Genomic DNA, 144,179 nt, shown 5'->3' with positions numbered 1-144,179 from the left:
CCACTAAGCTATAGTTTGCCTATCCCTGCCAAATGTACATAGAAAACTAGTTCGATAAGATTTTCTCACGATTAGTAATTTCCTGGGTTAAAACATGTTCAGTTGAAAACTGCAACCACTGAAATGACCAATCACAATTTTGTACTGATGGTGAAGAAAGTTCCCCATTTCCTAACAGAGAAATAATGGATTTAATATTCAGATAATAGATAACATGTATGTGAAACTACTATGTGCCAGATACTATGGTAACTACTTTATTAATTCCACCAACAACTCTGAGAGGTAGATGCAATTGTTACCTACTTTTTACAAATGAGGTTACTGAGGCAAACAGAAGTTATGTGACTTGACTAATAAGTTTCTCAGGGTATATTTTAACTCAGCTTTTCCCGACTCCAGGTGAATACCTTATCCACTGTGCCATCTACCTGCCTCTGGGACAATTAGCATATAATACATTTTGTAACACATGCAGTGTGAGAATTTGTTTTGTTTGACTGTGCCTATTTATTACTAGGATTTTGTTCTTTTTTTTTCCTATGTGTTTGGGAAGTGAATTAGAGAGAAAATAAATGCTTATTAATTGAATTTATTTTATTTTTTTACTTTGAATTTAAAATATCACTTAATATCAAATTAAAATACTCAAATAGATTAGTAAAAAAAATCACATGTAAAATTATAAACTTCTTTTATGTATTTTATATGTAAAATGTGTATTTTAAACTTAATGAATTAATAACAAAAATATCCAGTTTGTTCCTGTGCCCCCTGATTACTAATGACAATATTAAAGATATGGTTTATAATTCCATATATAAAGTATAAAAGTTTGTCCTTATTGAGTTCCTTAAAATTAGTCTTTGCTATTGGTTCTTATGTTAAATTTTCTATTTAGTTCAGGTTTGTTTGTAACAAAATCCTGAAATTCTGACAGTTCATTGAATGTCCATTTTTTTCATTCAGCATTATACTTAATTTTGTTGGATACAATATTTTTGGCTGCATCCCCAGTTCTTTTGATTGTCAATGTATAATATTGCAGGACCTGTGGTCTTTGATTCTAGTTGCTGATAAATCTTGTGTGAATCTAATTGTAGTTCCAGCATATTTGAATTGGATTTGTTGTTTATTTACTTTGCTTGTAAAAATTTATCTTTGATCTGGGGATTTTGAAATTTAACAATGACATTCCTGTATGTTTTCCTTGTAGGATCTCTGAGATGGTGATAGGTAGATTTTTTTTTTTTTCTATTTCTACTTTCCGTTCTTTTTCTATCACTTCTGGCAATTTTCTTTGAATATTTCTTTGATTATTGTTTCAAGGTTTTTTTTTTATCATAGTTTTCAGGTAGCCCAATTATTCTTATGTTTTCTCTTCTTGATCTGTTCTTCAGATCTGTTGTTTTTCTTATAAGATCCATCCCATTCTCTTTTACTTTTTCATTCTTTGTATTTTGTTTTATATTTTTTGGTCTCTTATGACTTTACTGTCTTCCCCTTGGCCAAGTCTAAATTTTCAAAGAATCATTTTCTTCTTTAAGATCTCCTTTTTTAGGTGTTTTTCTTTTCCTAATTTTGTCATTTGATTTTTAAGTCTTTTTTTGAGTTCTTTTAAAATCTTAGGACAGGATAATTAACACTACTCTTAGGAGGTAAAAGAGGCTTTTTTTTTTTTTTTTTTTTTTTTTTGCTTCAATGAGCCCTTCTGAAGATGAACCCTGGTTTTCCCTTTTCCCACAGTAACTTTCTATGGATGACTTCTTTCTCCTTTGAGTGTTCTTTTTTTTTTTTTTAAATTCAAGCTTGTTAGGGTAATCACTTCCAATTTTGGGGTGTATGGGATACCTCTGACATCATGTCTTTCTTCAGTTCTTTCATCTAGCCTAGAACCCCAAACCAAGCACTTTATCTTCCTGTAAGTGTCTACAGCCAGCAGTATCCCTGTACCACTACTTCTGCATTCACTGGGCTGTGCTGGTTCCTTCCTGCCCAGTGCAGTATTTCAGTAGCACAGTTAGGCCTGGTGTTCCTAATCATCAGAGGTTTCCTCAGTCTTCCCAGACTGAAGTCCTGCCTTTTCATACTATTTGGGAGGTGAAAGTTTCTGTGGTTGGAGCTGAGACCCAACTATCAAAGCCTCAAGGCTTTCCACTTGCTGTTTCTGTGGAGCTAGCTGGAGGTGTTTACACTTTCCACTGGCCAAACCTCCATATTTCTTCAGATCTTCTCTAAGTATCTCAGCAGGCTACAATTCTTCCCCAAGTCTTATTTGTTTTTTATAGGTATATGTTCACCATGAGGCATGATTTTGTTGTATTTGGGGTGGGGGGGTAATTGCGAGAGTTTTGAATTTTCTGACCTACTCTGCCATAATCCCAGAATCTTTCAGGAAGAAAATGACTCCTTGAATGTTTTGCTGTGTAAGAAGTACTTATCTTCATGGTATTCTTTGTTTATATTTTTAAAAAACAGAATAAGAAAAAAGAGAAACATAAAAGGAATACAAAACAAAACAGGACACTGTCATGTGTCCAGCAGAACAACAGGGAAGATTCAAAATATATAACAATAGATTACCAGTACAAGAAAAAATATATAATAGTAGAAAAAATTATATTTATGTGTCTACCTTTTCTTTATTTACTTGTGGATTGTTCTTTTGTTCTCTGTTGTGCAGCTTTTAAATTTTATTCTTTTTCCCCCTCTTTCATCCCCTTAAACCACCCCAAAAAGGCTATAGTTATGCAATGAATACATATATAGATAAATATATGAATAGATAGAAGATAAATAGATAGATACACACATCCATGACATCCTCCCTCCCGCACGCATATATACACATATCTCTTGAGTCCCTGATAACCTTTTGCTTTAATTTTGCCCCTAAACTTACCTATTACCTCATTTCTCCTCACTCATGGATCCCTCCCTTGTCTTCTTCCACCCTTTGCTTCCCCCTTCACCCATCCATCTCTCATTATTTCTTTATAGATTTTGGAGAGTGCTATATCCTTCATAGTATATATATATAGTGTTGCATATTTAACCCATGACCAAAGTGAGTAGATTTTCAGAACTACAAGCCTCCTCCTACCAATGCCTCTGTGTCTATTCTTCCTCTGCACCTTAATTATATAACCTAATTACTATTTTTACCTTAATTCTGCCCATTCTTTCTTTTGAAGTATACTATTACTGATGGCAATCTTAAACACACAGTATACATTTCCCATGTAAAAAACATAAATAATTTGTCCATGTTAAGATCTTTAAAACTGATTTTTGATATTTGCTCTTACATATTAAATTTTCTATTGAGTTCAGGTTTGGTTGATAGAAAGTCCTGAAAATCTGCAAGTGTGTTAAATATCCATTTTTTTCTCATTCAATATTATGGATCCCTTTTCTGGATATGATATTTTTGGCTGCAGGCCTAATTCTTTTGATTGCCAGTATATATATATTCTAGGCTCTGCAGTCTTTCACTGTGGCTGCTGATAAGTCTTGTATAATTCTAATTGTAACTTCAACATATTTGAATTTTTTTCTTTTTTCTTGCAAAATTTTCTCTTTGATCTTGGCATTTTAAAATTTGGCAATAATATTCCTATGTGTTTTCCACAAAGAATCTCTTTGAAGTGGTGATTGGTGGATTTTTTTTTCTATTTCTACTTTTTCCTCATATTCTATCACTTCAAGACAATTTTCTTGGATTATTTCTTGCCTTACTGTGTAAATATATATTTTTTTGGTCACAGTTTTCAGGTAGTCCAATGATTTTTACATTTTCTTTTCATGATCTGTTCTCCAGATCTGTTGTTTTTCTCATAAAATGTTTTACATCCTGTTCTATTTTTTCATTCTTTAAAATCTATTTTATTATTTCTTGGTCTGTCAAAGCTTCATTGGCTTTTCCTTGCCCAATTCTAATTTTCAGAGTTATTTTCATCTTTGAGACTCTATCTCCTTTTCTAGTTGGTTAACTTTCCCCCCATAATTTTGTTTTTCTTGGATGGCTTTTATTATTATTATTTTTTTTTTTTACTTTTTCCTCAATGTCCCCTCATTTGATTTTTAGATTCTTTTTTGAGTTCTTCTATGAGTTCTTTCTGGGCAGGGAGTCATTTGACATTACTCTTTGGGTTAGAAGAAGCTTTTTTTAACTTCAATGAACTTCTCTGAAGATGAACCCCTGTTTTTCCTGTTTCCCTATAGTAAGTTTCTATAATTGAGTTCTTTCTTGTCAGTTTATTTTTTAAACAAGAAGTATTAGTGTTAATACCTCTAAACATTTGTGAAGTCAAGAAAAACAAAATTCATTATAAACATATGGATACACACATACATATCTAAATATACCTATATAGTAATGAAAAATAAATTACTGTATTAACCATGTCCTCCCCAGCCCCTCAAAAGAAAAAAATAAATAAATGAAAGAAAATATGCTTCAATCTGCCCTCTGAGTCCATCAGCTCTCTATCTGGAGGTGGATAGCATGTTTCTTCATGGATCCTTTGGAATCATTATTGACCATTGTGCTAATCAGAGTTCCCAAGTCTTTCAAAGTTACTTATCTATATAGTATTATTGTTACTATATAAATTGTTCTCCTGGTTCTGCACAATTTACTTTGCATCAATTCATACAAATCTTCCCAGGTTTTTCTGAAGCCATTCCCTTCATCATTTTGTTATGCACAATAATCTTCTATCACATTCCTATATCATAACTTGTTCAGTCATTATGCAAATGATGGGCAGTGTCTCAATGGGCACTCTCTCAGCTTTCAGTTATTTTCAATCAACTAAAAAAAAGTTGTTATAATTTTTTTATGCATTTGGGTCCTTTTTCTTGGTCTCTTTGAAATACAGATCAAGTAGCAGTATCTCTAAGTCAAAGAAAATGTATAATTTAATGGCTTTTTAGGCACAGTTCCAAATTGCTTTTCTGATTGGTCTGCTCTTCCTTTAGTATTAATAACTGAAGGATGTATTTTGGGTAATAATTGCCCTCAGTAGCTGTGGTTTCTATTCTCTTCCTGGCCATCATAAAACATACCACAGTGCTCTACTTGATACTTATTGGTGCAGGGCTCTTCCTTTGACAGAGAAAGAAGAGGAGAATATACTTCATATTCATTTAATTACTATGAGAGAATGTTATTCTTGTATTTGATGAAAATAAAATTTTCTGTCAACATCATTTTTTATCCAAATACAGTATTTCTCAAATTTATTTGATTGTATTTTTATTGTAATTTCATTCAAACTAAATTGAATGAAATGACCTGAAGTAAACACTTTTCCTCTTATACATTTTCAAGTCCCTTTTAAATTCTAAAAGTAAAAATAAACATTCATGTCTTTTTATATTTTAATATTAAAATATATAATCTAGTTCATATATAAATACACACAAATATTTAAATACACATATGCATCTAAATATAAAAAACTAGTTATAAATGAAATAAGGCAGTATGTTATAGTGGACAGAGTACTGGGCTTCATGTCAGGATTCAAATTCCCTTTATATCATTTATTACCTGGATGATGCTCAAAAAAAAATCATATAACTTCTATGCACTTTGGGCTATTTATTAGGATTTAACACTAAGTTGGTCTCTAAGTTAGGGGAGATAGCTTCCACACTGGCTTCCCCACACTACAAATAAATTACTAGTACAACAGCTTATTTTTCAATAGATAGAAGTGCAATTTTTTCAAGGATGTTAAATACAAATTTCAAACTACAATTAATGGCTCATAAAGTACCTAGAGGATCAAACCCTTAACTACTTTCAATGATTTCACTTTAGTCCTCTGCTCCTTGCTATCCCTAATCCATTCCCATGTCTTACTTTGTCCCAGCACCATGGGCTAATGATGGCAAGGGGGAAAAGATGAGCAAATCCATAGTGACTTTGCCTTTCCTTCCCCTTCCCCTTGTAGCAATAGTTTGACTTTACTCTCCCAGAATGAATCCAAACATTTATTTCAGAATTAGGGGTACTCCAAATAGTTGAGTGACTTTCTCTAATAATATTAGCTGGAGCCTCCATTTTAATGTGCTCTCCTCATCCTTACTTTCCAGCAATTAGTACACCTGTTTCATTTAACCTATTAATATTAACTTTTAAAAAAGATAGTTATTTGGAAGAAAAATGAACAGAAGTTGCGAATATTTTCTCCTCCCAACAAATTTAGGAGCAGAATTTCTCATAAGCCATCTCAGGACTCAGGGAAGTTGAGACTCAGACAACACAATTTCTTTATAGCATTTGTCCCACTGAGTTCATTTCCAAATGAGGCATAGCTGATAGATGAACAGCTCATGAATCTACATCTCTGCTATTGCTAGTTTCATTTTTCTTATTGATCTCCAGTTATGGCTTTAGGTGCTCCTGAATAATGATATGCATTATTAAAAAATTCATGGAAATCAAAATATGAGTTTTTGCTCTACAATTTGCTAACTGCACTGTAATTGAATAAGGCCTTCAGTTTCTCTAAGCTTCTGTTTTTCCATCATTAAAAGGGAGATAACAATATTGCATGAAGTACTCAAAAGATTGTTGACAATGAGTATAGCTATCAACTGAAAGAATGTGACCATTTTACTTCGTAGTATGGCAAGTAAGTGGATAATAAATGCCATAGAAGTTCAAAGAAAGGATAAGTGACCCTCTGCTGTTTGAAAAATAAATTTAATAGAATAAGAGGGATGTGAGTTGGTTCTTAACTGATGAGATTGGAAACTGATCAGTTTTCAACCTCATCAGTTCTTTAAGAAGTAATTCACCAATTTTGAGATGAGTCCTTATTAAGGAACCTAGGGAAAGCAAGAAGAAGAGGTAAGAGAAAAAAGTGTTCCAGGTATGAAGAGCCTGTGAAAAGGCACAGAGAGGAGAGATGAAATATCAGGTGTGCAGAACAATTGGAACACACGGGAGCCACCTGAGTGGCTGCTGGAAATCCAACCCAGACCTGAATGGATCATCTCATATGAGAAGATGATACAAGGAGACTGAGAGACAATTGCTGTCCTCTGACTCCTCTGACTGATAGACCGTTGCGTTGTCTGACCTCTCTCCTCTTCCCTCTGCCTCCAATTTATCTCATTCCCAAACCGCAACACCTGTGTCAGCAAAGGCTGCCTTACAACTCTTTCAGATGTTATGATTCACAGTTGTGGAGGCTCTAGGAGAATTGACCTGTTCCTTAACAAAGAAATGCAAACAAATCAGTGTAGCTGGACCACAGAGTGCATGGAGGGGAATTAGATATAAAAAATTATGTAAAGGAAGGAGGTAAAGTTGGAAGGACTTTAAATGCCAGCTAGGGGTTTATACTTGATTCTGGTGCTGGATTCATTGAGTAGAGGTGACAGAGTCAGATTATCTTTTATATAATCTTGTATTTTAGATACATCATGGAGGTGACAGATTTTATTTATGTCTTTAAACTGAAACTGAAGGTATGTTTAACTGAATTTTACTTGTAATTCTTTGAATTTTTTGACATCTGAATTTAATCATATTTCTCCTTTTTATAAGTGATGCTGACATAACTAGACAAATGTACAAAGGACTACATTCTTAGTAATAATTTGCATATTACTAATATTATATATCCACCTGAGTCCCTAATACAGGAACTAAATATATTATTTTCACTTCTATTGCTGGGTTTAAAAATATTTATAAATCAGTGAAGAAACACAATTTTATTTAATAAATTGTAAGAGAATTATAGAATCTTAGAGTTGGAAAAGACATAATTGAATCAATTATGTACTAGAACAAGATTATCTTCTACAACATATTTGATTAGTGATTATACACCTTTTGCTTAGAATCTACCAGTAAATAGGAAAATACCACCTTCACAAGCTGCCCATTCCATTTTTTGTTGTTGTTGATTTTGCTTGTAGGTTTTTATATTTATAAAACTTAAATACAAAAGAGAAAGTAAATGGGGGGGGATATGTATATATATAATATATATAACATATATAATTTAAAGGTTAAACTATTTAGATCCCTAGAAGGAAAAACAATTTCTAACTCTTGAGAATGGTATCTGACACTGGGGCAGACAAAGCGGGGCATCACATGGCCTGAGGATATGGTTATGAATGGACTCTGATATGATGATGTCAAAGAAAAGGACAGCATTTCTTGCTCCTTTTTTGTCAAACTATTGTCTTTTCATATTTTTGCTTTCATTTTGTAACCTATTTTTTTCCTTTATCTCTCTTATTTGATTCTGAAAATCATTTTTTAGCTCTTTCAGGAATTCTTGTTCAGCTTTATCAAATTCATATTTTTCTTTGACTCTGCTTATAAGATGTTTTGACTTCACTAACTTCTGAGTTTGTGTCTTGATCTTTTGTCATCATAGTAGTTTTTCAATGGTCAGGTTATTTTCTTGTTTGCTCATTTTTTCACTGTATTTCTTGATTTAGAAGTCTATATTAAAGTTGGGCTCTATTACTTGACTGGGGAGTTAAAAAAGGCACTGTCTCAAGCTTTAGGTTTTTTCACACTGCTGTTGTTAGAAGTTAATCCTAACATTGTGGAAGTTTTCAATACTTCCAAGATAGTATGATTTGGGGAGAAATGTGATTACTACACTCTGGTCTTCTCTGTGGTCCTTATCCAAGAAGGACCCTTGGTCTCTTGGTTTTGCAATTAATATTGTTTAATCTTGCTTCCCAGGATTCTTGCTAGGGATCTTGCTTCCCTCACATTGGAAGTGATAGTGTTCCTTTAGGTCCTGATCCCTTGTGACCAAAAGTGAAACTTACTCCTCAGGGCTTCCATTCCTCTTGATTAAAAAATGCTCCTCTTTGTCCTTGAACTATGTGAATAGAGGCAATGAAGTTGCCAAATAGTATTTGGTCCTGCATTCAAGTGCTAATACAGGGTCCTCTGTAATTTCTTTTTGCTCGGTTTCCAGGATCCCTTACTTCTCTGGCTTGAGAGTTTTGAAATATGTGTTACTTCTATTGCCACCACTTAGTCTTATTACTGGTGTTTGATCCATGTGAATTCTAGGAAAGCCTCCATCCCTGTGACACAGATATCTATTTCTGTCTTTTTAAGCTGGACTGAACTGGATTGGAAGAATGTTTCACTTGACTTTTTCTTGGCTCTGCCATTCCAGAATTCAATTTAAGACACTATTTTAGAGCTATTTGAAGGGGAATGTTGGGAAAGTTCAGCTGACTATTTCTCTACTCAACCATTTTGCTCTGCCCCAAGAAGTTGTGCACTGCTTCTTTTTAAAAAGGTTCATGAATCATCCTTTAAAAATATATTCTAGGTTTGGCAGTTGTCAATGCTGTAAAATTACCCATACATATAACATAAATAAAAAGCTATTAAAAATAAATAAAAAATTTTAAAATATATATACATATATACGTATACATATACATATATACATACACACACACACACACACACACACACACACACACACACACACATATATATTCTACCAAGGGATGGAGCCAAAATAGTGGAGATTAGATAGAACACTGACTGAACACTTTTCTGGCTTCCCTCAAAATCAACACTAGATCAAGCCTCTGAACAGATTTTGGAGTGACAGAACCCACAAATATTTGAAGTGTAACAATCTTCTAGCATAAGATACCTTGGAAGTATTTCAGGAAAGGTCTGTCTTAGTTGGGCAGGGGAGAATGTAGCCCAGCACAGACATGACATGGAGAGCAAGAGTGGAGAGACCCCACATGGGGAATCTAAGGGGAGGCTCTTGGCCAAAATACAGCAGCATTGGCTACTCTGTGCTGGTTCAGAAGGCCAGTGGATCAGCATACTAGCTGTGAGACCTCCAATATAATTACAAAAAGCAAATAGTGAGCCTCTGAACCCCAGCATAACAAGTTAGATTTGGCCAGCTCCACTCAATGCAGTGGAAAAGCCTACAATACCACTGGTCTCAGGGTAGCCAACGAGAAGTCCCTGTTACATTTCAGAGAAAGTTTGGAACAATCTCCTCGTGCCCTGGGAGCAGATCTCAGCCTTTAAAAATGAGCCAAAAAAAAAAAAAAAAAAGAGCTTTGATCATAGATAGCTATTATGGAGACAGGGAAGAACAGAATCCAAATCCAGAAGAGCATATTAAAGGCAAAATGCTTCCAGATAAAGCCTCAAAAAGGGATATGAACTGACCTCCAATTCAAAAGGCTTTCTTGAAAGAGTTAAAAAAAGATCTTAAAAGAGAATTAGAAGAAAAATGGGGAAAAGAAATGAGAGTTTTGCAGGAGAATTTGGAAGAGAAAACACAGAATTGACCAAAGAAAACAACTCCTTAAAATATATATTTGGTGAAATGGAAAAAAAATATACTGATGAAAGCAACTTCTTAAAAATATATTTGGCAAAATAAAAAAGAAAACAACTTCTTAAAAAATAGAATTGGCAAAATGAAAAAATCCAAAGAACAAAAGAACTTTTTTAAAAATACAATTGGCCAAATACAAAAGTAGGTTAAAAAGCTAACTGAAGAAAATAATTCACTAAAAATTATAATTGGACATATAGAAGTGAATGACTCAATGAGATATCAAGAATCAGTCAAATAAAACAAAAAAGGGAGAAAATATAAAACATCTTACTGGAAAAATAACTGACCTGGAAAATAGATCCAGGAGAGACAAGTTAAGAATAATCAGACTGGAGCAGCTAGGTGGCGCAGTGGATAAAGCACCAGCCCAGAAGTCAGGAGGACTTGAGTTCAAATCTGGCCTCAGATATTTAACACGTCCTGGCTGTGTGACCTTGGGCAAGTCACTTAACCCCAATTGCCTCAGCAAAAAAAAAAAAAAAAAAAAAAAAAAAAAGAATAATCAGACTACCTGAAAGCCATGATGAAAAAAAGAACCTAAACAACTTCTTATAAGAAATCATCAAGGAAAACTTCTCTGATATCCTAGAACCAGAGGATTAAATAGTCATTGAAAGAATCCACCAATAGATCACAACATAGCATTTCCACTTTTGTCATTGTTGTTGTTGTTTGCTTGTTTTTTGTTTTCTTTCTCTTTTTTTCCTTTTTGATCTGATTTTTTTTTCTGCAGCATGATAATTATGGAAATATGTATAGAAGAATTGCTCAAATATATTGGGGGAATTAAGAGAGAAAAAAATTGGAACAGAAGTTTTGCAAGGGTGAATGTTGAAAATTATCTGTGCATATATTTTATTTTATTTTTAATAGCTTTTTATTTACAAGTTATACACATGGGTAATTTTACAGCATTGACAATTGCCAAACCTTTTGTTCCAATTTTTCCCCTCCTTCCTCCCTTCCCCTCTCCTAGATGGCAGGATGACCAATACGTGTTAAATATATTAAAATATAAATTAAATACAAAATAAGTATACATATCCAAATCATTATTTTGCTGTACAAAAAGAATCGGACTCTGAAATATTGTACAATTAGCCTGTGAAGGAAATCAAAAATGCAAGTGGGCAAAAATATAGGGAGTGGAGATTCAATGTAATGGTTCTTAGTCATCTCCCAGAGTTCTTTCACTGGGTGTAGCTGGTTCAGTTCATTACTGCTCCATTAGAACTGATTTGGTTCATCTCATTGCTGAAGATGGCCAGGTCCATCAGAATTGATCATCATATAATATTGTTGTTGAAGGATATAATGATCTCCTGGTCCTGCTCATTTCACTCAGCATCAGTTCGTATAAGTTTCTCCAGGCCTTTCTGAAATCATCCTGTTGGTCATTTCTTACCGAACAATAATATTCCATAATATTCATATACCACAATTTATTCAGCCATTCTCCAATTGATGGGCATCTACTAGTTTCCAGTTTCTGGCCACTACAAAGAGACCTGTCACAAACATTCTTGCACATACAGGTCCCTTTCCTTTCTTTGAGATCTCTTTGGGATATAAGCCCAGTAGTAACACTGCTGGATCAAAGGGTATGAACAGCTTGATAACTTTTTGAGCATAGTTCCAAATTGCTCTCCAGAACTGTGCATGTATTTTAAAAACAAAAAGTTTTAGACATAAAAAAGAAATAGAAAAAAAAAAAAAAGAAAGAAAGAATCCACTGGTCACCTCCTGAAAGAGACATCAAAATGATAACTTTAAGGAATATTGTAGCTAAATTCCAGAATTATCAGAGCAAGAAGAAAATATTGCAAGTAGTTAGGAAAAAAAAAAACAATTCAAATATCAAAAAGCCTCAACCAGGATTACCCAGCACCTAGAGGCTTTCACTTTAAGGGACTGAAGGGTCTGGAAAATGATACTCCAAAAGGCAAAGGCACTTGGACTGCAACCAAGAATCAACTACCCAGCAAAATTAAACATTATATTTCAGGGGAAAATGAATTTCAATGAAATAGAGGATTTTCAATCATTTCTGTTGAAAAGACCAAAGCTGAACAGAAAATCTGATCTTCAAATATAAAACTCAAGGGAAGAATACAAAAGTAAACAGGGAAGGGAAAAATATTATATTTCTTAAAGGTTAAAATATTTTCATCTCTACATGGGAAGATGATACATGTAACTCTTGAGAACTGTATCTAAGTATGCTTAAAGTGTGTAGGTATAAGTTAACTTTAATGTTGTGATGATATAAAAAAGAAATTAGAAGTGGAAAAGAGATTGTAGTAGGAAAAGAGGAAAGGGGAGGTAAAATGGAATAAATTATATTACATGAAGAGGCACATAAGATCTGTTACAGTTGATAGAAAGGAGTGGTATGAGCATTATTTGAAGCTTAATCTCATTGGATTCAACTCAAAGAAGGAATATCATGCATAGTTAGTTTGATATAGAAACTTAGGGAAGTAGGAGGGGAAAGATGAAAGGAAAGGGGGAGGCTAATAGAAGAGAGGACAGATGTAAAGGGGGAAGGGACTAAAAAATGGAGGGCAGATTGAGAAGGGAGTGGTCAGAAGCAAAACACTAGGGAGGAAGGAAAGGGTGAAAGCAGAGAAGAAAGTATGACTTGGGAAAAAACAAGATGGCAGAAATTACAAAGTTAGTAATTTTAACTGTGAAAATGAATGGGATGTACTTTCCCATAAACTGGAAGTAGACAACAGAGTGGATTAAAAGCCAGAATCCTACAATATGTTGTTTATAAGAAACTCATTTGAAGCAGAGAGATACATACAGAATAAAAGTGAAAAATGGAGCAAAATATATTATGCTTCAATTGAAGTAAAAAAAGCAGGGGGTAGTCATTCTGGTCTCAGCTCAAGCAAAAGGAAAAATAGATCTAACTAGAAGAGATAAGGAAGGAAACTACATCTTGCTAAAGGGTACCATAGATAATGAAGTAATATCAAAACTAAACATATGCACCAAATAGTATAGCATCCAAATTCCTAGAGGGGAAATTAAATGAATTTCAAGAAGAAATAAACAGCAAAACTATGCTAATAGGGGATCCCATGCTTCTTCTATCAAAACTAGATAAGTCAAACCACAAAATAAACAAGAAAGAAGTTAAGATGAACAAAATTTTAGAAATGTTAGGTATCATAGAACTTTGGAGAAAATTGAATAAGGACAGAATGGAATATGCTTTTTTTCCAGCTGTACATGGAACCTACACTAAATTGACTGTATTAGGACCTAAAAACTTCACAATCAAATGTAGAAAGGCAGAAATAATAAATGCATCTTTTCTAGATAATAATGCAATAAAAATTACATGTAATAAAAGGCCATACAAATTAATTGGAAACTGAACAATCTAATTCTAAAGAATGAATGGATAAAATAACAAATCATAGACACAATTGATAATTTCATCCAGAAGAATGACAATAATGAAACAACATAACAAATTTTATGAGATGCAGCTAATACAGTGCTTGGGGGAAGTTTTTATATCTCTACATGCTGACATGAATAAAATAGAAAAAAGTAAGATCAATGAATTGGGCATGCAACCAAAAAAACTAGAAAAAGAACAAATTGATCCCCCCCATTAAATACTAAATTTGAAATTCTGAAAATAAAAGGAGATATTATTAAAATTGGAAGTAAGAAAATAATTGAACTAATAAACAAAACTAACAGTTGGTTTTGTGAAAGAAAAAAACCAACAAAATAGATAAATCTCTGGTTAATTTGATTTTTAAAAAAGGAAATAAAAAAGCCAAATCACCAGTATCAAAAATGAAAAGGATAAACTTGTCACTAATGAAGAGGAAATTAAAGCAATAACAAGGAGCTATTTTGCCCAACTGTATACCAATAAAGTTGATAATTTAAGTGAAATGGAGAAAGACTTCCAAAAACATAGATTGCCCAGATTAACAGAGGAGGAAATAGATTACTTAAGTAGTCCCATTTTAGAAAAAGAAGTTGCATATACTATTAATAAACTCCCAAAGGAAAAAAAATCCCCAGGATCAGATGGATTTACGTGTGAATTCTACCAAACATTTAAAGAACAATTAATTCCAGTACTATGCAAAGTATTTGGAAAAATAGGGAAAGGAGTCCTACCACGTTTTTTAATGAAACAGATATGGTGCTGATACATATACCAAGCAGGGTCAAAACAGAGGAAAAAGTTACACACCAATTTTCCTAATGAATATCATTGCAAAAATATTAAATAAAATATTAGCAAAGAAATTACAGAAAGTCATCACCAGGATAATACAGTATGAACAAGTGGGATTTATACCAGGAATGCAGGGCTAGTTCAATATCAGAAAAACTATTATCATTATTCACTGTATCAATAACCAAACTAACAGGAATCATGATTATATCAATTGATACAGAAAAAGCATTTGACAAAATTCAACACCCATTCATATTAAAAACACTAGAGAGAACAGTAATAAATAGAGTTCTCCTTAAAATGATAAGCAGCACAACAGCAAGATTATGCAATGATCAATTCTGGTAGGTACGGCTCTTTTCAACAATAAAATGATCCAGGCAATTCCAATGGTCTTGTGATGAGGAGAGCCATCTGTGCCATGAGAGAAGACTGTGGAGACTGAGTATGGATCACAACATAGTATTTTCACTCTTTTTGTTGTTGTTTGCTTGCATTTAGTTTTTTTTTTTCTCATTTCCCTTTTTGGTCCAATTTTTCTTGTGCAGCATGTTTAACATATATTGGATTATTTGCCATCTAGGGGAAGGGTTGGGGGGGAAAGGAGGGAAAAAAATTGCAAGGGTAAATGTTGAAAATTATTTATGTATATGTTTTGAAAATAAAAAGCTTTAATAAAAAAATGATAAGTAGCATCTATCTAAACCCACCAGCAAACATTATATATAATAGGAATAAACTGGAAGCATTCCCAATAAGATTAGGGATGAAGCAAAAGTGCTTACTATCACCATCACTATTCAATATTGTACTTATTTAGCAATAAGAGAAGAAAAAGAAATGGAAGGAATTAGAGTAGGCAATTGTTGGAATCTTTACAAACTATTAAGTCATTAGAGTTAATAGAGACAATAATTATCTAATTTAGCATGGGTCAGTATGATTGAGCTGATTCTACAAGGAGATGTTATAGGCCAGAACTTGAAACAAGGTACTAAGTACAACTGATAGAAACAATGCTTGTGTTCACACCTTTAGAGAACTCATGTAAGCAAGAAGTATTTAAGTACTCAATGGAGTTCACAAGTATGGGAGATTCACAAAGTTAAGTTTGTAACTGTGAATTCACACTTCCCTTGAATCTCTTAGGGTCAGAGAGCACTATGGGAGAAAACCCATAATCCCACTCTCTTATCCCACAATCCCACTCTCAGAGAAGGAGCATCAATAGAGCTTCAGGGAGTCAGTCAAGGGAGTTACTTCAGAACATTGCCAGGGTCAGAGAGAAGCACTCTGGGAGATTGAGAGCCAGAAACTCTCTCTCGGAGGCAAGACAGAGTCATTTCCACATTTCGCCTTGGTGCTGGCTGTAGGCTGAAGAAAGCAGAAGCAGAAGCAAAGGACAAAGCTACAAGAGCTCTTAGAACCAATGAAAGAGAGAGACCTCTAAGAAAACTAACTAGGCTATATTGGAGACAATAAAAGATCAGAACTTTTAGCACCTGGCTGTATTTGGAGTGAGTATTACTTTTAAATGAAACTAAGGCTGCCTCCAGAAAACCTCCCTGAGAAAGCCTCTCCCAGAAAACCATTATTTTAAAGAAGGAAACACCACATATAATGAGGAAATAAAACGGTTACTCTTTGCTAATGTTATAATGATATACTTAGAGAATTCTGGAGAATCAACTAAAAAAATTACTAGAAACAACAACTTTAACAAAGTTGCAAGATATAAAATAAGCCCACAGAAGTTATCAGCATTTCTATGTGTTACCAACAAAGTCCACAGCAAGAGATAGAAAGAAAAATCTCATTAAAAATAATTATAAATAAAATAAGATATTCGGGATCTACCTGCCAAAAGAAATCAAAGAACTATATGAACACAATTACAAAACACTTTTCACACAAATAAAGTTATGTTTAATCAATTGGAACAATATCAAGTGCTCATGAGTTGACTGAGCTAATATAATAAAAATGACAATTCTATCTAAATTAATCTACTTAATCAGTGCCATGCCAATCAAACTGCCAAGAAATTACTTTATAAAACTAGAAAAAATAGTAACAAAATTCATCTGGAAGAACAAAAGGTCAAAAATTTCAAGGAAATCAATGAAAAATGCAAATGGAAGTAACCTAGCTGTACCAGACCTAACACTACATTATAAAGCAGAGATTATCAAAAACATTTGGTACTGGCGAAGAAATAAAATAGTTGATCAATGGAATAGGTTGGGTTCATAAGACATTATAATCAATGGCTATAATAATCTACTACTTAATAAACTCAAAGACTCCAGTTTCTGGGATAAGAACTTATAATTTGACAACAATTGCTGGGAAAACTGGAAAATAGTATGGCAGAATCTAGACATTGACCAACACCAAATGCCCTATGCCAAAATAAGGTTGAAATGGATTCATGATTTAGACATAAAGGATAATACAATAAGCAAATTAGGAGAACCAGGGATAGCTACCTTTCAAGCTATGGAGAAGGAAGGAATGAGTTTAAAATCAAAAGTCAAAGATGAACTAGAGGGCATTATAAAATGCAAAATAGATAATTTGCAGCCATGATTACAAGCCATTTAACCCTGTTTGTAGTGACTAGAAGCTGGAAAATGAATGGATGCCCATCAATTGGAGAATGGTTGAGTAAAATGTGGTATATGAACCTTATGGAATATTATTGTTCTGTAAGAAATTACCAGCAGGATGAATACAAAGAGGACTGGTGAGACTTACATGAACTGATGCTAAGTGAAATGAGCAGAACCAGGAGATCATTATATACCTCAACAATGCTATTGTATGAGGATGTATTCTGATGGAAGTGGATTTCTTCGACAAAGAGAAGATCTGACTCAGTTTCAATTGATCAAGGATGGACAGAAGCAGCTACATCTAAAGAAAGAACACTGGGAAATAAATATAAACTGCTTGCATTTTTGTTTTTCTTCCTGGGTTATTTATACCTTCTGAATCCAATTCTTCCTGTGCAACAAGAGAACTGTTCAATTCTGCACACATATATTGTATCTAGGATATACTGTAACCTATTTAACATATATAGGACTGCTTGCCATCTGGGGGAGGGGGTGGAGGGAGGGACGGGAAAAATTGGAACAGAGTGAGTGCAAGGGATAATGTAAAAAATTACCCAGGCATGGGTTCTGTCAATAAAAAGTTATTAAAAAAAAAAAAAAAAAGAATACAAGCCATTCTCTAATTGAAAAATGGTCAAAGGATGTAATGTTCTGATTAGTTTTCTGGAGGTCTTTGGACCAGCTTTCGTTTCAGCTGAGTAATCACCACAAGAATAGCCAGAGATAAAGTCCAAATTCTTTATTATCTCCTTCACAGTCTGTTCTCCTTGTCTGGGACCTGGGCTAGCTTTCTGGAGGCCCTTAAGAATATGTCTTGGTTTCTGTGGGGGAGGCAGGAGGATCACTATGACAATTTCTATCTTGAAGTCTCTCTGAGTCAGAGGGTTTGTGCTCCAGCCTCCAGCCACCACAAAGATGGGAGATGGAATGAATGTCTCTTCTTGGCTCTGAGAGCTTGAGCTCCCACCTCCAGTAGTACTCTGTCTTCTCTGAGTCTGTCTTAGTCTCTTCTAGGTCTGATTCTGGCTTCTTAAATACTCTATTACAATTAAATCCATTCATCATACTGAGTATAAACCAATAATTATATCACTAGGGAACCATTATTTGTTGTAAGATTAATTCAATCATACTGAACTACAGAGCTATTAATCACCATGCTAACTAGATAACCATTGTCTTATGAATTCCACTGAGTTAACACCTTGTTTAAATCAATCATACAGAGTTTCAGCCCTCTACAAAAGTATATGAAGAGATCATTTTCAGATGAAGAAATTAAAGCCATTTCTATTCATATGAAAAAATGCTCTAAATAACTATTGATTAGAGAAAGACAACTTTAATGTACCACTTCACACCTCTTAGATTGGCTAAGATGACAGGAAAAGATCATGATAAATGTTGGAGGGGATGTGGGAAAACTGGGACACTGATACATTGTTAGTGGAGTTGTGAGATCATCCAACCATTCTGAAAAGCAATTTGGAACTATGCCCAAAGGGCTATCAAACAGTGCATAACCTTTGATCTAGCAGTATCTTTACTGGGTTTGTATTCTAAAGAGATCATAAAACGTGGAAAAAGACCCACATGTACAAAAATGTTTGTAGTAGCCTTTTTTATAGTAGCAAGGAACTGGAAACTGAGTGAATACCCATCAGCTGAGGAATGGTTGAATAAGTTATGGTATATGAATGTTATGGAATATGATTGTTCTATAAGAAATGATGAGCACACAGATTTCAGAAAAACCTGGAAAGACATATATGGTGCTAAATAAAGTAAGTAAAATCAAGAGAACATTATATAGAGCAACAATATTATATGATGATTGACTATGATGCATGTGGCTCTTTTTAACAATGAGATGATTTAGGCTAATTCCAATAAACTTGTGATGGAGAGTGCCATCCACATTCAGGGAGAGGATAGAGGAGACTCAATGTGGATTACAGCATTTGTTGTTCTTGTTTGCTTGTTTTTTCTTTTTCATTCTTCCCCTTTTGATTTGATTTTTCTTATGCAGCATAATAAGTGTGGAAATATGTTTAGAAGAATTGCATATGTTTAACCTGTATTGGATTACTTGCTGTCAGGGGAAGGGGAAGGAAGAAGGAAAGAAGAAAAATTTGGAACACAAGGTTTTGCAAGGGTGAATGTTGAATGTTGAAAACTACCTTTGCATGTATTTAGTAAAAACAAAAATCTATTATTATTTAAATATATATATATTCTACCTTTGAGATCACAGTGAGTTATTCAGAAATCACATTTTTGTGAAACAAAAGATAGGAAGTACACTAAATATAAGCATATTACTATAGACTCTCTAAGCTTTTCCTCATCTCCAGACTTTCTCTCTTGCATTATAGAAATTTTCACCCGAGACTCCCTCACCTGATTGGTAAATGCTTTCCTGAACCACCATTTCAAGCCAAATCCCAGCTATGCTTTACTTTTGTCCCCTGGTCTTTTTTTCCATGACACATACATTATCCCTGCTAGGGAGTCCTTTTCTCTACCCTATACCCCACCCATCATTTACCCTTCAAGTTCTGATACTATGAACTATATTCAAATAAACTCTACATTGTTTATGCTTGGAATATATTAATCTATGTCTCTACAATCCCACTTACCATCCTTGAAACTATCAGGATTAAAGTGGTTCTCTTTGGTCATCAGTCCTTTTTGTATATTCTCCCACTTAGAATTTAAGTTCCTCAAGAAGAGAGATTTGTCTTTACTTTTGTATTATTATCTCCTGTGCTTAGTGCAATGCTAGGAACATAGTAAACTATGCTGAAAAAAAAATTTTTTCTTTCATTCATTTATATTGATTGTAATAGCAAAGAAATAAAAAGAAAGTAGATTCCTGTAAAGGGCTGAAACTCGAGTTCATGCATTGAGGTTTGGACAAATAAGCACTTCAAGGCTAATTACCAATTGGACAATATTCTATTAGCATATGCTTGGAGAAAGAATGGCCCTGCCCAATACTCTGTGCTGACTCCATTTGTTGGTGTATAGAGAGATTTGGAGGAGGGATTAGAGGGTGGAATAAGACAAGCCAGGTGACTCCTGGCCAAGAGAGCAAGAAGAGAGGTGTGGAGATTCCTACATCCATTCCTCTGACTTCGACAAAGAATGAAGACCAAGGGCTTTTGCTTATCCTGAGTCTAGTTGATTTTAAAGTATCCAGGGTGCTGATTCTAAAGTATCCAGGATGCTAATATGGTCACCACAGATTCCCAACAACCAAGAATAACTGAACAGATCAACAGATTGTTGTATTTAAAGATAATGGACTATAACTGTACTAAAGGAACAATGAAGAAAAAGATTATAGGGAGATATAGGAAGACTTGTGTAAACCATGTAAAATAAAGTAAGCAGATCCAGGAAAACAATATTTGCAAAGATAATAATAAAAATGAAAAGTACAACAAAAACTAAACCCTGTGTAATTATAATAATAAAACCCATCCTGGAGAGGATTTGAGAATGCATTTTCCTTCATTCTTTAAAGATATGAAGATGTATAGATTTGGAATATTCCATGTAATGTTAAACTTGATCATATTTATTTTAGGCTGAAGTTTTTTTATATTTCATTTTTATTCTTTGATATAAAGAATGATTCTTGGATGGGAGAGATGGAAATATTTGGAAATAAAGAACACATAAAATCAAAATAATTTGTAAAATCTTTTCTTTAGCAACAATATTCTCTCAGTCATGCTAATTGACTGTAATTATGGAAAACTACAATCCCCTATTCATTAAAAACATGGATGATCAGAAAGATAACACAGAGATAAACATTGAATGAAAATAACTTTTTAGGTAAAAAGTGAAATAAAAAATAACCAAGAAACATATAATCCGAAAGGGAGATGTAGCAAGACCAAGGGATAATAAACAAAAGTCAGAATTTTTGCACTAATGGATTATGATTTGCATCATTATAGGGAATCACCACGTGCCAGGGACATCACTGAAGTGTTGAAATATATTTCCAAAGAGAACCTAGGCAGGTAGGTAATGATGCTGTATAATGTATGTGGCTTACCCACAGATTTATTATGAGCTCTAGATTTCTATTTATTATAAATTAAATAATCTGCATATTTTTTGCTTTAAAAAAAATCAAAGGATTAAAAATTAAGTTGAATTCCCTGGATTATAGTTTGCACACTTCATACTCTTTCCTTTTTGAGAAATCAGAATATTTGTTCCTCTGCAGTAATGTGGGATTTCTCAATTTTCCATGATTTTTCAGTTATTACTGACAGTGGCTCATCAGCAATCACACCTGCCAACTCTTGAATTTATGATTCTCAAATACTTTCAGAAATAGTAATACATAAATACCTGTCCGTGAAGTAGTCTATCAAAGAAAACAGGAAATTGAAGCTGCCTTGCAGTTTTGAAGTTTTTTTCTTAAAAACATCTTCCTTCTAGACTTTGAAAATAATACATCAATCTTATGAATGAACATATTAATAGTGCCACCTAGCATTAGTCATAAGTTTGACACCTGCTTACATTTGGGGAAGGGGAGATTTGTCATGTAAATTATTCAGGCCTAGATGTTGTTGTTGTTTAAAATAATGGTTAGTTGAATTCAATTACTGAAGATCATATACAACTTCTAAATCAAAAGTGCAGAACATTGTATTACTGTATACTTAAAAGCAAAGATTGACCAGTGAATGAGAAAGCTGAGATTCTTTGCAATCCAGACCCTAGGGAAGTCACTGGCAAAAGGAAACAAATCAGAAATTTAACAATAAAAGATGAGGAAAAAAGATCGAAATTACCAAGTATCTCAGGAGGAAGAAAACTTAAACTTTGAGTATAAATCAATAAATCAACAACAACAACAACAAGATCAGAAGAAAATATGGCCTCCAAATCTGATAAATGAGCTTAGGTATCTATGAATAAATATAACAAAAAAAAAGAAAAATGATCCAGTACTTGATAAGATAGAGAATCCTTTGGAATTTGAAGAGAGCATGAATCTTCAACAAGCTAATCTTGAATGGTTTGGGGAAAAAAAAGAATTATGAGAGAGGAATATATGGTCTTCACAACAGAAATAATTGGTAAAAGAGAATCCAACTTATTGGAAAGGTAAATACACAAAAATAAAGGGAAATTCAGATGAAGAGAAACAATAACATTAAAAAGAAAATATACTCTCTATTTGAGAAAAAACATGTTAATCTTGAAGACAGGATAAATAGAGACAACTTCAAAATTATAGATTTCCCAGAAGAATATAATGTCAAAAAATCTGTATAACATATTACAAAAAATAATACAAGAAAAATACTCAGAACTTCTTAACACAGAAAACAATAGTCAAAAGAATATTTAGATCACCTTAGGAATACTAAAAATTAGAAGAAAATAAATAAACTTGAAATAAAAAATCAGAAATGATAAACAAAACTAAAAATTGATTGTTTAAAAAGACAAAAATTGATAAATTTTAGCTAATCTCATTAAAAAGAAGAGAGCAGAAAATAAAATCAATAAAATAGTAAATGTGAAATCATCACAAAACCAGGAAAAATAAAAAGAATACTCAAAATCTCTCATGCATCAACAAAATTAAAAACACAAAAGAAATGGAGTGATAATTTCAAAAAATATATAAAATATGGGGCAGCTAAGTGGCTCAGTGGATAGCACCAGCCCTGAAGTCAGGAGGACCTGAGTTCAAATGTGATCTCAGACACTTAACTAGCTGTGTGACCCTGGGCAAATCACTTAACCCCAATTGCCTCAACAAAATAAATTAATTAATTAAAAAAAAGCAAAATACACAAAATGTCAAAAGACAAGATAACGATCTTAATCCAATTTTAGAAAGGGAACTAATTGTAAAGGAACTACCCAAAGGGAAAAAACAAACAAACAAACAAAACTCCTAGAACTGTTGGATTTACAGGAGAATTCTCTCAAATTTTAAATGAATAATTTCCCTCTTTATTTTTGAAAAACATCATTTGTTCTATGGAATAGCTTTCTGGGAGGATTGAGGATGTTGATGGAAATTATGATAATGTAAAAAACAAAATATAGTAATTAAGTCTTTCTAAAAACTGAACTGAATTAAATTTCTGTTCATTTGTTCTCATACTCCCCTATATATTACATTGTAAATTTCAGAAATGATAGGCTGGTTTGACAATTATACACCCGTATTGAATACAGAATAGAATTAGATTAAAAAGTTATTTCTTTCATGACCCAGGTGAAGATAGGTCATGAAACTTGAGATATGGAATGTTTGTAAGCAGCAAGAAAGGAATAAAGAGATAGGAAGATGATGGAGATTAGTGAAAATAGGGATGATAGAGGGGACAATCTATTGGAGAAAAGGGGATGAAATAGCATCATTTGTCCATGTAGAAGAGTTTGCTTTCGCAAGGGGAAAGTCCACCTTATTATGTAACACAGGAGTGAAAGAAGAGATAGTAGCAGAAGATATCAGGATAAGAAATGAGGAGGGGAGAAAAGGAAGCTCTTTGCAAATGTCCTCAGTTTTTTTTCCATGAGATATAATTCAAAATTGAAAGTGTAGTGGTAGAGGGAGAGATGCGGTTTTGAGGAGGAATTAAAAGGTTTGGAAAATATCCCAAGGTGAGTGGGGTAGTGAATCAATTAGGGAGCTGTAGGATTGTCTTAAGAACTCAATTGAAATTATGTAACATAAATTTGTAGTGAACAGAGCTTTATTATTTTTCTTCAACTTATTCAGTAGCATATGAGTCAGAACAAAGGCATACAGATGGTGCGAACAATCCAAGGCTGAGGTTTGACAAGGCAAGATCAATGATAGTATAAGGTATCAAGGGACTCAAAATAAAAGTACAGTGTAAAATTGAATTGGTTCACCAAGAAGTCAAAATAGGGAAGTTCACCTTTCTTCGTGTCCCTCAATAATTCTTATCACTTTCTACTTGTTCTCTATCAGATGATTTGCTCAATACCTACTGAGCCTTTTCATCCATCCTTGGACCTTTCAACTTCTTGCCCTTGGGTTAGTCTACAAAATGGACTAGACAAATTCTCATGAATAGGCTACTGGGCAAAGTTTTGGATCATCTCCATTCCTATCCCCTCTCTTCCTTTTCTTTCTCTATTTTGTCCCATAAAGAAATCACACAGATGCTTGATTTTCTTTGAGGATAATCTAATCTTTTGAAGGATACTAACTAAACTTTGTGAACCTCATTTTGAAACACTAAGAAAGTTTGTATATGTGTACGTGTCTGTGAGTGCACATGTGTATTTAGTTTTTTCCATTTACATTGTTGTAGTGGCTATTCACACTTCACTTTGCTTCAGTTCATGTAGCTCTTTCCAGGTTTCTTTGTATTCACCACATTAATCACTTCTTCCACAATATTCCATTACAATCATATATCACAGTTTGTTTAGTCATTTCCAAAACAATGGACATCTATTTTGTTTGCTAATGCTGCTATAAATATTTGTTTTACATTAGGATAAGATACATATCTATGGCTTCCTTGGTAGAATAAATCCTGTATTAGAATCTTTAGTTCAAAGAATATAGGTAATTTAGTCACCTTATTTGAATATTTCTGAATTGCTTTTCAAAAGGGTTGTACCAATTCCCAGCTTCACCAGTAAGTTTGATATTATTATCAAATAATATATAAAAGCATGCTCATTCTATTCACCCTTTAATAGTACCAATGACAGAAGAAAAGGATCCATTTTTCTAGAACTGCCATTGATGTCTTATACAGACATGAGTACCAGGGTACATAAGTAAGAAAATTTAAACAAGTCAGCATCTTGTACTAGGATTTTGCATTGCAATAATGGGACACTGATTGGCACATCTGCATTTCTTTGTATGTTGGCATAACAACCAGTTCATCACATCTTGGAGCCTCATTCTTACTGTAATCTCTCTGTGGTTTTGGCTTGGGTTTCTTTCTCACAATATAAGAGTCTAGAAGTTGATCACCAGGGCAAAGTACATTCTTATAAAATTGCTCTTATTTTAGGGAAAGAGGCTACTCTGTTGTCCTTGTCAGTATTTGATATTTAACTTGCAATTAAAAGAAATGCATAATGTTGCAAAGCTAAAACTCAGTTTCTTAGGCTGGCAGAATCACATGAATGGCATCCAATAAATTAACATGCCTAGCAACATCTGCAGTTTCCTGCTTGCATCACCTGACTCCATTCCTTCAATCAAGCTGCTGTGGAGGCATAGAAGGCAGTTTCTCAATTTCTTAAATGATATCCTAATGTAAGAGACTGTACTGGGTTTGATATGTCCACAGAGAAAACTGCAGCATCTATACTGCAGATGGTAAAATCAATATCTTCCTCAAAACAATTCACAAGGAAGGTAATTATTCTCCCTGGAGAGATGTCACATGTTCCATTATTTTGGCTGACCAGATTACACTGTCATGGTTATTTAAGAATTATGGCCATCATTATCAATTTAAAAAATTTTAATTGGTTGATGACATCTAGAAAAGGCAAATTTCTATCATGCCTGCACAAAATTTCTGGTATGCCAGAATTTAAGTAATCTTATGCTTATTTTTAAATCTTTCCATTCTAGTTCAAGAATATTTCTGATTGAATGTACTCCCATTAGACTTCTGTTAGTCATACAGTGTATTAAAATGTGTCCCATTGGCATGGTAGAAAGAGCCCTGAACATGCAGTCAGGAGAGATGTGGCTCTAATGCTTGCTGTATGGCCCTGGACAAGTCATACAACTTTTCCAAACCTCAGTTTCTTCATCTAAAAAACAAGGATAATAATAATTGCAGTACATTGTAAACTTTTGAGGGCTACATGTGAAACATCATCATTATTACTATTGGTTTACAGTAGCCCAAACAAAACTGTATGTAGACTTAGCAGAGATCAGGGATCCCTTTTTATTTTTTATTTTTTAAAAATAATTATAACTTTTTATTGATAGTACATATGCATGGATAATTTTTTACATTATTCCTTGCACTCACTTCTGTTCCGATTTTTCCCTTTCCTCCCTCCACCTCCTCCCCTAGATGGCAAGCAGTCTTATACATGTTAAATATGTTATATGGTTATGGTATGTTATATCCTAGAAACAATATATGTGTGCAGAACCAAACAGTTCTCTTGTTGCACATTTCCTTCTCTGGGTGCTGATTCTGTCCATCATTGATCAATTGGAACTGAATTAGATCTTCTCTTTGCCAAAGATATCCATTTCCATCAGAATACATCCTCATACAGTATTGTTGTTGAAGTGTTGGTTCTGCTTATTTCACTCAGCATCCGTTCCATGTAAGTCTCTCCAAGCCTCTCTGTATTCATCCTGTTGATCATTTCTTCCAGAACAATGATATTCCATAACATTCATATATCACAATTTACCCAACCATTCTCCAATTGATGGGCTTTCATTCATTTCCCAGTTTCTAGCCATTACAAAAAGGGCTGCCACAGACATTTTGGCACATATCGGTCCCTTTCCCTTCTTTAGAATTTCTTTGGAATATAAGCCCAGTAGTAGCACTGCTGAATCAAAGGATATGCACAGTTTGATAACTTTTGGGGCATAATTCCAGATTACTCTCCAGAATGGTTGGATTCATTCACAACTCCACCAATAATGCATCAATGTCTCAGTTTTTCTGCATTCCCTCCAACATTCATCATTATTTTTTTTTCTGTCATCTTAGCCAATCTGACAGGTGTGTAGTGGTATCTCAGAGTTGTCTTAATTTGCATTTTTCTGATCAGTATGATTTGGAACACTCTTTCATATGAGTGGAAATAGTTTCAATTTCATCATCTGAAAATTATCTGTTCATATCCTTTGACCATTTATCAATTGGAGAATGGCTTGATTTCTTATAAATTAGAATCAATTCTCTATATATTTTGGAAATGAGGCCTTTATCAGAACCTTTAACTGTAAAAATGTTTTCCCAGTTTGTTGCTTCCCTTCTAATTTTGTTTCTATTAGTTTTGTTTGTACAAAGGCTTCTTAATTTGATATAATAAAAAATTTCTATTTTGTGATCAATAATGGTCTCTAGTTCTTCTTTGGTCACAAATTCCTTCCTCCTCCACAAGTTTGAGAGGTAAACTATCCTATGTTCCTCTAATTTATTTATGATCTCGTTCTTTATGCCTAAATCATGAACCCATTTTGATCTTATCTTGGTATATGGTATTAAGTGTGGGTCCACACATAATTTCTGCCATACTAATTTCCAGTTTTCCCAGCAGTTTCTGTCAAATAATAAATTCTTACAGGGATCCCTTTTTAATTACAAATAAAGACTTATATCCTTTTCCTATTCTCAAGGTGTCTGCCTTTCCTGAATCATTATCTCTGCAATTATTCCTATTCTTCATCATATTCAGTCAGTAATCATGCAGCTCCAATACTTGATGACTTTCTAGTACAAACTTCAAAAATCTGCTGTTGTTCTTTGCGCTGTTTGATATATTGAAATTTATTGGGAAGTTACTTGTTCTCTGATACACTAGGATTAAGTCACCACTAATGTGTAGACAGCAACCTCCCTGCCATCTTATAGAAGGCAGCAGTTGTGTCATCAGCCTATGAATGGCCCAAATCCTGTTCAATACTTTATTTACTTTCTTTGTAATGGAAGCATGTCATCTAATCCAAGTTGGGCTTTTACACTATGAGGAATCCTAGTGAGTAAGGAAGCTTAAGTGAGTCTTGGCCATGTCTTTTGTGTAACTTTTTTTCTGAGAACATGAGAACATGCTTGCGGTTATTTGATGGAATGCCAGGAAGCATAAAGAAGGCAAGCCCATCCTTTCTTGTGTATAGATTAATGAGTTCCATTATTTCAGGCCTGTTTATCCCAGAGACCTGGTCAGTTCCTTGAGCAAACACAGTCCTCCTAAAGTAATTAACAAATATTCTCCCTGGTAGGTTTCTTGTGATGAAGCATCTGTACTTGGGAGGCTGCCCCATCTCAAGAGTCCCACATCAAATGAGAATTCTTAGTGTAGTGTATTCTTTGTTCTCAGCTTATAAAAAACTCCTTAGTGGAAAGGGAATTTGAGAATTCACTTAGGAAGTACTATACAGATTGCCTCTCATTCGAGGCTCTGAATAACTGTGATCATGGATTCTCCCAGCTAAGGAATTCAGATGTTGGTGCTTCCTTGGAGTGGTAATGATGTATGTTGAATGTTGTTTGCTTATTTTAGTGAAATATTATGGTGGCCATGGTGTTTGTTAATTGTGTATTACTTTTATTTATGAGTTTCCTCTTCTCTTATGTCTTATTTAAATCAAGGTTCTGAGCGTAATAAACTTGTACCCACCCTCTCTAAGACTGTGCCTGTTGAATGCGAATTCTTAACCCAGATTAATCTTATATACATGTAGGATTCTATTTCTTCAGAACAAGTCTCCAGTAGTTCCTATCTCTATTCCATTCATTGTCCACTACCCACCCCCACTTCTTCTTATAAGCCTGTACTTGGAGATTTCCATGGATGAGGAATCCCCAGTCTCTCAAGGCAGCTCATCCTATGTTTGGACAACTCTGATTGTTAAGAAGTTTTTCATGATGTCAAAACTCATTCTTCTTCTTCTTTTTTTTTTTTTTAATAATTTCTATTCATTGTTCCAGGTTCAACCTCCCGGAGCCAAACAGACCATCTCTCTTCCATATAACTGCCCTTAAAATATTTGAATCTTATCTTCTGCAATTTAAATATCCCCAATTCCTTCAACCAATTGAAAAAGAAAGGGAAAATGAAAGAAATATGCTAAGTACTTATTATATGCCAGGCAATATATTAGATGCTTGGGAAACAATAAAAAATTAAATAATCCTGTCTTCAAGGAGCTGACATTCTATCAGGTATGACAATGCATGCACATATAAGTGAAAGAACTTCTGGCTAGACAGTGGCTAGTCATAAAAGACCCAGGGAATTGTAATTTTTCTTTGCTTGGGAAGAGAGGAAATTAATGTGAGATTAGCCCTCAGACAGGAAGGCTTTTTCATGTATAACATTTGGTGGGAGTTTTAAGAAACTCAAAAAGAGAAGAAAAAGAAAAAGGAGAGGTAATAGTCACTCCATGACAGCATTGTGACCATGGCAACCAATGTCTGTGCTGTCTGCAGTACCCTTCTTTAAGACCATAAGAGATGACCTCTAAATGGATAAGCAGAGTGATGTGTGGTTATTTTTAATCATAGGCACTCACTTGAGAGAAAAGCCAAACATAAGGAACAAATGGCATATCTTTATCCTGCCTACCCTGTTGTTATTTACCTTACTTTAAAAATATTCCATTAGATTATAAGCTCCTGGAGGGCAGAGACTGACTTGTCTTTTGCCTCTTTTTGTATCCCTATCACTTAACCCAATATCTGGTACATGGTAGATAATTTAAAAGTGTTCATTAATTGATTGATTGCCTAATCTGGCCTTCTCTGCCCAGAAATCCAGATAGGTTAAATTTACCCTTCCCTCAGAGGTCCCTGGTATCCTTAAGGGAGTTTGGGATCAAATCTAATCAAGGAAGTTGGTGTTACATATGGGACCTTGACTAGAATAAAATTCAACCCTTTTCTTTAGCAGGGATTCCTTAAAATACTCTCTGCTGAGGACTTTTGATTTTAGAGATACCCTAGAATATCAATTATGAGATCTAAGAGAAATTTGATCTTACTACCACCCTAAACAAATTTTTGGACTATAAATGGAAAATTGATTTTTTTTTTCTGGAGTGTTCCCTCATAAGTCAGTTCCATTGGTGTAATTTTGTAAACTTTTCACTTATTATGTAACTATTAAATAATAATTTTTTTATATCATTGATTCCTATACAAATCTTGATATGCTGACAACCAATACCAATATGCTGATACTGAGGCTGTTTTGTATTACTAAGTACTGATACTAAGTTTAATGTGAGAATTTTGAATTCTCTCAATGGCTACAGTCAAGTAGAAATGTTCATATTGTTCTTTGACATTTAAACAGACCTAGACTGCTTGTCTTTTGTGAAAGAAAAATGCCCTACAACTTCTTAGAATAAGAATCTTATGCTTAAAATCCACAAATAGCTGGCATTCTTTACTACTTCTAGAACTGAGTCCAATTGTCTTTTTGTCCCACTGGGCAAATTAGTAATTCCAAGGAGGAATTTTGGGTGCCCTTTGTGATAAGAGATCCAGAAGAGACACTTTGTGGCAGATCTCAGTTGAATGATTTATGAACTGAGAAAATCATTTGAAGAATTTCTTCCCAGGACATTTTTCTCATTCAAAAATAGGGTGACTCCATGTTGACCCCAGATCTCACTTTCTGAAAGTGTTCAATGTTGTTTGGAAAGGTTTATGTTTCTTTTCAAAAAGAAAGCCAGTTCTCAAGATAAAAAACTTTTGAAGGGGAAGAAGGCAAAGAAAGGAGTGAATGAACTTTATTCTCATCAGAATTGGTTCAAAAAGGGAATAATATACACATCTAATTGAATATAAAAAAAATCTATCTTACCCTGCAGGAATGTAGGAGGGGAAGAGGGTAGCAGGGAGGGCATATTGAGGTGGGGGGCAGTCAGAAGCAAAAATTTTTGAGGAGGAATAGAGTGAAAGGAGAGAGAAAATACAGTAATGGGGATGGTGGATAGAGTTAGCAATAGTAATTGTGAGAAGAAATTTGAAGTAAGTTTCTCCAAAGAGGGCCTTATTTCTCAGGCATAAAAGGAATTCAGTCAATTTTATAAAAAGTGAGAGCCATTTTCCAATTTATAGATGGTCAAAGGCTATAAACAGTTTTCAGATGGAGTGATCAAAATATTTATAGACATATTAAAGGGAAACTCTAACTGAAATGCAAAATGAGGTAATTCTGAAGTGCTACCTCATATTTATTAAATTGGCTAATAGATTAGAAAAGGAAAAATTACAAATGTTGGAGGGGATGTGGGGAAAATGCAACATTAATACATTATTGGTTGAATTGTGAAGTGATTCATCATTCTGTAGAGCATTTTAGAATTATGCCCAAAGGATTATAAGATTATGCTTACTCTTCGACCTAACCACTGCTAGCCTTGTATCCCCAAAGAGTTTATTTTTTTTAAATAGGAAAACCAATTCTGTCTTTGTTCTTCTTTTTGCTTGTGAGTTGATAAAGGGTAAGACTAAGCAAGCAGAGATATTCAGTAAACTCTGTAAAAATACTTTTTTATTTGGGAAACTTTGTGTAATGTTCCTTATTTTGTGAATTTATAAAACTCCATGTTGAGGGAGAATTGTGATTTTCATCTGTACTTGTGGAATTGCAAAAAAATAATCCAACACTGGTTATTTTGAGCCTATGCTTATAGCACTGAGCAACCAAGTTTTCCATTGCTTATGCCTTCTCAGAGACCACAAAAGAACTGTTTTAAATTTTTTTGTCTGGAAGGGAAATTGCCTGGATGGAAAATTTCAAACAAGGGAAAATGTGTTTAAAAAAAAAAAAAAAGAAAGAAAGAAAGGAAGGAAGGAAAGGTTTTTGGAACATGCCATGATAGTCTATTACCCTGCCTCCAAAGGAATAGCCTTCTTTGACCTCCTCTTTAAAAACTGATCCTATTGATATTGTCTTTCCTTTTCCCAAGAACCCTTTCTGATGTGTCCAGATCATGATTCTCCAGAACAGTGGGGAACATGAAGTGAACTGAGAGGTGGAGATAGGATGGGGATGCGGATGGGGCAAAAACTCTTTTGTTTGTCTTTTTCTTCTTTATTTGTCCTTGATTTCAGGTGTCAGTAGGGATCCCAACTCGATATGGAAATTCCAGCCATGTTGATCCTGGAGCCAGAATTCCAAGGGGGGCAGGGAAGTTCTGAGAACCTGGAATACCCTGAAACTGAGCCAAAGGTGGGTTTTGGACTTGGAACTGAGATGGAAGTGAGCTAAGTTGTTTGCATATTTGTTTTACATCTTTAAATAAGCCTTTGTAAAAAGGAATCCCACTATTAGTGGTCATATAAAATTGGGAAGAAGGGGAATTCCTTTGTATTTGAGGAAACACCATTGGTAAGAAATGGAGCCTCTACTCTTCTCAACAATGAGATGATTCAGGCCAGTTCCAATGATCTTGTGATGGTAAGAGCCATCTATACCCAGAGAGAGAGCTGTGGGAACTAAGTATAGATCACATTACATTGTCATTTCTTTTGTTGTTGTTTACTTGAATTTTATTTTCTTTCCCATTTCTTTTTCCTTTCTGATCTGATTTTTCTTGTGCTGCAAGATAATTATATCAATGTGTATGCTTATATTGGATTTAACATATTTTTTTTACCATGTTTAACATATATTGGATTACTTACTATCTAGGGAAAACAGTGAAGGGAAGAGAAGGAAAAATTGAAATACAAGGTTTTGCAAGAGTCAGTGTTGAAAAATTATCCCTGCATATGTTTTGAAAATAAAAAGCTTCAATTAAAAAAAGAAAAAAAAAAGAAATGGAGCCTATAGTTCAAAGCCCCCAAATTCCCAGTCCTCCAAGGGTGACAGAGAATTCTGAGGGATGGTTGAAATGTAATCTTCCTGGCTTTAAGCCAGGAAAGGACCATGTTGGTGGCCTGTATCTTTTTATTTTTTCGAATTCTGTTAAGTAAAACATTTGTGGGTTTAATAGTTTCTCAAAAACATCTGTGATTGACCTGTTCCTTACATTGCTCTGTGTTCTTTCATTTGTGACGTGATGGCTCAGTGGGAATCACACATAAGAGGATGCCTTTTCTTAGAATAGGGCTGATTGGTCAACCCCTGTGCCCCAACCCACTGCTGGAGACTTGCTCTTTACTGGGGACCTAAACACAAGCCATTTCAAAACTATATTTCTAAGTGCAAAATTGATTCAATTCAATTCATTTCAATAAACATTTATTAAGCGCTTACTATGTGTTAGGCATTGTGTTAAACACTTAAGGATAAATTTTTTTTTTTTTAAGTAGACAGTTTTTACCTTCAAGGAACTTATTATCTGATGGGGGAGACACACAAAAAGAAGATAGAAGGGGGAGTGAAGGATTCCAGGGAGTATCCCATCTGGGGGCATTTTGTTCTATGGAATGAAATATACCAAGATGCAGACAGTAAGTGAAGTATGAACGGAAGCCAATTTTTATAAATCTGCCATGTCGGCTAGAATCAAGGAGTGACTGGATATTTTATAAGCACCGACACGCTTCCCTACTCAATAAACTCTAGTAGATCCCAGTTATCTCTAGAACAAAACACAGTCCTCTGTTTAATTTTTAGTCAGTCAGCCAATCAAACAATAAACATTTATTGGAGCCTTTTTGTGTTATTCACAGTTTTCAGTCATGTCCAACTCTTTATGATTTCATTAGGAGTTTTCTTGGCAAAGATATTGAAATCTTTGAATTCAAAAAAAGATATTTGCCATTTCTTTCTCTAGATGAGGAAAACTGAGGCAAATAGGGTTAAATGGCTTGCTCAGTGTCATTCAGCTAGTCAGTATTTGAGGTCAGATTTAAACTCAGAAAATTGAATCTTCTTGACTCCAGGCCCAGTACTCTAGCCATTACATCATGTAATCATTATGTGCTAAATTAGTGCCCTTCACAACTTCACCCAAACTTACTTTTCCAGCTTCATGGTATATTAGTCTTCCAAATCTTTCATTGTGCAAGATAACCAAACTGTCATAGATTTGTATTTCCTTCTCTCTGTTTCTCCCTCTTCTCCCCCTTCTGTGACTTTCCATGATTCATCTTTCCTGTCTGGAATGAACACTCCCCCTAACTTCTGCCTCACAGTATCCATCACTTTCTTTAAGAGATAGCTCAAATACTATGTTCAGGACAAAAACTTTCCTATCCTCCAACTATTCACATATCTTTCTTAAACTGGGTTATATTTAGCTATCTTTTTTTATTTTCTTCATATTTATTTTGTGTTTATACATATGTACTAGTCTTTCTTGTTAGAAAATAAGATCCTTAAGAGTAAGAATATTTAATTCTTTGTCTAAGGAGAAGATGGAGAGAAGGGAGGGAAAAAATTTGGAACACAAGACTTTGCAAGGGTGAATGTTGAAAACTATGTATGTTTTGAAAATAAACAGCTTTAATCAAAAAAAGAAGAAAGAAAGAAAGAAAGAAAGAAAGAAAGAAAGAAAGAAAGAAAGAAAGAAAGAAAGAAAGAAAGAAAGAAAGAAAGAAAGAAAGAAAGGAAGAAAGAAAAAAAGAAAGAAAGATCAAGGCTCTACAAGTAGTCCAGGAAAAAAAAAGCTAAACCATACTTAAGAGAAACACCTCAAAGTTTCCAGAAAGATAACTTCCAAGAACAATAGATACCTTTACCACATGCTCACTCAAAAATTACTTTCCTCTAATTCTGTAGATACAGGTGGAATAATGTGTAACTAATTTTGGAGAGGAGCTTTTGTGCCAGCTATTTGTACTATACTATCCTATTATCTCTCTCTGTCTAAAAGCTAACTTTCTGATTAATTGATATCAACTGATAATTATGGAAGTAAGCATACTGGTAGGAGTCTTTGAGTTATAGCATTAGATAAATAACCTCTAAGATATTAAGAGTAGTCCTAGAATTTTGAGGGGACATGATATTTGTATTCTGGGTATTCAACTTTTTCATACAAATAGAAGTTGGGATAGAGCATCCTATATCTTTAATGATCCATTCTAAAAATTTTGGTAATTGAGGTCAAGTTCACTAGCCTACAGTATAAGACTCCATTAGCTTCCCTTTCTGGAAAAATTGATATAATATGTTCTTCTTCAATCCTTAGGTATCATTTCCATTTTCCACAATCTTCTTGATATCACAGACATAGACTCAATAATTGACAGTTTATACACTACCCTATGAATACAGTTCATCCAGACCAAGTGATTGAATTCAATATTATCTTTGATATCACTTCTCTACTAGCCATTTTGTCATTTTCAGTTTAAAGGTCATTCCCCAAGGCATAAAAAAAAAACAGAAGTAAAATAAAAATTAAACAGTTCTAACATCTCTTTGTTGTTAGCTATCATTATCTTTTCCATTATAGCAGTGGTAATTCCCTTATCTTTTCTTCCTCTTGGCCCCAATATAGTTTTTAAAACAACAATAAAACACTTTTTTGTTGTTCTTTGCTTCCCTTTACAGCTTCAGCTATAAGCACTATTGATAATATTTTATGGAATATCATACTTTTTCATTCATCTCATTCCCTACTATTGCTTCCATATATTTTATATTATTAATAGAAAATTCATTGATAAGTGTATCCATCCAGTTTCCCAGAACAAAGTGAGGAAGATATTCATTTGTCTTCATTGGTCTATACATTGCTGTATATGTGAAGCACAAATCAATGACTCCAGAGCCTCTCTGCAAATGTGATACTGAGTCAACCTAGATAGTTCTTAGCTAAGAGCATCATGCAATATGGTGTATTATAAGGATCCCCCATTGGACTAGTGGAATAACCTTGAAAGAAGTTACATTTGGAGCCAGCCAAACCTGCTCCTTCTTCTGACATCATTGATTCTGCTTTTAATTCTGACCATTATTTCCAGAGTTGAAAATTTAGCTTTGTCCTTAATTCTTCTCATATTCAATTAGCAAGTCTTCAGAAGGTAGCTCTCTAGCTCTCCATCTTCTTTTTCATTCATTACTTCCTTTCTAATCACACAATTAATACCCTGCTACACATGAACCAGCTATAGCATTCTAACAAATATTTCCATCTCTTCTTTCTCCTTACTTATATTTTCTGCTACTAGTACTGTTAAGAAGTTTTCCTGATGCATAGATCTAGTCATGTGCCACCTTTTGATCAAAGATTTTGAATGGCTTCCTAGTATCTCCCCAAGTATGATGATTAAAATTTTTTGAGATATACTTTTCAAGTAATTTAATCATTTCATTAATAAGTCCAGCATATTTATTAATAAAAGGATGGTCATTTAGCCATATCTCTTAGACCAGAGATAATAATGGCAGCTCAGGCTCATGGATTATATGTCCTTTTGGAAGAGGATTATTCAAAAGGATGGTAACCAAATCTGATTGGTTAACAATGAGAGAATAAATATTAGAATGAGTGGCTGAACCTGAATTTTGATTGTTGGCCACTTCTAAATGCTTCCCCTCTCCAATCTTAGGCAATATATTTTTAAAAATTATACCCCACCCAATTTCAAGTAGAAAACAATGGCTACTCTACCTGTTTGGAGTCTGAACAAGAAAGTTCAATCTCATCAGCAATATCCTTCAAGAAACTGATAATATTAAAATCAGAACTTTAGAAAAAGAAAAAACTCTGGATATTCATAAATCATTGATAATAATCATTCCTCTCATTCCCCTATTTGTTTCTATTGAGAAGCATGGCCATCTCAATGAATCACTAACAGATATGAAAAACACTTCAATGGGAAGGGAAAAGGGACAGGCCTTTTGACAAAATCAAAGGGGGCAATCTCTTTTGATAAGTAGACCATATAGATAAAAGACATAAAGGGGGAAAGTACAAAAATAAAAATCTCATCCCTCTGGTTTTTTGAAAACATCTGATGTAGCTCTCTGGTTTGGGTGTGGTTTCAGAATAGTTCTTCTCTGGTTCAGGTCACTTGTAGAAATTCTTTTCTCTGCTAAAAATTTCCCACAAAACTCATCTTAACATTATTTTAAATTTACTTTGCTATCAACTAGATTGGATAATGAAGGTAAACTAAAAATGCATGTCTCTGTTAATGGAATATCAATTTTGGTCTAAAGACCAAGCAATTTTCATTTTCATTTTAAAAAAAATAATTATAACTTTTTATTGACAGAGCCCATGCCTGGGTAATTTTTTACAACATCATCCCTTGCACTCACTTCTGTTCTGACTTTCCCCCTTCCTCCCTCCACCCTCTCCCCCAGATGGCAAGCATGTTAAATATGTCATAGTATATCCTAGAGACAATAAAAGTATGCAGAACAGAACAGTTCTCTTGTTGCACAGGAAGAATTGGATTCAGAAGGTAAAAATAACCCAGGAAGAAGAACCAAAATGCAAACAGTTTACGTTTATTTCCCAATGTTCTTTTTTTGGATGTAGCTGCTTCTATCCCTCGTTGATCAATTGAAACTGAGTTAGATCTTCTCTTTGTCAGAGAAATCCACTTCCATCAGAATACATTCTCATACAATATCGTTGTCGAAGTGTATAATGATCTCCTGGTTCTGCTCATTTCACTTAGCATCAGTTCATGTAAGTGTCTCCAAGCCTCTCTGTATTCATCCTGCTGGTCATTTCTTAAAGAACAATAATATTCCATAATATTCATTTTACCCAACCATTCTCCAATTGATGCTCATTCATTCATTTTCCAGTTTCTAGCCACTACAAACAAGGCTGCCACAAACATTTTGGCACATACAGGTCCCTTTCCCTTCTTTAGTATCTCTTTGGGATATAAACCCAATAGTAGCACTGCTGGATCAAAGGGTATGCACAGTTGGATAACTTTTTGGGCATAATTCCAGATTGCTCTCCAGAATGGTTGGATTTGTTCACAACTCCACCAACAATGCATCAGTGTCCCAGTTTTCCTGCATCCCCCCAACATGAGTCATTATTTTTTTCTGTCATCTTAGCCAATCTGACAGGTGTGTAGTGGTATCTCAGAGTTAAGACTCTTAACTTTAGGTTGGTCAATTGTCATATTGAAATACATATAAAAAACCCAGAGACAAACAGAAAATTAGAACCCAATTTTTATACTTAATATTATTCATTTCTATATTAAAAGGATGAGATTTCACTAAAATTAACAGAACACTTTTTTAGAAGATGAATTTATTTAAAAGTTACCAATTTAACTTCAATTGTAACAAAAAAATTCTGGGATAGGATATATTAATATATTAAGTAATCACTTTTTAAAAAGTGTATCAAGTAAATTATTTTTAACAAAACACTTTCAACTTCTAGCCATATTCAAATAAAAACCCCTAACAAAAGTGGATGTCTCTTTAAGGCATTTATATGACAAACCACAAGCCATTCCTCTTCTAAGATAACTAATTGTTATAATATCCCTTTCCTTAACACAGAACTAAGAGAGTTATGATATTCACTAAATAATAGAATCATATCCTAGTTTCACAAGTCTTTGTATCATTTGCCTAATTATCCCCATACCATTGTAAAAAAAATAAAGGATCTTAACTTACACAGGAATATATAACTAATAACAGATATCAAAGCTAACCAATTAGTTGTTTAAAACATACAAAGGACTAAAATTTCAGATTAAAAAGCTCAAATCTTATAGTGCATCATATAATAACTTAGATGTATTTACTTGTGAATAAAGATTTAATATTGTGTTCATATTGATCATTTTACATTGATTATAGAAATTTGCCATAAAAGAATAGGGATATAATAAAAAGTGTTCCATTCTCTTGATTTAATTCTAGATAAAAGTTACATAAATAGCTAATTGGAGTAATCAAGGCTTAAAATCAGCCAGGTGGGATTTTTTCCATTTCAAAGGAAAGTCATATTGGGAGAAACTGAGTCAGGATAATCCTACCCACAGCCCATGCCAAGAGTTGTTCTCCCAGCCTTTCCCATGAAAACTCCACTTATAGTTCATAGATACAAATCCCATAAGGTTGCTAAAATCATCGATTCATTTGCTCAGCAGCATTCCTTAATGGTTACATCTGGAGTCAGACTCAGAATAATACCAATTACAGTCCAAAAAGGTAATAAATAGCAAGTTTCAAAAATCAGAACTTCAACTCTCTAGGATTACATATCCAAGGGAACAAGAATTGTCTACAATTTCACATTAGTAACAATAAGAGATTAATCACAGAAAAATCACTACTTACCTTGACATAACTAGTACTCATAGTGAGTAGATGTTTTTTCTTCCCTAAATTCAACAAAAACAAATGATTTTGCTTTAATGTGTTTGGTAACAAAAAAAGATGGGATAGAATGTGTAAAATATTAATAATTCTAAACTATGTATAGAGAACAGATTATATGAAACATTGTCGATTGTAAAACATTTGAATGTTCATAAATATAGACTACTGCTTTCAGAATCTCTTTAAACAATAGGGACATCTTTAAGGAACTCTTAAGTAGTTTATATGTATTTTTATACATATTTTAAACCCAAGTTAATTAAAAAACACAAGTAAAATCAAATTTCCCATTAAAGTGACACAAAATAGCTCATATATTATTACTCTTTACTAACATAACTGACTATGCTGATATCCTGTTCCTTAAAATAAAAATGACTTTAAATTCCCAACTTATTAAATTCACATCTCTGTTTCACAAGCTTCTCTACCTTTGTCTACTTATATTCATATACTCAAAGAATGAAATGTTTCAGGGACTAAATCTTATATATATGACAAGTTCTTGCTTAGGCCATGGAAAACAATAAATTTAAATGAAAATAGCAAGATCTTTCCACTTGTTGCCTATTACAGTAATTTAGATGCTTTAGTATTAATCTAATAACTAATAGATTCAGTATTGCAATGGCAAACTTCCACTGTTTGCCAACCCTTAAAATAGAAATATGTTAAAAGAGTTATAAGCTGGGACAAGCATCAAAACTGGTGCACAAAGTCTACACTAGTATAAGTATTTTAGCATATAAAGCCAAATGGACAAATTTCTTTTATGAGGAAAAAAAAGTAACCTCCCTACTTTATTTCCAGTGACAGATATTCACTAGTCTTAGATCTCAGATATTGGCGCCATTGAGCTGCTAACTGCTGATTTTTTTTTAAAGCACCCATTTAGGGTTCATGATTTAGACATAAAGAGTGATATCATAAGCTAATTAGAAAAACAAAGGCTACCTCTCAGATCTGTGGAGAAGGAAGAAATTTGTGATTAAAAACAACTAGAATATATCATGGAATATAAAATGGATAATTTTGATTACATTAAGTTAAAAAGATTCTGTATAAACAAAATCAATGCAGACAAGATTAGAAGGGAAGCAATAAACTGGGAGAAAAAATTCACATTCAAAAGTTTTGATAAAGGCCTCATTTCTAAAATATATAGAGACTCGACTCAAATTTATAAGAATTCAAGATGTTCTCTAATTGATAAATGGTCAAAGCATATGAACAATTTCCAAATGAAGAAATTGAAATCATTTCTAGTCATAAGAAAAGGTACTGGAAGTCACTATTGACCAGAGAAATGTAAATTAAGACAACTCTGAGGTACCACTACACACTTCTCAGATTGGCTAAGATGATAGGAAAAGGTAATGACATATGTTGAAAGGGATGTGGGAAGACTGGGACACTGGTACATTATTGGTGGAGTTGTGAACCAATTCAGCCATTCTAGAGAGCAATTTGGAACTACGCTCAAAGGGTTATAAAACGGCATATCCTTTGATACAGCAATGTTTCTACAGGGCCTATATCCCAATGAGATATTAAAGAAAGGAAAGGGACCCACATGTGCAAAAATGTCTGTGGCAGCTCTTTTTGCAGTAGCAAGAACCTGGAAACAGAATGAATGCCCATCAGCTGGGGAATAGCTGAATAAATTATGGTATATGAATGTTATGTAATATAATGGTTCTATAAGAAACGCTCAACAGAATGATTTCAGAGAGGCCTAGAAGATGCTAAATAAAGTGATTAGTACAACCATAAGATTATACGATGATCAAATCGGATGGATGTGACTCTTCAACAATGAGATGGTTTCAACTTGTAATGAAAAGAACCATCTGCACTCTGAGAGAGGACTGTGGGGACTGAATATGGATCACAACATAGTATTTTTACTCTTTTTGTTGTTGTTTGCTTGCATTTAGTTTTTTCTCATTTTTTTCCTTTTTGATCTGATTTTTCTTGTGCAGCATGATAATGGTGGAAATGTGTATAGAAGAATTGCACATGTTTAACATATAATAGATTACTTGCATTCTAGGGGAGAAGGTGAAGGGAAGGGAGGGGAAAATTTGGAAAAAAGTTTTGCAAGGGTGAATGTTTAAAATTATATATGCATATGTTTTGAAAATAAAAAGGTTTTATTTCCACTCATATGAAAGAGTGTTCCAAATAACTATTGATCAGAGAAATGCAAATTAAGACAACTCTGAGATACACTACAGATTGGCTAAGATGATAGGAAAAAATAATGATGAATGTTGGAGGGAATGCAGGAAAACTGGGACATTGATGCATTGTTGGTGGAGTTGTGAACAAATCCAACCATTCTGGAGAGCAATCTGGAATTATGCCCAAAAAGTTATCAAACTGTGCATACCCTTTAATCCAGCAGTGCTACTACTGGGCTTAAACCCCAAAGAGATACTAAAGAAGGGAAAGGGACCTGTATATACCAAAATGTTTGTGGCAGCCCTTTTTGTAGTGGCTAGAAACTGGAAAATGAATGGGTGCACATCAATTGGAGAATGGTTGGGTAAATTGTGATATATGAATGTTATGGAATATTATTGTTCTGTAAGAAATGACCAGCAGGATGAATACAGAGAGGCTTGGAGAGACTTACATGAACTGGTGCTAAGTGAAATGAGCAGAACCAAGAAATCATTATATACTTCAACAATGATACCGTATGAGGATGAATTCTGATGGAAGTGGATTTCTTTGACAAAGAAAAGATCTAACTCAGTTTCAATTGATCAATGATGGACAGAAGCAGCTACACCCAAAGAAAGAACACTGGAAAATGAATGTAAACTGTTTAAATTTTTGTTTTTCTTCCTGGGTTATTTTTACCTTCTGAATCCAATTCTTCCTGTGCAACAAGAGAACTGTTTGGTTCTGCACACACATATATTGTATCTAGGATATACTGTGACATATTTAACATGTATAGGACTGCTTGCCATCTGGGGGAGGGGATGGAGAGAGGGTGGGGAAAAGTCAGAGCAGAAGTAAGTGCAAGGGATAATGTTTTAAAAAATACCCTGGCATGGGTTCTGTCAATAAAAAGTTATAATTATTTTAAAAAATAAATAAATAAAAAGTTTTAATGAAATAAATTTTAAATAAATAAAAGCATCATTTAAGGATGGTTCAAGGACAAAACAAATCTAAAAATGAAACCCCCCTCTCCAAAAGAATATTCGGGGTTCTTACAAATCTTTCTCCTCAAACAATAAAGCCTCTCTAATTATAGTAGGTCTGGAAACAATTGCTATTAATACCATCAAACTAATGCAATAAATAGACTTTCAAGCAAAAATTAGTAAGTCTTTTAGAAATAACACAAGTTTTTTAATAAAAGATTTTTTATACTTAAACATTCTTTCTTAACAAATTTCTCCATTTAAGAAACCCCATTTCTTAAAAACAGCTTACAATTTATCCTGATGTTAAAAAGCTAATCACTAAGCTTTCATGAAGTAAATTAGTTGGAAACCTCTAAAATTCAACCTTAAAGAAAAAAATAAATCTTTAAACTGGAATTTTTCAAAACTAAGTATAAAATGTCTTTAAGTAACATAAATCCCCTAAGTGCCATAAAACCATAAATTCCTAACCATAGGTATCACACCTCACATTCCACATGTACATGTAGATTAATTGCAATGGGAAGGGTATTCTGTTTTTCTCAGCCAAAAAAAAAAAATACCCAATTAAATTAGCCTTATCACAAAAACCAAGTTTACCAGACTTATTTTTTTAGCTTTTTATTGGCAGAACATATGCATGGGTAATTTTTCAAAATTGTCCCTTGCACTCACTTCTGTTCCAACTTTTCCCTTCTCTCCCTCTAGTCCCTCCCTAGATGGCAGGCAATCTCATACATGTTAAACATGTTAAAGTATATCTTAAATATAATATATGTGTACAAATCCGTACAATTCTCTTGTTGCACAAGAAAAAATGGATTCAGAAGGTAAAAATAACTGGCGAAGAAAAATAAAAAATTCAAGTAGTCCATATTCATTTCCCAGTGTTCTTTCTTTGGGTGTAGCTGATTCTGTCCATCATTGATCAATTGGAACTGAATTGGAGCTTCTCATTATCAAAGATATCCATTCCATCAGAATATATCCTCATATAGTATTGTTGCTGAAGTGTATAATGATCTCCAGGTTCTGTTCATTTCATTCAGCATCAGTTCATGTAAGTCTCTCCAGGCCTCCCTGTATTCATCCTGTTGGTCATTTCTTACAGAACAATAATATTCCATAACATTCATATACCACAATTTACCCAACCATTCTCCAATTGATGCGCATCTATTCATTTTCCAGTTTCTAGCCACTACAAACAGGGCTGCCACAAACATTTTGGCACATACAGGTCCCTTTCCCTTCTTTAATATCTCTTTGGGATATAAGCCCAGTAGTAACACTGCTGGATCAAAGTTATGCACAGTTTGATAACTTTTTGGACATAATTCCAAATTGTTCTCCAGAATGGTTGGATCTGTTCACAACTCCACCAGCAATGCATCAAATCCCAGTGTTCCACATCCCCTCCAATATCCATCATTATCTTTTTCTGTCATCAGAGCCAATCTGATAGGTGTGTAGTGGTATCTCAGAGCTGTCTTAATTTGCATTTCTCTGATCAATAGTGATTTGGAACACCCTTTCATATGAGCAGAAATAGTTTCAATTTCATCATCTGAAAATTATCTGTTCATATCCTGTGACCATTTATCAGTTGGAGAATGGCTTGATTTCTTAAAAATAAAAGTCAATTCTCTATATATTTTGGAAATGAGGCCTTTATCAGAACCTTTAACTGTAAAAATGTTTTCCCAGTTTATTGCTTCCCTTCTAATCTTGTTTGCCTTAGTTTTGTTTGTACAAAAGCTTTTTAACTTGATATAATCAAAATTTTCTATTTTGTGAACAGCAATGATCTCTAGTTCTTTGGTCACAAATTCCTTCTCCTCCACAAGTCTGAAAGGTAAACTATCCTATCTTCCTGTAATTTATTTATAATCTCATTTTTTATACCTAAATCATGAACCCATTTTGATCTTATCTTGGTATATGGTGCTCTGCCATACTAATTTCAAATTTTCCCAGCAGTTTTTGTCAAATAGTGAATTCTTATCTCTAAAGTTGAGATCTTTGGGTTTGTCAAACACTAGATTGCTGTAGTTATTGATTACTTTGACCTGTGAACCTAACCTATTCCACTGATCAATTAGTCTATTTCTCAGCCAATACCAAATGGTTTTGGTGACCACTGCTTTATAATATAGTTTTAGATCACGTACAGCTGGCTGCCTTCATTTGATTTTTTTTTCATTAGTTCCCTTGAAATTCTTGATCTTTTGTTCTTCCATATGAATTTTGTTGTTATTTTTTCTAGGTCATTAAAATAGTTTCTTGGGAGTCTGATTAGTATAGCACTAAATAAATAGATTAGTTTAGGGAGTATTGTCATCTTTATTATATTCGCTCAGCCTACCCAAGAGCACTTAATATTTTTTCAATTGTTTAAATCTGATTTTATTTGTATGGAAAGTGTTTTGTAGTTTTGCTCATATAGTTCTTGACTTTCCTTTGGCAGATAAATTCCCAAATATTTTATGCTATTGACAGCTATTTTAAATGGAATTTCTCTTTGTATCTCTTGCTGTTGGATTTCATTGGTGATGTATAAAAAATGCTGAGGATTTATGTGCATTTATTTTTTATCCTGTAACTTTGCTAGAGTTGGGGATTATTTCTAATAGCTTTTTAGTAGAATCTCTGGGGTTCTGTAAGTATACCATCATTCATCTGCAAAGAGCGATAATTTGGTTTCCTCATTACCTACTCTAATTCCTTTAATCTCTTTCTCAACTCTTATTGCTGAAGCTAGCTTTTCTAATACAATACTGAATAGTAATGGAAATAATGGGCAACTTTGTTTCATTCCTGATCTTATTGGAAATGTTTCCAGTTTATCCTCATTACATATGATGCTTACGGATGGTTTTAAATAGATGCTCCTGACTATTTTAAGGAAAAGTCCATTGATTCCTATACTCCCAAGTGTTTTTATTAGGAATGGATGTTGGATTTTATTAAATGCTTTTTCTGCATCTATTGAGATGACTATATGTTTTTTGTTACTTTGGTTATTGTTACTTTGGTTATTGATATAGTCAATTATGCTAATAGTTTTCCTAATATTGAACCAGCCCTGCATTCCTGATATAAATCCTACTTAATTATAGTATATTATCCTGGGGATGATTTTCTGTAAACTTTTTGCTAATATTTTATTTAAGATTTTTGCATCAATATTCATAGGGAGATTGGTCTATAATTTTCTTTCTCTGTTTTCAACCTACCTGGTTTTGTTATCAGTACCATGTCTGTGTCATAAAAGGAATTTGATAGGACTCCTTCAATCTCTATTTTTTCAAATAGTTTATATAGCATTGGAGTTAATTGTCCTTTAAATGTTTGGTAGAATTCACATGTAAATCCCTCTGATCCTGGGCATTTTTTCTTAGGCAGTTGATTGATAGCTTTCTATTTCTTTTTCTAAAATGGGACTGTTTAACCAATTTATTTCTTCCTCTGTTAATCTGGGTAACCTATATTTTTGAAGGTATTCTTCCATTTCATTTAAGTTACTGAATTTATTGGCATAAAGTTGGGTAGAGTAACTCCTAATTATTGCTCTAATTTCCTCTTCATTAGTGGCAAGTTCCCCCTTTTCATTTTTAAGACTAACAATTTGATTTTCCTCTTTCCTTTTTCTAATCAAATTTACTAAGGGTTTATCTATTTTGTTGGTTTTTTCATAGAACCAACCCCTAGTTTTTTTTTATTAATTCAATAATTTTTTTTACTTTCAATTTTATTAATCTCTCCTTTTATTTTTAAATTTTTAACTTTAATATTTGACTGAGGAATTTTAAATTTACTCCTTTTCTAAGTTTTTTTAGTTGCAAGCTCAGTTCATTGATCTCTTTCTCTATTTTATGCAAGTAGGCCTCTAGAGACATAAAATTTCCCCTTATTATTGCTTTGCCTGCATCCTACACACTTTGGTATGACATCTCATTATTGTTTTTTTTTGGGTGAAGTTATTAATTATGTTTATGATTTACTGTTTCACCCAATCATTCTTTAGGATAAGATTATTTAGTTTCCAGTTATTTTTTGGTCTATTTTCCCCTGGCTTTTGATTGAATGTAATTTTTATTGCATTGTGATCCGAAAAGGATGCATTTACTATTTCTGCCTTTCTGCATTTGAATTTGATGTTTTTATGTCCTAATATATGGTCAATTTTTGTATAGGTTCCATGAATGCTGAGAAGAATGTGTACTCCTTTCTGTCTCCATTTAGTTTTCTCCAAAGAGCTATCATACCTAACTTTTCTAGTATTCTATTTACCTCTTTGACTTCTTTCTTATTTATTTTGTGGCTTGATTTATCTAATTCTGAGAATGCAAGATTGAGATCTCCCACTAGTATAGTTTTGCTGTCTATTTCTTCTTGCAGCTCTCTTAATTTCTTCTTTAAGAATTTAGATGATGTGGGAAAACAGGGACACTGATACATTGTTGGTGGAATTGTGAACACATCCAGCCATTCTGGAGAGCAATTTGGAATTATGCTCAAAACATTATCAAACTGTGCATACCCTTTGATCCAGCAGTGTTTCTACTGGGCTTATACCCCAAAGAGATACTAAAGAAAGGAAAGGGACCTGTATGTGCCAAAATGTTTGTGGCAGCCCTGTTTGTAGTGGCTAGAAGCTGGAAAATGAATGGATGCCCATCAATTGGAGAATGGTTGAGTAAATTGTGGTATATGAATGTTATGGAATATTATTGTTCTGTAAGAAATGACCAGCAGGATGAATACAGAGAGGACTGGTGAGACTTACATGAACTGATGCTAAGTGAAATGAGCAGAACCAGGAGATCATTATATACCTCAACAACAATACTGTATGAGAATGTATTCTGATGGAAGTGGATCTCTTCCATAAAGAGATCTAATTCAGTTTCAATTGATTGTCCATCAATGATGGACAGAAGCAGCTACACCCAAAGAAAGAACACTGGGAAGTGAATATAAACTGCTTGCATTTTTGTTTTTCTTCCTGGGTTATTTATACCTTCTGAATCCAATTCTCCCTGTGCAAGAAGAAAACTGTTCGGGTTCTGCACACATATATTGTATCCAGGATATACTGTAACCTATTCAACATGTAAAAGATTGCTTGACATCTGGGGGAGGGGCTGGAGGGAGGGAGGGGGAAAATCGGAACAGAAGTGAATGCAAGGGATAATGCTGTAAAAATTACCCTGGCATGGGTTCTATCAATAAAAAGTTATTTAAAAAAAAGAATTTAGATGCTACACCACTTGGTGCATATATGTTTAATATTTATATTGCTTCATTATCTATGCTACCCTTTAGCAAGATATAGTGCCCCTCCTTATCTCTTTTAATTAGATCAATTTTTGCTTTTGCTTGATCTGAGATCAGGATGGCTACTCCTGCTTTTTTGGCTTCACCTGAAGCTTAGTAGATTCTGCTCCAGCCTTTTACCTTTACTCTATATGTATCATCCTGCTTCAAGTGTGTTTCCTGTAGACAACATATTGTGGGATTCTGGCTTTTCTATCTGTCTCCATTTTATGGGGGAGTTTACCCCATTCACATTTATGATTAAAATGACTAATTCTGTATTTCCTGCCATCTTGTTTACCCCAGCTTATGCTTTTCTTCTTTTCTTTCCCCTTACCCCCCTCCCCCACCAGTATTAAACTTGTGAGCACCACTTGTCTCTCAAAGTTCTCCCTTTTTAGGATCCCTCCCCCACCTTAGAGTTTCTCCCCTTTTCTTAACCCTTTTCCTCATAATTTCTGTATCCCCTTCCACTTAGCTCACTCTTTTCCTTTTCACTTTTCCCTTCCCACTTTTCAATGATGGGAGAAGTTTCTCTGGATATTGAATATGTCTAACATTTTTCTCTTTGAGCCAATTCTGATGAAGTAAGATACACACTATGTTCCTCCCCTTCCCTTCTTTCCCTCAGATATAAGAGGTTTCCTTTGCCTCTTCATGAGATATAGTACCCCCATTTTACCCCTTTCCTGGTACAATTTCCTTCCCACATCTAGTTTTTTTTTTAATATTATAACAGTAAAACCAAATTATACATGTATTCTTTATGTATACCCAGAACAGAAGTACAGTTCCCAAGATTTCTTTTTACCTTTTTATGTTTCTCTTGAGTCCTATATTTTGAGATCAAACTTTTTGTTTCGTTCTGGTTTTTTCATCAGAAATAGATGAAATTCACCTATTTCATTGAATGTCCATCTCCTTCCCTGGGAAAAAATGCTCATTTTGGCTGGGTAAGTTATTCTTGGCTGCATACCAAGTTCCTTAGTCTTTCAGAATATCAGAATCCAGGCCCTTCGATTCTTTCACGTGGACACTGCTAGATCCTAAGTAATCCTTATTGTGGCTCCTCTGTATTTGAATTTTTTTTTTTAGCTTCTTGTAATATATTTTTCCTTGGTCTGATAGTTCTGGAATTTAGCCACAATATTTCTTGGAGTTTTGATTTTGGGATTTCTTTCAGTAGGTGATTGATGAATTCTTTCGATGTCTATTTTACTCTCTGTTTCTATAACATCTGGGCAGTTCTCTTTGATGATTTCCTGAAAAATAGTGTCTAGGCTCTTTTTTTCTTCATAATTTTCAGGAAATCCAATAATTCTCAGATATCTGTCCTAGATCTATTTTTCAGGTCTGTTATTTTCCTAAGTAGGTATTTAACATTTAACATTTTTTTCAATGTTTTTCATTTTTTGGTTTTGCTTAACTGTTTCTTGGTGTCTCCTTAAGCCATTCATTTCCATTTGTTCAATTCTGATTTTTAATTAATTATTTTCTTCATTTACTTTTTAAATTTATTTTTGTAATTGTCCAATTGAGTTTTTAAATGCGTTGAAATTTTTTCCCATTTTGCCAATTTTATTTTTAGAGAGCTATTTTCTTTTTCCAGTTCACTAATTCTGTTTTCCTTGGAGTTGTTTAACTCTTCCAATTCACTAGTTCTGTTTTTCAGGGTTTTGATTTCTTTATCCACTTTATCTTTTAATGAATGGGATGACTTATCCAGACCCTCTTGCCAAGCTTCCCGTTCCTTTTCCTATTTTTCTTCTAGCTCTCTTGTAAGAGCCTTTACAATTTCTTCTATGAGAGTCTTGTGTGGCGGGGACCAGATCATATCATCCTTTGGGTTTTCATCTAGAGACAATCTGCTTTTAGTTTCCTCAGGGTTTGAAGTCTGTTCTCTATCATTATAGAAGCCATCTGTAGTTAGAGTTTGCTTTAACGTTTTACTCATTTTGACAAAAAAGAAAGAAAGAAAACAAACAAACAAACAAAAAGCAAATGTGATCTGCTTTTGGGGCAATATGGTATTACCAAGCTTCATCTACAGACTGCAGGAGGTAGTAGTGAAGCAGCAGTGGAACAGCAATGACTGTGCTACTTTCACGGTGTTGAAAATTACAAGGATATTTTTTTATTCAGTGAGAATTCCACAGCACAGAAAATTCTTGAACAAAGTTGATAAGAATTTATGACTAGATGGGTACAAAAATTCTTGTAAGTTTGCATAGATCTTTTACAAGATCTTTTCTTTGTATAATTACTAATTTTCCTTTTAGAATGCCTTTGTAATTATTTTATAGATTTTAATATCATGATAACATCTCCAAATAATTTAGTTACCAATCCCATAATTCATTAAGTGATGGCCAAATAATTTTAGATGAAACTTCCTCTTAAATACAGGCAAAACTTGGTAGTTTAAGTTCTTAAATTATACTACTTCAGAACGTTACAGCAAGTTAGCAAAACTGATAGAATGACTCAACTGTTTTCTAACCCATTTTTTTAAACAATTCTTAATAATAACACCTAGATTATAAGAAAAATTGCTAATAGTTTACCCAATTACACAGTATAAGTAAATTTGGAAATACAGAAATACCATAAACAATATTGTGTATTTAAAATTTGTAACAAAACCCATTGCTAATCAGGTGTCTCAATTCAGGTGAATGTGCATCCACATTACTTTATAAAGAAGATCATTCATCTCATCACCATTGCCACTGTATACTTATTACTTTAAAAATCCCATATAAAGTTATCAACTATAAAGCAATTACAACTAATTAGAGGGATAATAAAAACAGTTAACATTCCATTGAAATTTGCCCAATGCCAAGCACTGTGTTAAGCACTTACAATGATGTGATCCTCACAACAACTCTGGCCGGTGGATGCTAATATAAACTGGGATAAATAGACATAAGCTATCTTAATAAGTTTCTTAACGCCAAATAACAAATGTCTTTTGTTTTAGGTTGTAATTTACCATAATTATCCTGATAGGAGAGCACAATAAAATCTGTTCCCATTTCCTTCAAGACTGATTTTGGCTTAAATCAAAACAAATCAAATCTGGATTCATAATCACAAATGGTAACATTTGAATATTCCAGGTCCAATACTTTTAGCACTTCAAAAGAAAGGAAAATTATTATCCACAAATTCATATACTTTACCCCTTTTTTAAGACAAGTGATGACAATCTCCAGTTTCATATAATCTTTTCTTTTCTTAAAGAGCTGGATCAATTCTCAGTTCCCTGCCTCTTTTACCTTTCATTGAGATAAAGACCTGCCCTAAGCATTCTGGCTCCCAATTCTCATCCACCTGGGAATTTCAAGCTGTATATACTAGGAAATACATATAAAGTTTTACAATCAATTTGAAAATACACCTGATATCATCAGGTTAACTTAAAAGTATGCTATACTAAAATACCCTAAGATTGAACTGACTAAATTGAACTTTGGTTCAATGGCTGTTTTTGGCTCAGGAAAAGAGAGCTAATGAATTTGATTTAATTCTAGAAGAACATAGTCAGTTTTCTCAGGCAAAAATCTTCAAGAGCTTTCATAGAGGGAGTTAATTAAATAGTTTAATTAAATAATAATTAAATAATTGAACAGTACACGATAAGATTTAAGATTTTTACATAATAATCAGAGTTTCCTATAGATGTATATGGAAAGTGAGTGGATATGATTTTATCAGATGATTATCTAATCTTATCCTTTAGGAGCACTTTCCTCCTAAACTCATAACAGAACAAAAGGAGTTTGATTTTGATTCCTAAAATGTTATTTTAAAAAAGGCTTGACTGCCTATTTGATAACAGAAAGAGTTTTTCAAATTTCAAATCATACTCATCCCCCTTTTTGTCCTGCAGTTCTTCACCTTTTAGAATCTGGAGAAAGTTAGCACCAAAGAATTTACAAATTAATAGTTATCTTTTTCTCCCACCTTTCACCAACATTACTCACAAAAAACCAGCTTTTACAATGTTAATATACATTTTAAATAAATTACTAAAATCCTAAAATGACTTTTTTAGTAATTTGTTTAAAATGTATATTAACATTGTAAAAGCTGGTTTTTGTGTTTAAGGTAGAAAAGTATTGATGAAGTGTCCAAAAAAACAAAAAAAAAAACCTTATTTTTGCATTGTAAATACATTGCCCTGATGTCAGATATATTGGGAGGGAGAGGGGGAATGGTGACAAAGGCAGTCCCCTAGATTTACTTTAAATATAATCTACAAGCTTTAGCTTTGGGACCCAATTAAATTCAAATTTGTCAATCATTGCTGTCTCTTAGCTGCTTGTTCTAGATCTTTTAACAGTCGAAAGCTGCTGTTAGAACTCTAAATCTAAAGGAAAAACTTGTCATTTTTACACAGATCCCTTCTCTAATGTTACTACAAACTGTAAATTCCTGAGCCTCATACCGCTTTTTCAGTTTCGCCAACCTGGCAAATACAGGCTATGTCCCAAAGACAAAGATAAAATGCAGACAAAAATATATAGAAATCAAAGACAAAAACTACCCTGCTTTTGTACTTATCTGTCTGCCTTCTGCTTAGAAATGATGTTTTTTCTCTACACACCCAAATCTACATTTAGACTTATTCCTTCCACATCTCTGCCTGAAAACTCTAAGCTGGTTTCTCTTAAAGTCCTCTTCTGCAGACTTAATTTGTCCCCCAAGATGCATAGTTTTTTTTTTTTTACAAAAGTTGGTATTCTTATAGCTTGCTAGCTTCATCAAACTCTTAGGATTCTTAAGGTTCCTAAGCTTTCTAAAAATTCAACTTCCAAATACAACTTTTTTTCAAAGCCTTTTTGGTAGAGGCTTTCATTTGTCCCTGTAAGTCTGAGAGAATCCCAAGCTGGTGAGAGTGAAAATGAAAGAACTGCAGCATTAAAAACAAATAAATAATCACAAAACATGTAAACTTATTCAGAAAGAATTTACTTACTGGTAAAAGGGTGAGTCAGATCACAGCCAGAGTATTAACAAAGAACTCTCCTTATGTAAAGCTCTCTACATGAGCCCAATAGGGGAAGGTTTTTTGTGAAGAATCTAGAGGCTCTGATCACTTGGTGACTAGCCATAAACATAGCAATTAAAAAGATTTGAGAAAAATAATTTCTGGGTAATTGAATCTCACGACTGAGCTCATGATTTATATGTCCTTTTTGAAAAGGAATATGTTGGCAACCAACTCTAACTGGTTAATAACTAATGAGAAAATATATATTTCAATGAGGAGTTGGATCTAAACTTTGATTATGTCACTCACTTATAAGTCATGTTTCCCCCTTTCCCCATCCTTAGGCAATCTTTCAAAGAATTTATGTCCCTTCCCCAAGCACAAGCAGAAAATAATGACTACTCTAGCTGAGTGGAGACTGAACAAGAAAGTTAGTCCAGTCTCAGTATCAGCAATGTGCTTTAAGAAACTGAACTTTTTAGAATCAGGACTTTATAAAAAAGGGGAAACTCTGAATCTCTCCAAATTGTTGGTCATTGATAATAATTTAAGTCACAAGTATATTACAAGATTCTTTGCCTGTCATTCAAGAATATCTACAATCTTCTATCACTTATCTTTACCAAACTTACTAGTATTTGTCCCCTCATACTTTGATACTCAGTTCTACTCTCTCCCTGGCTTCTCAATAGACCTTCTACATTATAACCTCAGCAGTGTTGCCCAGGCTATCCTCTTTTGACTAGAATGCCCTCTTTCCTCTCCGTTGCCATTTTTCCATTGAATTTTTTGGGGGGCCCAATTGGAGTTTAAGTGACTTGCCCAGGGTCACACAACTAATAAGTGTTAAAGTATCTGAGATCAACCTGACTATACCATCTAGCTGCCTCTTACTATTGAGTTTCTAGCCATCCTTTTTTAAATGTTTAGTTTATTCATTTTAAATTCATGCTCTTTTTTAAAAATTACCATCACTTCCCAATGACTATTTCCTCAATAGTGTGCTCCTTTGCAATAAATAAGTAAAGTCTAACAAAATAAATCAATACAATAGATTTCTCCAAAAATATATTCCTCATTTGGCACCAATAGTCTATAACCTCTCTGCTAAGAAAATAGAGGAATGTTTTGTTGTCAATTCTCTGGAACTGGTTATTAATTACATCGAGTCTTTTTTTTTTTTCAAAATTTGCTTATAGACAATAGGAAATTATTATCTTCTTTTGGGTGTCCCTGGCTCCACAATATTTCTTTTTCATTGCCATTTTTTTTCCTTTGCTCATTTTTCTAGTCTTGCTTTCTGAATTGGGACTTTGTTTTGGGACCAGGTTCTGTGGACATCTTTTTAAAAATGTGGAGGCAACAGAGTCAAAACAGCAGAGTATCAAAAAGCAGTTCACAGAGATCTTTACCCAAACTCCTCCAAACAGATCTAGAAAATACTCCAGACCAAATCATGATGGGGAAATTGAATAAATTCACTTTATCAGCCTTGGCAGGCATAGAAAAACAACAGAGAGAATTATGGACCCTAGGATCAAGATTTTTACCAGGCACACATTGTGTGGAACACTCCAGCATCCATGGAGAAGCTGTACACAGAACAAGAGAGCTAGACCTAACTGAAGTACTAGCACTTCATGTAGGGTTTAATGACAAATGCCAACTGGCAGGTTTATCACATACACTCAACTAGAATTCTTGAAAAATATGAAGTTTTCTTTTTCTTTTAAATTCAATATATATTTTTAAAATAAATCAAGGAAATTACAAGAGGGAAAAAAAAGTATACGAGAGCTATGGGAGAAAAAAATTAACAACTTGGCACAGGAGATACAAAATTTTGCTCATGCAACAAATTCCCTAAAAATTAGAATGGACCAAATATAAGAATATGGAAAGCCAATGACTCTATGAGAAAACAAGAAATATTGAAAACAAAGTCAAAATCAAAAGAAGAAAAAAAGAAGAGAGTATAAGGTATTTCATAACAAAAGACAAATGACATGAGAAACAGATCAAAATAAAAAAAAATAAGAATTATTAGACTAATGACTCCCCAAAGAATCTAGATATCATATTTTGAAAAAATATTAAAAGGAAATAGAGGAACTGCTATAGAAACCTTCCTTATGCTTAGGAAACAACCCTAATTTCATAGATCCAGAGGACAAAATGGAAAAAGAACTCAATTATCATGTCCTGAAAGAAATCCCCAAATTAAAATTTCCATAAACATTGTAGCCAGGAGTCAGAGCTTCTAAATCAAAGAAAACTTACTACAAGCAACCAGAAAGAAAAAAATTCAAGTACCAACGAACTAAAGCCAGGATTACTCTTGATTTAGCAGCCATCGTTATAAAGACAACTTGGAATACATTATTCCAGAAGTTAAACAATATAGGCTTAAACTCACTCAGTAAAACTTACTATTGGGAGAAGGAGGAGATGGATTTTTAATGAAATAGAGGATTTCCAAACCTTCCTGATGAAAAAACCTGAGTTATATTCTAAAGTTCTAAAGTTTATACACAAAAGTAAAGAGAAGAATAAAAAGGCAAATACAAACGAACAATCACAAGAGACTAACCAAGGATAAAGTGTTTATTTTTACTATGAGGGGTTCCTTCTGAACTTAGCCTTATCATAGTTCGTAGATGGAAACTTGACTGAAGACTTGGGAGTAGTTCTGTCATATCTTGATCTTAAGAGAAGAATGGAAAAAGAAGGGTAAAATGAGCCAATGGAAAAGGAAGGTTAAGGAAAATTTCCTCATATAATTAAAGAAAAAGCTCTCCAGCCAACCATTTCCCTCAAGTAGGTACATGACATCTAATTATCATTCTCTCCACCAATGAGGAGAGGCAAATACTCCAGGTTTGAAATCTAGTTTATACACACATATTTTCTTAGTCCTCATAGTTATGTTTATTTGAAAAGAGATTTTTGAAAGAAGTAGGTTCTCAACTGGGTAAATGACACATTGATTTAAGCAATTTGGCAATTGATTCCTAGTCAAAACCTTTACATTTTTCTTGGAATTTTGGCCATTCAATAAACATTTGTTAATAATAACTTAAAGTTATATTTGACTTCAGAATTTGAAAAGAGTTAACCCACACCATCTTTTCTGAATCTCACAACAACTCCATGAGATAGGTGCCAGTGGCATTAATGCTATTATTTAATTAATATTGATATCAATTAAATAATTAATTTTAGAACTAAGGAATCTGAAACATTAATGGTCTATCCATGATCACAATATTGGTGTCAATATGAAACCAGCACTGAGGTTTTCCTAATACCAATTCCAGCACTCTATCCATTATGATATACCTCTTTCTTAGAGATAGCTGGTGACACAGAAGTTGGTTGCAGTATATATCCTGAACCTGGAGTCAAAAGGCTCAAATCCAATTCTAGCCTCAGATACTTAATATCTGTGTGATACTAGACAAGTCACTTCACCTCTGCTTCAGTTTTCTCAAATATAAAAATGGATATAGCAATAGCTCCTATCTTAGAGAATTGTTGTAAGGATAAAATGAGTTAATATTTGTAAAATGCTTAGCACAGTGCCTGAAACATAATAGGAGCTTCATAAATTCTGGTTCATAAAGGCTTGTTAATTGCCTAACATTGTGTTAGGCATTGACTAAGCAACCTAAATAGAAAACATGATCTGTGCCAATAAGATATTTTGCCTTATCTTCATTACTGAACAATATAAAAATAATGAAATATGGGATTTGGGATTGTTAAGTACTGCCCAAGGAGAAAGAACGTTATAATTCAGTGTTGTAAAAAGAAATTATTTACTCAGAGAACACTGTCAAAACATTTGAAGTTTCCATCCTAATGGGAATAAGTTCAAGCAAAGCCTGGGTGAGAGAACCATTTTAACTGGCAACCTCAATCAGATAACTTCTAGATCCCTTTCAGCTCTCAGATAGATGATAGATGATAATAACTGTGGTTTCCCTATTTCCTCCTATTAGTGTTCTTAAAATATATTGGTTAGCTTTGGGGATTTCTGACTTAGTTGTGGGAAGGTTTGTTATTTTTTCCATATTCACTGATCTCTTCTGGCTTATCAATTTGGCCCTGATACCTGAAGTGTCCAGAATCTTAAAAATATGTATTCTCTTTCACCCTTTGATTGTCATTGTATACTATTCCCAGGGCAAAAAGAACAAGCAAGGAGAAACTAATAATTCTACACCTGTCCATGCAGGTGTACCACATTTTTTTTTATATTTGGGTAACAATGAGAAATAATAAAAACTAATGTTTATAGAGTACTTCACACACAATAATCCAATGAGGCTAATATTCTCTGTATTTCATAAATAATAATACTGAAGTTCATGCAGGATAAATAATTCATCCATGGTCAGACAAGTTCATCTCCTCCACAAACATTTTTCTAATAAGTAGAACTGAAAGGGCTCAGAAATGAAAAAGCCATTAGCTTGACAATAATTGAAATATGATTTTTTATACTAGAAATATCAGCTTGCAGAGTCAAATTGAGATCTCTGATTCCATTTTCAAACATGTTATGTTTGATGATTTCAAAGGTGAGTCCCAAAGAGTTCGGGGTGGGGGGTGGAGGGGGGGGAAGTAGAGCCAAGGTAGAGAAATAAAATCAGAAAACTGCTTGAGCTCTCCCAGTTTCTCTTAAAAACCACATGAAAACCATTTTCCAGCTCAAGATGAACTGAAAAAACTTCAAAACTTCAAGCAAGGTCAGTCTCATTGATGTAAAAAGGGTATTCAGCCCAACTCAGATAAACTCTGAGAAAGCTGATGAGAGGGTCTTAATCACAGCAAATCAGCAACTAAGACCCTCAATTCTGGCTCAGTAGAGGAACCTAATCAGTGAACCAGCTTCCAGTCCCTGCTCAAAAGGCAAACAGTGGGAAACCAAGCTGTTTTCTGATTGATAAGACAATGGTTATCTAGTTTAGCATAGTGATTAATAGTTCTCTAGTTCAGTACATATACTTAGTACTTAATATAGTTCTACAAGATTCACACTTATGATGATGTAATTAAAATAAAGTATATAAAGTGGGACAACTCAGTCAAAGTAAGACTTGGAGAAGACAGAGGACTGGAGGCTGGAGCTCAAGCTCTCAGAGCCAAGGAGAGACATTCACTCCATCTTATATCACCATGGTGGTAGGTAATCCTCCTTCACTTCTCCACTGAAATCAAGATTCTGGAAGGCCTCCAAGAAAGCTAAATGAGCCCCAGTCAAGGAGACAAGACTTTGAAGGAAATAATAAAGGATTTGAACATCTGGATATTCTTGTGGTGATTACTCTGACTGAAAAGAAGGCTGGTTCAGAGACCCCCAGAAAACCAACAGGAACACTACATTTTGATGCCCAAACAGGGACTAAGGATTTAAGTCCAGACTGACACGATCCTGAGTTCAGTGAAAAAATCTCCATGACCCAGAAATTAGGGTGAATACAAAAATAGACAAGAAGAAAATTTTGTAAAGGGCTAAACTAGTATTTCAGCTGAAATGGGACAAATGTTTAGAAAGGAGCCTTTTCTACCTCAAGGAAAATTTGTAGAAAGCATGGTTAGATTAATAAAAAATCAAGGTTTAATTATAACTTGGGAACAGATCGTTGAACTTTTAGAAACATTACAATACACATCTCCTTGGTTCTATAAAGAAGAAGAATTAAGCCAGACAAGTGGAAATTAGTAGAAAAGCAATTAAGTGAATATTATAATGATAATGGTCCTGATTAAATTCCTAAAGAAACATTCTATACATATAACTTAATACAATTCACTTTAAGGAATTATATAAATGAAGGAATAAGAAAAAAGAAGCATGATACTGACAAACTAGGTGAAAAGGATGAAGAATTAGACAAGAATGGAGTTAAGTACAATTCTGATGAAATTAAGGAGTGTGGTGCTTCACAGCAGGAACCATTAGGGCATTCCCCATGTCGTGCCCCTCCCCCCTTAATTAACCCTTCATGGATGGAGGGAGAAGGAGGAGGGGGAGGGGCAGTGACACAATCAGCACCACCTGTCTGACCATGGATGAAGCATTCTATGACAAGATTATAAAAGGCATTAGTTTAAGCAAAAAAAGAAGGACAGGATATATCTGATTTAATACAAGCATGCCCTGTGATTGAAGAATTTGATTCTTCAGGTCAACAAAGGAGAAGATGCATTCCTTTTGGTATGGAAATTATCAAAGATTTAAAAAAGGATTGTACTCTTTATGGGACTACATCGTCTTATGTTAAGATGATATTAGAGAGTATGGCTTATGAAATTTTAACCCCTAGTGATTGGAAAGCTATAGAAGGATATGTTTAGACCGGGACAAAACTTGTTGTGGCTTTTGGAGTATAGAGAACTATGTAGGATATAAGCCCAACAAAACAGGCAAACTGGAGTTAATATACAAATTACCTTTGACTAACTAGCAGGTAAAGGTCAGTATGCAGATGCTTTAGCACAGACAAATTAACCTTTGATAGCATATGAGCAAATTGTTGCTGCTGCTATCAAAGGATGGGGCACCCTCCCAGGACAGGAAAGAGGAGACGCCTTCATGAAAATAGAGTAAGGTCCAAATGAACCCTTTGCTGATTTTGTAGGACATCTGCAAACAGCTGTCATACGAATTATTGGTGAAAATGCAGCACCAGGAATAATGATCAAACAACTTGCTAGAGAAAATGCTAATGAGGTTTGAAGAAGAGTTATTCTGGGACTACACAAGGATGCTCCTTTAGAGGAAATTATAAGATGCTGTGCCACAGTGGGCACAAATGCCTTTTATACCCAGGCTATGATGCAGAACATGGGAAGACAGGGTCCCTCTTAGCAAGGGACTTCCAGAGACACTCATCAATGCTTTCAATGTGTTAAAGTAGGGCATCTGAAAGCTCAGTGTTGGCATAGAGACAGAGTGAGAAAACAGAGTGGGAGAACAAGACCCAAAACCCTGTGCCCAAAATGCAACAAGGGCTTCCACTGGGCTTCAGAATATAGATTAACCCAGGGAAACGAGAGGTAGGGCCCAGCTCCAAGACTACAAACAAAAAATAAGTGGGGCAATGGCAGCCCAGGTTACACCCAAAGAGTCTTAGAACTTCAGGACTCTGATATGATCAGTCAGCCAAAAAGCAATCAGATGGGGAAAAGGGATTACAACTGGGGAGAATATGGGTTTTTTAACCCAACAGAAGAGCAGTATCCAGTGGGAGCAGCTCCAATGTAATTGCAAGGTGATGAAGAGAAATCCCAAAAGTGGTAAATGGAAGGGACCAGATAGATTAACTGCTTGGGGAAGAGGCTTTGCTTGTATCTCTACAGATAGAGAAGGAATCAGATAGGTACCAATGAGTACCTTGAGAGAGGCAGAAAATATGTATTATATCTAGGATATACTGCAACATATTTAACATATATAGGTCTGCTTGCCATCTTGGGGGGGGTGTGGAGGGAGGGAGGGGAAAAAATGAAACATAAGCCAGTGCAAGGGATAATGTTGTAAAAAATTACCTTGGCATGGATTCTGTCAATACAAAGTTATTATTAAATAAAATAAAATTTAAAAAAAAAGAGAGAGGCAGAAAAAGAGAAAAAAACTTGAAACAAAGGAAAAGACCTAAAAAAAATTTTTTTTAATGTGTGATTTTCTTCAGCTATCTTTTGTATCTCTTTTTCTATTTAGTTTATTCTACTTTTAAAGGAGTTGGTTTCTTCAGAAAATGCTTTTCCTTTCTTTTTCAAACTGTTGATTCTCTCATGCATACCTCTCATTTCTTTTCTCATTTTTTAAATATAAGTTAAGTTAAAATATGAGGAAATATAGCTTTCAGATATAACTTGGACATTTTTTGACAGAAAATGAACCACGACATAAACAGAAAGACAAATCATCTTGTAAAAGATGTAGGATAATCAATTAGTTGTATATGAATAGTTTGATGGTTTAAAAAAGCAGAGAATTAATTCTTATTTATCAAAAACTGAAAATAAGTACAAAGAAAAGCATTTCATGAACAAAATTAGATATTAGTCTATGCTGGGATCTTTAGAGTTATGATACACTAGAGTTCCTCAGTTCATTTGTATATAATTATTTTATTGCTTAAGAGAATGAAATTTTAAAATGAAAAATGACATAAGTATTTGAAGACTGAAATATAAATTAAAAATAAGACTTGTTATTTCATAAGAAAAAAGTTTTTATTTAAAAAAAAGATGAGCCACTGAGACTTAGAAAGCTCTGATTTAACATTTAGGAGTATATGGGATAAAAGAGAGAAAAGAATTCACATGTGCAAAAATGTTTGTAGTAACTTTTTATAGTGGCAAGGAACTGGAAATTGAGAGGATGTCCATCAATGGGGAATGGCCAAATAAGTTGTAATATATGAATGTTATGGAAAATTATTATTCTACAAGAAATGATGAAAAGGCAAATTTCAGAAAAGCCTGGAAAGACTTATATGGACTAATGCTGAGTGAAATGGACAGATTCGGGAGAACATTGTACACAGTAACAGTAGCATTGTATGGATAATCAACTTTAATAGATCTCAGCAATGAAGTCCAATAGACTTGGGAAGCAAAAGAACTATGGAGACTGAATACAGATTGAAACATACTATTTTCACCTTTTTTGTTTGCTTGCTTTTTTTTCTCATGGTTTTTCCCCTTTTGCCCTAAATTTTTTTCACAACATGATAAATATGGAAATGTTTAAAATGATTGTACATGTATAACCTATATGTCTTGGGACAAAATAAGGAAGAAAAGAAGAAAAAAAAATTAAGAGCTCAAGATGTTACAAAAATGAATGTTTAAAACAATCTTTACATGTAATTGGGAAAATAAAATACAATTAAAAGAAAAACATGTGTGGAAGATAGGAAAAAGAATTTGAGACTAAAGAATAAAGAATACTAAAAGTAACTTTCTCAAATTTGTTTGAAGAAATTAATATCAGGAACAGTTAGCTAACCTGAATAATTTTGAAATTCTTAAAAACTCTGAAGAGTGCAATGACAAGTCTCAATTTTAGAGGACTACCACTAATATGAATGAATGTTTTGATGCCTGAAATAAGAGGAAAAGAATTTTTGTTAACAAAAACTGCTAAAACTATATGTATGAAGAAATATAGCTTTCAAATAATATATATTATTCAATACAGTATGTACATTATTTATAAAAAAAAAAAGGGAAGGGAATCACACTAAAACTTTCTGTGAAAATGTATAGGTAAGAAAACTTGGTGGATAGCACTAGGCTAGACTAGTAAATAAGCAAATATAAAACAGTTCCACTGGAGCAATTAAAAAAAAAAGACTAATTTGAACTTAGTAAAGCAGGAGTTCAGGGACCAGAAGAATAAAGGAAGGCATGAGATGCAAGGCAGTCATCAAGAAAAACAATCCACAAGATGTTCCCAAAGCCAAAATGCAAAGCTTGATTACCCTGCAGGTGGTCTGGATGGACTTGAACAACCCAAAGAAAATGAAATCTAATTTTTTGTATTCATAACATATCTGAACTCTAAAATCCTTTTTAAGAAGTCAGCTTTTTCTCTACTCTCCAGTTAAGCATGTATATTGTCCAGTTTTTTCATTCAATGCCCAGGTCATGGGAGAATTAGCAAAACTGCATATCTCAATGTTTATATGATTCTCTTCTACCCTTTCTAGGGCATGCTCTTAGAGCCCCAGGTCCCAGGAAAATATCAATTCCAATGTAGGGTTTAAAAAATATTAATGTTCCTAAAGAATACTACCCATCTAAATTGTGGTATATGAATGTTATGGAATATTATTGTTCTGTAAGAAATGACCAACAGGCTGAATACAGAGAGGCTTGGAGAGACTTACATGAACCGATGCTAAGCGAAATGAGCAGAACCAGGAGATCATTATATACTTCAACAATGATACTCTATGAGGATGTATTCTGATAGAAATGAATTTCTTTGACAAAGAGATCTAACTCAGTTCCAACTGACCAATGATGGACAGAAGCAACTACACCCAAAGAAAGAACACTGGGAAATGAATGTAGACTGTTTGCATTTTTGTTTTTCTTTCCAGATTATTTTTACCTTCTGAATCCAATTCTCCCTGTGCAACAAGAGACCTGTTCGGTTCTGCACACATATATTGTATCTAGGATATACTGTAACATATTTAACATGTATAAGACTGCTTGCCATTTAGGGCAGGGGGTGGAAGGAGGGAGGGGAAAAATCAGAACAGAAATGAGTGCAAGGGATAATGTTGTAAAAAATTACCCTGGCATGGGTTCTGGCAATAAAAAGTTATTAAAATAAATAAATATATGGGGAAAAGAATATTGTTTCTAATTAAAAATATTTTGTTTTGTGTTGTTATAATGAAAGAATAAAGTTATTTATTAGGTCTTTAAAAAAAGAATATTACTCATCTCTTGAAAGAGAAAGAAATATGTAGATTGAGAAATTTAAGAAGTGGACTTTTAAGAAGTTTGACTTTTAAGTCAAAATTATCATAAAACTTTCCAACTCTGAAAAAATGAAAGTCAATTTAATAGAATTTATTAAATTTATTTTTATTAAATAAATTATTTATTATTAAATAAATAGGTTATTAAATAAATTTAAGCATATTTGATATTTGTATACCAATCCTTAGTTTTTAAAAATGTCTGAAGTTGCCAACCAAATGTGATGCTAACTTCTATTTCCTATATTTAATTGGATTTTCTATTGCTAAAAGTATATGGTATCTAAGACTGAAGTACAGTTAGCAGTATATCCCCATTTCAAATAACTTACTTTTTACTTTTGTTTGTGGAAAATTTTAAATCTTAAACTCATTTCCCCTGTGCTCAATATTCTCCTACTCTTGCCAAATACACATACACGTGTTATTCTAGCATGTACTCTGTGAATTTAATTAACTTCAATATTAGACTGAGAAATACATAATTACAAAGGTAAATTTAGTGCTCCCTTGAAAGTACATTTCAAAGACCAATGCAATAATATCCCTTCTAATGAAGAAGATGCATTCCAATAACACATGTTTTGGAGTCAAAAACTTAATTTGTTGAAGTAAAACTACATAAGAAACATATAAACACTCCAAATGTGAATTCCTTCCTCTTAAATCCTTCTCCCCCCTCCAAGCCACAAGAAGATTATTACCTTCCTTCCTCTCCTTCAATTAAGGCAAACAGAATGTGGAAGCTTACCCAGAGTTATGACCCTCCCAAATGACCTAGTTTTTTTGACTGACAGCAAAGAAGTTGAATTCTTTCCCACAAATAGAGACCTATCTATAAGACATCACTACTGTTACCTTTTCAGTCTTTCCTATAAGAAGTAGCCCTGAAGGGACCAGAATTATGTTGCATTCTCTACAATTCAAACCAGTTTTGTTAAAAGGACCTTCCCCCCACCCCCCACCCTAGCAAAGCTCTTGGGAATTCCTTGAAATTACTCTGCTTGAAATTCTCCCTTCACAACCTTCCCTTTCTGCTCAAGATCCAAAGTCCAACTTGAATGTTATTTCTTCCTTCTTTCCTTCTCATTTCCTAGTGTTTTTGTGCTCCACCCCATCTCACCCCCATTCTGTACTCTTGTAGCATCATTTGTCCCTCACCGGTACTTATATCCTGCTCTCTACTATATAGGTTAGTATTCATATATTGTTTCACTTTATATACTCTAAATTCCTTGAGCCAAGAACTAAGCAATTTCATAGCACGTGACTTATTATAAATATTAGATCAATTTTTCTAAAGAAAATCTTACTATGTTATTCATATACTAATAATCTATTAATAAATTCAAGTATCTGCTTGTTGTTTCCAGGGTCTAATATAAATGACTCTATTTTTTTTTTTCCTGAGGCATTTAGAGTTAAGTGACTTGCCCAGGGTTGCACAGTTAGGAAGTGTTAAGTATCTGAGAATAGATTTGAACTCAGGTCCTCCTGATTTCAGGGCTGGTACTCTATCCACTGAACCACCTAGCTGCCCCCAAATGCCTCTATTCGGTATTTAAATTTTTTCACAATCAGGTCCCAAACTACCCTTTCAAACTTTATTGCCCATTACTCTACTCCAAGCATATTATGGCCCAACTAAACTGCTATTCCTCATATATGTCACTCCATCTTGCATCACTCCCACTACCATTTCATTTCCATCTTTTAGAGTCTCTAATTTCCTTATCCTTCCATTTATGAGTGCCTTCTCCCCCATCATCTATTTTTATCCATTTTATATAAGCCTATATCTTAGCTAAACTGCATACTTCTCAAGGGCAGGAATTTTCGTATAGTGACTGGCAGAGTGTACCTGCTTTACAAATGCTTGTTTACTTGATTAATAAATGAAAATCTATTCATTCACAGAACATTAGAATTAGAAGCAACCTCAAAGAAAACCCACTTTGAATATTATCTCAATAAGAATTCTATCTACATATATCATTTCTGACAAGTTATTAGAAGGGGGTCTAACCTCAGCACTCAGTCTAAACTCAGCACTCACCTGAACCTAGTTCAGGTTCAATATTGTGTTAAATTAAACACTGATTCATTGAAAGATTAATAAAAGGAGGTTTACTTTTTTCTAACATAGCAAGGATGTGCAACAAGAATGTAGTGGTACTTAGCTTCTCTGGACATTACTCCCTACATTTCCACATGGAAACTCAACTGGTCATGAGGGCAGAGTAAAGTGGTTATCAGGAAAAGGTATTATAACTTGTGTAATCTTCAGAAATCCATAATCTAGACTCCAAGTAGGTGGGTCTTTCTATGTTCCTAAGTAGTCAAAAAGGTGTGTCAAAGGAGACAGGGGCTCCCAGGAATTGCTCTCTTACTTTTTAGGGAAAATTAATCCCTAATTAGGGGAAGGGAAGGAGAGAAATATGAGTTTTATCTATGTGTCATGGAAATGAGTGGGAGATGTCACAGAAGGGGTCATGCTTTAGAATCATCCCTCCTTTATATTCATATATTTGCTTAATTGGAAAAGATCTCAGAGATCACATAATTCAAACCACTTTATTACCACCAAACTCAAACTATCATTATTAACACTGTACTGTGTTATTCACTTTGGAATATTCACTTCAAAATCTTTTTCATTAGGAAAGAACACTATTTCTTTCCTTTATTCTTATTATTATGAATAAGTTTACACTTTAAGTGGTTAGTAGGAAGTAGCCTGCTTAGAGGAAAAACAATAATCTATTCAACTCATTCTCACAATCTTGTAATATTCTATCCTTTTGATTATACACCTAGATATAACTGTGCTTTATGGTTTTCTCCTTAGTTTTTTTTTCTTTGTTTGTTTTTTTAAATGAAGGGACTTTATACCTGCAAACTATAACCAGTTTTGTCCAATGCAATGGTGTAAGTTGGTTTGGGGATACTTATTTGCTCCTCCAAATTATCAAGGCTGCTACTCACCTGCAGTACTGTGTAATGGCAAAGGCTGGATTGTATTACCATTTGAGAGATTCATTCCACCTTATTTTGTTCTGTTCTTTGGAAATAATTGACATCCACATATTTCTGGGTTTTAGAGAATATGAATCTCACAGAGGCTGAAATTGCTTTGGTTAGGGGAAATAAAAAGTGATAGGTGAGATGAGTAATTTTTGACCATTTACTCTGATTAAAATGTAATCTACACAAAGACTGAAAGGTAGTGAATTTGGAATAATATACTTGGTATAATGGGGAGCCTTTAAAAGAAATTAGTTTTGTTTAGCAAGATTGCTCAATTTGCATCTATTGTTGAATGCACTAGCTTTTTTGTTTCTGTTTTTATTGTTTTTGCTTTGACCACAGAATGTTTCTTTCACTGGAGATTTATATATTCTTTTCCCATTTTAGAGAAGGATGTCCACTGAAAAGGAAGAACTATCTTTTCTCTAGTGTGCTTTCTTAGTTTCCCAAAAGATACAGCTAGTGCTTTCATCAAGATTAGTACAAAAAAGGCCAGATTTAACCTTAAAAGTAGCAAGATCATTGATGAAATAGAGATCTATGTCTCAGAGTTGGACTATTTTCACAACCATTCTCATCTCTTTGTAGATTTAAGTTCCTAAAACCTTGCAATTGAGATCAAGAGATTACAGCCATACCATTTGACCTTGGCCAAGAACAATCACTCTTATTCCCCATCTTCACAAATCTAGACAGTTGGGATTAAAAAAGGGTGTTGTTAATAAAGTAAGTTACTGATACCAAATCCTCTCTATAGGAGAGAACATATGTTGGTTATCCCTATCCCCCAATCCATTCTCCTGGGAATATTCAGCATAGGGCTTCCTCATGGAACTAGGGCATCTATCCTACTTGTTAAGAGACCAAATGCTTTTTCCATAATATTTCTGTTTTTAGGAATTGAAAGTATAGATGGCAAAGGAGAATTCTTGTGGCCCCTGGGAATTATAAGATTAGGTACAATGATGACATAATGAAATCATAAATACTTTCTAATTTCATATCCATTCTCCTGCTTTGACCTCACATAAATCCTTTGCTTTTACCTCTGTTTATGTTTATGTCCTAGCTCTAGAGCTAGAAGATACTTGGAGATCATTTAATCCAATTTCTCTTCCCTTCTTCCCTTTCACTTTATAGATGAAGAAACTGAAATATATAGAAGTTAAGTAACTAATTTAAGGTTATAAGACATAGGATCAAAACTAGAATTATAATTGAGGTCTTATGACTACAAATCCAAAACTACTTTGTAGTTTTGGGGCATTGTACTAAGCTCTAGGACAGGTACTGTGTATTATTTATTTGGTACCCTCCAGCAGCAAACACAGAACTCTGTACTTTGTAAGCCCTTAAATGTTTACTAAACTGTTTAACTGAACAAGAATAGGATTTGTGATTTCATTGGCATAGGACAATCCAAGATGAATGCATCCTCTCTACCAGTGAAGGGTGACACTTCTCTGGGCATTAATTTGATAGTGTTGACCAAAGCATTGGGGGAAATGACCTACCTAAGATTTCTGAATGAAGATTTGACCTCAAATATTCCTGGCTCCAAGGCTACTTCTCTCTCCACAACAGGAGGCTCAAAAGAATAAACACTTTCATGAATTCAGATCACACAGTTACTTGAGAATTGGGCATACTGACAGGTAATTGAGTCTGCCTGGAGCAATAAAGAAAATACTCTCACTTAGAATAATGCCCATAAACCCCAGTATTAAAATTCCCCAACTTGTTTCCCCTTATCAGCATTATTAAATCTAACTACTTTTATTCACCTGATTTTTTTTTTAATGTGCAGCACTTTATGGGGTATGAGAACAAAGAGAAGAATGTATCACAAAGTCAAACAACAGGGCATCAACTTGAGAAGGCTGGGAACCTTTAAATTCAAATTACATTCATTTTCACTAAATGCTGATGTGTGGAGAGCAAGAAAGAGCATTTTATTTCCATTTTTTAGAAACAGGAAGAAATAATGCCTTTTTGTTGTCCAGTATATTACAGTTCCATTTTTAGAAAAAGACCAAGTCTTGTCCAGCTGTGTCACAAGTATCTGAACTGCTAAGGCTCCTAAAATATGAAAGGCAAGAATATCATTCATTCTTCCAGCCTCAACAGTATTAGCAATGTGAAACCTAAAAGAGCAAAGACGTTACCCTGAGAATTTGACAAGTATTTCTAGGAATGTGTTACTCATGAAGTTGTGTCATTCAAGGAAACTTAAAACTGCATTTTTATTCACAGGGATACATTTAGCTTTTCTAATTTTAAAAGTTATGGGCAAAGTAAAAGCATGACATTCATGCTATGGCATAATCAATACATTTGAAAAATCCTTAAACATAACTAAACATAAAGCAAACAGAAGCCACCAAGTGGAGATATAATTGGTAAGGGCATATAACATGACTACCATTTTCAACCATTTTTAGAGAGCATAAAAGAATACATTTGTTCATGGAAAATAACTACTGAAATTGACATTGAATTTGTAATATGATTAATTATTTTTTCCCATTATTAAACTATCCTTATATTCCTGGTATAAATCCCAATTGATAATAATGAATGATTTCTTAGTAAAATTGCTGTATTCTACTTGACAGTATTTTGTTTAATATTTTTCAATCAACTTAAATAATAACCTATCTTTTTCTTTCTGTGTTTTATTGTTCCCTTATTTAGGCATTAGCATATTTTTTGTTTGATTTGATTTTGTGGCATATTCAGTTCATTAATCTTTTTTTCTATTTTGTTAATGAATGATTATAAAAATATGAATTTTCCCTTGGAGATCGCTTTAGTAGTATACCAGAAATTTTTGTATATTGTTTCATCATTTTCTTTTACACAGTTATTAATTTTTCCTATGATTTGCTCTTTGATCTATTCATTATTTAGAATTTTATTGTTAAGTCATCATTTGCATCGGAATCTTTTGTTTGTGGTCCCCTGAATCAATTATTATGTTTATTAAATTATGACCTATAAAGACTACATAAATTACTTCTTCCTTTATACATGTTTTTGCAACATTTTTGTACCTTGGTACATGGCCAGTTTGTTTTTTCACATGGTGCAGTAAAATATACTCACTCTTTCTTCATTTCTGTTGTTTGGGGTATCTGAAGAGCAAATTATCTTCAGTTCTGGTATTCTTTCTAAGAATATTTCAAATGCTTCTTTTTGTTTTCCTAAACTAAACATCCATCTTTTAATTAAGAATAGGCTCAATTTGCAGGGTAGGTCACTCTGGGCTGCATCTTGAGCTTCATTGCTCTTTGAAACACATTATCCATTCCCTCTTACATATTTTAGTGAGTAGAGAATAGTCTTCTGTTTTTTAAATTTTCTTTTCTTTGTATTCGAAGGTCTTTCTCCTGATAATGTACAGAAGTTGATGATTCTGAATTGTTAACTTTTTTTGAGACAATTAGAATCAAGTGACTTGCCCAGGGTCACACAATCACCAAGGATCTGAGATTGGACATGAACTCAGGTCCTCCTGACTTCAGGGCCAGTCCCCTATTCTCTGTATTACCTAGTTGCTCTTGATTTGTTACCTTTAACTATTGTGTCCTAGAGTTTGCAATCTTGAGGTTTTTCTGGAGGTAATCTAAAATTTTTTCAATCAGTATTTCATTTTCTATGTAGAAAATTCTAGGTAGTTCTTTCTATTACTTACTCTGTTGGGGTGTTAAAAGGTTTTTTGTCCTGTTGTGTTCTGGAAGAATGATGATGCTTAGGTTGCCTCTGCACATATTGTCTTTATTATTAGTATGTTTTTCTTGCAAAACAAACAGATTTTCTTTTAAGATTGTTCTGGTTTTTTGTTCTGTTTTGTTTTGTTTTCTGTTTCTCTTCTAAGTTGTTTTTTACTTCTGTTTGTTTGCACTTCCAATTAGATGTTCTTTCTTTTATTTCTTGTAAGCCCATGTATCCAGTCCTTGGATCAGTTAGAGCAGTGTTGGAGGTCAGGTAGAAATTCTTAAAAAGCTCAATTCATGTAGCCAATTTCATGTTGTTGTTGTTTTAATTTCTTATGGATTCTGGGTATTCTAAACCATAGAAACAGCTGAAATTGCTTTATCATTTGACCATAATTTCTGTTTTGAAGAGGTTTGAAAGGTCCTAGAGATGAGCATAAATGCAGGATTCTCTATCTTCTTGTTCCTAAATGACTAAGTAAGCAAAAAAATAAAACCAAAACAATGTTGCTGGATTAAGGTGAACTATAAAAACCTTTGGAGAATCTGCCCCCCAAATTGGCATATGTTATCGGCAACACCCCCAAAATTTGATCTTCATGGTATTTGTTCTGATGTGCCTTGTTTTTAGAGTTGATCTAAAGAATGAATAATCCTATATACATTTTTAGGTATAAAATTCTTGTTAAGTTCTCAAATTTTTTTATTTTTTCAATTAATTAGCATTTGTTTTCTTTTAAAACTACTTTATAAACATTCATTATCTCTTCTTAATACAGTGTCATCTAATTCAACAACAACAAGAACTCAAACCATTATAACAAATATGTATAATCCAAAAAAACAAATTTCCATATTGGTCATGTCATTTCTTTAATTTAAGTTCATCTGGGCTGAAATAATGCTTTTTTTCATTATCTGTCCTCTGGACTTAAAGGTAATCACTTCATAGGAGTTTTAAAATCTTTTAAAATCATCTTAGAATTATGTCATTGTATAAATTATTCTCCAATTTTGTTCACTTCATTCTCTTATCAGTTCATAGATGTCAGTTTCCACTGAAACTGTATTTTGTCATTTCTTATGGTACTTTCCTTATGATTCCATTACATTTACATGCCATAAGTTATTTAGCTTTTCCCCATTGAGGGGGCATGCACTTAGGGTTTTTGTTGTTGTTGTTGTCATGGTTTGTTTTTTTGTTGTTACTATAAATATTTTTATATATTTTGGTCCTTCTCCACTTCCTTTGATTTCTTTGGGATGTAAGTATAGAAATGATATCCTTGGATAAAAGAGTATATACAGTTTAGTAATTTGGGGTATAGTTGCAAGTTGCATTGAATTTACAATTCCATCAATAGCACACTACTGTGCCTGTTTTATCATAGTCCCTTTATTATTTCTCATTTTTTTCTATCATCTTTGCCAATTTTATAGGTATAAAATGGAATTGCTTTAGTTTGTATTTCTTTAATTATTAGAATTTAGGAACATTTTTATATAGCTTGAATTTCTTTGAAAACTTTCTATTAATATCTTTCAGCTATATTCTTATTGAGGAATGGTACTTAGTCTTGTAAATTTGAATAAATTCTTTATGAAGCTGTATGAAACCTTTATTTCAAAGATTTTTCCAGTTACCTTCTAGTTTCAATTATATTAATTTGTGTTTATCAAATTTTTAAAAAATTATATAGTCAAGATTGTCTACTTTATAATCTTGTCACTTGTTTAGTTATAACCTTTTTTCATGAATATAAAAGGTAATTTCTTTTTTATTATTCTAAACTGTTGTGAAGTTACCTTTTTTACCTAAATTGTGTATCCATTTCAAATTTATTTTAGTATATGGCATGACATGTAGGTCTATCCTTAATTTCTGCCAATCTGCCTCCTATTTTTTTCCAGCAGATTTTGTCAAATTACAATATTTTTTGATGAAGTCTTTATACCTCAATACATTGTCAGTGTCAGGGAAAGAATTCTGGGAAATGAGTATGAACCACTACATACCGTGTTTCCCCCATAATAAGACACTGTCTTACTATATTTTTTTTGGACAGAAAACCACCAGAAGGCTTATTTTCAGGGGAGGGCTTATTTTAATGAACATTGACAGCAATTTTAATAAATAGGTAAATGTGAACAAAAAAAAAGTACCTTTATTCAATAATGATCATGTCATCTTCTTCAACAACATCATCATAAGTGTCCATACCCTGAATTCCGTCCTGGATGTCTTGCGCCTCTATTTCCTTCAGAAGAAGTGGACCCACTCTGTCATGTCCAGCAATATAGCTCTCTTTAAATGAACCTGTCTTGTCCAGGTAACCTGCTCGTAGTGACTTGGCAACCCAGCTGTCAGTAATTTTATCCCATGACTTCTTCACCCAAGTCACGACTTCTTGCAGACAGGGCTTCACAAAGTTTCCTCGCTGATTTCTTTCCATTCTATTTTCAACGTAGTTATTGACTTCCATGCGCAAATGGTCCTTGAATGGCTTGTTTATTGCAATATCAAGGGTCTGGAGATAGGCAGTCATTCCTGCAGGAATCATTACTTGATCTATTCTTCTCTCTGCAAGGAAGTTCTTCATTTCTTTAGCGCGGTGAGTGCTGGCTGAATTCTTCTTTTATTCTCCATCATGCCCTTTTTATCCTCCATCATGCCCCCTGAGTTCTTCTTTTATCCTCCATCATGCCCCCTGAGTTATTCTTTTATCCTCCATCATGCCCCCCTCACTCCCGCTTACTTACCGGGTTTTTATGTTGTCCTGCCTCAGCTTTCCTCCACGGCACTGCTCTCAATGGCGGCAGCGAGCAAATCACTGGGGAAGAACAGGATGACGCGCTCACTGCTGCAGCTCTGATTGGATGCAGCTCAGAGCGCGGCATGCGTTTCACCTGGGGAGGGGTGGGGGACGGTGCATACAGAGGGTACCGTAATGTAGCGTGTAGCGCAGGGGATCACCTTCACTACAGTAGCAATCTCAATAGGGCTTATTTTCGGGGGAGGGCTTATTTTAGAGAAATCTTATGCAATAAGGGGAGGGCTTGTTTTCAGGATAAGTCTTATTATCGGGGAAACACGTAGAATTCTCAATCCCTCTATTTTTGCCCACCTGCATTTTTTATTTCCTTCATAGGTTAATTGTACACTATTTCAAAGTCCAATTCTTTTTGTACAGCAAAATAACTGCATGGACATATATACATATATTGTTTTTAACATATACTTTAACATATTGACCATATATTGGTAAATCTGACATTTGCAGGAGAGGATGGGGGGAAGGAGGGGAAAAATCAGAACAAAAGGTTTTGCAATTGTCAATGCTGAAAAATTACCCATGCATATATCTTGTAAATAAAAAGTTATAATAAAAAAATAAAAATAAAAATACATTGTCAATGTTTGTATAGCTGTTTTATCAGCTCAGTAATATGTAAATTTTTTTTAATCCCATTCAACAATTGCCAGAGGTCTATCATCTTCAATTTTTCTAAGTCTTTTAACTTCATCCTTTGAATAGATTTGCTTAGATCTGAATTGTTCTACTGAGATCCCTGACATTATAGTTTTATGTTCTATTTCTCTCGTCAATTCAATTAATGTCTCCCATATTAATTTAAGAAGCTTAAATTCTATTAAGCTATTTGGCCTTATGTTTAGAAAGGAGAGATTGTGGGAAAATAGAAAGTACTCAATAGGGGCCTAAATTATTCTACTATTCTACTAGATAATATAATATTTTATTTTCCCAATTATATGTAAGAATAATTTTAAACAATCATTTAAAAAACATTTTTGAGTGCCAAATTCTCTTTACTCTCTATTCTCCCTGAAGCAGTAAGCAATTTGACATGAATTATACATGTGCAATCAGTAAATATATATTTCTATTAGTCAAGTTGTGAAAGAAAACACAGAACAAAAAACAAACAAAAGCGAAAAATAAAATGCTTCAAACTGCATTCAGATTTCATCAGTTTTTTTCTCTGGAGATGTGTAGAATTTTTCATCAAGAGTCCTTTGGAATTCTCTTAAATCATTATATTGCTAAGAATATCTGTTATTAATGGTTGATCATTACATTATGTTGCTATTATTTACTCTGTTTTCCTGATTCTGCTTACTTTATTTGTTAAGTCTTTCCAGGTTTTTCTGAAAGCATCCTACTCATCTCTTCTTGTAGCACAACAATTTCTTTGGGATACAAACCTGAAGTGATATTGCAGAATCAAAAGGTAAGTCAAGTTTGATTGTCCTTTGGATTTAGTTACAAATTGCTCTCCGGAATGATTGGAACAGTTCACAACTCTTCCAGCAGTGCATTGGTGTCTCAATTTCCCACATCTTTTCCAATATTTATCATTTTCTTTTTCTGTAATGGGCTGAGGCTTGAGTTGATGCACTGAGGTCCCAAGCACATGAGGCTAAATAGTAATTGGACCATAATCTATTAATATATAAGCTTGGAGAAAGAATGGCTTCCGCCCACTCTTTGTGCAAGTCCTGATGTGTTGTATAGGAAATGACGATTTTGGTGGGTGGAGGCAGGGGAGTGGAAAGGGAAGGGGAAGGAGAGACTATTGGCATTGCTATTGCGACAGTTTGCTCAGCTCAGATCTCTCTCTGTTAGCTGGCTTCCTGTCGCAACTGCCCATATTGCTATCACAATCTTTCTTACCTATATTTGCTATCACAATCTTTATTCACCTCTTCACTTCAATAAATATTGAAGATTTTCCCCTTAACCTGAATTCCTGACTCCGGCTGATTTTAAATACGCGGTCGTTACATTTTTCTGTCATATAAGCCAATCTGATAAATATGAAATGGTAGTTCAGACTTGTTTTAATAAGCATTTTTCCAATCAATAGTGATTTACAGAATTTTTAAAATAACTATAGATAACTTTGGTTTCTTTGTCTGAAAACTGTCCTATCCTTTATCAATTGGGGAATGAACTTTCTTATAAATTGACTCAATTCTATATATATTTGAGAAATGAGGCTTTATCACAAATACTTGTAAAACTTTTCCCAGCTTTCTGATTGCCCTGTAATCTTACTTGCATTGGTTTTTTGGGTACAATAACCCAAATTTTATATGATTTTATATAATCCAAATTATCCAGTATACAACTCATAATGTTCTTTATATCTTTTGGCCCTTAATTTCTCCCTTATCCATAGATCTGACAGATAAACTACGCTAAGCTCCCCTAATTTACTTATGGTATCACTTTTTATGTTTAAATCACTTATTCATTTTGAATATATCTTCATATAAGACATAAGATGTTGATCTATACTTAATTTCTACCATAATATTTTCCAGTTTTTCCAGTAATTTTTATCAAATGATGAGTTTTTATTCCAAAAGCTTGGAATTTTGTGTTCAAGTTCTCAATTATTATTTATTATCCTATATTATATATTTAATCCATTCCCACTGGTCCATTTCTTTTTTTATTTCTTAGCCAGTACTAGATTGTTTTGATGACTACTTTATAGTATGGTTTGAGATGCTAGACCATCTTCCTTTGTAATTTTTTTTTTCAATAATTCCCTTGATATTCTTGACTTTTTGTTCTTCTACATGAATTTTATTTTTTCTTGTTCTATAAAATAATTTTGGATAGTTTTTAAAATATAGCACTTTAGGTACAATTGTCATTTTATTATATGAGCTTGGCCTACCACAAGCAATTAATATTTCTCCAGTTGTTTAAATTGAATTTTATTTATGTGGAAAATGTTTTGTAATTGTGTTCATATAGTTTCTATATTTGTCTTGGCAGGTGGACTTCTAAGTACTTTATGTTATCTATAGTTATTTTAAATGAAATTTCTCTTTTTATCTAATGCTGCTGGGCTTTGTTGGTAACATATACAAGTGTTTATGATTTCTGTGGGTTTATTTTGTATCCTGCAACTCTGCTAGAGTTGTTGATTATTGTATTTTAATTAGTTTTTCAGTTGATTCTCTGGGATCATCCAAGAAATATATATATATATATTCTGCAACATATTTAACATTTATAGGACTGCTTGCCATCTTGGGGGGGGGAGGTGGAGGGAAGGAGGGGAAAAAAATCGAAACATAAGCGAGTGCAAGGGATAATGTTGTAAAAAATTACCCTGGCATGGATTCTGTCAATACAAAGTTATTATTAAATTAAAAAAAAAAGAATCAATACATATTTGTATCTTAAAGAAACTTAATGCAATTGCTTGTTCGTATATTTTTTTCAAATAGTTCATATAGCATTGGAATTGATTGTTCTTTAAATGTTTAGTACAATTCACTTGTGAATCCATCTGGCTCTGGGGATTTTTTTTCTTAGGGCATTCATTGATGCCTTGTTCAATTTCTTTTTCTAGGATTAGGTTATTTACATATTGTTTCCTTTTCTGTTAATCTAAGCAGTTTATAATTTCATTTATTCATATTTATTAAGTATTCATTTAATTCACTAAAATTATCAGATTTATTAGCATATAATTGGGCAAAACAACTTTTAATAATTGCTTTTATTTCCTCTTCATTGATGATTTTTTTTCTCTTTTTATACTGATTTGGTTTTCTTTTTAAATCAATTAGTAGCTAATCTATTTTTTCATAAAACTAGATTCTAGTTTTACCTATTAGTTTGACAGTTTTCTTACTTTTTTTGTCTTATTAATCTCTCCTTTGATTTTTGGGATTTCCATTTGGTGTTTAACTGGGAATTTTTAATTTGTTCTTTTTCTAGTGTTTTTTTAAGTTGTATGCTCAATTCACTGATCTTTCTTTCTCTCTTTTTTTTTTAATTGAGGTAAACATTTGACAATATAAATTTACCCTAAAGTATTGCTTTGGCTGCATTCCATAAATTTTGGTATGTTGTCTCATTGTTGATATTCTCTTTAAGGAAATTGTTTCTAAGATTTGATCTCAGACCCATATAATTATCTTTTATCTCTTTTCTCTGTCTCTGTGTGCTTCTCTCTTCTTTCTTATTCTTTCACCTTATCTCTCTTCAGTGATTTGCTTCTCACCACCGCTTCCCCCAGTTTGTTCTCCTTTCTCAGTCTCTTCACTCTTCTCTTACCTTCCTCTCCTCTTCTCTATAGAGTAAGGTAGCCTTCTATACATGAATGTGTATGCTATTGTCTCTTTGAGTCAATTCTGATGAGAATAAAGTCCAATTATTGCCTATAACCACCCTCATCTTTGCCTTCAATGTAATAGTTCTTCTGTGCCTTTTCCTGTGAGATAATATACCCCATTTTTTCTCTTCCTTCCTTCTTTTCCCAGCAATTTCTCAAAAATCTTTTGAGTATTTTGGATATTATCCCATCACAATCAACGTATGCCTGCACTCTCTACATATACTCCTGTTTGGCCTAATAGTAATAATTAATCTTAAGAGTGATAAATATAATCTTTCCACTTTGGAATGTACCCAGTTTAACTTTACTGAATTCATTGTGTTTTCTTTTTGTTTACCTTTTCATACTTCTCTTGAGTCTTGTATTTAAAAATCAAAATTTCTCTTTAGCTCTGATCTTTTCATCAGGATAGCTTGAAAGTCCTCCATTTCATTGAATATCCATTTTCCCCCATGAAGATTATACTGTTTTGCTAGGTAAGTGATTGTGGATTGTAATTCTAGCTTCATTGCCCTCTGGAATATCATATTCCAATCTCTCTGATCTTTTATGGTAGAAGACGCTAAATTTTGTGTAATCCTGATTATGGCTCCATGATATTTGAATTGTTTTCCTTTCTGGATGCTTTCATTATTTTTCTCCTTGATCAGAGGGTTCTATAATTTGGCTATAATATATTCCTGAAAGTTTTCATTTTGGGATCTCTTTCAAGAGCTGATTAGTAGATTCTTTCAATGATTGTTTTATTCGCTAGTTCTAGATTATCAAGGGGGGGGTTTCCTTGATAATTTATTGAAAGATGATGTCCCGATTAACTTTTTTTAAATCATGGTTTTCAGGTAGTCCAATAATTCTTCTTGGATCTATTTTTCAGGTCATTTATTTTTCCAATAAGATTATTTTATATTTTCTTCTATCTTTTCATTCTTTAGCTTTTATTGCTTCTTAATGTCTCATAAAATGGTAGCTTTCATTTGTCCAATTCTAATTTTTATTTTTTTTAATTTAATAGATTTTTTTTTCAGAATACATGCAAAGATAATATTCAACATTGACCTTTGCAAAACTTTGTGTTCCAACTTTTTTTCCCTCCCTTCCCTTTACCCTCTTCCTCTAGAGAGCAAGTATTCCAATATATGTTAAATTTGTGCAATTCTTCCACACATTTCCACATTTATCATGCTGCACAAAATAAAAATCACATCAAGAGGAAAAATTAAGGAAAAAAAAGCAAGCAAACATCAACAAAAAAGTGAAAATACTATGCTGTAATACACATTTAGTTCCCCAAGTCCCCTTTCTGAATGCAAATGGCTCTTTCCATGACAAGTCTATTGGAATTGGCCTGAATTACCTCTCAATTCTAATTTTTAAGGAATTTTTTTTCAGTGAGTTTTTGTACTTCCTTTTCTATTTAACCAATTCTACTTTTTAAGGAATTGTTTCCTTCAATAAATTTTTGTACTTCTTTTCATTTTTTTTTTTGTTTCCTTTACCAAGCTGTTGACCTTTTTCATTATTTTCTTGCATCATTCATTCATTTTCCTAATTTTTCATCTATCTCTGTTACTTGATTATTAAACTCTACTTTGAGCTCTCCCAGTTCTTTTTGGGCCTGAGACCAATTCATATTTTCCTTCGAGTCTTTGCATGTAGCTGTTTTGACATTGTTTTATTTGGAGTTTGTTTTGATTTTGCTTGTCACCATAGTAACTTTCTATAGTCAGCTTCTTTTTTGGATTATTCTTAGTACATTTTTCATGACTTTCAATTTTGTTAAAGTTGGGGTCTGCTCTTGGAGGGGCTACTTTCCTAAGCTTCTTGCACTCAGAGTAAGGGGCCTCACTGCTGGCCTGTCCCATGCTCAAGGCCTCACTGGTCCTGCTGGGGCACAGCCTGCTGCTGGCCTTCCTAGCTGCTGCCTGCATTGTACTGAGTTCCCCTTTTACCTGAGTAAAATAGACCTTTCCTGATAATCTTCTAAGTTGTCTTGGACTGGAAAATTGTTCTTCCTTATTCTTTTATTGGTTCTGCCACTACAAAATACATTTATAGTTGCTTGGAGGTGAATTTGGGAGAGTTCAGGCAAGTTCCTGTCTCATTCTGTCATCTTGGCTCTGCCCTCCTACTAAATAATATAATCATCTGTATACTCCACCACATAACACAGGAACCCATAGAATTAGTGTAGTCTTTTAAAGATTCAGGGATTAAGAAGCTGTAATAAATTGAATGTGAAGTAGAGAAGTCAGAACATAACTAGCTACCTATGGAACTTTCAGGGCAGTTTCAGTACTCACTGCCCATTTAAGCTATATATTTCTCCATCTTGAGTTATCAGATAAGTTGCAAGAATTCTCAATTCTTGCAATTATTTTTCTTTATAATGTCATAGACTGCATGAAATGCATAGGTTCTTATGTCTTTTAAACTTGTTTTTCTTTATGATGTTATTGTATAACCATTCCTCTGGTCTAGTCACCTTACTCTGAATCGATTTTTCCAGTTTTCCCTAAAACTGTACATTTAATTATTTCTTATAGCATAATTGCTACTACAAAAATTTTTGTATATATAGGTTCTTTTTTAAAAACATATGTATTTGGAGTTTTAGAACTAGCATCATCACTGCATTAATGAATATTCACAAGTTAGTACCTTTTGTGGCAATTTCAAATTGCTTTCTGAATATGGAGCAATTCACAATTCCACCAATGACCAATAATGAATAATACCTACTATGTGTTAAGAACTGTGGTATGTGCCAGCGTTATAAAAAGACAAGTCTCTGTTCTCAAGGAGCTTATGATCTAATGGGGGAGACAAGCAAATGACTAAATGAATATATATATTTTAAAAACTATAATAATATAGGATAAAGAGGAAGTAAATGAGAGGGAAGGCACTATAATTAAAGAGGTGGGAAAAACTCTTATAAAAGAAATAAGGCATTAATGTACCTGTTTTCTCAGTCTCCCACACCATTTTTAGTTATCATCTTTACCATATTATTGGATGGAAGGTGGAACCAGTGTTTCTTTAATCTGTATTTCTATGATCATTAGTGCTTTGGGGCATTCTTTCCACATGGTTATTGATAGATTGGATTTATTCCTTTGAAAACTGCTTGTGGGGCAGCTAGGTGGCACAGTGGATAGAGCACCAGCCCTGAAGTCAGGAGGACCCGAGTTCAAATCTGGTCTCAGACACTGTCTAGCTGTGTGACCCTGGGCAAGTCACTTAACCCCAATTGCCTCAGCAAAAAAAAAAAAAAAAAGAAAAAAAGAAAACTGCTTGTGTAAGTCCTTTAATGACAATCTATCGGTGTATCTAGGATATACTGCAACATATCCAACATATAAAGGACTGCTTGCCATCTAGGGGAGGGGGTGGAGGGAGGGAGGGGGAAAAAAATCGGAACAGAAACGAGTGTCAATATAATGTAATTATTAAATAAAAAATTAAAAAAAAAACAGTAATCTAATCAAAAAAAAAATGACAATCTATCGGTGAATGGCTTAGTTTTACAAATTTGAATCGGTTTCTTTCACATCTTGGATATCACATTTTTATCAGAGAAACTGCAAAAAAATTTCTCTCCCATTATATTTCTCTTCTAATTATAACTACATTGGTTTCTGTATATGAATCTTAAATGATTCTAAATTTAAATGATTCTAAAAAATATTTTTAAAATCCCAGCCACTATTTGAATATACACAGTGATAGGGAACTTACTACAAGACTCATTCATTCCATGTTTGAATTGCTTTGTTATAAAGTTCCTCTTTATATTATGTTAAAATAATCTATCAATTTCTAGTCATAGATTCTAGTATTGCCTTTTGGACCTAACAAAATATAATTCTCCTTGATAATCCTTTAAATATGTGAAGAACCTGTGTTCTGTCTAACCCTGAATTTCTTCTACCTAAACCTAATCTCAATTCCTTGAAGTAAGTCAGCTAATTTGATTTTGAGTTCCCTTACACAGTTCATTCCCTCATTTTACAACTGAGGAAACTGAGGCCCAGAGAAGTGAATTAACTTCTACAGGGTCACATAGAACAGTGTTTCAAGTTTATCATTTTTTCTTCTACAATTCACCTTTGGCTCCAAGTGTTTATCATCTTCACATTGCTTTTTAAAAGTTCTTATAATAGGGGCAGCTAAATGGCACAGTGGATAAAGTACTAGCCCTGAACTCAGGAGGATCTGAGTTCAAATTTGGGCTCAGACACTTAACACTTCCTGGATGTATAACCCTGGGCAGGGCATTTAACCCCAATTGCCTCAGCAAAAAATAAATAAAGGTTGTTGTATTAGTAAGAAAGTTTCTTACTCAGGGATACTTGTAGGGAATACCTTCTGCAAGGCATTACTTAACTAGGCACCTACATATTTTTCAATTAAAATGATTAAGACAACAGAGAGGGAAAAGGAAAAAAAAGCAATCTTCTAAGTCTTCTTTACATAGTAAAGTAGGCTTAAATCCATGAATGAGTTATAGACTTTTAATGAGCTCAATAACAGAATTGTAATAAACCAACTTAGGTCAGAAGTAGTAATCAATTTCTTTTCTTGACCAACTTATTTCTAATCTTCCCTGAAATTTTTGATGTGTCTTCTTAACTGACTTCCCATTTTGAAAAAAGAAAAATGCACTTTTAATTTTTAAAATAATAATAATGGGCACAGTGATAGCACAGGAGTAGATTTTTAGGTCCAGTTTAATGTTAAATAGCAAACCAAGCCAAATTTTTAAAAAACTATCAGAAAAGTTAACACTTCTTAAGTTTATTTTCTCCAAGATCTGTAGTTGATGAACTTTGTTCCTCATAAACACTATTATCCTCTAATTCTAATTTCTCTAATGCTTCTTGCAATTCATACTCTGGTTTATATTCTTCCAAAAAGCTATCATTCTTGTCCAGCTGATCACAATATCTGTTGAGTAAATAATCCTGGGGGGTTATGTCATCATCCACGGAACGCTTTGCCTTCTTCATTTTCTTTTTCACTTGCTTCTGCAGCATAGATACCTGTTCCTGTTCTTGCTCTGCACTTCCAATGCTTATATCATCATGACCTTTCCCTTTGTTTCTTTTGTACTCCATTATCTGCTTGTGGAGTGCCTCATGGTCAATTCCAAAGAGATTTGGCTGAATGGTGCACTCTGATACATGAGATGATACAGAGGTTACTGATGTCTTACATTCACTGTAAATTTAAGGAGAAAAAAAGAAATCATTTATCAATGGTATAGTAAAATAATTTTAAACATCTCCACATTAAAATACTTTATGACCATACATGTGATTTTGCTGAGCCTAATTTCTCCAGAGTCATTCAATACCTCATATTAAATGCACTCCAAATGAATTTCTGCACTCATACATGCCAGATGCACCAAGGAAATTAAATAAATAGAACTAGCCATTCACATTAAAAGTACTCAACCAAAAGCAGCTAAGAAAAAGAGAAACAATGTTGTCTTTTCTTTAAAAGCTATAAAGTCCCCCTACTATATGGACAGGACATGAAAGAGAATTGAGATTTTACTGTACAAAAAACAAAAAAACAAAAAAACAAAAACAAAATAAAGCACTAGGTTATAATTTCCATATACTTTAAGGAAATTTATGGTCTCATTCTTTTTTGCTGAAAATATCCATAGTGTTCATTTTTTTTTTTCTTTAGCTAGAAACAATAAAAGGAGTAACAGTACTTTCCTCCTTGCTCTAGAGATCATTATTAGTCAATTTCGGCTAGAGTATCTATCTGGAGGAGAGGCCCAAAAATCAAGTTAGAAAAATAGAAGAAAAATTGGAAAGAGCAAAGGAGTAAAGAGAATAAATAATAGGATAAACAGGGGAATAAGAGGATGAAGGGAAATATATAATAATTATTACTATGGAAAACATTTTTACAGTAAGTTTCTCTATTTCTCAAATATATAGAAAACTGATCAAATTTATAGAAATAAAAGCCATTCCTCATTGATAAATGGTCAAAGAATATGTCCATATTCTGGCAGTTTCCAGACAAAGTAATCAAAACTATTTATGATGATAAGAAAAAAATGCTCTAAATCACTATTCATTAGAGCAATGCAAATTAAAGCATCTTTGAGCTACTATCAGATTAACTAGTAAGAAAAAAAGAAAAATGATAAATATTGGAGAAAATATGGGAAATTTAAAACATTAATACACTGTTGGTGAAGTTGTATATTGATTCAACCATACTGGAGAACAATTTGGAACTGTGCCCAAAGGACAATAAAACCTATGAAAACCCTTTAACTCAACAATACTACTATTAGATCTGTATCCCAGAAAGATAAGCAAAAATATTCATAGCATTTACATATTTAGTGGTGACAAAGAATTGGAAATTGAGGGGATGTCTATCAGTTGGAGATAAACTGAACAAGTGGTTGTATATGATTGTGATGAAATACTATTGTGCTATAAGAAATGACAAGCAGGATGCTGTCAAAAAAATCTGGAAAAACTTACATGAAAGGATACAAAGGGAAATGAGCAGAATCAGGAGAGTACTGTACATAGGAACAACAATATTATATGATGATCTACTGTGAATAATTTAGCTATTCTCATCAGTACAATGACCTAAGACAATTCTGAAAGGAAAAAAATTTGTCTGTTTTCTTTCACAACAGCATGACTTACATAAAAATATGTTTTGCATGACCACACATGTACATCTTATGTCAAACTGCTTGCCATCTCAATGAAGGAGAAGGAGAGAATAATCTGAAGAAAAAGAGACTATTAAAACTGCTTTTACATGTAACTGGGAGAAAAATAAAATATTATTTTAAAAAAATCTTTATTACTTCATATACACATATAAAATATCTTCAGCTTACTTGAAAATTTTTTTTCATGTATAACAATGATTTAAATTGTTTGCCAAGTAAAGAAAAATCCATACAGATAATACAGAAATAACAAAGCAAAAAAAAAAAGGATGGGGGGACACCTGCAAACTGTCCAAAAGTGGTAGAAGAATTGTGGAATTATAGATGTACTAATACATTGCTGGTAGAGCTATAAAATGGTATAGCCATTTTGGAAAGCAAATTGGAATTATACAAATAAAATGCTTATGTGTCCAAACTCTTTGAACCCGAGACTCCATTAATGGGAGTAATCAATAAGCAAGCAATCAATAAGAAAACAGCCCTTATATATTCTGAAATATTTACAGCAGCACTTTTTATGATAATTAAGAATTGGAAACAAGGTAGATGGCCATTGATTGGGGAATGGCTAAACAAGTTAAGATATATATGAGTGCAAATATTACTATGCTGTAAGAAATGTTTAATGTGATGAATGTGGAGAAGCACAGAAAAATCTATATGATTTGATGCAAAGTGAAGTAAGTAGAGTCAAGAAAGCAATATACATAGTAACTGCAACAATGTAAATGGAAAGAACACCACATCAAAATATTAAAAATATTATACTTCTAGTACAATAGGAAATTATATCATGTTTTAGGAACATTAGACATACATAAAAACAGTCTTCAATTGAGGCTAAACATGAGAAGAAATATCAGCTATTATTTTTATTCTACATTTCAATAGAGAAAGACAATCCATAAAAGTGGGCAAGAAAGGGAAAGAGGGATAAATGATGGGAAACTACAAAGAATCAAGAGTAGAACCAGTGAAGAAGTGATCACAAGTCTTGAGTGCTTCCTGAAATGATGGTCCCAAGCAGGAACTCTTTAATCAGAGAAAGACTGAAGGAGCAGAGACAACATCAAGGTAAGACAGATTGCTATTTATTTTATTTATTTACCTTGGGTCACTTTGTGTCAAATCTTTTTCATCAGGGGGTCCAAAATCAGCAATTTCCAGTAACCTATTTATCTGAAAAATAAATTCAAAATTACCTACAGTTTGATACCATTTAATGAAAAGAGCATCAGACTTTAAGTTAAGAGAGACGTGTGTTCCAATTTGATTTCAACACTTATAATTTATTGCTACCAATACACCTGAGACCTGTTCACTTACTAATTAAAAAAAAATCTAAATGACCTTTTTTTGGTTTGTATTTTATTTAAAAGGAAGACCAAAACCGGGTTAGTATTTCTGCTTAAGATAGACAACATAATGGAAATAGGCAATGGAGAGACAGCAGAATTACTCAATTACTCAACTATTATTTTTATTCTACATTTCAATAGAGAAAGACAATCCATAAAAGTGGGCAAGAAAGGGAAAGAGGGATAAATGATGGGAAACTACAAAGAATCAAAAGTAGAACCAGTGAAGAAGTGATCACAAGTCTTGAGTGCTTCCTGAAATGATGGTCCCAAGCAGGAGCAGAGACAACATCAAGGTAAGACAGATTGCTATTTAGGGGGTGGAAAAGTTTATAGAGTTGGGAATGGAGCTGTGTAAAGGGCAGGAACTCAGTATGATTGATTTAATCCTACAACAAGGTGTTAACTCAGTGGAATTGACAATGGTTATCTAGTTTAGCATCTGAGTTCTCTAGTTCATTATGATTGATCTAATCTTACAACAAATAATGGTTCCCTAGTGATATAATGATTGGTTTATACTCAGTATAGTGTTAATGATATAACTGTAATAGAGTATATAAACTGGGACAAACTGAATGAGAAACAGATTTCAAAACAGAGACCCTCCCGGTAGCTCTCCTGCCTCCTATACTGAAACCAAGACCCATTCTTGGGCTCCAGAAAGCTAATCCAAGTCCCAGGTGAAAGAGACAGACTGTGAAGGAGATAATAAAGATTTTGGACTTTATTCCTGACTATTCTTGTGGTGATTATTCTGCTGAAACGAAGGCTGATCCAAAGACCTCCAGAAAGCTAAACAGAACCTTACAGAGCTGGAAGAAAAGCTACACAAAAAGGGTTCTGAAAGAAATGGCAGTTGTGACTGCTGAATGGCCATCAACAATCTCTGAAAAATGAGAGTATTAGAAAGGTCTAGGGAAGAAATAATAAATGTCCTAATTTGTTTTTAAAGAGAGAGAAATTAAGTCTACATACCCTAACCTGCTGAATTGAACTTCAATTCCTGACAAAATTATAGCACCTTTCTGTTGTTGTTGATCCTTTCTTTTCAAAGAGGACCAATAACATCATGAGGGTGAGGTCCTGACTTAATTGTGAATTGGATTAAATGAAGCAGAATCAAAATGAATTGCAGCAATGAAGTGAAGCAAAACTGTACAAAGTCATCAGCCTCACTCTCTCTTCCAGAATTAATGAAGTCTAGTGGCAAAACAAAAATCAGAATGACTACCAATAGCTTGGGATGCAGTATAATCTTGGCCTCTTCTGTCTAACCAAGCTCTAAGCACACATAGTGCCTGCTTCAACTGCCTTCACGGCTGTTGGAACAAACTGTTCTTGTCTTGACTATTTTGCCAGGGGAAGTCTTGACATGCTTGGTGTACACATCTCCTTAACTCAGATGGGTTGGAGGCCTGTCAATTACTTCAACTTGGTTTAGCCTACATACCAAGAAATTGCTGGAATATATCTACTATGCATGCTACAATTTCTTGGAGTCACAGTTGAGAGCTAGGTGTAAAGGTGAATGAGCAACCCTAAAAAGGGCTTGAGGTCAAACTCTCAAACCAAAAATATTATTCCTACCAAAATACCCTAAATACCACTTGGAACTACCTGAATGATCCAACAACAAAAAAGCCAATATCAACTTCAAAAAAGATTTCTAATAACATAACATTCTCATTCCTTTTGTTATTGGTTTGCATTTTGTTTTTTTATTCATTTTCTTTCTTTTTTGATATGATCTTTCCTGTGCAGCAAGATAATTGTACAAATATGTTTACATATATTGGATTTAACATATTTTAATATGTATAACATATATTGGATTACTTTCCATCTAAGGGAGGGGGTAAGAGGAAGGAGGGGAAAATTTGGAACACAAGGCTGTGCAAGGATCAATGTTGAAAAGTTATCTGTGCATTTGTTTTGAAAATAAAAACCTTTGATTGAAAAAGAAAACTCTCTAAAAAGTGTCCCTAGAATCTGTTATAGGCCTTATGCTGTTTTGTAGTATTACAATACTATTGTAATACATGACTTGGTCAGTGGCAGAGATAACATACTTATCAAATTTATAGATGACAAAGTCAGGACCCAAAAGGTTTTTAATGGCTACAACTGGCCTCATCTAATAAGATGAAATTTAACAGATATAAATATAAATCCTCATGCTTCAGTTAAAAAAAAATATTCAAAAGTTCAAGATGGGAGAGTGGTCTGAAATAAATTGGAAAGCTTAATGAACTACAAGTTCTGTTTGTCAACAGTCTATTATGGCAGCAAAGAAAGCAAATACTCCTAAGATGTCTTAAGAAAAGCCAAGTGTCCAGGAAGAGGGATATGATCATCATTTTGTACCTTAAAGAGATCAGAAAATACCTGTGTTTGAATACTATGGTCAGATCCAAGTATCACACTTTAGGGCCTTCTGGAACAGGTCCAAAAATAGTTAACTATGCAGAATACTAAAGATTATAGCATAGAAGGTCATAAAAGGATTAAATGAAAGAACTTGGGATGCCTATCCTAAAGAAGAGAAAATTTAGAAGGGATTCAAGAGACATTTTATGTATGAAAAAGGCTTCCCTGTGAACAAGAGATCAGAGTTGTTTTGCTTGGCTCCACAGCCAAGGAACTTTTTTAAACTAGAAGAAAAAAATTTCTAAATAATAAGAGTGGGAAAAAAAATAAAGAGTAGAAAGATAGAGAAAGAGAGAATTGCATATGTTTAACATGTATTGAATTACTTGCTATCTAGAGGAGGAAGGAAGAGGGAAGGGAGAAGGGAAAAGTTGGAACACAGAGTTTTTCAAAGGTGAATGTTGAAAACTATCTTTGCATGTATTTTTAAAAAATCATATTTATAAATTTTAATAATGCTATTAAACTTAAAATGGACTCAAGTGCTAATCTTAAAAGTTCAATTTACATGAATATTTCTGAAGAACAGTCAGGCTTTTAAAACTATTTCCTTGAACCTTTGGCACAGAATAGGCACTTAACAAATGTTTATTGATTATTCAGTACTTTCTATGAAGTATTGAATCATCTGAATTGATTTCATATGCAGCCTTATTCATTTCCATTAGTATTTCTCTTAACTGTTTAAAGTATTTTTGAAAAATACTTCAAATACTGCTATTAAATCTTTCCTTTCATAATATCCCCCAGTTCTTTCTTGTGAGCTGAAAGGCTATTGAGTAGTTTATAAAAGAAGCAATGCAAATGAATGACTATGAAGGCATCAAAATATGACTTTTATGCTAAAGCACTATTACCAACTTGTTGTGCAGCCTTACTTATAAGGAGGAATAAATTGATTACAAGGAAGACAGCTGGCAGGCAATGACCACACATAGATTAGACCAGATCTGCAAAATATTTTAAGGCAACAAAGGATAAGAGGCAGATTACTTTATGCCATTTCACTAACCCTCTCACTGGTTGCCCAATAAAGGCCTGTGTAATTTTTCAGTACCTTTCTCAACTAGTTTCCAGTGATGACCAAATCTACAAACAGGGTTTCACTTTATGTTGATCCATCTTGAAACATTTTCCACAAATTTATTGCTTTGAAAAGCAGAAAATGCCTGAATTAGATTAATATCTCAGCATTATTTAACAAATGCCAAACCAACTGTAAAATTTCAGGTTTCAATGCTTAGGAAAAACATATTTCATCAAAATTGTTCTCTACAAGTAACATTTTTGAAATTTTGATTTCAAAATTTCAAAAGAAATTTATTTCATTTGTTATAATCAACTTCCACTAAAGACATATTTGGATGCCATTTCTTGATACATTTGACAGGCAGTTGAGCTGAAGTTTTCCAAAGCTATGCTAATGGATCACAAATTTTGGCAGATGCTAAAAACCTGGGAAAGCTTCAAATATAGGCGTGATAATGATAGTTTATGTGTCTGTTGGATGACAACCAATCCAATGAAATTTAGTTGGTCATCTTTAACTTAGTCAACAATTTGCAAGGACCATTTATTAAGTTATAAAGGACTTGCAAATCTGTCTAAGTGAAAGGAATACTGACACCAATGAAATCCCAGATAACTGATACATCATTAGTCATAATCTATAGAATATCATATGAAATAACTAAGAACCGAGATCCTTACAAGATTAGAGTGAGAAATTAAAAGTTTGATCAGAGTCTTTGTTTTTTCAAATGGAGAAAGTAAGGCAGCTTTTTTTCCTCCTTTTTTTCTGTTTTCTGGGAAGGCTGTACCTATTATTATTACCAGCAATTATCAAAGGCAAAATCCATCTATTTAATAATTACACCAAAAGTCACATACTGAAAATTATCTTGCCTGTCACTTTTAGCACAATTCTCATAAACTTTATAAGTCTACAGCAAAACTGGAATTTTTTAGAGATCTCTAAAAAGCAAATCAGGATTGGCTTTAAAAGGTTGGTTCTAAGAGAACTGTATGGATCTGCACACATATATTGTGTCTAGGATATACTTTAACATACTTTTTAACATGTATAAGACTGCCTGCCATCTAGGGGAGGGAATGGAGGGAGGAAAGGGAAAAGTTGGAACATAAATGAGTGCAAGGGACAGTGTTGTAAAAAATTACCCATGCATATGTTCTGTCAATAAAAAGATATAATTAAAATTTTAAAAAAATTTAAAAAAAAGAAAAGGTTGGTTCTTTCACTAAATTATCATTGACAAGTTCAAATATTATATTTTAATGAGGAGAAAACGTTGCCACTTTCCTTTTTCTATGGCTCTTCTAGCCTGTCCACTATTCCCAATATAAGCTGAAATGGCAGCATCCTTTGTCTAAACTCCAAGTCAGTATTTTATACATAGCAAATACTCAACTTAAAAATAAATAAATAAAAACCCAATTTGTCAAATGAATAAAAAGAGACTTTAAGAAAATGAAAACCAAATCACTATTTAATTGAAACAGCTTGGTAGAAAGGATAGGACTCCTTTACACTTGGAATACAAATGGACTTGGAATCAGAAGGATATCAGTTACTAGTTAGTTGTATGACCCTAAGCAAGCTACTTAATCTCTCTGGGTTTTAGTTTCTTCCACTGAAAAACGGGGGATTATAGCCTATAATCTAGTTCTAGATCTATGTTCTGGAAAAGGCTGGGGAGAATAATTTAATTATCAAAAGATTCAATTTAAAGTTCTTTTAATTTGTTCCTATCAAAATCACCCTACATTTTCCTAGAAAGGAGAATAATATATCTACAAAATAAAATTCACACCAACAATTTTACTTACCTCTGCTACTGCTGCATTTTCTTTATCACGAATAAATACTATTGGAGGAACATTCCTTAGGATCTGATAGGTAATTAAAAGATGCCTAAAAGGAACAGAAGATCCAAAGAGTTCCTCAGTTTTTCCATGACATTTGATATATGATGTTGTTAAAAAAAAAAAAAAAACAAACAAACAAACTACAACACATTATGACTTACAACCAGTGGTAATCAACTAGTTTAGAATTCTAACCTTCTAGAAGTAAAATGTCAAATTAAAAAGGTCTCCTACAGTACCATGTGACATGAGGAAAAGATTACTATGCAGAGCCATAATCACAAGTTTTAAAAAAAAAATTAGGCCCCTTAAAAGCATTTTATAACAAAAATTCATATATTTTATATAAATTATTCTATAATATTTAAGATTTTGAAAAGATTTTTCTTAAAACAATTCTGAGGCATAATCAATGAAAGTATTATCTTCATTTTACAGATATATAAACTGAAACTCAGGTAAAGCAACAAAAACAGAGCAAGGAAATAGAAAAACCCATATTCAAAATCACGTCTAACTGAAGGCCAACTGAGTTTTTTATATCATGTTAAACACTCACCTATATTAAGGAAGAAATAAGCATGCCAAGTATTGTGGTAAGTGTGTTACAAATATCTCATTTGATCTTCACAACAATCCCATGAGGCAGATGCTATTATTATCCACTTTTTATAGTTAAGGAAACTTAAGCACTAGAGAGCTGAAGTGACATATCCAGGGTTACATACATTTCTGAGGTAGGTTTGGAGTTTAGTTCTTCCTGACTCAAGGCCCAGCACCCAACACTGTGCCCCTCGATGTATGAAACTCAACAGCTTTTTAATTAACTCAGCCTTTTAATTAAGATATTACCAGTTTAAATATTTCTTGGCAATAATTCTATAAAACTCAGTTTAAAACAACTTCATTATTCAAAATTAAATGAATAATGCAGAATTTACTGGATCACAGAATTTAGAACCAGAAGTAAAAAGACCAGAAAAATAATTCAGTCCTATATAGATGAAGCCACAAAAAATGATATGATTTGCTTAAGACTAGACAGTCTTCTTTAAGGCTCAACTCAAATAACACAGAATTATCTCATTTAATTCTCACAACTCCTCTAAAATATACATGTTGTTATTATCTCATTTTACAACAAAAGAAACTGAGGCAAAAAAGGATAAGGCATTCATCTCAAGTCACAAAGCTAGGTAGTATTTGAGTCCACATTTGAACTCAGGTCTGAGGAAAGGAACAGACTCTGAATTCTCCATATTCAAAATTTCTTACTGCCCAATGAAGAGTTCTAAGAGAAACATTACTAGAGTTAGCTGAGCAGAAGGTCAGATTTATGATTAAAGAACACACTACAATACAGTATGTAACATAGACTAGAGGAATGAGACAGTTAAGGCAGAGAGAATATTAGGGGGCTCTAGCAGGAATACAGCAAGAAGTGAAGAGGATCAAAATTAGGTGGTCATTATGTGAACAGAGAGGAAAAAGTGCATATTAAAGATGTTGTAGAGATAGAAAAATAGGAAGATATGGTAACTGATTATATATGTAGAGAAAAGGATAATGAGATGTCCAGGATAAGTTGAGGTGATGAACCTAGAAGGAGGATAATAGTAGCTTAGAAATAGTGACGTTTGAAAAAGAAAAGGGGATAAGGTAAAAGATACTTTGTTCAGTTCTGGATGCTTTTAAGTTTTAAGATGTTCCCAGGATAACTCTGGAGAGCTATTTGAATTGTGCAGGATGAAGTAAACAGAATCATATACATAATTTACCTAATTACCACAATAATCTAAAAGAAAATACTACTGAACCAATTGTGATTTCAAAGTATGCCTTCTTTCTCTTACCATAGATGACAGATTACAGGTATAGAATAAGGTATATATTTTCAGAAATGACCAATGTATTGATACTGTTTAGATCTAAACTATATGGTCTAATGGTTTTTTCTACTTTCTTCTATTTAAATCTGAATTTTGCAATAAGCAGCTCATGATCTGAGCCACAGTTAGCTCTAGATCTTGTTTTAACTAATTATATATAGAGCTTCTCCACTGCTGACTACAAAGTATATAAATCAATCTGACTTCTATGTTGACTGCCTGTGATGTCCATGTGTAGAGCTGCTTTTTGGGGGGGTTGAAAAAGTGTATTTATTTATGACCAATGAGTTAAATCTTGACAAAATTCTATTAGTCTCTGCCCTGCTTCATTTTGTATTCCAAGGCCAACCTTGCCTGTTATTCTAATTCTCTTATGATGGCCTACTTTAGAATTCCAATCTCCTGTGAAGAATGTGGCATCATTTTTTGGTATTATAGATCTTCACAGAATTGATCAACTTTGGCATCTTTGGTACTAGTAGTTAGAGAATAGGCTTGAATTACTATGATGTTAAGTGGTTTGCCTTGGATTTAAACTGATATCATAGTGGTCATTTTTGAGAATATATGCTAGTAGTTCTTTTCTCATCTTTTTACGGACTATGATAACTATTTCTTCTAAAGGACACTTGTGCACAGTACTATATGTAGTCATCACTTAAATTAAATTCATCCATTCCTGTCCATTTAAGTTAAGTGACACCCTGGATGTTGATATTAAATCTTTCTATCTCCTGTTTGACCACATCCAGCTTCCATGGTTCACAGATTCAACATTCTAGGTTTCCATGTGAAATTAATCATCACAAGAAGTATCCACATGTTGGAGGGAATGTGGGAAAACTAGGACATTGATACATTGTTGGTGGAATTGTGAATACATCCAGCCATTCTGGAAAGTGATTTGGAACTCTGCTCAAAAAGTTATCAAACTGTGCACACCCTTTAATCCAGCAGTGTTACTACGGGGCTTATATCCCAAAGAGATTTTAAAGAAGGGAAAGGGAGAAATCTGGGAGGGAAAGGGGAGGATGGAGCCAAGATGACGAAGAAGGCACACTTTCATGTCCTCACAAACAACTATTAAATTCAAGCCTCAAAAATAGCGCTTCACTGGTAAAACCCACAAAGTTTAGAAGCACAACTTACCAGCCAAAGATAATCTGGAAGATCACCAAGAAAGGTTTGTCCTGAGGGGCCAGGAACAGACCAGCGCAGGCAGGGAGAGACTAGCATCTGGAACAGACCAGGGGCGGGGGTGACCTCTCAGCTAGAGACAACTCTGCTATAGGCTAACTGCTCTGCCTTAATTATAAAGCAGTAAACCAGCAGAGAAATTAAAGCCAAAGACAGAGGGTACTCTCTAAAAAACGCCAGAACCTAACAAAATCTGGCTATAACCACTCAAAACCAGAAGTGACTCAGGCAGACTGTAATGTAGCCCTGCAGCCACATCCTGCAGCGGGGCTTTTGCGGGGACAGTTACAAATCTGCACAGCAGGAGGGCACAGCCTGGGCAGCCTCTAATCTGCACAGAGGGGGACTTGGCCTGGGGCAATAGAACTTTCACAGCATGACCATGCTTCCCTGGGCAGGGACACTTCTGGTCTGAGAGGAACTATTCACTGGTCAGTGGCTAATACCCACTCCCCCACAGTGGGTTTTGGCCTGGGGTAGTGACACTTTCACTGCCCAGATTCTAGCCCCAGGGCAATCCTTAACTCGCACAGCAGGGTTCTTTGCAGGGCACTTTCCCAGCTCAGCCTTGCAGGCCTGAGTTACTTGCAGGGGAAACTCTTTCCCAGAGCATTCCCGTACTTTCTCCCTCGCTGCTCTTTGTAGCCGGTTGGCAGGACAGCTACCTGTCCATACACCTATCCTTGCTCTGCAGAGGAAGCTGGTAACCTTTTGGCCCTGAAGGCAGACCCTACAGGCTTTAACAAAATTAATTTAAAAATCAAAAGAATGATCAATAGCTTCTATACAGAAAGAGAGCAGTTTTCAACCCAGAGGGGACTAATAGCAGACAGTCTCCAGACAACTGCTGGTCCACAACACAAAAGTCTTCTAGAAGAGACTATTAAAAACCTTAAAAGAGAACTAGAAGAAAAATGGGGAAAGAGAAGCTATGCAAGAGAGCTACAACATCCTGAAATGTGAATTGGAAAAGGTAAAAAACTCCCAAAAAGTGCAGAGAAACAGAATTTATGAATTGAAAAAGGTTAAGAATTCCCAAGAAAGTAGGATTTGTGAATTGGAAAAAGGAAATAACTCACTAAAAAAAAAATTACTGAAATGGAAAAAAATTCCATAGAGCAAAACAACTCATTTAAAAACTCAATTGGACATATAGAAAAAGAAGTAAAAAAAAGCTAATGAAGAAAATAACTCACTAAAAATCAGAACTGAACAAACAGAAATGACTGATTCATTGAGACATCAAGAATCAGTCAAGCAAAACCAAAAAAATTTAAGATTAGGAAAAAACATCAAATATTTACTTGGAAAAACAACAGACCTGGAAAACAGATCTAGGAGAGATAACCTGAGGGTCATTGGACTTCCTGAAAATTATGATGAAAAAAAGAGCCTAGATACTATTTTACAGGAAATCATCAAAGAGAACTGCCCAGAAGTAATAGAACTAGAAGGTAAAATAGGCTTTGAAAGAATTCATCTAACACCTTCTGAAAAAGATGCTAAAATAAAGACTCCAAGGAATATTGTGGCCAAGTTTCAGCACTATCAGACTAAAGAAAAAATATTACAAGCAGCCAGGAAAAAACAATTCAAATACCAAGGTGCCACAATAAGGGTCACTCAAGATCTGGCTGCCTCCACATTAAAGGATTGAAGGGCCTGGAATCTGATATTCCGAAAGGCAAAAGAACTTGGAATGCAGCCAAGAATAAACTACCCAGCTAAGCTGAGCATTTTCTTCCATGGAAGAAGATGAACATTTAATGAAACAGAGGAATTCCATTTGTTTCTAAAGCTTAACAAATCTAAACAAAAAATTTGATCTCCGACCATAGGACTCAAGAGAAGCAGAAAAAGGTAAAAGGAACTCTTGAGAACTGTAAAAACCACATGTGTAATTTGATTTTACTGATATAACATAAAACAAGGGAAGTAGAAATGGAAGGGAATTGTGCCAGAAAAAGGGAAAAGGGGAGATAAAAAGAGGGAAATTACATCCCATGATGAGGCAAAGGAAACCTATCATATCTGAGGGAACTTAGAGAGGGGGAGGAACATTGTGTGAATCTTACTCTCATCAAAGTTGGCTCAAAGAGAAAATAATTGACATATTTGTTTTATAGAGAATCTTTTCTCACCTCATTAAAAAGGGGGAGAGGAAAAGGGAAAAGGAAAAAGAATAATAAGGGAAGGGTACAAGAATGGGGAAGGGAGTCAAAGGGAGGAGAGGGGTTCTAAAGAGGGAGAGCTGCATGACGCAAATGGGGCCCATAAGTTTAATATTAGGGAAGGGAGTAAAAGGGAAGGAAAGAAGAAAAGCATAAGCTGGGGTTAACAAGATGGCAGGAAATACAGAATTAGTCATTTTAACCGTAAATGTGAATGGGATGAACTCTCCCACAAAGCAGAGGCAGATAGCAAATTGGATCAAAAGTCAGAACCCTACAATATGTTGTTTATAGGAAACACATTTAAAGCAGGGAGATACATACAGAGTAAAGGTAAAAGGCTGAAGCAGAATCTACTAAGCTTCAGGTGAAGTCAAAAAAGCAGGGATAGCCATCCTTATCTCAGATCAAGCAAAAGCAAAAATCTCTAATTAAAAGAGATAAGGAAGGAAACTATATCTTATTAAAGGGAACTATAGACAATGAAGCAATATCAATATTAAACATATATGCACCAAGTGGTATACCATCTAACTTCCTAAAGAAGAAGTTAAGAGAATTGCAAGAAGAAATAAGACAGCAAAACTGTAATAGTGGGAGATGTCAATTTTGCACTCTCAGAATTAAAATCAAACCACAAAACAAATAAGAAAGAAATTAAAAAGGTAAGTAGAATATTAGAAAAATTAGATATGATAGTTCTTTGGAGAAAATTGAATGGTGACAGAAAGTATACTTTCTTCTCAGCAGTTCATGGAACCTACACAAAAATTGACCATATATATTAGGACATAAAGATCTCAAAATTAAATGCAGGAAGGCAGAAATAGTAAATGCTTTCTTTTCAGATCACGATGCAATAAAAACTATATTCAAGAAAAAGTTAGGGGTAAATAGACCAAAAAGTGATTGGAAACTAAATAATCTCATCTTAAAGAATGATTGGATGAAGCAGCAAATTATAGATACAATTAATTATTTCACTCAAAATAATGACATTGATGAGACATCATACCAAAATTTGTAGGATGTAGTCAAAGCAGTAACAAGGGGAAATTTTATATCTTTAGAGGCTTACTTGAATAAAATAGAGAAAGAGAAGATCAATAAATTGGGCTTGCAACTTAAAAAGCTAGAAAAAGTCCAAATTAAAAACCCCCAATCAAATACTAAATTTGAAATTCTAAAATTAAAAGGAGAAAATAATATCAAAAGTAAAAAAAAGCTATTGAATTAATAAGTAAAACTAAGAGTTGGTTTTATGAAAAAACCAATAAAATAGATAAATCTTTGGTAAATCTGATTAGAAAAAGGAAAGAGGAAAATCAAATTGTTAGTCTTAAAAATGAAAAGGGGGAACTTTCCACCAATGAAGAGGAAATTAGAGCAATAATAAGGAGTTACTTCGCCCAACTTTATGCCAATAAATTTGATAACTTAAGTGAAATGGATGACTACCTCCAAAAATATAGGCTTCCCAGATTAACAGAGGAGGAAGTAAATTGCTTAAATAGTTCCATCTCAGAAAAAAAAAAAAAAAAAAAAAACAAGCTATTAACCAACTCCCTAAGAAAAAATCCCCAGGATCAGATGAATTTACATGTAAATTCTACCAAACATTTAAAGAACAATTAGCCCCAATGCTATATAAACTACTTGAAAAAATAGGGAATGAAGGAGTCCTACCAAATTCCTTTTATGACACAGACATGGTATTGATACCTAAACCAGGTAGGTTGAAAATAGAGAAAGAAAATTATAGACCAATCTCCCTAATGAATATTGATGCTAAAATCTTAGCAAAGATATTAACAAAAAGACTACAGAAAATCATGCCCAGGATAATACACCACGATCAAATAGGATTTATACCAGGAATGCAGGGCTGGTTCAATATTAGGAAAACTTAATATAATTGACCATATTAATAACCAAATTAACAAAAACCATATGATCATCTCAATAGATGCAAAAAAAGCATTTGATAAAATTCAACATCCATTCCTATAAAAAACACTTGAGAGTATAGGAATAAATGGTCTTTTCCTTAAAATAATCAGTAGCATCTATTTAAAACCATCAGTAAGCATCATACGTAATGGGGATAAACTGCAACCATTCCCAATAAAAACAAGAGTGAAACAAGGTTGCTCTCTATCACCATTACTATTTAATATTGTATTAGAAATGCTAGCTTTAGCAATAAAAGCTGAGAAAGAAATTAAAGGAATTAGAGTAGGTAATGAGGAAACCAAATTATCACTCTTTGCTGATGATATTTTGGTATACTTACAGAACCCCAGAGATTCTACTAAAAAGCTATTAAAAATAATCCACACCTTTAGCAAAGTTGCAGGATATAGAATAAACTCACATAAGTCATCAGCATTCTTATATATCACTAACAAAACCAACAGTTAAGAGTTACAAAGAGAAATTCCATTTAAAGTAACTACTGATGCTTGCCATCGGGGGGAGGGGGCAGCGAGAGGGAGGGATAAAGTCAGAACAGAAGTGAGTGCAAGGGATAATGTTGTAAAGAAATTTTTTTCAAAATAAAAAAAATTATTATCCCCAAAATAAAATAAAATAAAATCAAACTCTTAGAATTCTTAAAAAAAAAAATAAAATAAGTAAAGTAACTACTGACAGTATAAAATATCTAGGAATCTATCTGCCAAGGGAAAATCAGAAACTATATGAGCAAAACTACAAAACTCTTTCTACACAAATAAAGTCAGATCTAACCAATTGGAAAAATATTAAATGCTCTTAGATTGGGCAAGCAAATATAATAAAAATGACAATACTACCTAAACTAATCTATTTATTTAGCGCTATACCAATCAGACTCCCAAAAAACTATTTTAATGACCCAGGGGAAAAAAAAATGATGTAGAACAACAAAGTTCATATGGAAAAACAAAAGGTCAAGAATTTCAAGGGAATTAATGAAGAAAAAAAATCAAATGAGGGTGGCCTAGCTTTACCAGATCGAAAATTATATTATAAAGCAGCAGTTACCAAAACCATTTGGTATGACTAAGAAATAGACTAGTTGATCAGTGGAATAGGTTAGGTTCAAAGGACAAAACAGTGAATTAATAATTTAGTGTTTGACAAATCCAAAGATCCCAGCTTTTGGGATAAGAACTCACTGTCTGACAAAAATTGCTGGGAAAATTGGAAATTAGTATGGCAGAAACTAGGCATTGAACCACACTTAACACCGTACACCAAGATAAGGTAAAAATGGGTTCATGGCCTAGGCATAAAGAAGGAGATTATAAATAAATTGGAAGAGCATAGGATAGTTTACCTCTCAGACCTGTGGAAGAGGAAGGAATTTATGACTAAAGAAGAACTAGAGATCATATATTGATTACAAAATAGAAAATTTTGACTATATCAATTGAAAAATTTTTGTACAAACAAAACTAATGCAGACAAGATGAGAAGGGAAGCAATAAACTGGGAAAAATTTTTACAGTCAAAGGTTCTGATAAAGGCCTCATTTCCAAAATATATAGAGAATTGACATTAATTTATAAGAAATCAAACCATAATCCAATTGATAAATGATCAAAGGATATGAACAGACAATTTTCAGATGAAGAAATTGAAACTATTTCTAGCCATATGAAAAGATGCTCCAAGTCATTATTAATCAGAGAAATGCAAATTAAGACAACTCTGAGATACCACTGCACACCTGTCAGATTGGCTAGAATGACAGGGAAAGATAATGCAGAATGTTGGAAGGGAAGTGGGAAAACTGGGACACTGATACATTGTTGGTGGAATTGTGAATACATCCAGCCATTCTGGAGAGCAGTTTGGAATTATGCTGAAAAAGTTAATACTGTGCATACCCTTTGATCCAGCAGTGCTGCTACTGGGCTTATACCCCAAGAGATACTAAAGAAGGGAAAGGGACCTGTATGTGCCAAATTGTTTGTGGCAGCCCTGTTTTTAGTGGCTAGAAATTGGAAAATGAATGGATGCCCACCAATTGGAAAATGGTTGGGTAAATTGTGGTATATGAATGTTATGGAACATTATTGTTCTGTAAGAAATGACCAGCAGGAGGAATACAGAGAGAGGCTTGGAGAGACTTACATGAACTGATGCTAAGTGAAATGAGCAGAACTGGGAGATCATTAAATACTTCAACAATGATACTGTATGAGGATGTAGTCTGATGGAAGTGGATTTCTTCGACAAAGAGCTCTAACTCAGTTTCAGTTGATCAATGATGGACAAAAGCAGCTACACCCAAAGAAAGAACACTGGGAAATGAATGTAAATTGTTCACATTTTTGGTTTTTTTCCCAGGTAATTTTTTAACTTCTGAATCCAATTCTTCCTGTGCAACAAGAGAACTATTTGGTTCTGCATACAAATATTGTATCTAGGATATACTGTGATATATTTAATATGTATAGGATTGCTTGCCATCTGGAGGAGGGGGTGGAGGGGAAGGGGGGAAAGTTGGAACAGAAGTGAGTGCAAGAGATAATGTTGTAAAAAATTACCCAAGCATGGGTTCTGTCAATAAAAAGTTATAATTGTGAAAAAAAAAATGAGATTATAAATAAATTGGAAGAGCATTGATAGTTTACCTCTCAGACCTGTGGAAGAGGAAGGAATTTATGACCAAAGAAGAAGTAGAGATCATTATTGATCACAATTTGATTGTATCAAATTGAAACGTTTTTATACAAACAAAACTAATGCAGACAAGATTAGAAAGGAAGCAATAAACTGGGAAAACATTTTTACAGTCAAAGGTTCTGATAAAGGCCTCGTTTCCTAATTCTCCAAATGATAAACGGTCAAAGATATGAACAGACAATTCTCAGATGAAGAAATTAAAACTATTTATAGACATATGAAAAGATGCTCCAAATCATTATTAATCAGAGAAATGCAAATTAAGACAACTCTGAGATAACCACTACACACCTGTCAGATTGGCTAAATGACAGGGAAAGAAATGCGGAATGTTGGAGGGTATGTGGGAAAACTGGGACACTGATACATTGTTGGTGGAATTGTGAATACATCCAGTCATTCTGAAGAGCAATTTGGAACTATGCTCAAAAAGCTATCAAACTATGCATACCCTTTGACCTAGCAGTGTTACTACTGGGCTTATATCCCAAAGAGATTTTAAAGAATGTTTGTGGCAGCCCTCTTTCTAGTGACCAGAAACTGGAAACTGAGTGGATGCCCATCAATTGGAGAATGGCTGAATAAATTGTGGTATATGAATATTATGGAATATTATTGTTCCGTAAGAAATGACCAGCAGGATGATTTCAGAAAGGCCCTGGAGAGATTTACATGAACTGATGCTGAGTGAAATGAGCAGAATCAGAAGATCACTATATACTTCAACAATACTATATGATGATCAATTCTGATGGACGTGGCCCTCTTCAAGAATGAAGATGAACCAAATCAGTTCCAATAGAGCAGTAATGAACTGAACCAGCTACACCCAGGGAAAAACCTCTGGGAGATGACTATGAACCACTACATAGAATTCCCAATCCTTCTATTTTTGTCTGTCTGCATTTTTGATTTCCTTCACAGGCTAATTGTACACTATTTCAGAATCTGACTCTCTTTATACAGCAAATTAACTGTTTTGACATGTATACATATATTGTAATTAACCTATACTTTAACTTATCTAACATGTATTGGTCAACCTGCCATTTGGGGGAAGGAGTGGGGGGAAGGAGAGAAAAATTTGGAACAAAAGCATTTGCAGCTGTCAATGCTGAAAAATTACCTATGCATATATCTTGTAAATAAAAAGCTATGATTAAAAAAAAAATCTGGGGACTTGGAAACATTAAACAAAAAAAAAAAAAGAAAGAAAGAAAGAAAGAAAAGGAAAAGGGACCTGTATGTGCAAGAATGTTTATGGCAGCCCTCTTTGTAGTGGCCAGAAACTGGAAACTGAGTGGATGCCAATCAATTGGAGAATGGATGAATAAATTGTGGTATGTAGAAGGCTGAAACTCTTGAGTCGATGCACTGAGGTCAGGACAGCTGAGCACTTGAGGCTAACTATTGATTGGACAATACTCTATAGGTACATGCTTGGAAAATGGCCCTTCCCACTATCCTGTGCTGGCTCAATGATTGGTGTATACAGAGGATTGTAGGAGGGACTGGGGGGTGGAGTAAGATGAGCCCAAGTCACTTTGGCAGTAGACAAGGAAAGAAGGTGGTCAAGGAGATTCTGCCTCCATCCTGTTCTCTTCTAACCCTAAAGACCAAGAATAAAGACTAAGGACTTTTGCTTATCCTGACTCTGGCTGATTCTAAGGTATACAGGGTGCTAGAGTGGTCGTTACAGTGGTATATGAATATTATTGGAATATTATTGTTCTGTAAGAAATGACCAGCAGGATGATTTCAGAAAGGACTGGAGAGACTTACATGAACTGATGCTGAGTGAAATGAGCAGGATCAGAAGATCATTATCGATGTCAACACCAATACCATATGATGATCAATTCTGATAGGCGCAGCCCTCTTCGGCAATGAGGCCAAATTAGTTCCCATATAGCAGTCATGAATTGAACCAGTTACACCCAGCAAAAGAACTCTGGGAGATGACTATGAACCACTAAATAGAATTCCCAATCTCTCTATTTTTGTCCGCCAGCATTTTTTATTTCCTTCACAGATTAATTGTACACTATTTCAAAGTCCAATTCTTTTTGTACAGCAAAACGGTATGGACATGTATACATATATTGTATTTAACTTATGTTTTAACATTGGTCAACCTGCCATCTGGGGGAGAAGGTGGGGGGAAGAAAGGGAAAAATTATAACAAAGGGTTTTGTAATAGTCAATGCTGAAAAATTATTCATGCATATGTCTTGTAAATAAAAAAATTAAATATTAAAGAATTAAAAAAAAAAACATGAAATATCCGCAACTGAGTTTCCTTTAGGCTTTAGCCCAGTCATTTCATTGGTACTGGAGGTATCTCTAGTTGTCCTCTACTATTGTCTAATAGAATATTGGACATCTTCTGACTTTAGGAGCTCATCTACAAATAGTATTTTTTTTTTAAAATCATTTTATTAGTACTCAAAGATTTTTCTCGGCAAGGTTTGACATTTTCTTCTCTAAAGAAACCCTAAATGATGATGCTATTAAAGTGCTGCACTCAAGATGCCAGCAACACAATAATGACCACTGGATGAAAAAAGATGAATTTATATTCAATCCTAAAAAAGGGCAATGCTAAGGAATACTAAAATTACCATACAATAGTACTCACAAGATTATACAAGCTAGACTTTAGCAATATGTGAATGGAGAATTACCAGACTAGGCTGGTTTTCAAAAAGGCAAAAGAACTACACTGGGTTACAGAGAAAGCAAGAGAGTTCCACAAAACAAAAAAAAATTGACTTCTGCTTCACTTATTGAAGCCTTTGCCTGTAAGGCTCACGTAAAATATGGCAAGTCCTCAATCAGATGGGAGTACCATCAACTTATTTGTCATCTGAGGAACCCACATGAGGGCCCAAAAGCAACAATTAGAAATGAATATGCAATAACTGATTGGGTTAAGATCAGAAAAGGAATGTGACAAGGCTGCATATTATTATTTTATTTAACTTATATGCAAAGTAAATCATGTGAAATGCCAGGCTAGATGAATCAAAAGTCAGAAAAAGTTGCCAGGAGAAATGTCAACAATCTCAGACATGTAGATAATACCACTCTGATAGCAAAAAGTGAAGACGATTTAAGAAGCCTCTTGATGAGGAAGAGAAGAGTGTAAAAGTTGACTTGAAGCTTAACATTAAAAAAAAAAAAAAAAAAAAAAAACAACAACAACAAAAAAAAAAAACCTTAGGATCCTAACAAGTCAGATTTTCTATTCTTTGGCTCAAACATCATACTAGACAGTGATTGCAGCCATGAAATTAAAAGATCCTTGTTCCTTGGAAAAAAAATCTATCTCAAATATGTACACCACACTTAAAAGCAAAGACATCACCTTGCCAACAAAGTCCATTTAGTCAAAATTGTGGTTCTTACAGTAGCAATGTATGGCTATGAAAGTTGAACTGTAAGGTAAACTGAGAGCTGCATAAGTGACAATTTGAAATTGTGATGCTGAAGAAGAATTTTGAAAGTCCCTTGAACAGCAAGGAAATCAAACAATTCAATATTTAAAGAAATTAATTAAGGCTATTTATTAGAAAGTTAAATATTTAAATTGAATTTTAAAATTTAAAAGTTAAATCCAGCAGTGTGACATTATGCAAGTCACTTAACCATGTTTGCTTCAGTTTCCTCAACTGCACAATGAGCTGGGGAAGGAAATGGCAAACCATTCCCTTTGCCAAGAAATCCCAAATGGGTTATGAAGAGTCACACACACCTGAAACTATTGAAGTACAACAGTGTGCTTATCCCATGATGTTGCCTAGAAGTTATTTTTTAAAAAATTAAATGCTCTATATAAACCTATATTCTTGAAATTTGCTCCTTTGTAAATAGGGAATTTTTGAATACTTGAAGTCTATAGTTAGTTGATTGAATAAAAGCCTATTTTATCTAAACACTGTTTCATCTTCAAAGTAAACATTGATAATGCTTTATTTGCATACTTTAGGCCTAAGAAAAACAAACAAATTATAAAAGCCCTAAGTAGAAAGTGCTTTCTGTGAAATGCCAAAACTAACACTTTCCATAAAAGGGAAAGTAATTAATAAAGAAAAATCTAAGATAATTTAATTACAAATAAAACACTGGGATATTTTAGGAAAACTTTAATACAGAAAGAAAATTTCAAAATATTTTAGAGACACCCAGTTTTCCAGAGCTAAGGCCCAACAAACTCACTGTGCCCTGAGTTTGGCATAACAACAATCCTTTGCACCTTATATTTTCCCATCCACTAATAAAGAGCATGGCTTTGACCAGCACTACTTTTTGACCAGTTCACTGAGGCATTTATGATTTTCATATTAATCAATATGATTTAGATATATTCCCCTTATTTTCCAAGGACCTAAGAGCTAACTATCATTCCTTCTAACATGCTCAAAATTCATTTCTTGTACAGCTAAGTGAATTGAATCAGGTCCTATATTCTGCTCTACCACATCTGGTTCTACACCCCACTGTGAGACAATCAACTTGAAGTCTGTTCCCACAGGACCCAGGTATGCCTGCATGAGCCTGCCATGGAACTGCTACTCAAGACCTAAAAATGATGTCATGGTTCAGCCTACTTGTGGTTTTTTTCTCTATATATAGCACTGCCTTTGTCCTAGCATATTAAGCCCTTCTAATCAGGAGGACTTCCACTTTCAAGTGTTTTCTTCATATTTTTTTGTTTGTATCATGACTGTCCCATTCTAACTTGTTCTGTTCAGCTCTGGCCATTCAAAAGTTAGAGGCTGATTTTTCATCCAAATAACAAAAACTATAATGTAAAGCAAAATAGTAGCACCTGAAATATGAAGCATTCTTCTGTAAAATCACTTCTATGTGATCATTCTGCTCAGCAGACAGGGATGTCTTCCAATACACACGACAGGCTGAATAATCTGGGGCAAGAGATACCTGAAAAACCGCCATTCCACCCAACAAAAAAACAAGAAAAAAAATTCATTTAGTCAGGTATCAGTTCTCCTAAGCTGTGTGTATCCAAATAATTCTTTCAGTAAATGAGAAACAAAGCCTAGTATTAACTCCACAACTTAAACAATGCAATTTTTCATGCATATGCCTTAATCATACCTTTAATCCTACTCTTACTCCCATTCTCCTAAAATACAAATAATGCAATACACTAGTGAATGAAGATAATGAAATTTACAAAGCTTCAATATTTTACAGAAGCTCAAGAATTAGAAGAGTCTTCAGAGGCCATGTAGTCCAAGCTGTTTCTGAGCAAGGATCCATTAATAATAGGTCTGACAAGTAATCAGACAAATGGCCTCCCTCACATAAGATTCCTTGATACCAGGGATAATTCTGGTTTGGTCTATATAGTCCTGGGGCCTCTCAATGCTTGGCATATAATAAACACTTAATGTTTGCTGGTTGTTAGGCCAGTCTTCATTTAGAACCCTAGTTTCTTTATATTCAAAGAACTACAGAATTGGAAGGGACCTAAGAAATCATCTAATACAGTCACTATTATGTTTCTATAAACCACTTAATTACCTCCATATTCAGCTACCGTGACACTTAGTACACTTAAAATGTACAAACTAGTAAAGAGAAAAAAAAAGACTACCATACACACCTTTTTTTTCCCCAGTGTTCTTACTACTTTGGGTGAATTCACTTTAAAAAGATGGTAAAAAATCACTTTTATTGTTGCTAAGTCCTTTTCAGTCACATCCATACCTTTGTGACCCCTTTGGGGTTTTCTTGGCAAAGATATCCGAGGGATTAGCCACTTACTTCTTCAGCTCATTTTACAAATGAAGAATTGAGGCAGACAGGATTAAGTGACTTGCCCAGGACCACAGAGCTAGTGAGTATCTAAGAGCTGGTTTGAACTCGGGTCTATCTGATTCCAAGGCTAATGTTCTATTTATTGGACCACCTAGCTACTTTTAGGAAATAGTTTACCTGAGTTTTAAAAATAAAAAAAATTGATTTCCCTCACTCTCACAATATCACCTGGTATTTTACTCTTCTACTCAGGCATTTGCTTGCAATAGCACATTCTAATTTTCTCTTTTAGCTTTTTAAAATGATAAGTATTACCATAATCTACAACTAGTCTTTGAGCATGAAAGTTAATTGTCAATGTAAGAGGAAAGGATTCCTAATGCATAATCTATGTGAGTTCTGAAACTTTCAACAGCATAACTTTGCATAAATTGTAACCACTATGATATACCTTAGAAAATTCCACATTCAGATCATAGACATCTTCATTTACTTCAAAGGTACGTATCAAGTCTGACAATGCCTGATAAAGAATCCCATCGAGGGCCCTCTTGCGTATGCTGTCTTTTTTAGTCTTTTTTGGAGTACGTTTCATTAGACTTTCCCAGCTAGATGGATTATATGTCTTTAAAGAGAAAAAGAAAACACAGATTGAAAATGACTAATATCTTGGTACATTCAACTCCTACAAAATGTAAAGGCAAAGATATCAAGGACTGATCAACTAGCATCTGTACACATCCTTGAAATGTGAACAGCCCACAAAACCTAGTCTAAGTTATCTGGGCTTTCAGTGAGAAAATGTTGTTTATTTTACAGGTGACTCTTCTGTTACTACTATATACTACTATAGTAACCCTCTTAGATAAAAGCACTCACCAACACTGTATTTACTTTAACATGACTATCTGTAAGCCTAATTCATCAGTACTTTGCATAGATTTCTGTGTGTAATTATATCTGAAGTAGCTATAAATTGAATCAGTCACATTTCCTTAATTATATCTTAAGCAGCTATAAATTGAATCAATGACATTTTCTTAAATTGAAATCAGATAGATTTAACAAAACAGTATAAGTAAATAATCTTGTGCTTTCAATAAAAAGAGCAAATTTTCATTTTCCATTTGCTGTCTAATGACAACTAACTTACATAGATACTCATCTCAAAAAAGAGGCAAGTGAGTAATAGAGCCTTGTTCTAATAAATGCAGAGGAATGAGAATGATATATTTACAAAAGTATCCAGGCTTATCTAGTAAAAGAGTCTAGGAATCTAAGATTTTATAATCACTACCACTCTTTACTTACAAAGTGAGGTCCTAGGGAAGGGCTTTCATACCAGAATTTCTTTCTGTGGGGAAAACAGATAACATTTGCTTTGATCGTAACTTGAATAAAATAGTTATGACTATAACTAGACTTTTGAGAAGTTCAAACACCACAACTATGTAACTAAAAAGCTAAACTTAGACAAGATGTTACTAAGGTTCTAATTAAAAAGTTACAAAGTAGTAGGGAGTAAAGTCAATACAAGTCTCAATAATTTTAAATTGGTCCTATTTCACTGTCCAAAGGCAGAAAAAAATTATCAAGAACCTTTCTTCCATACTACCTAGAATTATCTGGGTCCTATTCATAAAAACTAAAAAGTTAGTGGCATTAGATTTGGTAAGTTTTTTTTTAAATATGCAGTTGCATGCCTTTTTATCATTATTAAAAGCTGGATAACAACCTAAAGTATCTCTAATATGTTTGATATTTCAAGTAATAGGATCCACAGAACATCAGCTTTAAAATGATAGGGATCTTTGACTTGATTCTGTAAAGCTCCTGAAAAATGAAGGAGGAATAGTGTCCAGCAGTACAAGTGAAAAAACAGTAAATATCTTCGTTACCCTAAAGATAGTTTTACAATATTAAAATAATTACACAATTGCTACTTGTAAGAAGATGGTACAGAATGATAGGAAAAATCCTCTTTCACAGATGGGTCAATTTAAGACACTGATTTATGCCAAGCCACCCGTTGACCCTAAAGTGGTTTTTTGAAAACTATTGATTTAAAATATTAAGTTATTCTTTTATTAAATAATCTCATATATAAGTCAGAGTTTAGAGTTAATATTAGTTATACCAGCACAGGTATAAACCACAGGTTGATTAATGTACCAATAATACCTACTTAAGTTTTCTATTGTAAACATTCAAGTTTTTCCATTTTGCAGAAATATTCAAAGTTCAATGTTTCCTCACGTGATTACCCAGATTTTTACATTTTTGAGGACCGGATAAATCAGGAACACTTTACTAAAATCGCTACAAAATCCTACCAGCTGCAACTTAAAGGGGCAGAGTGCTCAACCACCATTCTGGGGTATTTTTCTTATACTGTCCTAAAAAACCAGCTGTTGTTCTGTCGCTGGGGCTCAAGTCAACGTGGAGGAATTCCTCCCTTTATTTTAAGCTTTTAATTCTCTATCTACGACCTGTGGGACCATGGGCAAGTTTCTTAATTTCCTCTGGGTCTCGATTTTCCATCTATAAAATGGGGGAGGGGGTGTTGGACTAGATGGCTTCTGAGCTCAATTGCAACACTAAACTGAAGAGGGGATTTGGGGGATCAAGCAGCCAGGAGCTGGTGAGTCTTAAACTGTCAGAAGATGGAGCGCCTAACAGACCCTGGATGTCAAATCTCCTGTTTGGAAATAGACAGCTAGCACTGACGTGAGGCTTTAAAGTTTGCAAAGCGTTTTACATAGAACATCTCTCTCGATCGGACAGCAGACGCTATTACTGTTATTACTATTAGTATTACTCCCGTTTCACAGAGGAGTCCTTCATTACTCGCAAGCACTGAAGAGGCGCTAAAGGAAACTGAGGCTGCGGGAGAGGGAGGGACGGATCCCTCGGTTATTAGAGCGCTCTCTAAGCACTACGCCCACGAACTGCGTCCTTCCCCAAGTTAAGCCCATTTACTTGGTTTTCGAAGCAAATTTCTTGAGCAAATTCTTACTGCCGCAGACAGCTGGCGAGCCATGCAGACCCCGGCACTGGGGACGACCTCGAAGGAAGCAGATCACTAGGCTTAGCCACCGACTCTTGGTTTCGGCCGCCAAGGCTCCGCTCCCCCTCCAAAATGCCAGCTCCGACCCATTCCTAGAGAAGCTGAGCGATCGCCCCAACGCGACCCACATGGTTCCAGTCGCTCCCGCAGGCCCGCACCAAAGCTGCGCGAAACAACCCAGAACCCCATAGACGTCCCGGAAGTTCCGGTCGCGCAACTGGAGCTCCCCCACGTGGCGATTGGCCGCGACGCAATAGCGGAGACAGAGGGCACCGCCCACCTTTATGACGTCACCCTCCTTTTGAGGATGAGAGCGGGCCGAGGCTCAGCCCCCTGGTCAGTTTCAGAACGTGTTATCCTTCCTACTTTCGAGGCCGTTCTCCTAAACGTAGCGCCCCCTTTAAAACTCCATTCCTCCAACTTCTTAAGGGGAATTGGATTCCCAGAGTCTTATTATACAAAACCCATCAAACGTAAAGATAGAATAAAATCTTTTATTCTGCTAGGGGACTATAAAGCTGTTAAAAATGGGAGCACGATGGCAAATCCTTTCCTTGGTTTTCGTTATCCTTCCTTCTCAAAGAGAACCAAAATGACATCACTATGGTAGAGTCAAGTTACAATGTGTCAGACTGCAGATCAGACCAATATGAGCCAGAATATTCCTACAAAGGCCAGGTGCAAATAGTCATGAACAACTCCCTTTTTAAAAAAAAAAAAAAAAAAAAAAAAAAAAGATGCTTCAAATGTTTGTAGCAGCCCTGTTTGTAGTGGCCAGAAACTGGAAACTGAGTGGATGCCCCTCAATTGGAGAATGGCTGGGTAAATTGTGGCATATGAATATTATGGAATATTATTGTTCTGTTAGAAATGACCAGCAAGATGATTTCAGAAAGGCCTGGAGAGACTTACATGAACTGATGATGAGTGAAATGATCAGGATCAGGAGATCATTATATACTTCAACAATAATACTATATGATGATCAGTTCTGATGGGTGTGGCCCACTTCCTGGATGAGATGAATCCAAATCAGTTCCAATGGAGCAATAATGGACTGAAGCAGCTACACCCAGAGAAAAAACTCTGGGAGATGACTGAGAACCATTACATTGAATTCCCAATCCCTCTATTTGTGTCTGCCTGCATTTTGGATTTCCTTCACAGGCTAATTGTATAATATTTCAGAGTCTGATTCTTTTTGTACAGCAAAATAACAGTTTGGACGCGTATACTTATTTTGTCTTTAATTTATACTTTAACATATTTAACATGTATTGGTCATCCTGCCAGGGGAGGGGGAGAGGGGAAGGAGGGGAAAAATTGAAACAAAAGGTTTGGCCATTGTCAATGCTGTAAAATTACCCATGCATATAACTTGTAAATAAAAAGCTATTAATAAAAAAATGCATAATCATAAAAAAAGATGCTTCAATTCCCCCTTGCTCATAGAGCACAGCACCTTCTCTGATGAGGGCTCATCATGCGGGGTGGTCTTGTGCCAGTGTCTCCCATGCCCAGCAATCAGTTCTAAAGTTTTAAGAGAGACCATGAGAGTGTCCTTCTGTGGCTTTTTCTGACCACCTTGTGAGTCCTTGCCCTGTATTAAGTTTTGATAAAGTCTTTTTGAGACAAAAATGGGAAAAGTTCCTAATGAATCTGCCATTTATAAAAGGAAAGATGCCATAAGATAAGCTAAAGTTCCTAAAGAACTTCACAATTTATAAGGAGAAAGAGGGAATCTTATATAGTTAAAGAATAACTTCAAGGTTGAGATGTATAGCTTGGCTTCCTGATATTATATAGTAATTGTGGGAAATTCAACAAAGGCTTTTCCTATCACTGCCCCTGCTTGTGACTTACCTAGCTAACAAGGACCTGGTCTTTTGCTGAGATCATATTCACCTCATCAGAAAAAAGGAAAACACTATAGAGAAGATCATGGTAGGCATTTGAGGGGATCATGTGTACCTGTCTATTCCCATGCTCAGTAGAGATGAAAGGTGAAATGGCTAATACCTTGCAAAAACTTTTCATATCACAAAGAGGCTTGAATGTTAGCCTCCTAAACAATTGTATGATAATTCTAACTTGTATAATTCTATTCTATTTGTAATGATGTGTGGGAATGTGGATATGTGTACAACACATAGGCTTAGCATTCCCTATTCTATGTGGGAATCAAAACAATTAAATTTCCCATTTATGTTTGCATATTGAAAAATAAAATAGTCTTTTTGGCAAGGGTATGTTTAGCATTGAACAATGTGGTTGGCCCAATGGAGTTGTGCTTTCTTCAGTAAAGTTTGAATGCTTGGCAATTGTTCGAGAAGAACCTAGGTGTCTGATATTTTATGCTACTAGATGATCTTCAGAATCTTTCTAAAACAATTCAAACGGAAACTCTTGTGACATGTAGGTGTTGTGGCTCTCTATTACCTTTTTGATCATATTACATCTACCCACACAATTCTCAGTCAACTTCAGTAGGTTGGGTTAATACCTCCAAGATCAAATACAAAATCTGTTTGGCATTTAAAGCACTTCATAACCTTGACCACAACTATCTTTCCAGTCTCTTTATACCTTACACCTTTCCTCCCCCCACCCCTTGCCCATATTCTGTCTTAGTAATACTAGCCTCCGGATATTCCTTGCACAGGACACTCCATCTTCTCATTCCTACTCAGAGCATTTCATTCCCATGTGTCTGGAACACTATTTCTGATTTCCATGGCTACTTTCAAATCTCTATTACAATCCACTTTCTGCAAGAAATCTTCTTCAATCCTTCAATCAGATCTTAATCAGAGCTTCATTCAATTGATTATCTCTAATTTAATCTACATATGACTTGTCTTCTCCTTTACACTAGGAATTCCTTGAGAGTAGGGATCATCTTTGCCTTTCTTTATATCCCAGAGGCTTAGCACTGTGCCTGGAACTTGGTAAACATAAAAAATATATATTGACTGATAGACAAGAGAAATGAATCCACTATTCATTCAACATGTTTGAAGTTGCACCCCCTACAACTGGAGACACTGTGAATGGAAGTTCACAGTATTTTTTGTTAACTTTTTGAACAAATGAAAATGAAAATCTATAAGCTTTTTTTTCCCGAGGCAATTGGGGTTAAGTGACTTGCCCAGGGTCTGTGGAATTGTTACATGTCTGAGGCCAGATTTGAAAGATTTGAGTCCGGTCTTCCAGACTTCAGGGCTGGTGCTCTATCCACTGGGCTATCTAGCTGCCCCAATCTATAAGCTTTTAATCTTACTAAGATATGTATTTATAAAATATAAAAAGCAAAAATAAGCTTTTGTAATCTGCCAGGTTTCTATCATTATGAATTTTCCACCCAAATTATTTAAGAAGTACTTCATTAGGAATAGGAAGGCCACAGACAGCAGCTAGAATGCTTTCAACATATTTCCTATCATGAAACACAGATTTTGATGAGTTGTGCTTTCAATATAAAGTATTGAAGTAAAATTCTTTAACAAAGGAACAGATCTCAAATTCAAATGCATTGAAAATATTTTTCATGGATTTCTTTTAAAATACTATAGTTGCTTTTTTTACATTAAAAAAGATAAAAATTTGTAGGAGATTAAAAAAGAATATAAGAAGATTCCATTAATCAAGCCATTCTCCAATTGATAAATAGTCAAAGGATATGAACAGACAATTTTCAGATGATGAAATTGAAACTATTACCACTCATATGAAAGTGTTCCAAATCATTACTGATCAGAGAAATGCAAATTAAGACAACTCTGAGATACCACTACACACCTGTCAGATTGGCTAAGATGACAGGAAAAAATAATGATGAATGTTGGAGGGGATGCAGGAAAACTGGGACACTGATGCATTGTTGGTGGAGTTGTGAATGAATCCAACCATTCTGGAGAGCAATCTGGAATTATGCCCAAAAAGTTATCAAACTGTGCATACCCTTTGATCCAGCAGTGTTACTTCTGGGCTTATATCCCAAAGAAATACTAAAGAAGAGAAAAGGACCTGTATGTGCCAAAATGTTTATAGCAGCCCTATTTGTAGTGGCTAGAAACTGGAAAATGAATGGATGCCCATCAATTGGAGAATGGTTGGGTAAATTGTGGTATATGAATGTTATGGAATATTATTGTTCTGTAAGAAATGACCAGCAGGATGAATACAGAGAGGCTTGGAGAGACTTACATGAACTGATGCTAAGTGAAATGAGCAGAACCAGGAGATCATTATACACTTCAACAATGATATTGTATGAGGATGTATTCTGATGGAAGTGGATTTCTTTGACAAAGAGACCTAACTGAGTTTCAATAGATCAATGATGGACAGAAGCAGCTACACCCAAAGAAAGAATACTGGGAAACAAATGTGAACTATTGGCATTTTTGTTTTTCTTCCTGAGTTATTTTTACCTTCTGAATCCAATTCTCTCTGTGCAACAAGAGAACTGTTCGGTTCCGCACACATATATTGTATCTAAGATATACTGTGACATATTTAACATGTATAGGACTGCTTGCCATCTGGGGGAGGGGGTGAGGGAAGGAGGGGAAAAGTCAGAACAGAAGTGAGTACAAGGGATAATGTTGTAAAAAATTACCCAGCCATGGGTTCTGTCAATAAAAAGTCATAATTATTAAAAAAAAAAAAAAAAAAAAGCTTTTTTATTTTCAAAACATGCAGTTTTCAACATTAACCCTTGCAAAACCTTATGTTCCAAATTTTTGTTCTTCCTTTCTTCCCTCCACCCCTAGATAGCAAATAATCTAATATATGTTAAATATATGCAATTCTCCTATATATATTTCCATAATTATCATGATGCACAAGAGAAATAAAAAAGGAAAAAAAAATAAAAAGAAAACAAAATGCAAGCAAACAACAAAAAAGTAAAAATACTATATTGTGGTCTACATTCAATTCCCACTGTCCTCTCTCTGGGTACAGATGGCTCTCAATATCACAAGTCTATTGGAACTGACCTGAATGTTTCAAAGAGCCATATCCATCATGATGGATCATCATTTAAAAATCTTGTTGTTGCTATGTATGATGTTCTCTTGATTCCACTCACTTCACTTAACATCAGCTCATATAAGTCTCTCCTGGTATCTCTGAAATCATTCTGTTGATCCTTTCTTAAAGAACAATAATATTCCATAACATTCATATACCATAATTTATCAGCCATTCTGCAACTGATGGGCATCCACTTAGTTTCCAATTGCTTACCATGACAAAAAGGGCTGCTATGTTTTTGTACATGTAAGTCCTTTTCCCTTTTTTATGATCTCTCTGGGATATAGTAGAGACACTGCTGAATCAAAGGATACACAGTTTGATAGTCATTTAGGCATAGTTCCATATTGTTCTCCAGAATGGTTGGATCAATTCACAACTCCACCAACAATGTATTTAGTGTCCCAGTTTTCCCACATCCCCTCTATCATTTATCATTGTCCTTTTCTGTCATCTTAGCCAATCTGAGAGGTGTGTAGTGGTACCTCAGAGTTGTCTTAATTTGCATTTCTCTGATCAATGATGATTTAGAGCATTTTTTTAATATGACTAGAAATGGTTTTAATTTCTTCTTGTATTCTTATAAATTTGAGTCCATTTTCTATATATTTAAAAAATGAGGCCTTTATTAGAACCCTTGAATGTAATTTTTTTTCCTAGTTTACTGCTTCCCTTCTAATCTTGTCTGCATTGCTTTTGTTTGTACAAAAACTTTTAAATTTAATATAATCAAAATGATCTATTTTGCATTTCATAATGTCCTCTAGTTCTTCTTTGGCCACAAATTCCTTTCTTCTTCACAGATCTGAGAGACAGACCATCCTTTGTTCTTCTAATTTGCTTATAGTATCACTCTTTATGTCTAAATCATGAACCCATTTCAACCCTATCTTGGTATAGGGTGTAAATAATGGGTCAATGCTTAGTTTCTGCCATACTAATTTCTAATTTTCCCAGCAATTTTTGTCAAATAGTGTGTTCTTATCCCAGAAACTGGGGTCTTTGGATTTATTAAACACTAGATAGTCATTGACTGTTGTGTCTTATGAACTTAACCTATTCCTCTGAATGATTACTCTATTTCTTAGCTAGTATCAAATGGTTTTGATGACCACTGCTTTATAATATAATTTTAGGTCTGGTGTAGATAGGTCATCTTCCTTTGAATTTTTTTCATTAATTCCCTTGAAATTCTTGATCTTTTGCTCTTCCAGATGAACCTTGTTATTAATTTTTCTAGCTCTGTGAAGTAATTTCTTGGAAATTTGATTGGTATGGTAGAGGTGATGCTGTTCTTAAAAAAAAAGTTTTTAATATGAATCAAGACAGTCTACACTTCAAGAAGCAAGCAAATAAGATCTCCACAATCACATGCCCATATATGTATATTATCCACATATATATTCTACCAGAAGTAATATTGGTTGACATATTCCTCAAAGTTAGGATTTCTTACCATTTACAAAATAAAACCCCTACTATATCCCTATACACATAAGAAAACATTATATAGAACACAAGTAGGATGCAATGAAATGAATCATTATAATCCAAATGATAAACACATATGACTAGTTGTAGAAGGTGCAACTTTGGGGAAATATGCTTGAAAGACATATACTTGAAACAAGGTGTTAACTCAGTGGAATTGATGAGACAATGGTTATCTCGTTTACATACACTTAGTACTTAGCATGGTGATGTAATAGTTCTACAACTGATGTAATTGTAATAGGATATTTAAACTGAAGACAAAATCAGCCACAGATATTTTGTATCTTTGACTAACCATGTGGTGGTTCTCATGCCTCCTGAACTAATATCAGACTGGCAGAGGAGACTGGATCAAACTATGACAGACACAGACTGTGAAGGGGACAATAAAGACTTTATTCCTGACTATTCTTGTGGTGATTATTCTGCTGAAACCAAGGTAGTCCCTAGATCCTCCAGAGAGCTAATCCGGACACTACATTTTGGTGCCCAAATGTAGATGTAAGGATTTACACTCAGCAGTTTGACTGACATGATTGTGAGTTTAGTGGAGAAGTCCCTGTGATCCGTAAATAGGGTGAGTACAAAAATAGACAAGCAGGAATAATAAGGGCTAAACTAATGTTTTAGCTGAAATGGAACAAATGCTTAGAAAAGATCCTTCCTCACCCCAAGGGAAGTGTGTAGAATGCATAGTTAAGCTAATAAAAAATCAAGGTTTGATTGTAATTTGGAAGCAAATCATTGGACTCTTAGAAACATTAAAGTACACATCTCCTTGATTCTCTAAGGAAGAAAAATTAAAATCAGATATGTGGGAACTAGTGGGGGAGCAAATAATTGAATATTACATTGCTAATGGTCCTGATTTAATTCCTGAAGAAACATTCTCTATATATAACATAATACAATTGCTTTAGGGAATTACATAAGTTTTAGAATAAGGAAAAAGATGAAAAAGGAAGATCTGGATGGTACTGATAAAGCAGCTGAAAAGCATGAAGAATTAGACAAGAAAGGAGTTAAATACTGTTTTGATGAAATTAAGGAATGTGGTGCTTCACAGCAGGAGCCATTAGGACATTCTCCATCTCATGATCCTCGCCCCTCAATTTCTGGGGGGGAGGGAGAAGGAGGAGTAGGAGGGACAATGACACATCAGCACCACCCATGCAGCAGCTTTGTCCACTTCTTATGATATGATTACAAAAGGCACTAATTAAAGCTAAAGAGGAAGGGCAAGATATATCTGCCCTTAAGAATAGAATACATATCCTGTGATTGAAGAGTTTGACTCTTCAGGTCAAGAAAAAAGAAAATATACTCCATTTAATCTAGAAATTATCAAAGATCTGAAAAAAGGCTTGCACTCTTTGGGTCTACATCATTTTATGTTAAGATGATATTAGAGAATTTGGCTGAAGTTTTAACTCCTAATAATTGGAAATTTATAGCAAGGACATATTTAGAACCTGGACAAAACTTGTTATGGCTTTATGAATATAATGAACTCTATATAATACAAGCCAATGAAATAGGCAACCTGGAATTAATATACCAGTCACCTCTGATCAACTAGCAGGTTTAGGTAGTTGATCAGAGCTATCTACAATTTATATGTAGACACTTTAGCACAGATTAATTACCCTGTAGCAGGATATGAGCAAATTGCTGCTGCTACTGCTATCAAAGCATAGGGCACCCTCCCAGGAAGACAAAATAGAGGGGAAGTCTTCACGAAAACAGCACAAGGTCCAAATGAACCCTTTGCTGATTTTGTAGGACATCTGCAGACAGCTGTCATATGAACTATTGGTAAAAATATAGCAACAGAAATTATGATAAAAACAACTTGCTATAGAAAATGCTAATGAGGTTTGTAGAAGAACTATACTAGGACTACACAAGGATGATCTTTAGATGAGATCATAAGATGCTGTGCTACAGTGGGCACAAATACCTTTTATACCCAGGCTATGATGCAGATTTCTCAAGATCTAAACATGGGAAGATAGGGTCCCTTTTGGCAAGGGACTTCCAGAGAGATTCGCCAATGCTTTCAATGTGGGAAAGGAAGACATCTGAAAGCTCAGTGTTGGCAGAAAAGACAGGGTGGGAGAACAAAACCCAAAACCTATATCCAAAATGCAACAGAGGCTTCCATTGGGCATCAGAATGTAGATTGACTCGGGCACAGTGCCCCTTACTGAAATTAAAATCAGAGATTCTCAAGGTAAAAAGCAAAAAAGGATTTATTACAATCTTGTTATAAAGGGCTTCTCCCAACAGATAAGGTGTCAGCAGAGGAGTACAAAGCGCAAAATGAAAAATACAAAATTATATAGACCTTAATGCAGAAGCACCTACACCTCCCTCCCCCAACCTTTTCTCTCATTGGCTGGGGAATTCTAATTTACCCAGAGCCCAGAAACAAAGAATCAATGACACACTTTTTACTGTATTAGGTACTTAAGTGCTAATGAAAAAGTGTGTATGTGTGTGGGGGGAACAGAAAGGAAATGTTTGGTTATCTAAGATAATCTATCTAATTAGCTAGGATAAATGCAGTTTTAGCTGTAGATCAACTTATTATTGCAAAGTCTCAAGTCACAGTTAGGGCATAGGTCAAGACCACATTGTCATGAGAGGTCTTCAATCAGTTTATTCCATTCATCCTAATACTACAAACCACTTTTATACTCTTCTAGTATCAAAAATCCATAGAGTGTTTCTCAATAAGTTCATGTGGGGGCAAAGTTAACATAAAATGCCTCAGATCTACTGCCAGCATACTTATTCACATCAATGTCTTGCTGTTGTGGGCATCGAAAGGTGAACACAAGCCTTTCCAGTTCTATCAGTATCCTGCCACAACTGGCACCATGGTTCAGTAGATAGAGAACTAATCTCAGAATTACAAGATCAGACCAAGATAAGATCAAAATGGGTCCATGACCTAGGCATAAAGAACGAGATTATAAATAAATTAGAGGAACATAGAATAGTTTATCTCTCAGACTTGTGGAGGAGAAAGAAATTTGTGACCAAAGATGAACTAGAGACCATTACTGATCACAAAATAGAAAATTTTGATTACATCAAATTAAAAAGCCTTTGTACAAATAAAACTAATGCAAACAAGATTAGAAGGGAAGCAACAAACTGGGAAAACATCTTCACAGTTAAAGGTTCTGATAAAGGCCTCATTTCCAAAATATATAGAGAACTGACTCAAATTTATAAGAAATCAAGCCATTCCCCAATTGATAAATGGTCAAAGGATATGAACAGGCAATTTTCAGATGATGAAATTGAAACTATTACCACTCATAGGAAAGAGTGTTCCAAATCATTATTGATCAGAGAAATGCAAATTAAGACAACTCTGAAATACCACTACACACCTGTCAGATTGGCTAAGATGACAGGAAAAAATAACGATGAATGTTGGAGGGGATGCGGGAAAACGGGGACACTGATGCATTGTTGGTGGAGTTGTGAACAAATCCAGCCATTCTGGAGAGCAATCTGGAATTATGCCCAAAAAGTTATCAAACTGTGCATACCCTTTGATCCAGCAGTGTTTCTATTGTGCTTATATCCCAAAGAAATACTAAAGAAGGGAAAGGGACCTGTATGTGCCAAAATGTTTGTGGCAGCCCTGTTTGTAGTGGCTAGAAACTGGAAAATGAATGGATGCCCATCATTTGGAGAATGGTTGGGTAAATTGTGGTATATGAATGTTATGGAATATTATTGTTCTGTAAGAAATGACCAACGGGATGAATACAGAGAGGACTGGCGAGACTTACATGAACTGATGCTAAGTGAAATGAGCAGAACCAGGAGATCATTATACACTTCGACAACGATATTGTATGAAGATGTATTCTGATGGAAGTGGATTTCTTTGACAAAGAGACCTGAATTTCAATTGATAAATGATGGACAGAAGCAGCTACACCCAAAGAAAGAACACTGGGAAACGAATGTGAACTATCTGCATTTTTGTTTTTTCTTCCTGGGTTATTTATACCTTCTGAATCCAATTCTCCCTGTGCAACAAGAGAACTGTTCGGTTCTGCAAACATATATTGTATCTAGGATATACTGCAACATATCCAACATATATAGGACTGTTTGCCATCTAGGGGAGGGGGTGGAAGGAGGGAGGGGAAAAATCAGAACAGAAACGAGTGCAAGGGATAATGTTGTAAAAAAAATTACCCTGGCATGGATTCTGTCAATATAAAGTAATTATTAAATAAAAATTAAAAAAAATAAATAAAGGGATATTGGATCAAAAAAAATTAAAAAATAAAGAATCTCTCTTGTGGAACACAAGGTTTTGCAAGGGTGAAGGATGAGGACTATTTTCGCATGTATTTTGAAAATAAAAAACTATTTTTGACAAAAAAAAATTTACAAGATCAGGACTCAAGTGCAGCCTCTGGTATCACAGGCATGTCACTTAATTTCTTACTATATCATATAACTATGTTGGCAGCTATCAATCAGCCAGAACTGGCCTCTATAGATGGCCAGAGCCACACAAAGAAGGCTAGAGACAGGAGAGTCAGAACATAAATAGAAGTTTAATTCATTTCAGAATGAGGCAAATGATGTTTGCAAATGGAAGGCCCCTTCCATCTCCCAACCTCTCCCCTTCTGAAAAAGAAGACTTAACATTTTGGACTATAGGCAGGTTTTATACATCACAAGTGGGCTGCATATGGATTCCAGGGATTATGTGATGGATGGATGGCCCTGAGAAATAGAGAGGGCTAAATCCCTCAGTGATCATTTGGTACTAGTCCAAGCAATACACTTTGCCAGAGGGTTATATCATCCTAAACACAAAGGATTATTGTTATGACAAAACTCAGAATACAACTTCCTTTATGGGCCTTAGATTTGGGAAACAGGATTATCTCCAAAATGTTGATACCACCAAACTGCTGACCTGCTTGCTGGAGGAAGTTTCCACAATGGGAGTTTCCCAATCAATCAGCTAATAAACATTAAGCATCTACAATGTGCTAAGCCCAGAGATACAAAAGACAGTTTCTGAACTCCAGAAGCTCACAATCTAATGGAGGAGACAATGTGCAAACAAATTCGTAAAAGGTAAGGTATATACAGAATAAATGGGCAATAATTAACAGAAGGAAAGCATTAGTATTAAGAATTGGAGAAGCCTTCCCATAAAACTAGAATTTTAGATGGGACTTAACGGAAGCCAAGGTCAGTAAGTAGAGCAGAGAGAGTATTCTGGGAATGAGATTTAGCCAGAGGGAATGCCTAAAAGCCAGAGTTGGAGTGTCTTGTTCATGGAACAGTTTAGAAGCTAGTGCCACTGGAATAAAGAGTATGTATCAGGGAATAAGGTGTGAAAAGACTGAAAAGGTAGGAAAGGACTAGGTTATGAAGGAATTTGAATAGCAAAAAGGTATTTGTTCAGGGAGGCAATAGGAAACCACTGGTGTTTATGGAAAGTAGAAGATGAAGAGGGATGACATAATCAGACTTGCACTTTAGTGCTGAATGGAGAATGGATTGGAATAGAGAGATATTTGAAGCAAGAAAAAATATCTACAGGCTCTTGGCATAGTCTGTACTAGAGGTGATGAAGTTCTGTATTGGAGGGATGGCAATATTACCTGTTAGAGAGATATTGCAAAGATGATATTGATATCGCTAAGCAATAATTTGAATAAGAGGGAGTCAAGTGATGACAGCATGAGACACTAAGAGGATATGTTTACCATCTACAGTAAAAGGGAAAGGATAAAGGAGAAAAGGAAAAGGATTAGTAGAAAAGATGAGTTCTGTTTTGGACACATTGAGTTTAAGATGTTTACTTTAATCTTACATTCAAAACTTCTGAAATGTAGTTGGAGACGTCAGTAAAGAGACTGGGATAGAATAAGTGGAGCTGAGAACTGGCAATATAGAGATGGTAATTAAGTCCATGAGTAATATAGAGGAAGGTATTGGCTAGTTTCATGGAAGTTCTAATGGATTCATTCCTGAATTTACCACATAATTTGGTTGTTAGAAAATTAAATAAATTGATAAAATAGATTAAAGTAATTTTATATGTGGTTGTTCATATTTGAAAGTTTACATATTGTTTATTGGTTGTTTTTAAACACACATGCTTTGACCAAACTATATCACACAAGTATTCATCTTATTAGTGAAAACCAATATATAGTATAGCACCTCTAATAGCAAAATTACTTACTCAAAACATCTCAATTACAAAACAGAAACTTAAAATGAAATCAGTTACGCCAAATTAATATAATTATTTATTATAATTATTTTCATTATACAGTTATTGGGTCCCCTCCAGAATAGTCAAAGAACATTGATTAAAGAGGATGCCTATAAGGCAAAAATAGGAATGGAAAAATAACCCGGCCTACTCTGCAATTTTGGTTAGCGATAGGCCTGAACTGTCAATGCTTACCAAATGTTTTTGCATTTCTTTCTACTTTTTGGTTTCATCATTCCTTTCTTTATCCACTTCAGTGTATTTCTTTCCTGCCTTATCTACCATGTTTGCTTTTTTTGGTAGGTAAGTTTTGAAAACTGCAGATTCCATGAAGATAGAATAACAGACAATTATCAAAGATATATTACTTATATTCAGCACAGTGTTAGATTCTGAAGGATTTTGGGGAATACATATTCTCTGTTAGCTCTTCAAACATAATAAAATGAAAATCTATGAGTTTTAATTTCACAAAGTACTAGGATATATAAAGGATGCAAAGTAAAAATAAGCTTTTGTCATTTAATCTGTCAAGTTTTCATCATTATGATCTCTTCACCCAAATCATTTAAGATGTACTTCATTAGGAATAGAAAGACCACTGAAAGCAGCCAGAAGGCTTTCAACCATATTTTCCATCATGAGACGTCGAGTTTGATGAGTTGCACTTCCAATATGAGGTGTTATGATAACATTCTTTAACTTTAACAAAGGATGAGATCTGTAATACAAATGCATTAAAAAAAACATTATTCAGGTTTTATTTTTTTAAATGACTATATGGTAGTTTCATTTTTTTTTTGTATTTGCAAGAAGATAAAAATTTATAGGAGATTAAAAAAGAATAAAAAATTCTATTTGATTCATAGAAGAATAGTGGAATTTTAGAACCAGATAGGAACTTGGAAGCTCAAATATTCTCATTTTAAAAATGAGAGAACTAGAGGCCCAAAGTAAGGACAGAGTTTGAGTTACTGGGAGAGTCAATACTAGAGCCTAGGACTCCAGATAACCAAATCAAGGATCTAATATACCATTTTTCTTCAAGATTATTTTAAAAACTAGAACACTGAGTGAAAATTAAGTATTATTTTAAAGAATTAAATGTAAAGATTTTTATTTAGGTCCAATAAATCAACTATACAAGACATGATAGTTTGCCAAGAATTCATAAGAAAATAATTAGCTTCTACTCCCAATTCTGGTTCACCACAAGCTCAATAAGCTAACAATGTGGTGTGGCTTTTTATAATTTTTCAAAATAATATAATTATTGGTTGCATTCATCAAAATCTAGTGTTAGGTACTAGGGAATAATAGCCCCATGATATGTCTTGGTCATGTCTTGGTCACATTTCCTATGTTCACTTCTTGCTGACAAATTTTGAGATTTCAACAAACCAAATTGTAGCAACCAGAATAGCAAGGAATCTGAAAACTATCACCTGAGAAAGACTTTAAATTAATGCAGATAATTAGCTTAGAGAAGAAAAAACTAAATATATAAAATTTGACTTCATAGTCAAGATATTTATAGATAAGACAATACATTTGGATTATGTTGCTAATGATGGCAAAGCAAAGAACACTAAGTGAAAGTGACAAGTCTGTTAAATTTTAATCACTGACTTAGAGTTTGAAGAGTTGTGCTACAAACATGAGCTGTTAGCATCATTTTAGTACTTTTAACAAAGATGAGATCTGAAATACATTGCTACAGTTTTACTGATTTCATTTAGAATTATGAAAAAAAACTATAGTTATAATTTTAATACTTACACAAAGGTAAAAATTTAGAAAATTTAAGAAAATTCAAGAAATTTGATTTATGGGAAGAATCATTTAATATTAGAACCAAACAAGATCTTAAAGATTTTCCTATGCAGTAAGAAAACCCTGGTAGTTTTTGTGACTTATTTGAGGGATTCACAAGGTCATAACTATTTGAATATTAAGATGTTATTTGCCTGTAAAAATTCTCCATTGTCTAACTCTATATCTGTGAAAAGCAACCAAAACAAGACAAAAAAAAAATCACTCTTCTCATTAATTTTTTTGTTTTTGAAGTTGTAGTTATTTCTCAGAAAAGTATGTTATTTATGTTAACATGTCATAGGTTTATTATTATTTTCAAATAAGTTTATTTAAAATATTTTTATATTTTTATCAATTTTGCTGTCAAATATAGTAAAATATCAAGAGATATAACCTTCAATAATTTTAAGCATGTAAAGGATCACTGAAACCAATTAAGTTTCAGAAACACTAAGTTAGTCAAATATTCTCATGTTGCAGTTGAGGAAGCTAAATAGTTAGACTGGAGAAGAGGAGACTTAATAGATACACAAAATTTGAGTTCAGAAATTTGAAGCATATATAAATGAAATGATAGATTTTGCTTTGCTAAAAATGGCAGAGTTAGGGCCAGTGGGGAAAAGTGATGAGGTGTTCTTATATCCAAACAAAATCTATTTAAATATTACAAGTGTTCAACTGACTCACAGGCACTGAAATGGATTGACTCATGGGGATACTAAAGAATCTGTCACTGAAGATATTCAATTATAAGCCAGGCAAATAACTCTCAGTTATACAATAGGAAAAATTCCTATATTGGAGGGGAGACTAGATAGTGAAAAAGTCAATGAATATTTATTAAATACTACTATATTTCAGGTTCTCTGCTACATGCTGGGGATAAAAAAAGAGGAAAAAAGAATATCCATGCTCTAAAAAGCAAATGATGTACTAGAGGAAGACAACAAAAGAAAGAAGAAATATGTGTTTGGAAGAGGGACAGAAAGTACTTGATCTAGGGAGAAATCAGAGAAGATCCAAAGATGGCAGCCAAATAGGAAAAAAAAATTAGAATATCTCTAAAATCCTGTGAGTCTATGATGAGACATCAAATGAAGAAAACTTTCAATCCCAAATGTGGACTGGAAATTTTGCTTTTTTTAATCAAAAATATATTTTGCAGGAACAATTTTTTGTTTTACCTTGGCAGGGGTTCAGGATAAGTCACATCCAGTCCTGCTGCTTTGATAATCCCAGTTTGAAGAGCTTCAACTAGGGCATCTTGATCAACTAATTGACCTGAATTAAGGTAATGGTATTTTTGTTACAATCATAATTAATCTTTGTCACTATCATTAAACTATATATAATAGATATATATATATATGCATATGTATATGTATACATGTGTATATATAACACATGTATACAATATAAAAATATACATACATATAATAGAAGAAATATTCATATTTCATCCTGTTAGGTAACTTTAAAACCATATAGTTACTCCTGTTCTAACTGGTCAAATGATAAGAACACATGAATATCAAATGACATAATATCAAATGAAAGTGATATAAAAATCAACAGAGCCACATAACCTTTTAAGTGCAAAAAATACTTTTTTATAACTCAAGAGCAACTTATCATTTAAAGCCTTATGGTCATAGTGGGCAACTTTGTTTCACCCCTGATCTTACTGGGATTGGTTCTGGTTTGTCCCTATTACACATGATACTTGCTGATTTTAAATAGATGCTACTGATTGTTTTAAGGAAAATTCAATTTATTCCTATACGCTAGTGTTTTTAATAGGAATGGATGTTGGATTTTATCAAATGCTTTTTCTGCATCTATTGAGATAAACTTTTTTTATAACTCAAGAGCAAACATCATTTGAGATGAAGAAGGTTATTGTAGAATTAAGGTTGGCCTTAGGAGAGTTGCTGTTGTTCAGTCATTTTTCAGTTGTGTCTGACTCTTTGTGACCCCATTTGGGGTTCTCTTGGCAAGGATACCACAGTGGTTTGCTATTTCCTTCTCTAGTTCATTTTGTAAATGAAGGAAACTGAGGCAAAAGCAATAAGTGACTTCCTCCAGATGGCATAGCTAGTAAGAGTCTGAGGCCAGATTTGAAAATGAAGAAGATGAGATTTCTTGACTCTGGACCCAGAATTCTCTACTGTGTCACCTAGCTGCTCCAAAGTGAAAGACATGGGTTTTAATTCAGTTTCATGTGCTAGCCATGTGTTTATGGGCATTTCATTGGGTCTTTGGTTTCCTTAATTATACAATTGAGTTGATAATTTTAATACCCATTTTACAGGCTTATTGAGAGGATGACATAAAATAGTGTAGAAACTACAAACCTTATATTTCTATAAAAATATCAGCTGCTGACTGATTATCAGCAACTGAATATTATAAATTTAAGACTGAAAGGAATGTATCTCATGGGTTATACATTCCAATTGCCTCATTTGACAGATATGGAAGCTGATGGTCAAAATAAGTGACTTGCCCAGGATGACACAACCAAGAAGTATCAGGGACAGGATTTAAACTCAGGTATTGCAGATTCCAAGTTCACTACACTATGAAGCTTCTCATGTCATTTCAAAATGATATATCCATATCCCATCAAGTAGTTGGTAAGCTGAGAAAAATTCTCCTCCTTTAAACTTAGAATGATCATAGATTTGCAGGAAGGTTTATGATGCTTTTTCTGAATGTCAATCAATCAGTATTCAATAAATGCCTGATTCCAAAGTTTAGAGTAACAAAGCCTAATGAGAAGCTCTGATCAGGATACTTTATTTTTAAAGGCCAATTATTTAAAACACTGTTCTTTTGTTTGTTACAATAGTAGTCTCTAGAATTTTGATTTATATGACCAGTGTTTAATGCTAAGGCTACAGATATATAGAGTTTATCTTTTAATACATCTTCCATATGGAAGAAGTTTCTGCTTGCATAGTCACCAAAGAACCAGAAGAAAATACTGATATTGGTTGGAATGACAATGCTATATATTTTATTTATATATCATGCAGCATATTCTTTACAAGTATGTAAAGAATATGCTGCATGATATATAAAGATTATACATTTATTATATATAATATAATATATTATGATACAATATATTATTATATAGGCATATAATTGTATCGATTATAGATTTATATATTCCTATATTCTTTTTTATACATTTGTTGACAATATATTTATATATTTTTACTTTCCAAAGCACTTATCTCTATTACTTAATCCTTTGAGTTACAAATTCCAAATATTATCTTTATCATAAATACATAAAGTAATTAAGGCACAAAGATTATTCAAGGCCATAATTAGTAACAAAGTCAGTTCCAGAGCTCTGGAATCTAAGCTCCACTGATTTCTGATCTTGAGTAAACTAGCACTGACATATGCAATCACCATTGATTTGTCATGTCATTTCAATGTCAATTAAACTGTGTATTAAACTGTTAAGGTTTTCGTTTTTTATAAGTTCAATCAATATACAACCCATTATTTAATTCTGAATGGACATAGGAATGATTATTATGTGTAATTATTTAAATTAGGCATTATACAAATGTTAAGAAAAAGAGAATGTTGCTAAGAAAAGTAATAACTAAACACTGAGAAGGATACAAGTGAACTTAAAAGATATCTAATATGGCATTGTTCTTTCCTACAGAAGTAGTTTTAAAAATCTGAATTGAAAAAAATCTTTTAATTAGCTTATTCATAAATTGGGTTCAAAATATATTCAAAAAAATCAAGAACTCTTACAATTAGAAGATAATTTCAACTCTCTTGCCTACCAGTCTCGATTACTCTTTGAATCAAAAAAGTTGCAAAGGAATGAAGCTGATAGAGAATGCCAAATATTTGAGATATTTTTCCTCATTGGAAAGATGCAGCAAGATATCATTTTGGTAGGCATATCTTGTAGTATTTATTACCTCTGCCAATGTTTATAAGAATAGCAGTGGGTTTCATTAGTCCTAGTTCCCTCTTTCCAATCAACTTATAAGTCTGGTGTGTCAGAGAGACAACCAGCATTACAAAGTCTGATTGCTGCAGCAGCTCATCCAACTTTGCACAGTAATGGGCTCCAACTGCCTGTTCCTCTTCCACCTTCCTGCCAGAATAAATCAAGAGTGAAAAAAAGTGAGTTTACTAATCAGAAGCAGTTCAAAATACTTAAAGAAACTTCAAGAGACCAAGACCAAAATCCAGTAAAGTCGCTGGAAAGGAACCTAAAACAAAATAAAAAATTCAGACATATTACTTAGGCTAAGGGCTTATAATTAAGTTCAAGTTGGATAAAAGAAGCAAGGACATGGTGATATAGTGGGAAAAGCACTGGATTTAAAGACAGAAAAACTGTGTTCGTAACCACTTGATAAAAACTTCTGGAAAAACTGGAAAATAATATGCAGAAACTAGGCACAGATCAACATATCATACCCTTTACCAAGACAAAGTAGAATGGATTTATGATTTAAACATAAAAGGTGATACTATAAGCAAATTAGGAGAATAAGGGATAGTTTATCTGTCAGATCTTTGGGAAGAGGAAGAATTTATGACCAAACAAAAGAGAAGATTATGAAATGTAAAATGGATAATTTTGATTACATTAAATTAAAAAGGTTTTCTGGGAAACAATTTTTACAGCCAGTGTTTCTAAAAGCTTCATTTCTAAAATAGGTAGAGAATAGAGTCAAATTTATAAGAATACAAGTCATTATCCAATTGTTAAATGGTAAAGGGATATGAACATGCAATTCCCAGATGAAGAAATTAAAACTATCTATACTCATTAGAAAAAATGCTCTACATCACTATTGATTAGAGAAATACAAATTAAAACAACTCAGATATCAGCTCACACCTATCAGATTGTTTAAGATGACAGGAAAAGAAAATGACAAATGTTGGAAGGGATGTGAAAAAACTGAGACATTAATGCAGAGTTGTGAAGTAATCCAACCACTCTGGAGAACATATCCTTTGATCCATCAGTGTCTTTAATAGGTCTGTGTCTCAAAGAGATCATAAAAAAGAGAAAAGGATCCACATGTACAAAAATGTATAACCTATGTCAGATTGCTTACTGTCTTAGGGAGACAGAAAAGAAGGAAGGAAGGAGAAAAATTTGGAACTCAAATTCTTACAAAGTGAATGTTGAAAACTATCTTTACATATAATTGAAAAAATAAAATGCTATTGAAATTAACAAAAAAAAAATAAAGAAAGAAATACTATGTTCAAATCCTAGCTTTAGCTGGTGACATAAATCAAAGGATAGTGAATATACATAAGCTGTTTTCTCCCTAAGTCAAAACATCAAAAAGTAGCAGTTCTCAAAATGGGTCTGTAGAAAGTGAGGGATTCCCAATATCCTTTTGGGGTAGAGGAGAATCTGTAAAGCCAAAACTACTTTTATAAGACATTATTTGTTGTGGGGGAAAAAAAACACCTGTTATAACTACATATCTGGAAGAGACAGGATAGGTAAAGAAAGATGGAAGTAATATTGTTTATTAAGAAGATATACTTTTGAGGGAAAATTCAGGAATTGGAAAAGGGAAGAAAAAGAATGATGGAGAACATCCGACTTAAGATCTACATACAGAGAAAGAAGAGGAAATTTATAATTACACTGTGTTGTGCCAATAAATGGAAACACAAGTTTCATCTGGAGAAACAAAGCTTCAGTTAAGTTTAGAAATTCATTTACTGGAAATCTTACCTGCGGTTCCTATTGTGATATAGAATCTTCATTTCAAATGCTTTGGCTCGCTGAGCAACCTTATAGCCAATGTTGCCCATACCTACGATTCCCAGAGTAGAGCCAGTCACTTCTTGTCCCATCCAATTAACAGAAAAGGACTTGGTGTCTGGTGAAGTAGCTACCTTGTTCCCTAAAAGTCCAAGATACAAAAGTGAGCCATGAAACTAATAAATGAATAGGTTATGATTTATACTTTACTTTGCAATCTCTGAGAATTCTTGCTTTCAAACACACATGGTTCATCCATTTCTACATAAAATAAAATAATAGTTTTAGCAAAAAATAAACTATAACATATTAGAAACAGGAAGTAGTTTTCTTCACTGTAAAAATCAGAATATCCTGACAAGAGGTTATAATATAATACTGATTTTAAACTAAGACTCTTCTATCACAATATGACTAGGGTTCTTAACCTTGGGTCTAGGAACATGTTTTTTAAATTTTTTAAAATGATATTTCAACAGAAATGCTTTCCTTTTGTCATCCTATGTATTATAATTTGTTCATTTAAAAACATTATTTTGAAGGATTCCATAAACTTTGTAAGACATTATTTAGGCATCAGGACAATTTAAAAAGGACTTTACATTTTTAGAATATCAGTTTGAATACTTTGTCATCATTTTCACAAATAAAGACTCCGAAAATCTTTATCAATCACTGTGAAATTAAATGGCTTAAAAGGTCATTTTACCTTCTAATATTCTCCGGGCTGATGCCAAAAGTAAAGCCATCCCTATATCTGCAGTGCTGTTAGTAACAGCATGTGGAGTGTTGGCCAGTTTCACACCAAAGCTGGCAATCAAGTTCAGGTCCAGATGATCCAGGCCTGCTCCTGGGTTCACAATAATCTTCAAGGTAGGTAGGCTCTGCAGTAGCTCCTTGTCAATAACTGGTTTCCCTCCCCATATGTATATAGCTTGTATTTTTTGACTGAAATGTGTTTTGTTTTCAAGAAATTCTTGCATGGTGACAAGATTAAATTGTTTCTTGAGATCTGCTACATGATCTTCATTCACACAATATGGTTCTTCAAAACTATTTATCAAAACACAAGGTAGCTTTTGATCTTGCATGATCTGTGGAGAAAAATAAAGAGTTTCTGTAGTAAAGAAAAAAAAAAATCTTTAAGAGTATGGAGTGTGTTCTTTAGTCAGTCATTGACTTCCTGAATAACAACAAGAATGGAATAGTATTGATTGGGGTTTTTAGTGAAATTTCTAGAATAGCTTACAGATCTTAGGAGCTCATACCACCTTGGGTGTTCATGTCTCCTTTACTTTCTCCCACCTTCACTTTACTTGCAATGATCTCATTTGGTCCACAGAACAATCCTGGGAGATATATACTATTATTATTCCCTTTTTACAGAAGAAAAAAAAATTGATACAAAGATCAAGTCACTTGCCCAATGTCTCATAGCTCAATTTTCTGAAGCCAGAAATTGAACTCAGGTCCTTCTAACATTAGGCCCAGTACTCAATACCACCAAGCGGTCATAGAAATTAACATTATTTCCTCTATATTATCTACAAATCTCAATATAAGAGAACTCCCATGTAAAATAATTATAGGAAATATAAAAAATACTTGTGACTACCTACTAAAAATATACATAAGAAGAACTATATGAATACAACTACAAAACATCCTTTAGAGTATGGAGATTAAAATTATCTTATCTATAGTAAAAAAGACAGAGATCTGAGCCAATGGTACTTTATTAAAAGATCTATGGTCCCCTCTAATGAACTGAACTGTTGGGAGCTGCAATCTCTAAGCTGATTGGCAAAACTCAGCATTGAGATCAAATGTGTACAGCACTCATGCAGGGACATTTCCTTCTATGATTCTTATTAGTGGACTACTATTTCCTATATTTATAATTGGCTTGATTATAGCACTAAACATTATCCAAAAAAATCTGGTGACATGGGGAATTTGGGCAAGTTAACTAGAAATGATTCCACATGCATATTCTGTCCTAATAAAACTAATCTCTCACTGAGAGAAATGATAAAGGGGAGAACACCATGGAAAGCATTGTCACTATGGGAGAGAATCCAAAGGTCTAGGAAATAATGGTGTTTACCTATTTAGACTCAGAAAAAAATCAGTATATCTAAGAACCAGAAGATGGTTAAAGTATAACTAGGAATTGCCCTAAATGCCTACATACATGTTCCAAATCAGGGAAATAGAGGAATCAAATAATCCATAGAATTGACAAAGAAGACAAGAAAACTAACAAAATTCACTGACATTTAACTTTGCATATCATTTAACTTTCATTATTGGCATTGGGTAATATAATCAATAATTAACCCTTAACCATAAAAAACTTACTCAAATATTAACTTTATATGTAGTAACATATAAAGGTCAATAAGTCAGACACATGTCTGAAGATTGTATTGACCTAAAGAAAAGTATATGATCATGATATAATATAAAAATAAAGCCTGAAGGAGCCTGAGAGCAGTGGGAGCATCACTTCCATCAGTTCCTCACTCAAACTACCCCATAACTCCTGTCTTCCTTTGACGCTGACCCTATTCCTCCTGCTCAGCCCCTTGGATCCCCTGCAGAGGCTGGACCCCTGTACTGAACCTTAAATCTTCATGATCTGAGCTGCAGTCGCCTTCCAGGGCACTATTCCTAAAGGGTTAGATAGCCACTCATTCTGGAACAGCTATACCAAATACTGAATAAATCAATTGTATAAGCAAAATATGTCAGCAAGGTCACAAGTTGAGAAAAGCAAGAAATATCTCCACATAAAATAGACAGATTTCTCTTTAATTTGAACAGGAGGAAATGGTGCAAGCTATCAGTCAATGATAGCTAAGTGGTCACAAGGTGATCGTTTGCTCCTATTGGATCAGTGCTTGTTCTATAGGTACAAAAATATTTTGGGGGATTTATCATGTGATTGTCACCTCTGCCAAGCTGGACTTGGTCATCATCACAAGGCAAAACTAGGGTGGAGGGCCTTTATCTAACTTTTTATAGTTAACTTAGAATCTGCAGCTCACAGCTCTAGGGCCTTATATACAGAATTTTGATATAATTCTATTCAATTGATTAATACTGATTGGAATAGAGTAGAGGTCCAAATGAATTATTTTTCTCAAACTGGTGAATTCTCAATATGGTGAATCAATATAGTAAAAATATTACCTAAATCCACTTATTCATGCAATACTATACCAATCTGATTTTAAAGAGATTTCTTTATCATACTAGAAAAATAATGATGAAATTCATCGAGAGCAGGTATGGGTAGATTATCTGCCCAATATATATGTCCACTGCATATTTTTATATGGCTAGTAAGCTAAGGATAATTCCTAAATGTTTAAATAAAGTTTTATTGTACTTTTAAAAAGTAAAAACCATTCTTAGACCTATAAAACTAAGTAAAATGGGTTTTGACCTTGGACTACAGTTTGTTGACCCCTGAGCTAAGGAATCATACTGTTAAGGTTGATTAAAGGTTAAGAATCTCAAGGAAAATTAAGAAAAAGATGGAAAGTACTAGAGCCTCATAGTACCAACTTCAACTATACTAAAAAACATTAGTCAGTAAAAGGATTTGATAGTGGTTAGAAAATAAAGAGGTTGAATACATAATAATAATATAAAATATGCATAAAGAAATTAAAAATAAAGAATAGAACAGACCAGGTATATCTCACTGAGACAAAGCGATACTATAACATAATGTTCTATAAAGCCACGTTATTTGATAAGCACTCATTTTACAACAACTGTTGGGAATAATGGGAAGAATCTGGCAAATATTAAATATGGCCCAACATTAGATTTCATTTCCAAGATAAAGAACTGATTCAAATTCAAAAGATTAAAAGACATTCACTAATTGATAAATGGTTAAAATATGAATCAAGAGATGAAATCCAATAAACAGATCTATGAAACTGATCCAAATCATTACAAATTTGATAAAAGCACATTAAAGCAACTTCAAGGTTCAATCTCATACCAATTAGACTGACAACAATGGGAAAAAAAAAAGAGAGAATGGGACAATTGTTAGAAGGACTTCAGGAAAGCAGGCATATACGTTCACTTTTGATAGAACTATAAATTAATTGGTCAAGCCATTTTAGAAAATGATTTATAACTATGGGGGGAAAAAAAAAATCACTAAATTGTAACAAACTTAATTCAGCAATACCACAAATAGGCCCATACTCCAAAGGAATCAAAGGAAGAGGAAAAGGATCCATATATACAAAAACATCTATAGCAGCTTTTTTTATATTATTATTACCAGTAGATAAATGGTCAAAAGATAGGCGCGGGGGGGGGGGGGGGGGGGGGGGGAATTCTGGGAAGATAACAGTCAGTAACTTTCAAGCTCTCCAGGTTTCCCCCACAAACACAACAAATTTGCTCCTCGAGGTGAACATATACTGCTGAAAAATCAAGAAGATTTGGGGCAGAAGAGGTCCTCCAGGTACAATCCAAGAATATCTTTAGAAAGACCCCAAGTTGGGCATTAACCAATTTGACATGCAAACACTTCCAGGCTGGTCCACAGAAACCACATGGAGGGAGCCCTGAGGCTAGCTGGATTTGTCTGGAGCCTCAGCAGGAAATAAAAGATTAAAAGTCTCTATGTTTACAAAAAGTGTTCAGAGTAGTAATTTTTATTGTAGCAAAGAACTGGAAACTAAGGAATAACCACCAATTGAAGAATAATAAATTATGACTCAAGAATTTAGTATTATTATATCATAAGAAATAATAAAAGAGGCAGTTTTAGAATAACCAGGGAAGACTTGCATGAACTATTCAGAATAAAGTGAATAAAACAATGAGAACAATTAAAATAACAATATTTTTAAGAAAAATAACTTTGAAAGATTTAAAAGCTCTGATCAAAAGAACAATCAACAATAAATTCAAATGACTGACAATGAAACATACTATCCTCCTAAAAAAAAAAAAAAAAAGAGGTGATGGCCTCTAGAAGCCAAATAAAGTACAACAAAGACATTTTAGCAAAAGTCAGTGATAATTTGTTTTGCTTCACTATTCCTGTTTGTTTCTAGGATTGTTGAGGCTTAGATTTTTTTTTTCCAGTGGAATTGCCATCTAGCTGCCTTCATTGAAGCATTTTTTAAAGCATAGAAGAGAACAGAAATAAGGAGTGAAAGGCACTCAGGACAGCTTTGAAAATATAAGAAAACATATTTGAAAAGAAAATAGAGCTATATGGAAAATCAAACAGTTACATGTATAACTTTTTTCTGTTTTACTCTATATATGGAAGTATCCAAATTATTTTGTATTTGTCAAATTCACAAAAACGATTTAAAAGAAATTAAACATCATTAAACAATACAATAAGATTGTCAATATTATCTATTTGTAAGTTTGGTTATTTTTTATCGTTAATACTATTTGGTCTTTAATTTTTTGGAGAATAACTCTTGGTCATACATGTCTTGGACATTTAGGCTTTATCAAAGATATCTGATGCAAAAATTTCATTTTGCAAATAAAATTTTCTCCTTTACCTGCACAAATTTGTTTCACATATATGCTCTTTCATTTTAACTTAAGAAAAATTGTTTTATTGTACAATGAACTATGAATGACTAAGCTCACGTTAGCAATGCAATGATCTAAGACAATTCCAAAGCACTCATGATGCAAAAAGCTATCCATCTTTAAAAAAAAAACTGATGGTAAGTCTAGATGCATATTGAAGCATATTATTTTTCACTGTTTTTTGGTCTGTGCTTTCTTCTGAAAAATGACTAATGAGAAAATATATTTTGTATGACTAAACATGTGTAATCTATATCAAATTACTTATCTCAGGAAAGGAAGGGGGAAGAAGAAAGAGAGAAAACTGAAGTCAAAGAAATTTTCAAATGAATCTAATTTTTACAAAAATTATTTTTACATGTGACTGGGAAAAAATTATTCAAAAGAGTGTTTATATCCTACCTTTATCCTTTATTTGGTTAAGAAATCTCTTCCTGACCAAAGATCAAATAGGTACTTTACTCCAAATTCACCTCTAATCTTATAGACTTTCAGTACTTTTCTGTCTGGCCTCTGGCTCAGCTACAGTACTGAGAGAGTCTGCTAGGCAAACAATGCTCTTCCTCAGGCTTTTCAGTCATGTCTGACTCTTCATGACCCCATTTGGAGTTTTCTTGCCAAGACACTAGAGTGGTTTGCCATTTCCTTTTACAAAACAATGATCTCTCAAGTGCTAAATAATAAACTTTATACGATATACAAAAGTAAATACTTTCACTTTTTAAAGGCCAAAAGATAAGAACACAAGGACAGTATGTTATACTGTTAAAATCTACAATTTGAAAGTAGAAGAAAAAATTATTTTCGACTTAACCAAAAGATAATTTAGTTACACAGAACATTTGATACTGATGATTGCAATTTGCCCTTTGGACTGCTTAGAGATTAACCTTTTTTTTTTTTTTTTTTTAATTTGTAAAGTGATTTGAGAATTTTTAAAAATTACCTTTTGTTGAAATTGCTATGAGAACTTCTGAAAGATGGTATTTACTTGATGACTCTGCAAAGTTTCTATCCAAAGAAGATTTCTATCCAAAGAAGAAAATAAACAGGAGGAAAAAAAAAAGAGGTTTATTTTCAAAGAGACTTCTAATAATGACTATGAAAGGGAGGGATTCTAAACTATAACCTATCACGTGGTAAAAAGATTGTTATCAAGTAACTACTATAGTGAATGAGATATATTTGTTTTTATTACTAACTACTGAGCCAGAAAATAAATCAGTCTTGAAATCACATACTTTTAAAAAAAAAAAAAAAAGGCAGCAACCCCAAAACTCTACTTAGATGCTTTAAAAACATTTTTAATTATTATTTGTTTTTGCTCATTTCCTTTTTTTTATTATTCTTATAGCTTTTTATATACAAAATATATGCATGGGTAATTTTTCAACACTGATCCTTGCAAAAAACTTTTTTCAACTTTTCCCCTCCTTCCCTCTCCCCTTTCCCCTAGAGGGCAGATAGTCCCATACATGTTAAATATGTTAAAAAATATATGTTAAATGCAATATATGTATACATATTTATACAGTTATCTTGTTACACAAGAAAGATCGGATTTAGAAAGAAGGTAAGAATAATCTGAGAAGAAAAAACAAAAATGCAAGCAAATAATAACAGAAAGAGTGGAAATGTTATGTTGTGGTCCATACTCATTTCCCAGTGTTCTTTTTCTGGATGTAGCTGGTTCTGTTCATTACAGATCAATTGGAACTTATTTGGATCCTCTCATTGTTGAAGAGAGCCATGTCCATTAGAATTGATCACTATGTACTTAGATGTTTTTAAAAGAAAAATGAAGATTTATATTCTAAGATAAGGATAAGACACTGAAATTATAGTAACTCCAAAACAAACTTGTGATGTTCTTCTCTAAGATATAATCTTCTCTGGGTGCAGGTTTCATAGAGGGCTTCTGGAGGCAGCCTTAGTTTCAGTTCTGTGTAATAATCACCTCAAATGCAGCCAGCTGTTAAAATCCAAATCCTTTACTGTTTCCGTCAAAATCTTACCTTCTTCACTTGGGCTCGGCTAGTTTTCTGGAGGCCTTCCGGATCTTGGTTTCAGTGTTCTCCACAGGACAGTCTGCCACCACTTCTCTGTCTTCCTTCGTTCTGCCTGGCTTGTGAAACTCCTTGACTGAATACTGGCTCTGAGGCTCCTAACTTATATATGCTCTCTTAAAGGTGTGAACTCTAATGAGTACTAAGTACATTAGTGAGCTAGAGAACTGTTAAGTACCATGCTAAATTAGATAACTGACAGCACCTTGCAAGAATTCTAACACAAGCTGATGAAAATAATATGAAATGAAAGAAAGTGAAATCAATCCTGATAACATTTCTAAGAGAATTCCAAAATAGCTACTTCAAAACTCATAAATCACTGCATCCATATAACATAATTCATCTATTCCCCAATTGGTGGGTATCCCCCAGTTTCTAGCTCTCCAAAATAGAGCTACTATAAATATTTTTATGCATCTAGTTATTTTCTTCTTTCTTTGAAAACTTTGGAATATAAATCTAGTGGCTGGGTTAAGGAGCAGCCTACTCTTTTCAATAAGAGACAGGACTGTTGAAGTAAGGGATATAGTCAGACTCTTCCCATACCAGGAAATGATAGGGCTAGTCACCAAAATGATGGAGAGCGGGGTTAGACCCCAAAAGTATCTGAATTATGGGCCAGTGTCCTGAGTCATCCCAAAAGAATTTGTAGACATAGACCTACAAATCAAGTGTCAAAGATTTTATTACACTGCTAAGAGTAGGCTACATTCCAAAGAGTTAACAAGGAAAGGAATTTTAGCAATTAACAAGGGGAAAAACAAATTCCCTAATGGAACTCATAATTAACCAACCAAGAGGAAGATGCCATTAAATGAAAGAAGCCATGAGGTAGCAGTACATGAGACTAGCTAATTCTAACAGAGATTTAGTACCCCCCAAACTTAGGGGAAATATAACCTCAGGAGTTTGACACCATTACTTGGATTTCTGATTGGATACCATAAAGGTAGGGTTTCTAGAGACCCCCACCTGAAGTGGGACTGTAATCAAGAGCCCACTTGGACAAAAGAGACTTAAGAACAAATGGCTCACTTAAGGCTGAGATGATCCAATCAGTGCTCTTCCTACGTTGTCTCTGGAGTAGCCAAGCTACCAGGTTGTTTATCCAGATTCAGGCTTTCTCAGAAGTCCCCTTTCTTTTCATATAGCCCTGTGGGCATGTAAAACATGAAAGGCATATTTGGAATCAATATAGATATTAACTCTCAGACCTTTCCCCAGTTCTAAAGCTTTGGTGAGGGTAAATGAGTTTGGCCCTCAGTGAAAAACTATTGCATATCCTCTGGAATCTGAGTAAGGATGGAATAAAGGTTAGGCATTATTGGGTGAAGATGAATGACAGCCTTATTAACAGCCCAAAGGTCCTGAACCATTCGATATCTGGCTTTTTAACTGGCAGAATAGTATTACAGGGAGGGTGTCTTGGAATCAAAAGCATATACTTTAGAAACTTTTCAATCAAGGGTTGCAATCCCTTTAACACATCTTGGAGGTACATTTTTACAACTGGAATGGCAAAAGTTGCTAGACTTGAAATTCCCTGGTCCCAAGTAAAGGAATTCACTTCGTACTTTGCTCCATATCTCAGGTGAAATATGGAAGGGCCTTGAGAGAAAGTGAAAAATATTCCTGGAGGTCCAATTCACCATCAGATCCTATACCAATAAAGGAAATGAACAAGAAGGAAGAATAAGAAGTCCCTGAATTGGGTGGATAGAGGGAAAGTTTTAAAACATTTCCTGTTTCTTATCAATCTCTACTATTTTATGGGACACTGGACATGTAGGACCAGAATGCTCAGGTAGGACAGAGTGCTAACTTACCTGCCACATACAAAATTACCCAGGGTTCAGCAATCATGGTGGATTTTGAGAGAACCAGTCCAGTTCCCAGGTTCCCCTCTTTCTTGGTCCTGATAAAACTGGGAAACAGGGAAATGGAAAGAAGAGGCTCAATCTTCTGTGGGCAATCTCTTTTCCAATGCCCCTCCTAATTAGAGCACTGGCCTTTAGATATTAGAGGATATTCTCAAAACCAATGGCCCTATTTGTGACATTGGGAGCATGAACTTCTGTAGGAGAGGTCCTTCTGGGTCCTAAATATAGAAGTAGCCAAAATCTGAGTCAGTTCTCTGTTCCTAGCCCTAGACTTATGGTCTTGCTCCTTGGCTGCAGCTTAGTTCCTGCTGTTTCTAAAAGCTGGACCTGGAGAGTTTGAGGACCCATGGCTAACTTTTGCAATTTACTCTGAATGTTTGGGGCAAACTGGCTTAAAAAATGCATGCTACGGACAGTGGCTCCTTCAGAAGACCTTGTAGTCACTTCTGATTACCTGTTTCAAGGTAGTTATTGAGCATCATTTTACTGGCAAGAAAAGACTAATACAAGGAAAACACAAGACTTGAAATATTTCATTTATCTCTTAGTCACCCTATTAGTTAGATGTCATATCCATATTTTACAACTACAAAAACTGAAGTTCACAAGGATTGTGATTGTTCAACTCCTAAGCATCAGTGACATAATTTAAACCCAAGTCTCTCCTGGCTACCAGTGCCAAAGTTATTTTTCTAATGTAACCACATCAGTCCCAGATCCAGTGAAATCCAGGATCAAATATTAAGTTCTCTACTGGGCATGTAGAGCTCTTTACAAAGTGACTTCCTTCTATCTTTCCTGACTTCTTTGAATATTTTTCTTCTCTACCCTTCTACAATCCAACAACATTGGCCTATTTGCAATCCCTTGAACATGACACCATCTCTAATTTCCTTTGCATCTCTTTGCATGACACTGACATGACATACTATACTGCTCTCCACTTACCCATCTGCCCCTTAATTTCCCTGACTTCCTTTCCAAGCCACCTCAAATACTAACTTTTACAAGAAGTGCTCATTTTCTTGGCAAAAATATTGCAGTGGTTTGCCATTTCCTTCTCCAACTCATTTTACAGAAGAGGAACTGAAGCAAAAGGAATTAAGTGATTGGTCCAGGGATATAGGCTGCATTTGAATTCACAAAGAGAAGTCTTCCTGACTTCAGACCCAGAAATCTATCTATTTCATTACTAGTTGTTCTCTCAAATGACTACAGCTCTATTTCTAGATATATCTTTTATATACCTAGTTATTGGTATGCTGTCTTCCTCACTAGAATAGAAATTTCTTAAAGGCAAAAACTGTTAGCAGCCTTTCTTTGTATTCCCAGTTATTAGCACAGAGTTTGGCACATACTAAATGATTAATAAAGGCTTGTTAACTGTCTGACTATACCCACTACACAAGACATAATTACAGATTTAGATTTGGAAGAAGGTAGCATTGATGAGATCCTAGGTATCTAGCTGAGCATTAGCAGAGAAGCCTGAAACACAGATAGGATTATAAATACTCTTGAGGCAAACAGGGAAAGGCACTGCTGAGACCATTTCAGCCTTAGGTGGCCCTTATGTTCCTAAGTAGGACTTTTATTCAAATGGACTTTTGATTATACTCCCACTCCAGGTGAAGGTCTCTAGAAATCCTACCTTTACTATATCAATGAGAAAACCAAGTTATGATGCTAAACCCCTGAAATTATATTTCCCCTATAAAAGATGTGCTTCTGCTATAGATCTTTGCTAATTATTTGTGGGGTGCTAATTTTCTTTTAGGATTAGCACATCATGGTGTACTGCCACCTCATGGCTTCTTCTTAATGACATTTTCCTCCTAGTTAATTATGAGTTGCACTAGGGAACTTGTCTTTCCCCTTATAAATTGCTCTTTTCCTTGTCTTCCTGCTCTCAGCAGCATAGGAAGATCTTTGACCTTTGATTTGGAAGCCCATATCTACAAATTCTTTGGGGATGACTCAAGACACCAGCCTGTAACCCCAATATACTTTTGGGCTATCATCTCATCGTTTGGTGGCTAACCTCATTATTCTGATGACCTGGTATGGGAAAAGTCTAGGTGCACCCTATAACTTAAACAGCATCTCCATCTCTATCTCTCCCACCACCTTGGTTAGTTATACAGAATATTCTTTAACCATTTGGGGGCACATAAGCAAAGGGATCTAATAAAATAATATCAGTAAGCAAAGATGCATTAATACATTTCCCTGAGAAGCTCGGGGCCTATCCCTCCATAAATGCATACACTATCAATGGGAAGAGTGTAGGTTATATGAATAGAGGCACATCTCTAAGGAATACCTGATCAGGGCAACAATGGTACTGAATGTATAGTCTTTTTGAGATATTGCTCCTCTATGTGCTGTCAGGTTTTGGTCCCTTGGGCAATTGTAGAACTTTTGTTTTCATTTGGTACTACTCAGTCATTGTCTCTCCCCTTAGAACATATGTTCAAGTGCCTAATCACTTTTGTCTGTGAATTCCTGAAACTCAGTATTATTGTGAACATAGCAAATACTTAATAAATGTTTGTTGAAAACAAGGTATCAAACACCACAAAGAAAATATTTCACTATAGTTGCACCGACTAAATGTATGGGCCAAATCTAGTAGCCTAACAAACTATATTCATATTTTCCCCTATTTAGGACATATTACTACATGGTCTCTTTCTTTTATTCAATAGGTATTTATTAAAGTCCTACTATGTACAATTTTCTACCATTTACTATTTGTATCCCCAGTTATCTAGTATAATCTATGGCACATAAAGGGACTTAAATGCTTATGGATTAAGTATAAATTCCAATCCCTGCCTAAAGATCAGCAAATGAAACTATAAATCAACCTAATTCTAAGATTCATATTATTTTTTTATTTGAAAGTTTACTAGGTGAGAAAGCTAATGGGATTTCTTTAACAATCTTTGCTTTCTTTTCTCTCTCATTTTCAGGAATGAGGTTTGTCTCAGTGAAGATGAAAAAAACATAGATGACCACAGAGCAGTTTCTCTGGCTTGTTACAAAGGTCACACTCTGAGTTAGTCTTTATCATTAATTTTCAACTAGGGGAAAAATTCTTAACCTGAGAACCATTGTGTTTTGTTTTTTGATATTCTGATAATTATATTTTATAAAGTAAAATTGTCTAAATGGATACAAAAATTCACCAAAAGAAACAACTCCCTAAAAAGTACAGTTGGCCAAATGGAAAAGGAAGTACAAAAGCTAACTTAAAAAGTTAGAAGCAGATAGTTGGAAGTGAATGCCTCTGAGATATTAATAATCAAACAAAAAAATTAAATCAATCAAACAAATTTAAAAGAATGAAAAATTGGAAGGAAATGTAAAATACCTCACTGGAAAAACAACTGAGCTAGAAAATAGATGCAGGAAAGACAATATTAGAACTATTGGACTAATCATAATCAAAAGGAGGATCTGGACAGTATCTTTCAAGAAAATGTCAAGAAAAATTGCCCTGATATCCTGGAATCAGAGGGCAAAATAGACGGTAAAAGAATTCATCAATCTCCTCAGGAAGGAGATTCCCAAAATAAAACTCCCAAGGAATAGTATAGCCAAATTACAGAAGTATTAGGTAAAGTTAAAAATACTGCAATAGTGAGAAACAATTCAAATACCACGGAGCCACATTCAGGATAAACGCAGGCAGCAACAGTAAAGGACCCAAGATCATGGTACATGATATTCCAGAAGACAAAGGAGCTAGTACTACAAAAAAGAATCACCTACTCAACAAAATTAAGCAAAATACTCAAAGGTTCAAAAAAAAAAGAAAGAAAGAAAAGGAAAATATAAAGGATACAATGGAGCTGGATTGTTTACTCCCTACAGAGGAAGATACTTGTAAATTCTTAAAAATATGACTACTACAGCTAGAAGGAATATTCATATATAGTTGATATAAAGTAAATTTGAGGGAATGATATAAAAAATAAATAAAGGATGGGGAGTACAGTGAGTGTAGATGGAAGAGAGAGGTAGAATGGAGTAAACTAATTTACATTAAGGAATGAAAGAACTATTACAGAGGAAGGGAAGATGTGAGGGTGCACGATGGGCATCGTTTGAACCACAACCACGGAGGGTAACCAGCCCACCCCCAGTTCTGGGGCAGCCCAGAACATCTCTGTACCAGATAGAACCAGCCTTGACCGCCCAATCAGTGCCAATCCCTGCCCCCTTCACGTACTTTAGTTCTGTTGGTGGCTCAGCATCCGACAATTGCTGGGTTGTGCTTATAGGAGCCCATATGCGACGGAGACGGCGCTTGCAGATTACAAACTGCTGCGGTGTTGCAGATATCAGATGGATGTATTTTCTTTCCCCGTCTCCTAGCAATGTAGGACTGCTTCACTTGAGAGTGAATTGGATTTAAATGAGCACAGTTGCAGAAATCTACAGCCTCAATCTCTCTTTTTAAAACTCACCGGAGTTCAGGGGCAAAACAAAATTCAAGGGGATCGGCGAAAGTCAAGTTCTAAGTACCCTCAGCTCTGTACCTTACTTGTCTTTGGAACAAATTGTTCTCTTGGAAGTAGCGCGCACGAGCAGAGTTTGGGAAACAGCGTGGGTCCTGTTGCTTAACTTCTCCGTGTTCTGATCTCCTATTGGAGACAGAAAACTTTCTACCCATGAAACTTAACATACCGGATCAGGACAGAATAGCCCTGGAAGAAAAGCCGGGAGGGGCTTTAAAGCCCACTAAGGGAGACTCTCTGCCACTCCAAGGATATCTGCTTCTTTTCTAATAGTTGTAAAAATATCTCAGAATTTTGAACTGAAATAATATTTTTTTCTTCTCTTTTTAAAAATTCAGTTTTCTGTTTCCTCTTCCACATCCATTGAGAAATCAAGGGGGAA

The 144,179-nt window shown here is 34.1% G+C and overlaps 2 protein-coding genes across 3 annotated transcripts; both read right to left on the bottom strand.

The window, feature by feature from the left end:
• Positions 1–81,833: 81,833 nt before the first annotated feature.
• On the bottom strand, positions 81,834–109,635 carry RBFA (ribosome binding factor A). Its single transcript, XM_051970579.1, has 7 exons — positions 109,223–109,635; positions 107,555–107,597; positions 106,695–106,868; positions 105,288–105,400; positions 90,487–90,571; positions 84,960–85,030; positions 81,834–82,341 (listed from the first exon to the last, which is right to left on the bottom strand). The coding sequence occupies exons 1-7, from the start codon at positions 109,438–109,440 to the stop codon at positions 81,903–81,905; spliced, it is 1,143 nt and encodes a 380-aa protein (XP_051826539.1). The 5' UTR covers positions 109,441–109,635; the 3' UTR covers positions 81,834–81,902.
• Positions 109,636–122,135: 12,500 nt separating this feature from the next.
• Positions 122,136–143,866, bottom strand: LOC127544086 (glyoxylate/hydroxypyruvate reductase B-like). Of its 2 annotated transcripts, none has more exons than XM_051970577.1 (6): positions 143,509–143,866; positions 130,434–130,818; positions 129,695–129,866; positions 127,899–128,077; positions 125,124–125,220; positions 122,136–122,845 (listed from the first exon to the last, which is right to left on the bottom strand). In XM_051970577.1, exons 2-6 carry the CDS (start codon positions 130,813–130,815, stop codon positions 122,689–122,691), a joined length of 987 nt encoding a protein of 328 aa, XP_051826537.1. In that variant the 5' UTR covers positions 130,816–130,818; positions 143,509–143,866; the 3' UTR covers positions 122,136–122,688. The 2 variants fall into 2 exon arrangements, with proteins under 2 accessions (XP_051826537.1, XP_051826536.1); XM_051970576.1 differs by lacking the exon at positions 143,509–143,866 and adding an exon at positions 136,269–136,379.
• Positions 143,867–144,179: the final 313 nt, after the last annotated feature.

This window comes from Antechinus flavipes, chromosome 1 (genome assembly GCF_016432865.1).
Source record: "Antechinus flavipes isolate AdamAnt ecotype Samford, QLD, Australia chromosome 1, AdamAnt_v2, whole genome shotgun sequence".
Lineage (NCBI taxonomy): Eukaryota > Metazoa > Chordata > Mammalia > Dasyuromorphia > Dasyuridae > Antechinus > Antechinus flavipes.
This window is presented reverse-complemented; position numbering and strand designations above follow the sequence as displayed.

Excerpts from the sequence above, each read along its gene's own strand:
- RBFA (XM_051970579.1), bottom strand. The coding sequence starts at position 109,440 with ATGTGGGTCGCGTTGGGGCGATCGCTCAGCTTCTCTAGGAATGGGTCG. Across the intron at positions 85,031-90,486 it reads AAAATGCAGCAGTAGCAGAG|ATAAATAGGTTACTGGAAAT; the intron begins GTAAGTAAAATT and ends TTTATTTTTCAG. Across the intron at positions 82,342-84,959 it reads TTGACACAAAGTGACCCAAG|TGAATGTAAGACATCAGTAA; the intron begins GTAAATAAATAA and ends TTAAATTTACAG.
- LOC127544086 (XM_051970577.1), bottom strand. The coding sequence starts at position 130,815 with ATGCAAGATCAAAAGCTACCTTGTGTTTTGATAAATAGTTTTGAAGAA. Across the intron at positions 129,867-130,433 it reads AGCCCGGAGAATATTAGAAG|GGAACAAGGTAGCTACTTCA; the intron begins GTAAAATGACCT and ends TTGGACTTTTAG. Across the intron at positions 128,078-129,694 it reads TATCACAATAGGAACCGCAG|GAAGGTGGAAGAGGAACAGG; the intron begins GTAAGATTTCCA and ends TTATTCTGGCAG.